This window comes from Ursus arctos, unplaced genomic scaffold, assembly GCF_023065955.2.
Source record: "Ursus arctos isolate Adak ecotype North America unplaced genomic scaffold, UrsArc2.0 scaffold_31, whole genome shotgun sequence".
Classification (NCBI taxonomy): Eukaryota; Metazoa; Chordata; class Mammalia; order Carnivora; family Ursidae; genus Ursus; species Ursus arctos.
Genome location: NW_026622997.1, coordinates 3,044,295 through 3,188,020, shown reverse-complemented (window position 1 = coordinate 3,188,020; position 143,726 = coordinate 3,044,295). Strand labels below are relative to the sequence as shown.

Here is a 143,726-nt window from a genome sequence, read left to right as displayed (position 1 = left end):
AGTAAGTTCATCAATTGTGACGAACGTACATAGTAACAGAAGATGCTCCTAACAGGGGAAAGTGGGTGTGAAGTGGACAGGAACTCAGTAATTCAGGGGCGCCTGGGTGGCTCAGTTGGTTGAGTGACTGCCTTCGGCTCAGGTCATGATCCTAGGGTCCTGGGATCGAGTCCTGCCTCAGGCTCCCTGCTCAGCGGACAGCCTGCTTCTCCCTCTTCCCCACTTGTGCTCTCTCTTGCTATCTCTGTCTCTCTCAAATAAATTATTAAAATCATAAAAAAAGGAACCCCATAATTCTGGAAGTCCAAAACTGTTCTAACATAAAAAAGTATATTAAGAAAAAAGAAAATGAGAGGCACCTGGGTGTCTCAGTGGGTTAAGCCTCTGATTCTTGGTTTCAGCTCAGGTCATTATTTCAGGGTCATGAGATCGAGCCCCTCATCTGGCTCTGAGCTCAGGAGACAGTCTGCTTGAGATTCTTGGTCTCCCTCTTCCCCTCCTGCCCTCTCTCTGAAATAAATAAATAAATCTTAAAAAAGAAAAAAAGAAAGTGACTACATACCTAAAATACTTCAGGTTGTAGATTGAGATGGAAAGCCTAAAATCTTTCTTTACAAAGCTAGCATGTCAAAAATTACATGCACACACATACTCAGAATAATATTCACCCAAATTCAATTATATATGCTAATGTAAAATTCTGGCCAAAATATTAGCAAAATAAATCATGTGTTTTCATTACAAAAGCCTATTAAGAAGAGCACAGATATTAACGATAATTATAATGAACTTACATAAACGTAGTCAATTCTCACCACAGCATCTTGAGGTAGGCTCTATTATTTTTTTTCAAGATTTTATTTATTTGAGAGCGAGAGAGAGCGAGCAAGAGCAGAGAGGGAGAAGCAGACTCCCACTGAGCAGAGAGCCTGATGCGGGGCTTGATCTCAGGACCCTGAGATCATGACCTGAGTGGAAGGCAGATGCTTAACCGACTGAGCCACCCAGGCGCCCTGAGGTAGGCTCTATTATTGACCCCATTTTACAGGTGGAATACTGAGGCTGCAGATAGCTCAGTAATTTGCCCAAGAATACACAGCTGTAAATAGAGCAGATCCAGGTGTCTGACTCTATGATTCAAATACATTTCATTAAACTCATGCATTCACATCAAAATAAGAAACAGGAATAGGATAGCTTCGTACAGTAAAAGCGCAAGTCCCACCATTGTGGGGAACATGCCCAGTAAATTCAGATATGGCAGGGGTGCCCGCTCTCACCACTCCTATCTAACACTGTTTATGAACTGCCAGTGAATAATTTACCCAAGAAGATGAAATGTTACAAATGACAAAAATAATCATGTATTGTTTCCCACTGTTAGTACTTAACACATGTGTGGGTTTGGCTTTCTGTTCTAAACCCAGAGGAAGGAAACATGAAAATAATAGGGAGAGGACCAGTTATAGAAACAATAAAAAATCTCTTAAGAAACTTGTGTGGGACTTAACTGATGAGAACTGACTCTAAGATTCCAGCTCGGACCAGAGGAAAAGATGCGAATCCACAGGGAGCCACCCCTGTTCTCAGCTAGAAGGCCGCTCTCCGCGGGGCAATCCCTCGCCGTGTCATCTGCCATAGCTAAATGATGCTGATCAAAACTCCGATGTAAATTCGTGTGGATGGGGGAGGGGACAGTCTCAACTGAATGCCCCCAGAGTTAAACTGAAGGTGGGGGTCTGTGCTGGCATGTCACCACACGACAGGAGACAGCGCTGGCCAGGAAACAGGGCACCCACAGGCCTTGAGGACAAGATCATAAATTACACCTCTGGAATTTCTCCGGAGGGACAATCAATCGATCCTTCTAGCTGTTACCAAACTAATGCACCTGGACTCGAGTCCAGGGATAACCCCAGGCCCCTCACAGATCACTGGCAAGTTTCATGCGAGCCCAGATTACAGTATCCAGATGAAGTTGAAATGGCTTCTGGAGTCTAACCTAGCCGACCTTTTGAGTCTCGTCTCCTCCCAGCCCCTAACCTGTTCATCTGTGCGTTCTGTTAACAGGGTGGGGCCCTTAGGAGTCATTCCCAACGATCCCTCTCTCTTACTACCCATATCCCACACACCACTGCCTCCAGCCAGTTCTCTGGCCAATTTCACCTCTTTCCAGTCCATTCTTATGAGCTCACCCCAGAGCCCTGCCTCGAAAACCTTCCTAACACTCTTTCTGGCCAGTTCCACACTTTCTTCAAGTCTCTGCTCAAGTAATGATTCCGAGGAGGTTACGGAGCCCCTCACCCCCTGGGGGACAGGTGTCCACCAGCCACCTGCAGAGCAACACCTGCCCTGTCTCTATTTCTCCTCCCCACACACACTGCAGTCTTCTCCCTCTTCCAGACTTAGGAAAGGGGGAAGAAAAGCACCATGATGATGACTCTCTGTGTCCCTTCATCTCAGGCTTTTGTTCGGTCCGACACGGGCTAGCCGTCATTCTGCATCTCTGCAATTTCTCAATTAACTCCCACAAGATGAGCCTGAGCATCGCCATGCCCGCGATGGTCAATGACACAGCCTGGCCCAGCCCGCTCAATGCCACCGCGGGAAGGCCCTCCGCCGGTTCCCAGGACGGCTGGAACGAAACCCTACAGCAACTGGAGGCAGTGGTAAGTTTCATGAGACTCCAGAGTCTTTCTCTGACTCAGATGGTTTGACCTGAAGGGCTATTTATGAAGCGTCTACTATGTCCAGTGGACTATACTACACGGGCACATAATACGTAGCTAAGGAGAGTCCATCTCTACTCTGCTTAGTTCGAGGAGTGGAAGCACTCCTAGAAGTAGGATGTAGGAAACCACTTTCATCTTCAGTGGACATACATTCCTACCCTACGAGGATGAAAATCACAAAATAAGTTTCACAGATGTTTACTTTTACTTTCTTCCTTCACGTATTTTTAAAGTCACCTTACCGATAACGCTTTCTTCTTTATAGCCTTTCTTTCTTTACGGGATCTCTTATATTTTAATGGGTCAGTGAATTGTGTAACCAGGGAAACTGTGTAAAAGGAAAGAGTATGTTGGGCATATGTTTGGGTTTTGGGTTTTTTTTTTTTTTAATGAAATTGGTAGACTGGAGGAACTGGAGAGAAGTAGAAGGAGAGAGAACCGCCAGTTATTTTATTTTTCGCCTCCCAAGTTCACATGATAAAAACTGTCAACTCTCTGGCCAAAGATAAACAGTGAGATTCTCTTTGACCCCTAGGCTCCTATGTATGACTGGAGTCCTGAAATCCAGGGGATCATTCTCAGCTCTATCAACTATGGCTCATTCTTGGCTCCAATCCCTACCGGCTACATAGTTGGAATATTTGGAGCCAAGTACTTGGTGGGTGTCAGCCTGCTTCTTTCCTCAATCCTGGCCCTCTTGGTTCCACTGGCAGCTGATGCAGGAGCGGTCTCGCTCATCGTCCTTCGGATTGCTCAAGGCATCGCCCAGGTACCAAGAAGCTTTCTAAGTGTAAGTGGAATATTGGTTCCAAAAATGACCTCAGATAGCCAAGAATGGAACTTTTTTTTTTTCCAGGTTATGGTATTAACAAGCGAGTATTCAATTTGGGTCAAATGGGCTCCCCCACTAGAAAAGAATCAACTCATCAACACTGCTTTATCAGGTAATCGATACCCTAAATTGTCAGCTTGGGTGCGCTGTCCCAGAGTACTCTGCAATGGCCTCGCAACACAAGCAAGACCTTATCCTCCAACTACCCTGTCTCCCTGCTCGAAAGCACGACCCTGACTCTCTCACCCAAAACACCCTCATGTCTCCTGTTTAGGGGAATTGACGGGATCCTTCGTTACTTTGCTCATCGGTGGTTTCCTCTGCCAGACCAAAGGGTGGCCTTCTATCTTCTATATCTTTGGTGAGTTTGGGCTTCTCAAATCTCAGGATTTTGTGTTGTGACAGAGGATGCTGGGCATGATTTTCGTGATCCAAGTCATCTATGGTTAACCAAACTCTAATACATGTGAGTATTTCTATAACTATATAACTAAAATTGATAACGTTCAGAGCTAAGCATGTGGTGAATCTTGCAAAATGACATTTAAATCTCAGGAGCCTGGATGCATAGCTAGAATGACCTAATGACTTCAAAGGCATCATAACATTCCGTCCTGCTTCTAAACTGAACACGCAACTAGCCCCAGAGGGATTTCTTTCCTAAGATGTTGAAAATGGTACCTAGGGGGGATGATACTTTTTGTTATGCTTATTTAATTCATTTTTAAAAATTCTATTATTACAATCAGATAATTGTAAGACTGTGACCTAATTGTAAAATGCTGATTGGCGCAGAAACCTGCAAGACAGGGCAGATGGTGTGAGGCTCAAGAGTGGACGTAACGCATTAAGAAATGCTGCAGAAGGTCCCAAAGACACACGGAGTGTTCCAGAGGCAACGTTCTCCTACTTCACAATTCTGCCTTTACCCAAAATAAAGATTTTATTTATTTGACAGAGAGAGACAGCCAGTGAGAGAGGGAACACAAACAGGGGGAGTGGAAGAGGAAGAAGCAGGCTCCCAGCGGGGGAGGGAGCCCAATGCAGTGCTCGATCCCAGGACTCTGGGATCACGTCCTGGGCCGAAGGCAGACGATTAATGACTGAGCCACCCAGGCACCCCTGTGTTTGAGTTTTAAAACATTCTCTGAAGTCCCATCTGCAACTTGTGTGATCCAGTAAGACCAGTGAGCACCACTCGTGCTTCCGTTAGAGGGTAATGCTCTTATACCAAGAGTTCCTGTAACATCAAGTCAATATATTCACTAGAAAAAATTGTGTGAAGATGGGTTACTTTAGCATGGTGACCTGCAAAGGCTTTGTCAAAAGGCAGGTTACGGAAATTACTCAAGCAATGCGAGAGGCTTACTCTGCTCATGGTTTCCAGAAAGGTAAGCTACAAATGTGTATGTACAAGGAAGGAACTCAGTACAACATTTGTGGACATCCTCCAGCCGCCATCTCCAACAGCGGTAATTTTCGTGTCTATTCCTCCCTACTTGATTTTAAGTTCCTTGATGGCAAAATTCCATCTTTGTATTCTTATACTCTCAAAATCTCACAAATGCCTGGTGTAGGGTAGTTCTATACTCTATGATAGCTCTTCACACTCTATTTGTGAAGGAGTGTGTAAAGGACAAGCTACCTAGTAAAAAGAGCTATTAAGATTAGGGCACGTGTGGTGATGAGCGCTGGGTGTTATACGCAACTGATGAGTCATTGAATACTGCTACATCAAAAACTAACGAGGTATTATATGTTGGCTAACTGAACCTAACAAAAAAGTATTGGGGAAATTGGTGATGCTTATATAAAATCTATAGATTAAATAATATTTTCATTAAAAAAATAAATAAAATTGGGACGCCTGGGTGGCTCAGTCGGTTAAGCAACTGCCTTCGGCTCAGGTCGCGATCCCAGGGTCCTGGGATGGAGTCCCACATCTGCTCCTCCCCCTGCTTGTGCTGTCCCTCTGACAAATAAAATCTTTAAAATAAATAAATAAATAAATAAATAAATAAATAAAATCTACACTCTGCTTAAGAAAAAAAAAAGATTTCTTAAGATCCTAAAAAAGAAAATTTTAAGATGAATTTTATTTCCGCTCAATACTGGTAACACTGGGCTGTCCGACGGTGTCACATGTGCACACAAGGGGTGGAGAAGCACCGTCCGCCAATGATGGCGCCACAGCACAGATACAGGTAGGAGTGGAATACTGGGGTCAGTCACTCTGTCAACCACAGGCATCATCTCAGTGCAGAGTCAAGCAGAGAGAACACCCATCAAGGGCTAATGGGATCCTCTTCCTAGGTGGAATTGGCTGTGCCTGTTCTTTTCTCTGGTTTCCTCTTGTTTATGATGACCCCACAAATCATCCGTTTATCAGCACTGGTGAGAAGGAATATATCGTGTGCTCACTGGCTCAGCAGGTGCGTTTGATGAACTTCCCTACCATTTCCCTATGTTTGTCCCGGTGTCTCAGGGGTGAAGAGGGCCTTAGAGCAAAGCTCTTGTCTTCTGATGGAGGGGTATTGATATTTGCTTTCTTCTAGGACTCTTCGCCAGGCTGGTCCCTTCCCATCAAGGCTATGATGAAATCCCTACCACTTTGGGGCATTTTAGTCTTTTATTTCACTGAATTCTGGATTATTAGTATTTTGATGGCATACATGCCGACATACATCAACTCTGTACTTAAAGCTAACCTCAGAGATGTAAGTATAGAGAAAGCCCATTCTGTTCTTCTGCTGAAACACCTCATTACATAATCTTCTGTCTCACGGCCACAAACTCGGGCGTATAGGCCCAGGAACTTCGTGTAGGAAATGCAACCTGGTTGCGTGAATTCTCAATCATCTCACTGTGACCTACTGCTTATTGGGGAAAACTGGGATGGTTTTAGGTAAGCTTGATGTTCACACAATGTCATATTTCTTAAGGGACTGATGCAAGTTGTGTTCAGTCCAATCAGCTGTTGCAAACAAGATAGTGTGCTGGCAACATAAAAAATACAGTGTTAACAAAACAAACTCTGCCTTAGAGAGGACTTGACGGGAGCATTAACAACACCTGCTGAAAACAAAAGCTTATCACTAGGACATAAAGTCCCAAATAGGACTCCTACCAAAAACTTGCAGATAACGGTCTCCTAAGACATTTGTTATTCAAGTGTGACGCATACAGAGAAAAGTGCACGTATGTGTACAGCTCTCTTTTTACCAAATGGACAGGTGTCCTAACAGGTGGACAGGAGCCTTTAAATTCCTACAAGATGGACGTCTTCAAAGTGGCAAGGAGTACATCAGATTTCAGAGCCTATTAGCGGCAGTTCACAAGGTTATTGAGTCACTGCTACATTCTGGTGTTTTGGACTCAAAAAGCAGTGCTCTCATGTTAACTGGGCTCCTCTGGTGAAAACGGTGCTAACTGGCCAACAGAGAACTGACTTTCGGAGCAGAGGGCAGAGTCCAGGGTGCACACGTGCAAGCAGGCTGGAGGTATTGAGGTCAGAAAGCCCCAGGGTGGAATGACCATGGGTCTTCACAAAAGAGGAGGGCCGGAAGCAGGCAACAAAACCGGAACCTCAGATGAGGCCATCAGGGGCAGGAGGTCCAGACAGACATCCCTGAGGCCAGCTGTTGGGAATGGTTTGTCTCTGGTGAGAGGCCAAGTGGGATCCCCATCTCAGAGACCAAGGCCGAGGAGAAGGAGGATGGGGGAAGGACTGGAGAGGCCAGTGGAGACCAGTCAGTTGAGACCAGGCTTTCTCAGCTTGGAAAGTCAAGAGGCCTCAACTCCTGTTGGTCTCAGGGTGGTTTCTCCCTAAGTCACAAAACCTTGGTGGCTTCAGTTTACTCATCCATAATATGAACAGCTGGGACACGGTGACAGTTAAAGCCTTTCCATTTGGGAGGTTATACACGACATTTCTTTCCTTGCATTTTTTTTAATAGCACCGTAATACAGAGGCTGAGCTAATCAAAACAGGGTACAACATTTTAAAAACTATATCCAAAGATAGGAGTGAAAAATCTTCCTCCCGCTCCCATCCCATCTGCCCTGTTCTCCCAGCCCAGCCACAGATCACTCTGTTTTATTCATTTCTTTTATATTCTTCTTCTGCTTCCTTATGAGGACGCAGGCATACATGAGTGTATCTTCTTATTTTGTCAATTTTTTTTACACAAAACATTATGTGTTGTGTATGCTGTTATTCTTTGTGCATTACACCACGGTGATCTTTTCATATAGTCCACAGGAACCTTGGTGAGACATCTGGGTTGTTTCCAACCTCTGAGCAACAAACCTTGCTCGTCTGCCACACACCTGTGCAACTATTTCTGCATGTCTGAGTTCAGGGTAAATGCAATATAGACTTTCTATCTATTGCCAAATTGCTCTCCATAGGGCACTGATAATATTTGCAAGTACCCAGTTTCCCACAGCCTGCCTTAGATCTGGTCAAAAAACTGTTGGATTTCTGCAGATTTTTGCCAGTTTGATCCATGAAGAGATAGTTCTTTTCACTATGAGGTTGGACACCTTTTAATATTTTTAGGAGCCCCTATTTTCCTTTTTCTGTAAATTTTTCCTATCCTTTGCTTATCTTTCTACTGGGTTTTGTTATTTTTAAAAATCTATTTCCAAGTGACCTTTACATATAAAGAGAACATTAGTCTTTTTTTTCCAATTGAACTATATGCATATTTTCTCTCAGGCACCAAAACTGTGTTGGCTGATCCCAGTACCTTGAAATTTGTATCCAAGGAGACGTGTATATAGAGAGAAGCTATACACGTAGACAAGCCCCCCAAGGGTCAATGTGTGTCATGTGTGTTATCTCTGGTCCTCAGAGTGGAATCCTGTCGGCCCTGCTGTTAGCTGTTGCCTTTATCAGCAGTATCCTTGGAGGTCTACTGGCGGATTTTCTTCACTCCAGGAAAATCTTCAGACTCGTTACCATCAGGAAACTCTCCACCGCCATCGGTAAGGACACAGGTGGATGCTGGGGCGGTGCGGGAAGCTCAGGGTGGTTTTTATTCACTCTGCGTCTGTCCTCCTGCGGCAGGGGTTCTTATCCCATCTGTGGTCCTCGTGTCCCTGCACTGGGTCCGGTCCAGCGTCAGCACCAGTATGGGCTTGTGGGCACTGTCTTCCAGCGCCACCACCTTCTGCCAGATAGGAGCGCTGGTGAACTTCTTGGATATTGCTCCTCGGTAGGGACCCCTTGGCCACATCCACACAGAAACTCAGCTCAGGTCCCGCAGCCCTAAACTCGCTCTGATGGCCCAGTTCCACGTGGCTGATCTGTGCCTGCTGCTGGTCACAGGAAATGCCGGCACCAGCCCTACAGCCACATAACTACTGGAAGGGACCCAAAGCCAGGCCACCACCTGCACTGTTTTCCAGGTGAAAACGGCGAGGCCAATGGCCACACTCACAGCTCCACTGGGGACAGGCGGGGACTCACAGCCATATCTCTGTCGGGGAAGGCAGCAGTCACACGGGGTTGCACTGAAGGACCCGTAAAACCCTACAGGGCCGGCTCACATGAAGCTTTACTAAAGGTAAAGCTTGACTAACGGAGAGCAAGAGAAACACTCACCGCTTACAGACGTAGTGTCAAGGAGGCCTGGGACTTCCCATGTAGCTCCCAGGATCCTTTCCCGGTCAGCAGAACATACTTGAGCTTCAGATAACCAACTGCCATGACACCTGGAAGACGCCCTGGCCTCAGGGGAACCAACGTCTCATCCAGTGAGGGGTCTTTTTTACCCAAAGACAAGGCTGCAAGATCGGGCTCCATAGCAGAAACTAAGAGAACGTACCAACGAGATGCAAACCACCCATCTGTACATTTTGTATAAACGAGGTTGACAAGTTAGTACAGGTGACGCTTGGGAGTCTCAGACCCTCACCCGGGATGACGCTAATCACTAGTCAGCATTTCATTCAGGCTGGGCCAAGGGTCGGCACTGGGCACCCCAGAGACAAGCACAGAGTTACAAGGAAGCTGAGGTGAACGGTTTGCTTACACTGGAATATTCTCTCCTGCCTCAGGTACACCGGCTTTCTCAGGGGACTATCGCAAGTCTTTGCTTACGTATCGGGAGCCATTTCTTCCACTGTCGCTGGATATTTAATCAGTCAGGTGAGGTCAAACACTGATGAAAATACTCATGAAAGGAACCTATACAGTCACTCAGGAGAAGTCAGACTGGAGATACTTTTGTTCCTTCCCCAACGGGGCTCAAAGCTCAAGAGTCCTGAGCCCCTCGGACCCCCACCCCCCCAGGCTCAGCTCCCGCAGGACAATTACCACAGGTTTAGGGTGTGGAGCGATGAGGAGAGCTCAGTTTTATGAGTTTATGCTTTAAGAGTTTTTATTTATTTGTTTGTTTATTTTGCTTTAAGAGTTTTTAGAAGGTAAGTTTTTCATGCTAATCATCAAATTTCTAGCAGTATTCATGGCATTTCTTGCAAAGTATAGAGGGGCCAACCATTCTGGTTTGCATATGATTGAGGGGTTTCCCTTCTAGTCGCTGACTAATACTGTCAGGAAAAGGCTTTTAATAAGGAAATCCTTAAACTGAATTTGTTTCCCTTGTCATCCCTTCATACATCCACTCGTTAATTCACCCTTAGCATGTGTCATGCAATGTTTAAGTGAATAAAACAAACAAAAGTCCCTGCCTGGTGAAGCTTATATTGTAGGAAGGGAACTGATGGAAATCTAATGATTTCATATGTACATATCCATCATATCATATACGGAATACTGAACGGCGGCACAGTGTGAAGAGGAGAGGAGAAGCAGGCATGTAGGAGGGGGTGGGATTTCAATTTTAAATAGGGTGGCCTTGGAAGGACTCACTGGAAATGTAACATTTAAGTAAGGACTGGACGCAAACAAGGGAGTGAGACAAATGGCTATTGGGAAGAGGACTGTTCCGGCAGAGGGAAAGGCCAGGGCCCAGGAAATGACCTGCATATTCCAGGAACAACCAGGAAGGCCACAGAGACCGGAGCAGAGTGGGCTGGTGAGCTGGACAAGCGCCAGGACCTTTCTGAATAGGAGGGGCAAGAGCCAAGAGACCATTAACACTTTGTAATTTCCTGCTTCCAGGATTCAGAGTTTGGCTGGAGAAATGTCTTCTTGATTTCTGTTTCCATTAACGTGTCAGGCCTGGTCTTCTACCTCATCTTCGGCCAAGCAAACGTCCAGGACTGGGCTACAGAGCAGATGTTCACTCAGTTCTGAGCAAACCGGATGCCTCAGAGCCGAATGCTTAGCCTTTCATCATTTGCCCTTACGGATGTTCCCCCTTGGCACCTGCTTGACCAGTTACCCATTCAATTTGCATTGACTTTGTCTCCAGTATCTTCTCAGAGAGCTTGGCTGTGTAATACTGAAGGTTCTGCCTGCAGAGGTTGCAGTGGTGGGTGGGGGTTGGGGAAGGCCAGCTATTTAACTGTGAGCTCTGGAAAGCATATGTGTGTCTGAACTTCAAAGTGTTCTCCACTCTGCCCACTATTATTGTGACTTCATAAGAAATACATATTTGGTCTCTGCTCCCCCACTTTCGGGAAGAGAGCTCCAGAATTTCAGATTAGTGAAATCTCAGATTTCTTGAGTGGTAGAGATGACAGGAGCACCTTTTGTCATAATATTTGGACTCGGTCCCTGGTTCCCGACACAGAAGCTTCTAAGACCCTCAGATTTTCTGGAGTGATGAGAGTGTCTTGGGTATTCTATTGAGATGACTGGTGGCTGGGGGCCACCCATAGCTTCTGGAGGCCACTGAAGCTGCCCACAGCTTCAGGATGGGGGCCGGTTTCCAGGAAGACCGAGGCATGATTAGATGTTTGGAACTTCCAGCTCCACCATCCCACCTCCAGGGAGGGGAGAGGGGCTGGAGATTGAGTTATTCATCAATTGTCATTTACTCAATCACACCTATCCAATAAAGCCTCTAATAAAAAATTGAAACGATGGGGTTCCAAGAGGTTCTAGCTTGGTGAGCACAGGGAGGTGCTGGGACAGTGGTGACCCAGAGAGGGCAGGAAAGCTCTGTGTCCCTTCCCACATTCCTTGCCCTGGGCATCTTTCCCTTTTGGCTGTTCCTAAGTTGTATCCTTTATAATAAAGCAGTAGTAATAGTAAGCAAACTGTTTTCCTGAGTTCTGTGAATCATTCTAGCAAATTATCAAATGGGGAGGGGGTCATGGGAACCCACAACTTTGTAGCTCAGTCCAACAGAAGCATGGGTACATTGGATACCCATTAATTTGATTGGTGTCTGAGGTGGGGCGGCCTTGTGGGACGGAGCCCTCAACCTATGGGGTCTGCACTAATGCCAGGTATTAGTGTCCGAATTGACTTATACGGCACCCAGCTGGTGACCCCCAGAGAATGAGAGAACTGCCTGGGGTGGAAAACCCACACATCTGTTGTCAGAAGCACTGAGGACAGAAACCCTTTTCCTTTAGTTGTCCTGGTAAAAGCATCTGGGACAGAGGACAATTTCTCACCAAAGCAAAAAAAAAAAAAAAGCTGGAACCATGGGAGTGAGAACAGAGGATCACAAGGGGAACTGTGTCCAAGCATCCAGACGATGAACCCGAGAGCCATCTTCCAAAGAGAGCCCCAAACAACGGAAGCCATAGTGTGCACAGTCCAGCGTCCTAGGCCAGGAGGTCGGAGCAAGGCACGCTGCCCTCACGTCAAGGGAGGACGGACACGGGGCCGTTTGAGGCTCGGCCTGAGCAAGATGCCCGGGAGAAAAACAGCAAGGAGGAAAGATGATGAAGACTGAATCCACTAGATGCAGAGAAATGCTCATACTTGTGACTAGTGGCATAGGGTAGGAAACCTGGACTCTTCCAGATAACTTGCTTCCTGTGGATGCTCGAGCTGGGATCAGAGCTGCCTCTGTAAGGCATGTAGGGCTCGGGCGTCCCCCAGACGCCACTTTTCCCAGCTACCTTCTTTCGGACCATCGCGACCTCTGCCCTTCCTCTGGTTTGTGGATCCATGTAGATCCCTCGATCCTTAAGTAACAGACACTGTCCAGGGTTCCTCCTCTGCCCTCGAACACTTGATCCTGCTGCCACAGCTGTCCCGGACGCCCGTCCTCTGCTCCTCTGACTGCTGGAATCCCGCCTGCCTTCGGGGGGCCTCACTCCACGGTCACCTCACTCACTTACCATTTCTTCCTAAAGTGTGTGTGCAAGACCCACGCTGGCTCGGCCCCACTCCAGTCCGCACAGTGCGTGCGGAGTGTCCGCGTTCATTACTCCCCCCCCCCCCCCACTGGCTCGGCCCCACTCCAGTCTGCTGAGTGCGTGCAGTGTGTCCGCTTTCATTATTCCCCCACATGGGCAGGATCGGGACCATGAGAAAAAGCGACAGCATCAAGCCCTAAATGAGCATTAACGAACGTATGACATGGGTTCCCGGCAGAGACCAAAGTCAGACCCACTTCAGGGAGGACAATGTCTCAGGGGAGTGGAGACACACACGTATGGGGATGAGGACAGTGGCAAAGGAAACAGAACGGGAACCCGGGTTATCAGCAGGGATGAGAAGGGCACATGCCCCAGTGTGAGGGTGAGACGGGACCACCGCCTCTCAGTTTCAATGAAGCAGGGACTTGAAGGACCATAGTTAACAGATGCAGGAGGCCTAAAGAGAAGAGCACTTGGGAAAGAGGCCGCAGCACCAGCCAAGGTTTGCTGACCGGGGAGCAATCCAGTGCGGCCAGAGTACCGAGCGCTGGGTGGTTGGTGAGGAGGCCCCAGAAGTGGGGGGAGCGAGAACACACTGTGGGCCAGGAGCCGCCTTGGTCTTTCTCCTGAAATCAATAGGAAACGTGTGAGCGGACGGGTTGTGATCCGGGTTCTAGTGTTCCAAGGTTTTTGCACAAGAGAACAGGTTGAAGTAGGAGTTCACTGTGCCGTCCGGGAGCAGGTGCTGGCCCCCGGAGGAGCGGCGGGTGTGGGGAGGAGTAAACAGATTATTCGCTGTAGGAGATACACTTGACAGACCCGGATACTGAACAGGTGGCAAGGTATGGGGCGACTCCTCGGTTTGGGTTTGCTACTGGCCGGATGGAGATGCCTGTGAGACAGAGCTCACACCCAAGTGAAGATGACAGGAAGGGAAGTAGACACCCGGGAGATCTGGGCTTCACCTGTAAATCCAGGAAGCTTCTAGATGCAGCTGGTGATTGAAATGCTTAGCATGGCGGAGGCTGCCCCAGGCGACAGGATGGCGTAAGGAGGGAAAGCCTGCAAAGGAGCCTTACAGAACGCCCAACACTGAACGGCCAGCCTGGGGCATAATTCGCCTTTTTAAGAAAAGGAAAAAAGAAGAGCCTAAAAAAGAGAGAAGGAAAACCAAGAGAATTGGGTGCTCAGAGAGGGAAGAGAGGCATGGTTTCAAAAAGGAGTGGAGGCACCCGTGCCCTCTGCAGGGATCCGGCGAGAGGAGGGGGCAGGCAGGGGCGAGAGCAGCCGGCGGCTCACCGGGCTGGCCACCAAGCGCAGGGACGAGACCAGCGGCCAGCTGCAGGAGGACGGGGCGTCAAGAAAGGAGCTTAAAGTGAGCATGATTCCAACCCGGGGGAAGAATCTAGTTGGAAGGGAAAAAATGGACTCTGCTAAAGAGCACAGGAGGGCAGGTTCCCGAGAAGGCTGAGTAAGGGAGGAACGTGCGAAGCCCCAAGGGTGGAGGACAGGAGATGCCCGAGGGCCGCTCCTGCCCTTTCACAGCTGCCTCAAGACTGTGTCCTGCCCTCAGGGCACCTCCAACACCTCCCCTAGTTCCTCCCTCCACACCCCCCACCCCTGGTTCATTTGCAACAGTTCCCTCCACCCCCCCCCCCACTGTAGACTCGGGAAGTGCAGGAACCATGACACATCCCTTTGTAATGTCTTCAACACACAACCACCGTGTCTGGTATACGGTGTCAGTACGTGTGTGTGTGTGTGTGTGTGTGTGGGTGGGTGGGTGGGTGTGGGTGTGTGGGTGTGGGTGTGTCTTCAATCACCGAGTGCCTCAATGCCTGGAATGGCCTGTGGTGGTGTGGGAGACCAGTTAGGGAAGACATGGGTGAGATGGTAAAGGACCCAATTCTTCTTTAATTTCCTTTGTTTTTCAGAACATAGAATTATCTAAACCTACGAATTCCCTTCCTTATCCCATCTGGTGTTGAGACTGAGAGACTAGTTCTCTCCAATCCACGTCTCCGGCACCGACACGGCCAACCCCAGGCTCTCAGAAGCCAGGATCACGGGGTTTGCCCATCAGGCCAGAGTCTCCTACTTCTTTCTGGGCCTCCCGTGTGGGCACATATTCCTCTCCTTTCCTTCGGTGGACTCCTCTGTTTTTTCCTCACATTTCGCTTTTAGTTGCTTCTAGAAACAAGTTTGCTTTCTCCCTGGGACCTAACAAGTACAGTTTCCCCCCAAATGGGCTCCCTTAAAGTATAGAAACCTTCTCACATTTTCCACTGACCCACACATCTATAACCCAGAGGAGTGAAGGGTGAAAACTGGGGAAAAGGTCTTTCAGAAAATAAAATTTATAAAATTTATTTTCTTGTGCTTGTTTATTGGTTGACTAAGCAATCATTTATAAAGCAAAGAATGTGGAGTGGAAGACGAATAAACCTACATTTAAAATTCAGACCTGCTACCTGGTACCAACAACATATGGTACAAAAGAGACGCACGCAGGGTGTGGGGCAGGGCTGGCCTCCTAGGAGGGCGCACACCATTGTCTTCCTTGGGCCGCCGACTACCCTTCAGTCCCAGCTCCCGGGCTGGTCCCTCTTCCCTTCCACGAGGAGGTGAGTCCCAGGCTCTCCCAGGGTCTGCTTTACACTAAGTTTTGTAGAGAAAGAAAAAAGGGGACACAAATGTCACCGGTGAGGAAAGCTTTAAACACAGTTCAAAGGACTAGTCTGGCCAAGTCTGTTTTTCTCGGGCTGTCTTCCTTGTCCCAATGACAGCTTATCCTAGGCATCTGCCTCCCTGCTCTCCTCCTAACATAAAAATAAATACGACTGGTGAACAATTCCAGCCTCGAGCTAGGTGCAGGCACACAGGAGGAGACCGTGCGTCACTTGCTGTGTCTGGGGGGTGTCCTGAAACACTGCGCATCTCGGGGCTCACAGCTCAAGCGGTTTGATGTTGGGGCCCCCCAAGAAGAATACGTTTTATCAACAGCAGTGACAAGGCAGGCTTTTTGTACTTCAGCAAATGCTTATTTTTTGAAACGAAGACTTCCCTTTGTGCCCCCACACACTCCAGTCCTGCTCAGAAGCATCCCCGGTCCTTCCAAAGAACAAATTGCTAGAGCCTGTGCCGACTGGCAGACCGGACTGAAACCCAGCCTCATCTGGTTACAAAGTCCAGAAAGGGCTAGTGCCCTAGACACATCCTTCCTCTGCCTAACAGATTCGTCCAGGGCTGCCGAGCGAAGGCCACGGAGGTCAGGTACAGGACAGCCTGGTGTAACGTCCTGAAGCCTGACCGGGGTGCGGACCGTGCCTGTGCTGGCTGACAGCCTGGCACGGGGTCTGGAGCTGACACAGGTGACGAAGGCCACCGTCCATCAGCACCAGTTAGCCAACCCAGGTGAGCCTCACACGGGCCAATCCCCTTCCTGCTTTCTGTAATTCTTCACCTTTCTGACTCTCCTGAGCCCCCACTCCTCCCCCTCCCCATTCCCTTGTCCTCCCTTTAAAATGCCCCTCACCTCTGTATGAATAAAAATTTGAGTTTGGATCTCTCTAGGCTCGTTTCCCTTTTGCAATAGTATATTACTGATTACAATCTGTCCTTACCACTTTAAATAGCATTTACCTTTGTTTATCTTGGATATTAGTCTAGAATGTCAGCACCCAAGAGAGATGAGGGTTTCCATGGTCCAGGAGGGGCGCCCCAGTGTAGGGTATCAGAGCATGAGCAAGAAAGCAGGGAAGAATACACGATGGGGAAACTGGACAGCTACGTGCAAAACAATGAAACCGGACCACTTTCTTATCCCATACACAAAATACATTCAAAATAGATTAAAGACTTAAATGTAAGATCTGAAACCATAAAATTCCAAGAAAAAAAACATAGGCGATAAGCTCTTGACATTGGTCTTAGCAATATTTTTTTTTATCCGTCTCCTCAGGCAAGGGAAACAAAAGCAAAAATAAACAAATGGAACGACATCACACTAAAAAGCTTTTGCACCATGGAGAAAACCACCAACAAAACAAAAAAGGCAACCTACTGAATAGAAGATATTCACAAATAACATGCCTGATAAGAAGTTAACACCTAAAATACATGAAGAACTCCTACAACTCAGTATGTTTTGAAAAAACTAACAACCCAATTAAAAAACAGGCAGAGGACCTGAACAGACATTTCTCCAATGGAGACATCCAGATGGCCAACAGACACATGAAAAGACGTTCAACATCATTCATCGTTAGGGAAATGCAAAACAAAACTGCAATGACGTATTACCTCATAACTGTCAGGATGGCTACGATCAAAAAGGTAAGAAACAACAGGTATTGAAAAGAATGTGGATGAAAAGAGTCTCATGTATTGTTGGTGAGAATGCAAACTGGTGCAGTCTCTATGGAAAACAGTACAGCGGTCCCTCAAAAAATTAAAAACAGGACAATCACAGGGCTGCCTGGGTGGCTCAGTCGGTTGGGCGTCTGACACTTGATCGCAGCTCAGGTCTTAATCTCCAGGTCATGAGTTCAGGCCCCGTGTTGGGCTCCATGCTGGGCATGGACCCTACTTAAAAAAACAAAAAAATAATTTAAAAATTAACAAATTTAGCAATCTATTTTGACATATTTATCTGAAGAAAATGAAAACACCAATTCAAAAAGACACATGCACCCTTATGTTTTTGCAGCATTATTTACAACAGCCAAGATATGGAAGCAGCCCAAATGTCCATCGATAAACACATGGATAAATGAGATGTGGCATATTTATACAACAGAATATTACTCAGCTGTAAAAAAGAGTGAAATCTTGTCATTTGCAACAACAGGGATGGAGCTAGATGCTAAATGAAATAAGGCTGAGAAAGACAAACAGCAAATGATTTCACGTATTTGTGGAATCTGAAAAACAAAACAAAAGGCAACCAACAACACAAGCCAATTCAGAGATTCAGAAAACAAGTGATGATTGCCACAGGGGACTAGGGTGGAGGGAGGGACGAAACAAGTAAATGGTACAATCTTCCAGTTATAAAATAAATAAAACACAGGGATGAAATGTACCGCATAAGGAATGTGGTCAATAATATTGTAACAACTTTGTATGGCGACAGATGGTAACTAGACTTATTGCCGTGTCCATTTTATGCTGTAAATAAATACTAAGTCACTACGCTTTTTTTAAATCACTGTTTTATAATTAAAACTAATACAACATTGTATGTCAATTATCCTTCAATAAAAAAATATCGTAAATAAAAATAAACTAACCAACTTATTAGAGTAGAACTAGAGTGGGCATCTGGGTGGCTCTGTCAGTTACAGTGTCTGCCTTTGGCTTAGGTCAGGACACAAGGTTGCCTCTCTGCTCAGCAGGGAGTTTGCTTCTCCCTCTGCCCCTCCTCCTGCTCCTGCTCTCTCTCAAATAAATAAAATTTGGAATACTAACATTAACCCATTATTTAAGTTTGTTCTGGAAATTCTAAGGCCCACGAGTCTAGAAGGGGGGAAAAAGAGATAAAATATCAAAAGGGAGGAAAGAAATTTACTATTATTTGCAAATGACGTGATTATCTACGTAGAAACCAGAGGATCAACTCCCAAACCATCCTAACAAGATAGCTTAGCCACAGTTAAGTTTTTAAGTTAAAAAATAAATATATTCAAACAATACCTTCCCTGTATCCCAGCCCAAATGTGTAAGAAATTAAAATAAATAAAAAACACATTTGGGAAATATAAATCAATTTTTTAAAGAAATGTATACTAAATATAGGAAGCAAATTGCAGCACTGGACTGAAGAAACACTGAACCCACATTGAATGAGGTTCTCTTAATGGACATTGTGCTAGTTCAGGGATCTTAGTTTCTCCCAGATAGATTTAGTGCAACCTAATGCAATTTGGCACAATTTAAATATTGCCATTAAGTGTTTATTAAAATGGCCCAATGATTATAAACTTTCCTGGGAGAATAAACAGCCGATATTATACAATATCATCTTCAAAAACAAATGAAAAATGTTTGGCCCGATATTTAATATCGGGCCAAACATTTAGACCCAAATATCGGGTCTAAAAATTTAGACCCATCAATGTATTACATAACAGGTCCCAGTAACAACAGATATTAAACTATATATTAAGCCCAGAAACACCTATAAAAATATAGAAGTTTATTTTCCAAGAGTTGGTATTTTATTTTATATTTTTAAAAGATTTTATTTATTTATTTGAGAAAGAATGAGAGAGAGAGAGCATGGGGGGGTTGGGTCAGAGGGAGAAGCAGACGCCCCACTCCACGGGGAGCCTGAAGTGGGGCTCAATCCTGAGACTCTGGGATCATGACCTGAGCCGAAAGCAGACACTTCACTGACTGAGCCACCCAGGTGCCCCCCAAAGGTTGGTATTTTAAATCAGAGGAACAAATATGAAGTATTCAAAAAAAAAAAAAATGATGCAGTTAAAACTCACTGGCTTGGGAAACAAATCCAAATCCCTACTTCAGCCGCTCACTAAACGTCTGTAGATGAAGTAAAGACAATAAAGAAACATGAATTTCTAGGAACTCTTCTTTCCCTCCTTTGCCCTCCATGTGAGCTCAGGACCCCTTGACGGTGGCAAGGCCGGGGACTCCCCAAATTGGCTGACACAGCCCACTTACAAAGCTTGCGGGAGCACTGAGAAATACAGGGAAGTCTGCAATCACCATAAGCTAATATAATCAGACGCTCACGCTACTGGAACTAAAATTTAAAATAAATTAAAATTAAAAATAAAAAGCTTTCAGGAAATTAAAGTCTTTCAATAGTCCTTGGCATCCCGCTGGCCGACTGGCCGATGGTGTCAGAGGGAGAAGCCACAGGACGGAGTCACCCACCAGTGCCCCTGCGAGGGGAACCTTTTCTGTCCCTCCTGTGGCTTCATTCTGTCCCCAGCTTCAGAGAGCTGCAGTACATTCCGTTTCTCTTTACAGACCTCAACACGCTCACCTCAATCTCTTGGTTCAATAAAATCCGTGTATATCACAAAACACAACATGCAACAATTTAAAAGATTCCAGGCCCACAGAACTGCACCTTTTCCTGGACAAACAGACCCTCCAGCAAGGTTTGTACTGTTACGCAGACTCCTGGAGAGCCTCGCCCACAGCACTGAGAGCAGTATCTAAAGTGCTGTGCGGTCTTCCAGGTACAACTGCCCCCCACCCCCGAAAAAGGCAACTAAGCAGATACAGAAAATGAGGAAAACAAGGGAACTACCTCACGCCAGAACCTACAAGGGCTATTTGCTAAATTCGAAACAGAGGACCCAGAGTAAAGGGGACACTGGAGTGAACTCACAGCCGCCTGCCGGACTCCTTGCTCTGCTCCTTCCTGGCAGGGGAGCGGGAAAAGGACCCGCGTGGGCCGGGAGTGCGGGGCGCTTCCAGCCGCCAGCGGAGGGCGGCCCAGGCCCTTAGGCCCACACTGGCTCTTTGCTCGAGGGGAGACACGTGACGATGACTCAGCCCTTTTCCATCCCCCCCCCCCCCCGCACCCCCCCCCCCCCCCGCCCCGCTTCTTCACTCAAGATGCAAGGTTGAAATTGACCAAGTTTGCAACAAAGTGTCGCTCTGTGCGCGGGAAACACTGTGGACGCTGCAGGATGCCTGCGCGCTGCCCTTCCTCCCACAGCCCTGAAGATGCAGGTTGTCCAAGAAACCTTCCATTCTCTTCTCAGCACAGGCAAGCAGAGCGGGGCCAAGGGAGACGCCTCCGCAGAGACCCCGCTCCCTGTGCTGGGGTCCCCGCTCCGGCTGTCACCCAGGCTGGGGTGCGCAATGCGGGCTTCAAGCTCCCAGCCCTCTGGCTCCAGCCTGATGGAACACGCAGAGGGTGAGTACACAGGAGACGGGAAGTTCCACCCGTGGGGTGTGTGGGGAATTACCAGCTCAGGCCGACTCGGTCCCAGCAGGAGAAAAGTGACTAGAAAAGTCCAGTGCGTAAGATATTTTGGAAGGGAAAAGAAAGCAGCAAAATATTGCATGCTAGTGAAAAATGGACGCGTTTTCAAAGAAGATTTAATCAGAGCGTGGAAGCACAACCAGCATTTAAAATATACCGCAAACCTGAGCTACTAGCGGCAGGCCAGGGGGCAGGCGTGGGAGGACCACGAAGACAGGGGGTCATTGCTTTAAGGGGATAGGAAATCAAATCTCAGAAAATGCAGTCTATTTGTAGATAAATAGATAAAACAAATGCTGCTGGTTTAAGCTCCTCTCTGCAAAGGAGGCAGCTCTGAGTGGGTGAAATATTTGTAAGAAACACATATTAAGTGAAATGACTCAGAAAGGTAGAATTTAAAGGTGAAACTCTATTCTAGAGAATCTGGAACAAGCACACACACAAAGCATTTGAGATCACTTCTCGAGCCGAACGCAGATGCTTAACCAACTGGGCCACCCAGGTGCCCCCTTGTCCTTAGGATTCACCGCATTGTGAGTTCTGTAGTTTCTGTATTTTTTACAAAACAGTAGCTGTCTCTACAGGCTTGACTGTACCCAGTTGGTTGTGGCAAGACCTTGGTGGTCGTGTGTTCTCTCCTCAGGATGTACACAATGTGTCTGAATCTCTCTGTGATGTTAGCAGCTGCTGACGCATAAAACCTAGATCCTTTCATTCACTGGAGTTTGCAAACTGAGAATATTCTACAAATACCGATTCTTATTTATGTATTAGCTGAAATAATCCTATAAAGAGACAGGTCTACTCTTTATTTACCACTGACAGAGTTTCAAGAAGAAAGGCACAATACCGTATTCTCTTTTGACCTTCAAAGGACGCTTTTGTCTCCATCATTCACTCTAATCAGGGTCAAATGCATGGGTAAATTCGCAGACCTTATGCGGTTTGACCCCTGGTAGCATCTGAGGTGGGTGCTGGGGCCCACCTTTCTCACTCTCTTCTGAGATAGCTCACGCTTCAGCTGTACTTTCTGCTCCGTCGAGGGCCCTGCCCATCCCCTCGAAAGCATCCCCTTGTCTTCTTCGCCCTTACTGTCAGAGAGGCCCAGGCTCCCAAATTTCTATGTCCCTGGCCCCACTCTCTCCCCAGAATCCCGGAGCAGCACCTCCCCTGGGCTGACTGTCCATCAAGACACCAGAGAGTTTTAGACGTGATGTGCTCCCCTTCTTCCCCCAAACCCAAACTCCTCCTTATCTTAGCAGCAACAGTCTGCTCAGGGGTCACCCTCAACCCCACCCTCCCTGCACCCCCAGTTTCAAAATCTGACCTCAAGCTGATCACTGCTTACCTTCAGAGGCGCGTGTGTTCTTGTCTGTCTGTGGCCCAGTCCTGAATTTCTGCTTTTCCAAATATGAGGCAGAAAAGTAGGCATATCACATTAATGAGTCCCATCAGAAAGAAAATTTTAAACCAGGCGGATTCTGGATCCTGAGGGATTACAGTGCAAAGTGATTATAAATTAGTGGGCTTGAGGTACTTTGCAACACTTCCAATATAATATTAAAATTAGTATAGGTTCAACACAAGTCACTTAATAGACGTAGAAAACACACTCATAAGGAGCAAAAAACTTTTAATTTCACTCTACAAAGATAATTACTATTTATCTATTTTTTAAAAAAGATTTATTTATTTCAGAGAGACAATCGAGTGGGGGGAGGAGCAGAGGGAGAGGGACAAGCCGACTCCTCACTGAGCTCAGAGCCCGACGTGGGGCTCGATTCCAGGACCCTGACGTCATGAGCTGAGCTGAAATCAAGAGTCAGACGCTTAACCGACTGAGCCACCCAGGCGCCCCTTATGTTTCTACTTTTTGATTTATGTCTATGTACATATAAATTTTCATATAAAAATAACATTATGATGTACATACTGCTTAAGCCAAGAATGCATGTGGTTTTTTATTTAGAAATAGAAACATGTTAGCATATGAAGAAATATTTGACTGTATCATAACCTTTACTGACTGATTAGTAATCCAGAGTTTAGATTTATAAAATTTATAAAACATCCCTATTTCTTCATATTTAAGTTGTTTTTCACTTTTTGCTGCTATAAATCTGAGTATATTGGTAGTTCATTACATACCCGCCAATGTTTTTGAATAAAATTTATGAAATACCTTTTTTATTTATAACACATTTTCTTTTTAAGCCTAACAATATGATCAGTTTCATTAATAGATTTTGTAATATTGAGCCACTTTTACTTTCATAGAAAATGCCTTAGGCATATATTTTAATAATGCTGGTGGATTCTATGCACTGGTGATTTATTTCATTTTTGCATCTATATTCAAAGATGACATTGAATTTTAATTATGTTTGAGATTTGTTTTACCATTTTGCTTTTTACCTTTTTTATCAACCGAAATTACATTTTATGTAGTTAAATGTATAATGCATCGAGATTGGGTTTAGGTGTCTGATGCCATGCTTTTGAAGGATATCCAACCCAAAGTTTATATAATTATTAAGTCCTATTTTACTTTAGCATCCTTATTGTTTCCTTTCTTCACTTACATTTTTAATCATCTAGAATTAATTTTGGGGTCAGATGTGAGAACAGTATAATTGTATTTTTCTATAAGTGGGCTGCCCACTGTTTTTTTTTTTTTTTAAATCCATCTCCTCTGGTTTGAAATGAAACTTTATCATACAGAATGTATTTTTTTGGAACTTGACCAAATCCTCATCTGTTTTATTTAAAATATAATTAAGAGTAGAGGCGCCTGGGTGGCTCAGTCAGTTAAGCATCTAACTCTTGATTTCTGCTCAGGTCTCCATCTCAGGGTTGTGAAATCAAGCCCCACGAATGGCTCCATGCTGGGTGTGGAGCCTGCTTAAGATTCTCTCTCTCCCTCTCCCTCTGCCCCTCTCCACTCCTACTTGCTCTCCCTTTCTCTCAAAAAGAAAATTAAAATTAGAATAATAAAATATAATTAAGAGTAGACATTGAAAAAATAAAACAATGTTTCCTTCAGACAAGACATTTAATATATTTAATGTTAGCAATTTCTCTAATTAAAACATGCCAAGCTTGACAGAAAGTCAAGAAAAGGACCAAGATGTGCCCAGAAATTTAATGATAAATAATAAAGTTTTCAATAATTTTAAGTTAATAGATTTCATTGTGATTTGGACCTGAAGTCCAACATAAAAACTTGGGGTGCCTCCCTCTTCATATAGTTTCACTGATGCTGCTTTAAAAGGTGTGTAGTTTTCTTCTTATGGAGTTTGCACAGTTTTCAGTGTTTTTCCCCCATAGGTACTTTGTAATATTGGTTGGTACTGTGCTTTAGATATTCATACAATATAATATCTAACTTTGATCCCCCCCAGGACAGTCTGTTCTCTGTGCATAATGTTACTTTGTTCTTGTGCATTTATATTGTATATACCTGTAACTTACTTTTCTTGACTAATTGTGTTTGCTAACATTTTCAGAATGCTGCACAATAGGATAGGGAGCATTTAAAAGGGTATGCAAACAATGATACTAATAACTTTTATGGGTTGAATACATGAGAGTCTGATACTTGCTTGCATGATCTGATTTGGTAAGCCCCTAAACCCCATGAGGTTTCTCTGTCATTTTGGCCATTTATAGCTGGAGACACCAGGACTTAGAGTATAAGAAATGTTTCCAGGTCGCACTGCTTATAAGTAGCAGAGTTGAGGTTTGAATACACATTGTATATATTTTTAGGAATATGAATATATTTGTTCATCCGGTTTTCCCAGATTTTTAGCACAGAGTTGTTCTTAATGTTTTTAGCTTTTAATCTACAGCGTCTCCAAAAAAAAATTTCTCCTTTCTCCCTTCGTATTTCCAACATTTGAATCTTGTCTCTTATATCCTGCTCCAGAGAGATTGTCTACCTGAGTAATCTTTTCAGATTACCAATTTTAAGTTTTGTGTGTCTTCTCTACTGTTCTATTAACTGCAGAACTTATTTATTTTACCCTTATTGTTTTAATCCCTCTTTTTCTTTGGGGTTGCTCTGTTGTTTTTCCCAAACTCTGGGAATGGGAGTTGAATGCTTATTAGCATATTTATTTTTGGTTGGCTTTCTTGTGTTTTCTTTTATAAATTAGGTCAAGTTATAAATTACCCTAAATGTCCAGTGTATTTCCACATGTAACAATTTCCCTGTTAATCAGTTTTAAGTGTTACTGAATTCACTTTTTTATGTTCTTTTAAACCTAATAATTATTTACTATTATGTTGTTCAGTTTGTAAATATATGTGATCTTTTTAGAAATCCTATTGGTATTAGTAGTGATGTTACTGCACTTTGGTTTTCTATAGAATATTGATCCTTTGAAATCTAATTTACCATCTATCCTCAGTGGAAGAAATGAGCCACATCACTGAGCTTGCCAATATAGGCAACCGATGATCTAAAATGTTATTTCTTATTTTCAAAATATGTGTGGATTTTTCTGCTTATCTGTTCTGTCTTTGATTTCTATCATAATTTAATTGTGATTGGAGGGCACATTTTGTGTAATTACAGCCCTATTACAATTGCTAGAATTTACTTAATGGCCCAGTATGTAGTCAGTGTTTGCAATGTTCCACGACACCTTGAAAGGAATGAGGATTCCATATATGTCAGTTCGGCCAAGGATGTTAGTTGTGTTGCTCAACTCTTTCATATTTTACAGATGTTTTTCTCCTGCAACAATTACTACAAGCCGTGTATTAAAATCTTTCAGTACATCTATCTTTGTATCTCTTAATGGCAGGGATTTGGGTTTGTGGTTATACTAGGGTACACAGCAGGTTAGGTAGGAGTGAGGCACTCCATCTCCTCAACCCCAGATCCTGGGTGGTAGAGATGCAGCCGCCATTTTGACTGTTGCCAGTTGCTGTGTCAGGGAGGGAATGGCCTCCTGCTTCTTAACGCTTCTCTTCAGAATGAACACACACAACTTCCTCTCATATGTCATTGGCCAGAATAAGTTGCATGAATACATTTAACTTCATGCAAGTGGGAAAAGCCAAGAGAAGAACCAGAGAAAATTATGTTGCAATAATCAACTAATAATTAGCTGCACTAGTTAGAGCTCCTAGTCCACTCTTCTTGTCACCAGATATTTGATTCACTCACCTTACTCCACACAGAGCACGCTAATCAAGGCAGACCCCTCCCAAATCATCCCCCACCGCACCCCCCACCAGTCCCTACATTCAGTCACTTCGGGACCTGATCAGAGAACACTCAGGCGCACCTGGAGGGGTAGCTCTCACAATGTCCGCCTAGCACAGTGCCGACATTACTGGAAACCAGTAGCTACTGTTTGTCTCCCACTCCTCCTTTTCTGGAAGGAAGTATTTACGATGGTTAATGGAGGACGGCGCTCCCGCAGTATGCAGCATGACGGAGTGCGGTACCCGGATATGCTCCTGTGCGTACCCGCAGGGACGACAGGACACAGTCTGCACTTTGAACTCGATGCCATAACTGGATGGGACTTGGGGTTTGTGTCGCCTCCCTTACGTAGGAAGTGAAATTGTTCCACCCACACCAGGGAGAGGGAACTGATTGGTGACCGGAGGAGTGAACCGATGTGACATTTTTGGTCCTCCTTCCTAGCACACCGTAGGACCGCACTGCACAGCCCCCTCGAAGTCAAGGTTAGCCGCGATTGCTCTGGACCATGACTCGGAGCAGAAGGGTGGAGAGCCCCTGCCTCTTCACTGCTCCCCTCTGCTCTGCCCCGGCCGCTGGGAGTGCTTCGAGGACCGGCTCTCCCAGCTGACCCGTCGCCTGGCTTGAGATGGGTCTGTCAGCTGAGAAGCAAAGACCTCTGTAGTTTTGCCGCTGGGATTTGGAGTTCTTAGCAGCGCTGCCGTGTCTGTCAAATTCACCCACTGAGTTTCTAATTTTGTTTGTACAGTTTTCCGTTTTAAAACTTTAGTTTAGTCTTTTTTTTTCCTCACATATCCTCTGTAACTTCCTATGGTTTGGGCATCCTACAGCAACTTTCGAGCTGAGCTTCGTTTCTCCTTCCCAGGGCGGTTACGCGAGCTGGTGGTACCAGTCTGACCTGTCTTGGGGTCCCTTTCTCTTGCCGCTCTCGTGTGCTGTCTGTCCTGCTGGTTTCCCCCATTTTGCCGTGTCTCCTTCGTGTGCCTGGTTATCTTTGGTTGTGTGTAGGAGACTGCACTTTTAAAAAACTACTTCTGGTGACAGTCGGGTTGGTGATGCCTCTGCCCGCACGCACGAGTCTGTTTGCGTCCTGCAGACCGGTCTGGGGCACTGGTAAATGGGAACCCCTTTAAAGTACGGTTGGGTATTTTCTGTTCTTCCCTAATGCCTCAAGCAGGCTGTGTGAGGACTGCTTTAGTTCTAGTCACCTTTACTCCTTCCATGCAGCTCTTGGAAGGTCTCAGACTAAAACAAGAGTTAATTTGTCAGGGTCCTCATCCTTGGCAGGCCCTCAAAAGCAACCAGAAAATTTGCTTTCCTCGGCCCAGTGGAAAAGGCCCCGTAGTTCTCTGCCTCATTCTTTCAGTTCCTGGCTTCTCCCACATCTTGCCTGTTCAAGTTTTCCATCTCTCTGGTTCTCTGAAGCTTCACAGGAGACTCTACATTTTTCCAAGCTTTTAAATTGCCTTTACTAAGAGAATTGGCCCAAATTACTTACTTTCTCATTAATGGAATCAGAAACTTCACTAATTCTCTTGTTAGCTGTATTTCACCTGAAATTTTTTATTTCATTTTTATATTTTTAATTACCAGAGGCTAGCTTTAGCTGTTTGTCAGATCTCATGCTTCTTATTTATATTTTCAATCCGCTCTGTAATCTGCTTCTTTAAACATTGCATAGATTTCCAGTGTCTCTGAGGGTCCAGTTCCAAGGTTTTTTCATTCTTCTCTCACATGACACCTTATTTCCTCACACTTTTGGTGATTTTTGATTGATTGTAAAATTGTTCTCACTAAACCTTAATCTAAAAGAAAATCCTAGAGTATGAATTTAGGGTGAGTTTCTCCAGAAAAATTTTACTTCCTTCTACTAGGCATCTGTGGACCTCCCGAAATTCAATGCTTGGCTTACGGCATTTGAAACAAATAGAGTTTGAATTTGGGCCTCAAACCTTTGTGAAAATTGGCTCATTGTTCCAGATGTCCAGAAGGGTCTTTATTCAGTTGTTCCTCTCCCTTTGAGGCTGAGACAGACTAATTTTCTTACTGGGCAGAGACAACTTTGAACTATTCTGGAGCACGTTTCCTCCCACCTTGTGGAAGTTGGCAGAGAAGTTAGCTCACCTAACAACTTTTGGAAGTGTGCTTGGCACATCCCAGTGAGTTAAATGGAGGGACAGGCTGAGTGGGCTCTCTGTTCAGGCGGAGAAATCAGCCTGGTCTCCTGGAATCCTGCTTTCCTAGCCACTTGTCTGTCCAGGGAGATTCCATGGCTATGGTGATTTTTCCTGCCTTTCTGACACCGTAAGTACATAGAACATGATGATGGTGGGCTCTCTTTGGGAAATTTGGCCATGGGATTGCAAACCATCTCTCCTTGGCCCAAGTCATGGGATAAAGAGCATGTGTAGGAATTGTCTATACACGGCTACTTCTCAGCTCGTAGCTTTTCCTTCAAATAAAGCAAGTTTGCATGTAAGCTACATGGTACTATGGTGTGAGGGTGTAGTCCTTTGTGATTACAGATCTATGCCAGTGTTTCCAATCTGACTTTTTTTTTTTGTTTTTTCTGTGGGTGGTTTTGGGGATACTATCTCTTATTCTTGGTTTGTTCATCACAGCCAAAGCTACAGATCACCCAGCAAGGGTCACTGCACCAAAGCAGCCCACGGCTTCAGCGGGCATTGACCTCTCTGGGATCGAATTCTTCCTTTGTTTTTCATCTCCGAAATTTTCTCTTACATCTTTTTCAAGATCAGGTATGCATCGAAAATGATTGTTTAAATTTGATAGGGCATTTTAATGTTCTTAAGAGAAGGATTTCAAGTAACCTTGTCCACAACACTTGTCAAAACACAAGTTGCTCTTTAGAGAAGGGTTTCTTTTGATCTCTAATTCTATTTGCTCTTGATTTTTCATTCCTTTTCTAACAAAACTGTATCTTGTTACTTATATTACCATTCACCCAGCCAAATTCCTATTTGGATCAAGCCACGCACGCGTTAAAAATCATAGAGGTCCATTTGTGTTTCCAAAACCAATGACTAAAATGTGCCCAGCACAACTACTTGACATCCAATGAGAAAGAAATTACATTATCTGTAGATTTGGAGGGATGTCTGATCTAAGTTTAATGTGAGCGAATATCTCATTACTCACCTCCTGCTGATGTCACATCTACAATTGTTTGTATATATATTTCCTTCTACTCTGTATAAGGAATATTATAAAACTAATCACCCGTGTCTGGAGGCTTCTTACCTGATTAAGGATTACTCCACACAGAGTAGAAGAAATTAGTCCTCCTATCATCCCAATTACAGCTGTAACGCCTTTAAGAAATCCGTAATAACTATACAAAAAAGAACAACAGAACACAAGTCAAGTCCTACAAATGCTGCAGGAAAAGACAACCTAACAAAATGGGGTTTAAGAGCAATAACTGTTGATTTCCTGAATTTTTCATCCCTCCTTCTCAAATTCCATTAAAATGTCAAAAAACTTATGTGAATAAGAGTAACTTTCTGGTTGCAGTACAAAGTCAGAAAGGTTGGCTTTAACAGTAAAAACGATTTAGAGACTGTGAAAGTGAGAACGTAGTGGAGGGAAAGCCAGCAGGATTAGGAAATCTATGAACACAGTTGAGAAATTCAGAAGGTGATGTTTATTGGCGATAAGGACTGGTTTAGGGTTAATACAAAAGCGAAGGGCTCTGTTCACCTGGTCTCTTCCCACGGTCCCAGAGCGACTGGCCCCGGTGATTGCTCCCAGTACATGGATGAGGAAGCCAGAAGCTTAGTTTCCAAGCAGCTATGCTTGGCCAGTCCCAGGTGCCCAAACCCAGCTCAGCAGAAAGTGAACTACAAAAGCAGGCAAGCCCCGGAGAATGATGGCTAGAGGAGGGGTCAAATCCACCAGCCACAGGGAACAACGTGCCTTTTGGAGAGCAGAAATTAGTTCTCTTCAGGGGGAGAGTCTTTGCCTTTCCTGTTCAAAAGATTTCACCACTAAAGGTTCTGTGTTAGCTTTTCTTTCCTTTTATGAGAATGAGGGTTTTCTGTTTTGTTCTGTTCATTTTATTTCCCAAGGTCTATTTCATTCCTATTCTGCCCTCACCTGTTGAATATGGGAGGTTGTGTATAGTTTGTCTATTAGTTTCGATGTCCCTACATCAGAGAGGCATCACATACGGACCAACAGTCCCTGCATGTTGAGCTGTATGAGGTCACAGGGTGGAAATTTGATTTGTTTTTTTAGGGGGAGCTGGAGAGTAGTTCTAATGCGTAAAGAAGAACGTTTATGGTTATTAGCAACGATAGGTGCAGATTGGGACAGAAACCACCGATTGTCCCCAGAAGTTATAGTTCCCCTGTTCATTTTAGCAGTAGGTCCCCTAGGGTTTTTGTGGGAATAGGGCTACATATGCCTTTTGTGAGGCTTTGTCACATTTGCCTTCATGAACCCCTCTCCCCATAAAAATATTAAAAATTATATTTTATGACTGTGTGTGTGTGTATGTGTTTAGGGACTTTTTGGTTTCATCTAAATTGTCAGATTTACTGGCAGGAAGTTGTTCTGGCAGTTACTCTGTTATTTCTTCTCTATGTTCTAAACTGACCATAATGCATGCTTTGTCATTACTGATATTAATAATTTTTCGTACTCAGTCTTCATTATTTTATTACTTTTATTAATTTCCAAAGACCCAACTTCTGATACTATTGATTTTACATATAATTTTTTGTCCTAATCTTCATAATTTGGGGGAGGGGTTAATTTGCTGTTTATCTAGCTACTTGAGATAAGAAACATGATTATTGATTTTAAGACTTAACTGTTCTTCAATATATATGTTTAAAGCTATACATTTCTCTCTGGGCATGATTTTAAAATCATCCTACATGTTTTGAAATGTTCTACTTCATTATGATTTAGTTAAAGCATTTTCTAATTCCAATGGTGATTTCTTCAACTTAAACATTACTCTCAAAGCAAAGGGGGTTATATATCTTTTGCTTTTGATGGCAACCTTAATTCACTGTAATCAAAGAATATATTCTGAATGATTTCAAGCATTTTAGATCAATTGCAGCCTGTTTTATGACCCAGAATATCACCAATTTCAATAACTGTCCCATAGGCAACTGAAAATAACTTAAATCCTCTCCTTGTTGGGTACAGTGTGGTGCTCTACGTATGTCAGCCAGGTCAGCTCTGTTAATTTTTGTTGTCGTTCTAGTCATCCATATCCTTACTGATTTTGTCTACCTCTGTGTTTGTACAAGCTATTGAAAGAGGTTATGAAAACGTCTTCCTTCATTGTAAATTTGTCTAGTTCTTTGAGTTCTCTCAACTCATAATGAATATAAATTAAAGCTGTATTGTTGGTTCAAACAGAGATGTAATTCTGACATGTTTCTCTTCACCACTATGAACGAACACCCTTTATTTCTAGTAGCGTTCCATTTTTTTCTGATACTCACATAGTTATTTCAGGTTTCTCTTGGTTAATATTTGCTTGGAATACTTCTTTGGATTCTTTAATTTCATCCTTGCTGTAGTTTCATGTTTAACGTGTATCTTTTATTTGCAACATAGGACTGCATTTCCTTTATTTTTGACTTTGACAATCTTGATACTTACTTGGAGTATTTCATCTATATTAAGTTAATATAATTACGGATATACTTGTGATTATCTTTATCTGTTCTCTGTTTTCTTTTTGACCTCCTCTTTTATATTCCACTTTTTCTTCTAGATTCATCCATTTTATTTTTCCTTCTATGACATTATTTTACTGTTCTTTTCAAGCATTGAAGATACTATAATGTACTTTTTACTTAAGTTTTTTGTGAATTATACTTTTACTATTTTCTCTGTGCCAGAGCTTAGAACATTTTTAAGATTTTAATTTTTTAACATTTCTGTTTATCTCCCTCCTGCTCTTTGCATTATTTCATCCTGTATTTTAATTCCTTAATGCAGTTTGTTTCAATATGCATTTCAAACTCACAAGTTACTCTCTGTTGTTTTTACATATCAGTAGTCTCTGTAATTATACATATACTTACTCTCCCTAATTGCTCCTCAGTCCTTTTAACAGATTTCAGTAGGGATTTCTTTTAGTATCTCTTTTAGTGAAGATCCACTGGGGACAGTTTCTCTCTTTGTCTGAAAACATTTTTATTTTGCTTTGATTTTCGAAAATATTTTCACTAGGCATAAAATTCTAGGTTGATATTTATTTATTTATTAGCACATTATAGAGCTCATATCATTAACTTCTGGTGTTCATGGTTTCTATTGAAAAGTCTTCTGTCAGGAGTATTGCTGCTTGTGAGTGACATGCCTTTTTGCTCTAGTCCCTTTTAAGATTTCTTCGTTTCTGGTGTTAGGCATTCTCTCTCTCTCTCTCTCTATATATATATTTACACATATATATACACACATACACATATATATATATTATAATTTGCATTTCATCCTGTTTGAAATTCACAGAGCTTTGTGCATGTGTGGTTTACCGTCTAGTTACTTTTGGATTATTTGGGGCTGTTTTCTCTTAAAATATTGCTTATGTCACATTTTATCTCTCTTTTTCCTCTCAAGTATGAATTTGTTAGCCTTTTTACTTCATTCCACATTTCTGTTATGCTCTTTTATCTTTTTTTCCCTCTATATTTCAATTCAGATGTTTCTTGTGATATGTCTTCCTATTTTACCAATACTGTCTTCTCTTTTGGCTAATTTGTCATTAAACCTATTTATTAAGATCTTGATTTCAGACATTTTATTTTTTCAGTTCTAGAACTTCCATTTGATTGTTTTTATAGATTCCAATACTGGTCAAATTCTTTATCTTTTCTTCTAATTTCTTCAGTTTTTCCCCTGGTTTCTTGGATATAGTAATCATAGATATTTCACAGTTCTTCTTGCCTACTAACTTTAATATCTGTATAAGTTGTAAGACTATTTCTCATGCATTTTGTGGTTATTGATCTTATGGCCCTATCCTTTGTTATGCCTAGTAATTTTTATTAAATGCAGGACATTTTGAATAAGAGGTACAGGGACTCGAAGCATATGTTATGTTTTGCAAGAAAAGATTCAGCCTTTTCTCTCGTAAATAGATTTGGTGAGGAAGGAATGGATCACTTTAATCTAATTAACAAATGAACTGAGATGAGGCTGGGTTTCAATTTTGCTAAGACCCAAACCTGTAGTATAGGTTACTTAGGTATTGCCCTCCATGTTGGTCAATGGAGAGCTCAGTATACCCAGCCAGGTCCCTCCAGGCCTTGGTAGATACTTGTCTCCTTAGTATAGATAGCACGGGAAATTCTGCCCTGCTCCTCATGGTTTTGCTTAGATTTGGGTTTGGGTTTTTTTTTGTTTTGTTTTGTTTTTGTTTTTTGTTGTGTTTTTTTTTGTTTTGTTTTTTTGCCATTTGCCCCATTGAACTTCAGAATCAACAAATATCTCAAAGAAAGAAACTGACTTTATGTTTAAGTTCCCTTAATTTTCAGTGTTGTCACTCCAGCCCTGTGCAACTCAAATGCTTGACTAATTTCTCTATGCAGAACAGCAGGCTTGTCCCAGGGCCAAACCTGGATTACCAGCCTTTTGCCAAATGACCCCAAGGAAAAAGTGGCGGAATTGTCAGCTCAGCTAAGAGGTGCTATCCTCTTGTGTCTTTGGTTTTATAGGCCTCGGCTGCTCTCTGATGCCTTTTAGTGAATACTTTGGGTATTTTATTTTATTTTATCTTTTTAATTTTTAAATAATCTCTAGACCCAACGTGGGGTTCAAACCTTGGTCTCGAACAATCCCGAGATCAAGAGTCACATGCTCCACTGACTGAGCCAGCCAGGCACCCCTACTTTTGGCATTTTATTTGACCTTTTCAGATTTTTCCCAGTGGGAATGTCAGTCATCCACAGCTGCCGAATCCTATGTGGAAATTGAACAGTTTTCTCAAATTTTGCTTTACAGTTGTAAAATGTTAGGTGCATAGAAATTTAGAATATTATATATTCTAGTGAATTAAAGTAATTATTTTTTTTTGAAAACCTATGTTTTATTTTTTTTATATTTTATTTTATTTTTTTACTACGTCATGTTAGTCACCATACATCAGTAGTTTTTGATGTAGTGTTCCATGATTCACTGTTTGCGTATAACACCCAGTGCTCCTTGCAACACGTGCCTTCCTTCATACCCTTCACAGGGCTAACCCATCCCATCACCCTCCTCCCCTCTGACACCCTCAGTTTGTTTCCCTGAGTCCATAGTCTCTCATGGTTCATCTCCCCCTCTGATTTTCCCCCCTTCATTTTTCCCTTCCTTCTCCTAATGTCCTCCATACATTCTTGATTTCAGAATGCATATGCCTCAGTTGACATTGTGCTTTTCTATATCAAATAATCCTTATCTGTTTTTATATGATTCCAAGTAATCAGAACACCTGTGGGCATTTCTAAGGAGGGTCTTGGAACTGAATAAAACACGTGGACACACGTCCTCATTACTCTGGCACTCACCTCGTGTAGATATAACGGACAAGATTCTTTGTAAGAATCAAGACAAGCGGATTATGCTTCACTGATTTTGCCTCTCTACCCATGGCCGCTGCTTTGCTAAACTTCAGAGACTTCTGTTCCTGCTAGATCCATGTTCTCCAGGGACTACTAGCCCTATACAGCACAGTGTAAACAGTGTCCCCCAGAGCTGTGCAAATGACAGGGCGGCTTCCATCAGTCACACTTAGTGTAGCTTGAAGAAAGGCATCACAGAAAGCTAAAGAGCTTGCCAGACAGATCTGGATTAAAATCCCAGGTAAGATCCCAAACCAGTGGTGAGATCTTAGGCTGACAAGTATCTGACGCTCAGTTTCCTTCGTTATAAAAGAAGTATTGCTAACTGGTGGGTTGTCATGAGGATTCATAACATATAAACCTGCATTCAATTATAATGGCAATGGGGAGCAGGAAACCTGTATACAGTGTTTGCTGTGGGCCAGGCACTATTCTGTGTACTTGGCCTAAATTAACTTATTTCTATGAGGTAAGCATTCTCTCATCACTCCCATTCTATAGGTGTGAAACAGGCCCAGAGCAGGTAAGTCGTTTGTTTGAGGAGAGGGGTCGTGCTGTTATTAAAACGGAACCTTCTGACCTCAGAATCTGTGCTCTGAATCTATGACATATGTTTCATATAGTGTAGCCCGGTGAGTTCAAACATTAATGTATCCTTAGGTACATAATGATTACTTACATCACATGAATGAACTGTGTTGATGTTGCTTCTGGAAGCATTTTGGCCTGCTGGCCACGAACTCCAACAAAAGAGTCGGAATCTTAAAACACCCTGGAGGGCTTGGCTACAAGAAAGAGATTTCTAAACCCTACCTGGGAGCAATATCCAAGCCATTTATGAGAACTCCGGCCATGCAGAAGGTTCCCGTTGAGCTGGCAAGGATCAGGAAGACGGCTGTGCTGGGAAAGCTGAAGCTCAGGTAGAGGAGACACACGCTGAAGAAGGCGGGCAGGAGCAGCCCTGGGGAGTGACGCACACGACACCGTTAGGGGCGTCCCGGACACGGGGGCGGAGGGCCGCAGGTGCTTGAGCGACCCGGCTGTTCCTTACCTAGCGTGTTGAAGAGGTGCCGGATGGTAACTAAGCGGAGAAGATTCCTGGACAGGAAGAAGTCTGTCAGGTGACCTGATAGGATACCAAAGCTCCAGGCAAGCAGGTAGGGGAGGGCCGACAGCAGCCCGTTCTGGGAAGTAAATGTTAGCGTGAGGGTGAGTGTGATCGGTAGAGTCATGCCTGTGCTAAAACTCAGTACCTAAAATTTGTGCTGCCATGCCAGCAACCACCAACGTGCAACCCCAGAGTTCCCGCTTGGGGCCACACCTCCCAAAAGAAAGGGGAGAAAAGTTTTGGGGTCAGGAAGAGTTGTCAGAGTCAGTCTAGTTTTCTCTTCTTAGTGTCACGGGACCTGAAAGTACTAGAGAATCGAGATCAGAAGACCAGTGTCGGGAATGGGGAATGCGGGCCCTGGGCAAGACAGTAGACCTAGTAATGACAGCAATTACAGACAATCGTATGGTGCTTATTCTGAACCGCTGCTCGTAATCCTTTCAACCCGTCCATGGTCTCATGGAGGATAACACTGAATCAGAGAGCACTTGGCCCCTAGGCTGGGATACTGGAAGTTGGTTGATGAATGGCACTTTCGGCATTCGGTTTCTATAGGAGTCTTTCCTGGTATTATGGCCTTGAACATAAGGTTCAGGGAACAGTGATTCTCCCAAGTCAGACAAGCAATGCGAGTGCCCATCCTTTCAAAGCAAGACCCAAGTCATGGGTTCTCAACCCAGGACTCATTGCCCTATCCCAAGAGATAGGTTGGGTGTGAGCTGGGCAGTGTGGCAGGGTAGGATCCCGGTCTCTGTAGGGAACGATGGTGTTGAGCCTTAAGTTATACTAATTAGGGTGATCATGCAGTGAATGGGAGGTAGGGGACCCGTGGGAACGTGAGTGAGTGTGTTCTGTTGTGAGAGTGCCAGATACTGTGCCTACACCTTTTGTTCTGGGAAACGTTAGCATAAGAATTGGAAACATTGAGTCTCCAGGTACAGAATGTCAGCTAAATAGTGTAGGGGTGAGCAAGAGCTAGGATTGGAGTCATAAGAAACAAAGAAATGAGCACAGTCCTTCATAAAGTTAAAAGGAGAACACAGGTAGACTTACCTCTTTTATATTCACATGAAGCTTGGAGTTGATAAACGTCGGAGTGTACAAAAGCATGATGTTATTTGTCCAGTGAAAAGCAAAAGAACCGAAAGCAATGGCCCACACTGGAAGAGACTTAATCATAGCTTTGATTGGCAGAGGCTGTGTCCTTGAGCTGACCTGGGGAAAAACCATCAACTGTTAGCACAGGAGGACGAGCGGGAACAGTTTCATTTGGCACAGAATCTGGGAGATACCACAGTGCAGCATCTGTGTTCTACCTGCTGGTTGAGGGAGGACAAGATGTATTCCTTCTCACTGATGCTTATACAGGGGTGGTCCTTGGGGTCATCATAGAACAGAACGAACCAGAGAAGACTTAGGGCACAGCCACAAGCACCTATCAAAGCAGGACACGTTAGAATCGAAATTTCTTCTGTCTGTAGTAAGTCTCTTTCCCAAATTCGCATTTGTCATTATCGGTCAGAGAACCTGGACCTCCTCTTTCTTCTTTAAAACTTTGCAACAAGGTTTACATGTTTGATAGTCCTCTGTATCCGCAGCTGTGTCTGCCTACAGAATGAATTTTGCAGAAAGGGCAGTAAGCCCTCTGGCCTCTCCTGATTGGGCCTCTCTATCCCTCCAGTTATCATAGCGGGACTCCCTGCTCTTAGGCCCTCATCTCTACAAATTCCCAGTGTGTCCCACCGTGAGCCCTCACAGGGCTTGACAATCACCAAGCTTTGAGAGCTAGGTCTTGGCCATGCTCCTAAGATTCAGCCCAGGCCTGAGGGATTACACACGTCCTCTGTGAGGAATCGTCCGTTAGGACAGGGAGTATGTAGTACTCATCAGTCAGTCTTCCAGAAATGCATGCATTCATCAGACAAATATTGATTAAATGCTAGTTGTATCCCATTCACTATTCTAGGTACGGGGAATGCAGCAATAAATAAAACACAAAAATTTCTGTCTTCATAGAGTTCACTTTCTAGCGGATGAGAAAGAAACGATGAAAAGTAAATAAGTAAAAGCTATCAAATGTCAGTGACGAGAGCTATGGAGGGCAGTTACAGGGGGAGGAGGTGAGGAGTGCCATACTCAGTGAAGGCTGGGACGTGGATGTGGCGCAAGGACACTCCAGGCAGAGGGAGCAGGGAATGCCGAAGGCCTAGGCCATGAGGCCATTGCGACTGGAGAGGAAGCAAGGGGAGGGTGGGAAAGCTCGAGGACGAGAGGTGATGGGATGAGACCATGTGGAAACCTGGAGCCACTGTAAGATCTTAGAGTTCTACAGCGCTCTTTAAACAACGTTAAAAGGATGTTTCGACCATATACTATTTCCGTGTCATTCTGTGATCTGAGAACCCAATCCCAAGGTGAAATGTAAGTGGAGAGGAGTGAATATCTAATAAATACATGTACATTTCAATATATTATTTTAGTCAACTCAGAAACTCATATGGGGCTATTAGCTCTTTTTCAAAATGATGTTCAGAAAGGTCTGCATCCTTGCCCAGGGACACATGGCTAATCAGTGGTAGCTGACACTTAGCATGAATTGTATTTTCAGGGCAGGAGTACAGTCCTCGAGGAACTGAGGAAACAGCCTGGGGCAGAGCTTTGAAGAAAGACAAGAGTTAATGGCAAGTGGAAGAGGCTGAGTCTGCAAAAGACTGAGACGGAATGGCCAGAAGCACAAAGCCCAGAGCAGGGAGCCAGGCAAAGGCCCCACTTGTGATGGATTGATTGAGAGCACAGGTCAAGCACAGGTGGACTGAAGAGCTTCCACTTGCTTTAAGGGAGGTTTGGCTATTGGTGAGGCCTGCGGCAAGACTATACATGGAAACTCACACGAATGTTTAAAAGTTGTAAATGAAGTTATGGGTTTGTTAAGAAACTTAAATAAAATATGTCTTCTCATCCTATATTGACAAAAATGTAACTTCAAAATGACTTCTGGTTTCTGACCCAGCATGTAAGGAACTTGAGAGTCCTCCCTCCCATCCTCATGACAAGAAACATGTTGAACAAAGTAAAAATCAACAACTCTTCTTTGATCCATTAGAGAATTGAGGTCATAGAGCAAATTCCTGTACCCAAAATCGGAGAGACAGGTGGATACAGAGAATTACAACTTCCTGGAACAGAATCCAGAAACAGAAAAGGGCATGGGAACCAGTACCAGGGTGGGAAAACCTGGCAATTGATTAATTGCAGTAGGCTGTGTGGACAGGTTTGAGAGGTAAAAAGTCTGGGTTGGGGGAGTCCTGAATGGACCCTCATACTTTTGTGAGTGAGTTTTACCTCCAGGAGACCTAACCAGGTTCTCACAGTGAAGATCAGAGAAAAATCCCTACATCCTTTCAGCAGGGGAAAGGAAAAGTAGCTGTTTTGAATGATCTCTAGAGCATCCTATTCTTAACAAAGCCTACTGTCAAGGGAAACTTCTACCGGAATCTAATCAGCTTAAGGGAAGGGAAATACCCAACTGCAACCCCCTCTGGCCTCCCTGTCTTACATAATGGGGGGAACACTGGGAAGGACTTCTGAAGGTGAAGCCCAGAGGCTCAGGCTCACCAAAAGACCGAAACTAATCGTCTGACTGTAGAACACTGTCTTCCCCCCCACACCTTACCACCACGTCAGTAGTTTCCCTGTATGTAAATGCAGATGAGGAAACTGTATGTTCCAAACCTTAAGAAGTCTATGAATACATAAAAACAGAGAGGAAATTACAGCCTCTGAAACGTAGAGCTATAGCAAACTGAGCAATGCCCAACCCCTAGCCAAGCCAGATAAACACAAAACCTCACACGGAAAGACTGCTTCCCTTCCTCTAATCTAGCACATCTCGTTGAGCTTCCAACAACAACAACAAATCACAAGGCATACTAAAAGACAAAAAAAAAAAATGTAGTTTGAAGACAGCAAGCATTGGAACTGATTCAGAAATGCTGGAGACACTGGAATTATCAAATCAAGAATTTAAAACAACTGTGATTAATAATGCTGAGAGCTCTTATGGAAAAAGTGGACAACATACAAGAATGTATGATTCATGTAAGTACACAGATAGAAACTCTAATAAGAAAATCATGAGGAAATGCTAGAAATCAAAAACACTAACCTAGAAATGAAGAATGCCTTTAATGGGGTCATTAATACACTAGGCATGGCCAAGGAAGGAATCATTGAGCTTGAAGAAATGTCTGTAGAAATTTCCAAAACTGAATTGCAAAGAGAGAAAAAGAATTAAAACGACAGGTATCCAAGAATTGTGGGACAATTACAAAAGGTGTAATATATTCATTACGGCACTATCAGAAGGAGAAGAACGAGAACACAACAGGAGAATTGTCTGAAGGAATAATTAGCGTCTTCCAAAATTAATGATAGACACCAAATCACAGACACAGGAAGCTCAAGAGAACACCAACAGGATAAATACAAAAAAATTTACACTGAGGCATATCATATTCAAACTACAGAAAATCTAAGACAAAGAAAATTTTTGAAAGAAACCCAAAAAAGAATGAGATTTCAACTTAGAATTCTTAGATGCCACTGGTCACAAATCCCTGGTCGCTGTGGTCTGAGGCTTGACCTCCTGTTCCTACCCAGATCCTATCCCACCCACAAGAAATTTTGATCGGTTATGTGTAGAAATTCTTGCCTTCCCCATCATGCTCCACTTACATCTTCTGCAAGCAGTTTTGCCTGCCCCTCGTTGGCCAAATCTAAATTCAGTGGATGTGCAGAAGAGTCCTGCCAGGTCTGAAAAGCCTTGGTGGTTTTTGAGCAAACAGTTCTGGGAGTCATGACTAGGAGTGATGGCCATGGGCTCTGAAGAGTGTATAATCTCGACCTCACAAACTCTATGCAGAGGGCCTGGCTGGAGGGGGCCCAGAATGGGTTCAGTGCAGAATCAGGGCAGCTCTGATAGAAGCCGTAAGTGATCTCATCGATGATGACAGGACACCTGGGTGGCTCAGTTGGTTAAGCGACTGCCTTCGGCTCAGGTCATGATCTCAGGGTCCTGGGATTGAGTCCCACATTGGGCTCCCTGCTCAGTGGGGAGCCTGCTTCTCCCTCTGCCTGCTGCTCCCCCTGCTTGTGCTCACTCTCTCTCTGACAAATAAATAAATAAAATCTTAAAAAAAAAAAAAGGTGTTTCAATGGCAGAATGGGTCAGACATGAGTCAGACGTTGAGAAGTCTGGGAGGTTGGGGCAGTGGGTACAGACAGTTTGAGCAATAATTTCCACCGTTGAAAGGGAGGTGACATGAGAGAGAAGGCAGGGGGGAAAGGGAGCCATTTTAGAGATTTGAGGAGACTAGAGAAGTTTGAGATAATTGTGGAGGGAAACACAGCAGAATGGATGTCGTTTTAAGCACAAATGTGAGCTTGTGAACCTATTTGCTCCTTTGGGAACTTTTCTCCAGCAATTAGGAGCTGCTCAAAGGCAGACGTTGTTTTGTTCTTTAAAGCGGTGTGGATTTGGATTTCTTTCATTTTATTGAGAATAACCTTCAAATGGAACGAAACTTCTTGGTTTTAGTCTTGCCTCTGCCACGAACTGGGGCCAGCCATTTTGGCTCTGTGGGCATGGCGAGACGCCTCGTGGTAAAGACTGGTGGAGGCAGACGCCTGGATCCCTACCCCGCTACCCTCTGAGCCCTTCCCCCGGTTCCAGGTGCCTCCATAGGAGGTGGTTCATGGGAAGGCTGCTGTCCTGAGCTTCACGGAGGCCCCCATGAGAGCTGCAAATGCCATAGGTTGCCGTACGCATGTTTGTGACGTTAGAATAGGAATACACCATGAGCGTTGGAGGTCATCCAACCTTTGATCAGCACTGTTGGGCAGCATTAATTACCGAGCTTGTCGTTCATGGAGGCAAACCTCACCTCCCTGTAATTTCTGCTGGTTGGTTTTACTTTTGTAATACAGAGCACGTGTGCATTTCTCTTCTATGCATGCTCTCTCAAGTTTTCTTTTTACCAGGCTAGACAGTCCCAGTTTTTTAGGCCCTTTCCTGGTGCAGCGTTTGGGTCCTCTCACTACACTGATCGTTACTCACTACCGGAGACTAATTTAGGGATGAAAAGCAATGGCATCTGGAGGCCGGAAGGCATGTTTTCATATTAGGGCTTCGCCATTTGCTCAGTGCTCATTGGATATCTTCCGTTCGTCCCTCTAGACCCACTCCTCGCCCTTCGGTATCCTGCACTGGTCACAGATGGCTGGCTTGAATGAACATTAACAGGCCTCTGGGTCGACTGCGTTCTAGACTGATTTGGCAAACAGCCCGAGAAGAAGGTAAGGAAGAGAGAGTTGAGTGGGATTGAGGTGTCTTCCCTTATGTATGTCCTTCCCAGCATTGCTTCAGTCTGTATGGTCCTTTTCATGAACAATAGTGGGTCATCCCTTTCCCCCAGGGGGTTCAGATAAGGGGTATGGATCTCTAGTACCTACATTATAGAATTGCGGACGTTACGTACAATAACAAGTAATGTGAAATTAAGGAATATTGACTTCTCTCTTTCCTTCAATAAGGTTCATGATTTTAAATGTCATTAGCTTTATATAAATTATTACATTATAGTCAGTTTTTATTTTTAATTTTTTTTCAACTCTGAATAATGACTGGGATATTATAGAAAGAGACTTACCAAAAATATAGAAGACCATGGGCCAGCCCAGGGATTGGCAGATGAATCCAGTCACAAGCAGAACAATGAAGGACCCCAGCAGAATTCCTAATCAGAGAGTACAAAAAACACCCTTAAGGAATACAGGCATCTGAGAATAGAGAGAATGTAGCCTCATGGTAGCAATAAAAAATGTGCAGTGAAATACACATGTAAAGCATAACACTGAGAAGAAAAGAATAAAATATTCACTTTTCTCTTTTTTTTTTTCCTGTTGTTTGAGATAAAGAAGACCTTTCTTCATTCTAGACAGTTTCCATTTCTTTAAAGCAAGGAGGCTGAAGCAGATGGTTTCCAAAGCCCTGGACACTTCAAAACACACATCTTTTACAGATCTAGGAAAAACATGCTAGAATGACATGACAGCAGGATTCAACCGTTTTAAGCCCTACGTCATTACCTGATAGACTCAGGGAGGTGAGTCGGCCTCGTTCCAAGGGAGGAGCCCACTTGACCCACATGACGTGCTGAGCTATGGATACCGACCCCTGAAATTAGAAGGATTGGGTCATGTGATCTCTGATACTTTCTGTGAATTTAAACCCTGTTCAGTTTTTGCATTATCTTAGTACCTGGGCTGCTCCCTGGGCTACTCGGCATGCCAGGAGGAAAGCTTCTCCACCTCCAGCTGCCATTGGCATTAACAGGCTAAGGAGAGAGCTGAGGAATAATGCAACGCCGATCATTTTCTTGATGGAATATCTTTCAGACAAGTATCCGACAGGAATTTGTGTGATGAGTACACCATAGAAGATGGAACTGAAGATGATGCCCTGGATTTTAGGATTCCAGTTATACACGGGGTTCTGAAAGACACAAGGAGACACATGGAGCCACTCTGCATCCTGGGAGTTACTGTGATATTCAGGGATGCAGGAGACCTGGTCTGCCAGCCCACTCAGCGTACAGGAGCTCCCCTCTGCCTCATTCTCGATCATGGGAGCTTTGCTGTTCCTTTCTAACATCTTTTCCTGTGTGTACTGACATGTAACAGTAGTATCTTCGACTATAACGTAAAGTCCATGCAGTCAAGGGCACCCTCTGTCGCCCCAGGACAGCAGGGACACTCAAGACTTGTTTCTTGAACATCGCTACCCTGCGTGTCAACCCTTCCATAGAGTGCTAGGCCCACCGCAGTCATGAATGTCCTCCTGCCTTTATTCCTCCTCTGACTCCTCAAGTTCACCTCATTCGCAAAACAGCATTTCCCCGCATCCAGACTACCCCCAGAGAGAAAAAACAGTGGTAGATCAAATCACAAAGAGAAGGTCTCAGGCTGAGCTGGAAATAATTGGATGAGACAGTGAAGGAGGAAGGCCATTTCTCTCTTTTTTTGGCTTGGTTTCTCTTCTTTTCTAAGATGTTCTAAATGTCTTGTGTTTCCGTAATCCTTCCCTGAGTTATGTCGGCTTACCCGTCTTCATTTGCTTACTGGCAGAGCATAGCCTCCTGCTGCCTGGCCGTCCGGGCCGCCAGCTCTCGTATGCTCTTCCCTGCGGTGCTCCTTCCATAACTAGAACTGCTTCACCTGCTTTTAGGTTCCTTTTGTAATTTCAGGTTACAATCTGACCTGCTCTAGGGAAACGGCTTTCTGGTGAGTCTTCATATTTTGGAATAATTCCATGCTATCTTCTCTCATTTTTCTCAGCAAAGAGAATCCCTTCCTGTGGCTCACATTTGAAGACGATCAGATCCCCTGGATTACGGCGGGCGGTTCTACAGCGCCTCCACAGCGCGAGCTCCCTCCTGTTTTGCTATAGTGAAGGATTCAGTACGATTCAGTCCATGGCTCCTGTGAGTAGCCATTTCTCTAAAACATGGGGTTCTCAATATTTAAACCAAAGCAGTGGAATACTACAAATATTTACAGAATATAATTCAAGAGAAAATTTAGATAAAAAGTTTAACAGATTTTTGAGGTGCAAATGACACGATAAACCTCATGTTCAACCTTTGGCATGAAGTGTACAACTCGATACATTTTTAATTATGTGTATTCTCGTGAAACCATCACCACAATCAAGGCAATTAATATATTCTCCCCCTCCAGAAGTTTCCTTACTTCTTTTGTAATTCCTCCCTCCTGCTTTTCTCTCACCACTAATCTGCCTGTCACTATGACATAGTTTTCATTTTCTGGAAGTTTTATATAAATGGAGTCAAACACTGTATATATACAGTTTATTCCACTTAGCATACTTATTTTGAATTTCATCCATATTCTGTGTATCACTAGCTCATTTCTTTTTAGTGCTAAGTATACTCTGTTTTATGGATGTAAGACAGTTGGTGAATTCATCCATCTATTGATGAACATATTTATTGTTTCTAGTGTTGGGCTATTACAAATAAAGCTACTGTGAGCATTTATGTACAAGTCTCTGTATGGACATATGTTTTCATTTCTCTCCAGTAAATACCTGGCACGGAATGGCTCGATCATACGGCAGGTGTGTGCTTAGCTGAAGTGATTGTACCCTTTTGCATCCTCACGAGCAATGTGAGAGATTTCCAGTTCCTCTGCGTTCTTGCCAACACTTGATATGTCCAACCTGCGTAGTGCTGGTCGTTTGAATTGGTGTGTAGTGATAAGCCGTCGTGCTTTAATTCACTTGTCCCTAATGACTCATGATGTGGAATGTCTTTTCATGAGTATTTGCCATCCATCTATGTATCTTCTTTGGTGAAATATCTGTTCATGTTTTTCCGTTTTTGGGTTTTTTTTTTTTTGTAATTGGGCCTGTGCTTTTTGTTTCATTGTTATTGAGTTTTGATAGAATTCCTTTTAGATATGATTTGCAAACATTTACCCCTGTCTCTGGTTTGTCTTTTTATTCTCTCAACAGTTCTTTTACAATTTGATGGAGTTCAATTTTATGTTTGTTCTTTTGTGGATCATGAAAAAAACCAGGAGTTCATATGTGCGTGAGTCTATTTCTGAACTCCCTATGCTGTTTGAGTGACTATTTTTTTATAAGCTATACCACACTGTTTTGATTATTATAGCTTTATGACAAGTCTTAAAATCAAGTATGTGATTTTTTCAACAAACATTCAAAGACAATTCACTGGAAAAGAAGAGTTTTTTCAACAAATGATGCTAGAACAATGTATATCCATATGTAAAAAATAATCTTTAACACAATGTATTTAAAATTAAGTTCTAAATGAATCCTATATTTAAATGTAAAACCTGAAATTATAAAAGTTCTAGAACAAAACAAATTTTTTTGCCTTGGGCTATGCAAAGTTTTCTTAGATGTAAAAACAAAAGCGTTACCCACAAAAGAAACTTAATAGAACTTCTTTCTGCAGAAGGAAAATGAAATAGCTCAGAAACATGGATCTATATTAAAAAATGAAGAGCATCAGAAAAGAATAAATGAAGATATAAAATATTTTCTTTTGAATCGATCTAAAAGATAATTATTTGTTTAAAGAAATAATGTAGTTGTGTATTACATTATTTATGTAATATATAATGTAATTTATATTTATTTATATATGTATTTATAGCATGTAGATAGTGAAATGAATAACAGCATTTTCACAAGAGATGGGAAAGCAAAACTGGGAATGCTGTGTTATAAGGTGTCTGCACTGCAAATTGAATCACATAAAATACTCAAACCGGCAGAAGGCAAAAAAGAGAATAAAAGGAAACAAGGAACAGATGTAACATATAGAGAACAGTTAACCAATTTTGTATTTGTCTCTTTCTTCTTTCACTTCTAACAGTTTTTGCCTTCTGTATTTTACTGCTCTGTTGTTAGGGACATGCATGTTTAGGATTATTATGCCTTTTTGGAGAACTGACTCCTTTATCACTAGGTAATACCCTTTTATTTCTAATAATCTCCCTTGCTATAAATTCTGTTTTGTCTGAAATTAATATGCCTACTTAAATTTTCTTAGGATCTTTCTTATCAAATCTGAAAATTTCTGTCTTTTAACTGGTATATATAGACCATTCACATTTAAAGTGATTATTGGGGGTGGCTGGGTGGCACAGCTGGTTGAGTGTCTGACTCTTGGTTTCAGCTCAGGTCTAATCTCAGGGCTGTGGGATCAAGACCCTCATCAGGCTCCACACTCAGCATGGAGTCTACTTGAGTTTCTCTCTCCCCTCTTCTTCTGCCCCTCCCCACCGTGCTCTCTCTCTCTGAAATAAAGAAAAATCTTAAAAATAAATAAATAAAAATACAGTGATTATTGAGGGGTGTCCAGATGGCTCAGTCAGTTAAGTGTCCGGCTCTTGATTTAGGCCGAGGTCATGATCTCAGGGTCCTGAGATCAAGCCCTGCATTGGGTTCTACTCTGGATGTGGAGTCTGCTTAAGATTCTCTCCCTTCAACTCCCTTTGCTCTTCTCCCACCTGTTCATAGGCTCTCTAAAATAAATAAATAAGTAAAGTGATCATTGATTAAAATCTGCCATCTTTTAACATTTCTTTTATGACCGGCCTGCTGGCAATAAATTGCCTCAGTTTTTATTTGCCTGAAGTAGTCTTTAACCTCTTTCACTTTTGAGGTAATTTCATTGGATATAGAAGTCTAACTTGGCCGATTCTTTTTCTTTCAACACTTGAAAGATTGTTTTCCCTCTCTTCTTATTTGAATGGTTTCTGGTAAGAACTCTTCTGTAATTCTTATCCTTGTTCCTCTGTAAGTAAGATATTTTCCCCTCTGGCTTCATTCAGGATGTTCTCTGTGTCTTGGTTTTCTGCAATTTAAATATGTATGTCTAGTTGGTTTTTCTGGTTGTTAATTATTTATCTTCTTAGTATCCTGTTTGGTGTTCTCTGAGCTTCTTGGACTTGTGGTTTGGTGTCTGCCAGTAATTTTGGAAAGTTCTCAGCCATTAATTTTTCAGATATTACTTCTTGCCACTCTGTCTTTCTTACTTCTGGCATTCTAGCCATTTATATGTTATGCTTTTTTTTTTTTCTTTTTAAGATTTATTTGAGAAAGAGAGCAGGGGAGGGGCGAAGGGAAAGGGAGGAAATCTTGAGCAGACTCCCCGCTAAGTGTGGAGCCTGACATGGGGCCAGATCTCAAACTGGGAGATCATGACCTGAGCTGAAAGCAGGAGTCTGATGCTAACCAACTGAGCCCCCCCAGGCACCCCTATACCTTTTGATATTATCCACGATTCTGGGATATTCTGTTAAGCTTCCCTCCCAACCCCTCCATTCTCTTTCATTTCAGCTTGAGAAGTTTCTATTGACCCATATAGATTCTTCCCTCAGCTGTGTTGAGACTACTTATGAGCTTGTCAAGGCACTCTTTATTAATGTTACAGTTGCCTTGATTTCTGTTTCTTTTTTATTCATTCTCATAGTTTCCATCTCGGACATTACCCATCTGGTGTTATGTGTTGCCAACCTTTTCCATTAGAGCCTTAACATATTAATTATAGTTATTTTAAATTCCCTCTGTGGGAATTCCTACATTTGTGTCATATCTGAGGCTGGTTCTGATGATTATGTAAAAAAAAAAAATAAGATGCAGTACATTGCATATAAAGTGTTATTTTTAATGTAAAAAGGGTGAAAATAAGAAAGTATGTTCAGGTTTGCCTATGCATTCGTAACAGAACATAGGAAGAGTAGAATGAAAAACTATTCTTCCCATTCATTTCCTTTTTTTTTTTTCTGTACTACATCTTCTGACAGGTAGAAACTCATTACCTTCTGGAGATGAAATTAGTGAAACATGTAAATATACTGCATATTCAAAAACTTTTAAAGAAACAGTGTGTCTTCACTTCCACTCTGGTTTGAAATGCCTGCTTTTTTCTCTCTTGTCCAAACTTCTCAATTAGGGACCCTAATGTTCGGTTTTTATTCTTCTTCACATAGAAGGGTTCACATAACAAAGCCCTTCACAAATACTAAGGCGTGCTGTAATCATGGGCCGTGTTTAGTTAGGTTACTACTAGCACGGTAGTGGAAGACTTGAACTTCTTTTTCTAATGATCACTGTTACACCAATTATGATAACATTCAGTCTCTACACAAATTAAATTAGCAAGATAGGGTTTTAAACTTGTGACTATGGATAATATTTTTCACATACCTTTATGTGGTCCAGGTGCTCCGCTGTGGAGGTGTTGGGCAAACCGTGAGGCTCTGTGCTGTTGACCATGGCCACCATTGTGAGGCTCAGACACATGCGCTGTGCCATGATTACAACGTTACAGAAATGCAAGAGGAGAGATAAGCCATAGCGGAAGGAACAAAAACTTGGAACTAAGAAGTAAAACAGAAAATGTCCATTGTTAACACGGCTGAGATAAAACCATACAGCAGCTTTAGGAAGGGTACTCAGAGATTTGAAACCATATATATATTGAATCAATTATATATACCATATATATATATATATATATATATTCAAGTATAGCTGACATACAGTATTATGTCATGGAACCCTAGATACTAGTTTAAATTTGTTATTATTAAATTAAATTTAAAATTTTATTGTACTTAATGGCCTTTAAGAAATTACGATACAATAATGAGCTGTGTGATTGATATAATAGTCCCATACCTCCCTACGATACAATTCCAACAAGAATCTCTTAGAAAATTAAATCAGTCCTCTAGATACTTTGTCTCATGCTTGTTTTAAAGGGACAACTTACAAATACTCTGGGTTAGTCTTAGAAGTAATTCCCCTTAATAACAGCAAAGACTTTCTTTCAAGGAAACTGTTTCATTCTCTAAATTTGAATCAATAGCGTATGAATGGTCATATAAGCACACTGCAGAGGAAAATTGCATTTAAAAATGTAATGTACTTATTGAGGTAGTTTCAAGCTAGAATAATCAGTGTAGTGTTGGTGTAAGGCCAAACAAATTCATCAATGAAAGAGAGTAGGGGTCTAAAAACAGATACATAGACATCGTCAAACGCTTTTGAAGGAGGAAAGTAAAGTCTTTTTCAACAAACAGCATTTTCCCAAGAGAAATAGCAACATAGGTCTACAAAAAGACTTGTACCAAAATGTTTATAGCAGCTTTATTCAAAATAGCTGAATGTTTAGAGCAGATGAACATACCATGTTATGTTAATACAATAGACATTACTCAAAAATAAAAAGGAAGGAAGTAGACACTCGGCAATCGGGATAAACGTCAACAAAGATATGCTCAGCCTAAGAAGCTAGACACCAAAAAAGTACATACTAGAGAGATCTATTTTTATGAACCTAAAAACAGCCAAAATTAATTTGTATGTTTAGATAGTATAACAACAATTCCTTCAAGGCAAGAGAACCAGTAAAAACCTAATGGGATTTTAATATAACATTCTAAGAGTCTTGCTCACAAGTCTGTGCATTTGTCAGAACTCATCTAAAGGTACATCTAAGATCTGTGATTTTATTGTATGTAATTATACTTCGATAAATCTTGAAAACATATTGAGAAACTATGATCACATATCAGATCGGCATAGATCCAAAAGCACATTTGTTGGCCAGTCCCCAAAAAGAGAAGAGAGAACCTCCATTGCTACAACCCAATTATGGGGGATAATTTGGTGTCTCTTTAGTTATATTTTTTAATTGCCTGTGGTTGGTGTAAAGAAATGAATTAGACTTTTAAAGATAGATATTCTAGCCAGCCAGCCAGCCAAAAGTTGCTGTTCTTTCTAAAATACATCTGCAAATTTGGGGAGGTTTTCTATGTTGGGAATATGGAAGTAATGATGATTTTATTTCTTCTTTTGTTATCCTCGGATCTTTAATTTCATGTTCTCCTTGGATCAGAACCACCAGTGTATTGTTAACTGACCGGGCATCCCTGGGCTTTATACCATTGTTCCTCATTTACACGGAGTGGTTCTAATGTTTCCACATTTTAGATAAGTCTTTGTTGAAGGTTCTGTTGTAGATAGGCTTTACAAAGTGTGTTCGTTTTCTATGGTTGCGTAAAAATTTCCACAAACGTAATGGCTTAAAACAACACCCATTTATTAACTCACAGTTTTGTAGGTCATAGTGTTTAGCGTGGTTTGGTTGGGTTTTCTTTTCTTTTTTTTTTTTTAATAATAATTTTTTATTATGTTATGTTAGTCACCATACAGTATATCCCTAGTTTTTGATGTAAAGTTCCATGATTCATTACTTGCGTATAACACCCAGTGCACCATGCAGTACGTGCCCTCCTTAATACCCATCACCAGCCTATCCCAGTCCCCCACCCCCCTCCCCTCTGAAGCCCTCAGTTTGTTTCCCAGAGTCCATAGTGGTTGGGTTTTCTGCTCACGGTCTCAGAGGCTAAAAATCAAGGGTTCAGCCCGAATGAGTTCTCAGCTGAGGGTTCTAAGCGAGGATCCATTTCCATTCTCATTCAGGGTATTGGAAGAACTCCATGTTCTGTGGAGGCAGTACTGAGGTTGCTGGCGCCCTGCCGGCTGGGAGCTGCTTACAGCCCCAAGAGGCTGTTCCTGTGACTTGTCACATGGCCCCCTCCAGCTCCAAATCAGCAAGAGTCTCTCTTACGTTGAACTCTCTCACACTTTGAATCTAACTGCTTGGTCTCCAACCTCTAGACCCAGATTTAAGGGCTGGGTAATTTCCTGGATAATTTCCCTATTTTAAGGCCAGCTGATTTGGGACCCTATTTAAATCTGCTAAATCCTGGGGCGCCTGGGTGGCTCAGTCGTTAAGCGTCTGCCTTCGGCTCAGGGCATGATCCCAGGGTTCTGGGATAGAGCCCCACATCGGGCTCCTCTGCTGGGAGCCTGCTTCTTCCTCTCTCACTTCCCCTGCTTGTGCTCCCTCTCGCTGGCTGTCTCTCTCTCTGTTAAATAAATAAAATCTTTAAAATAAATCAATCTGCTAAATCCCTTCAGGCAGCACCTAGCTTAGTGTTTGCTTAAGTAACTAGCGGAAGGTGCTTATACACCGGGGTAACCTTAGGATTCTGGCTACCACCACCCACCTTCTGGTCCTTAAAGATTCATATTCATCCCACATGCAAAACATACTCACCCCCTTCCAGGGCTCCTTAAAAGTCTCATCTCCTAATACAGTCTCAGCTCAACTCTGTCTCCTCCTCAAAATCTCACCAGCCCAAAGTCACAGATCTTACCATCCAAATCATCTACAACAGATGTGAAGGAGGTTCACGCTGGAGTGTGATATTTCTGTATCTGTGGACTTGTGAAAGGAGAGGCAAGCCCTCTGCCCCCAGTACTCCTGCCATACAGTGGGGGGCAGACATTGCATAATTGCTGCAGAAGTTCCAGTTCCAGAAGGGGGGAGGGAGGGTAAAAGGGTATTGCTGACTCGTAAGGGTTTTGCAGGTCAGCTAGACAATTGTTGGGTGTACTGCTAAGTGGATTTACACTGATGCCTGGAAAATTCGTGTTCTGGACTGATCTCCCTTTGTAAACAGATAAAAATATTAGATGAAATATATTTAAAATAAAATATTTCAGGGCACATGGGTGGCTTGGTTGGTTAAGCATCTGACTCTTGATTTCAGCTGAGGTCATGAGCTCAGGGTCATGAGATGGAGCCCTGCATTGGCTCCATGCTGGACATGGAGCCTTCTTGAGATTCTCTCTCCCTTTCCCTCTGCCCCTCCCCCCTCTAAAAATCAATCAATCAATCAGATAAAATATTTCATTAAAAGTATGGATGATGTGCCAGAAAAAATGAAATATTCAGGCCAGCAGTTTAGTGGAAACAGGCTCCTCAAAGCATGAACTGATCATTGAAGGCCGATTTTTCCCGGAGACATTTAATACCAGCTTTTTAAAATTTGTTTTTGTTTTTGTTTTTTGCTTCCCAGAGCACAGGGACAACAGGAGTCAAATGCCAATGCCCTGGCAATGGGAGGGTCTAGTAAGAGACCCTCTTCTCAGACACTTAGTTGCCAAAGACCTACTGGCTCAGTGAGGGCTGAACACACCGACCCCCACCTTGCCAGGGAGACCGCAGAGACTTGCCCAGGTGAATGAGCCCTGGAGCTCAGCAGAGGGAAGAAAACAATTCCGTCATCAGGCAGTGCTTCCTTTGGCTTACGGTCTAAACCTCACTGTCCTCGGGCATCAGAAAAAAACCTCTCCAGCCACACAGCTATGCGCGCACACTGAGGATGGCCTGCTCCAGAGCTTTCTAACCTAATCTTTAAAATCAAAAGGAAAGTGAATGGACCTGGAAAACTAACAGAAACGCTGTGGGAAGAGGTCCCTGGAGGAGAGGGGGAAAAAATCCTTCCAGGGAGCAAAGGGGAGGCAGTCCTCACCAGAGAAGGACTTGATGTCATTGTCAGTTAGGGATGCCCTTTCGAGTTTATTCACTGTCTCCTCCACATTGCTCCAGGAAGAACATGAATTAATTCTAAAGAAGCCTTGAGTTAAAAAGTAAACCAAGAGAAAGAGGATCCGAAGTGCTTGGGATGAGCAACACCAAGATCGTGTGTGTCCAGCTCATGGACGGTTAGAGCTAAAGTTACACCCCTAGGGTATTTATCAAAAGAGAAGAAAGACTTCAAAGACAGAAAATTAACGAAGGAACAAATCCAAAGAACTGAAAAGGAAGGAAATGTTAAGAAAAAGGGCAGAAATCAGTGATATATATACCTCTCTATATATGTCTATATCAGTTTATATGCTTCATATGTTTATATGTTTTGTATATTTGTATATAAATTTGAATATAAATTAAATGGGCAATAGAAAACTATCAAAATCACTAAATATCAAAAATAATACAAGAAGAAATTTAGAAGTTAATAGACCACTCGTCTTTACGTGAATTTAAAAAGAGTATAACTTATTGCCCACTCCCTCTCCTGGGATTGTGTTCCCCATGACACGCACGTAACTCTAAGACAATAGCGGTAATTTCTTATTGTCCTTCCTCTGCCGTGCTCAGAATAAAGTTTGCCTAAAAAAGTTTTCAGGATACACAAAGTGCTGATGTCCAAGGATGCAGTGACTCAAGAACTTTCATCCTGCCTAGCTTCCGTCCAGGGATCTGTCTCTTTCTCCTCGAGATGGAACAAAATAGTGCACCTCTTTCTGATCCTCTCCACCAAGTGATTAAACTGACAAGTACACAAGAATCAAAACTACTTACAGTATATGAATTCTTTTTATTTGGGGTTTTTCTAATGGAAAACTATAGCAGGACTAATTTTTTTCACCTCCTTTCCTGAACATTTCTAAGACCCTTTATATGTTTTTTTCTAAGCTTGCATTTATTTATTTATTTATTTATTTGTCTGTTTGTTTATTTATTTATTTTAGAGGGAGAGCAAAAGCCAGGGAAGGGCAGAGGCAGGGGGAGAAAGAGAATCTCAAGGACTTGGGGCTCAATCCCACAACTCTGAGATCATGACCTGAGCCAAAATCAAGAGTCGGATGCTCAACTGATTGAGCCACCCAGGCACTCCTAATCCTTTATATGTTTTTATAGGAAAATCCTCTCACCTAGAATCTATGTCTTTTTTTTTTTTTTTAAGAGAGAGAGAGCTCTCATGCACGTGGGGCAGAGAGAGAGAATCCTAAGCAGACACCACGCCCAGCACTGAACCCTAGGCGGGGCTCAGTCCCACGACCCTGAGATCATGATCTGAGCCAAAATCAAGAGGCGGAGGCTTAACTGACCAAGCCATCCAGGTGCCCCTATGATGTCATATTTAAGAAGGAGAAAGCGTATGCAGTGGGATAGAAAATGATTTCTACCTTTCCTGGCAGGGAACTGGCTATCCATTTGCATAAGGGGTTCCGGTTTCTTCTCTTCTTGCTGAAGGGTTTGGTCTCCCCTGCAAGTGTAAAACACATTGGTGTCAGCATGATGCAGGGAAGAACTGACCGAAAACCACCCAGTCCTCCTTCCTGATGTAAAACCTGCTTCAGAGGGAGGCTTGCTCTGCACACAGTACCGATCTAACTGGACCATGTGCTTCCTTTGACATGGCGCTTTTATGCTTTTCTAGTTGACTAAAAATATACAGGCTCCCCCGAAAACTATTAAAAAAGAACAAAACCCCTGCCCAGCCCATCATTCTATGTCCAGTGAAAATATCCCTCAAAAGTGAAACAAACATGCACCGAGGGAATTCACTGACAGTGGACGTGCCCTGCCAGGAATGTTAAAACATGTTTTTCAGGCAGGAAGAGATTGCTCAAGGTCAAACTTGAATGCACCAAAAGAACGTTGGAAAAGGAATAAGTAAAAGCAAAATAAATTATTGTTCTTATATCTCAATAGGGCTGAAGAATAACTCTCTGCGTATGAATTTGGCCGCCTCGAGGAGAGCCAGGTCAGCCTCGCACACCCTCCTCCCTGGACACAGCAGCCACTGCGCTAACAGGCGCTCGTCGTGTGCTCGCTACACCTGGAGCCTCAGCCACATCAGTTCGTATGACCAGATGCTCAAAGGACAAGTTCCTAAGGTTGGATTTGCAAAATATTTTGAATGAGCAGCTGGTCCACCACCAGTATCCCATGCTGAAACTTCTTCTGTTTATTTCAAAACACACACATACACAAACACACACACCCACATACCACACACATGTGCTCTGTGCACACGTATGTAAACTACACACACCATACCACACACATCACAAACATACTTATGCACATCACAGACACCCCACACCACTCGCAGATACACAACACCATCCAACACACACCACACGCTTCTCCTTCCTCGACTCTCCGCACAACTGTCCACCTCACACAATCCCTAGAAATATGTTCTGTTTACTTTTCCTCGGGAAGAATCTGTGGAAATCGGTTCTTCCTCCAAACTCCCCGAGCTTGCTAAATGCCCTTGATAAGATCTTTAACAGAGAAGCCCCCTTATCATTCTGGAGAATTGTTCATTTCGTTTAGTAGCAATGTAAGCGTAAGACTGACCTGACTCAGGACAGACAAGCGATTCCTTCTCCCCTGTGAAGCCTTTGAACTTTAATAAGTACTGCATTTCTGGATTTGCCAATTTTAGCCCCATTAATCCTTCACCCAATCCTTTGACTTTATTATGTCAAAGTTAAAAGGCTTAATTTTTAACTTCACTTTTACCTTTCCTTGAATCTTCAGGTAAGAAGGGTGAGTCTTACAATCTTCCAGTGGACTGGAAATCTCTTGGAAATCTGCCATCAAGTTCATGACCATATAGCCAGACATCGCTGGTCTCCTCCTGCCAGGAGGGCGAACCAGACTGTTGCATAAGTGCTCCCAGGGTAGATGTTGTCTCTTGAGCATGGCTCTGGGTATGCAGTACTCTTCTGACAGGAAGGCTATGGCCTTTTAAATGCCCCATAAATGTCCTATTAGCTTTTTGCCTTCCTGTCTTCCTTTTTTCCCTCCTTTTCCTTCTCTCTGCCCTGTCCTTCTCCTCCCCCGCCCTTCCCTTTCAGTCCCTTCCCTCCTCTCCCCTTCCCCTCTCTCTCTTTTCCAAAGGCCACACCTGCCCAACATTCAAGCTACTCAGAGAGAGGTACATCTTATGAACGTATATTCTCCAAAGGAAGGGACATCCCCCCATAGCTTCTGCAATGACTAGGCTCTCCTGGTTCTGCCACCCAACCATAGTGATACCCAGGAACGTTTTTACCTTGGAAGTCTTTAAAGGCAACCTACTGATCAATAGGAACATCTAAACCCTTAAATCAGGGATTTTGCATGATATGTAGTTTCTTACATTCTTAAGCATTTTTTAAAAGATGTGTTATTATACTTATGAGGTGTCTAATACATGTTTGCCACATAGCAGATACTCTATTAATTGACCCAGTCATTTTCTCTCTAAAGAAACACTGAAAAACTTTAACCTATTTGCCCAAAATACTCTGATGTCTTATATATCAGTTGGATTTTTTCTTTGTGAGAAATCCAGGTTCCAGCTATTCCTGCATGTTTGTGCAGCTTGATGACAAGGCTGGCAGTTTCTCGCTTTCTCTGGCCTTCTAGTGATTGAGAGGCCCAGATCAGCTGCTCAATGTCCATATTTTAAATAAACAGCATTCCCATCCGGTGTCAATGTCTCAGGTTCTCGTTACTGATTACCCAGGGGGAACGATCTTGTGTGCTGGCCCCAAAGCTTCATGTTGATCTGTGATATGCTCGGAAATCATTCTGGATTCTACCTCTGGATTCTGTGTTTCTCACTAAGTTTTTTTTTTTTTAAAGATTTTTTTAAATTTATTTATTTGACAGAGATAGAGACAGCCAGCGAGAGAGGGAACACAAGCAGGGGGAGTGGGAGAGGAAGAAGCAGGCTCATAGCGGAGGAGCCTGATGTGGGGCTCGATCCCAGAACGCCGGGATCACGCCCTGAGCCGAAGGCAGACGCTCAACCGCTGTGCCACCCAGGCGCCCCCTTACTAAGTTTTTAAATGTTACATTGTGTACGAAATTTCTGAACATACAAGAAACATAGAACAGTTTAATGTAACTATGCCCATTAACCAGCTTCAACAATTATCAATATTGGATATATATATATAATATATATATATATCTCCAATGGTGGTTTTCTGTAGTATTTTAAAGTGAATCTCAGATATTATGTGATTTCTCCCATAAAAAGTACAGCATTGGTATATAACTCATTACTGCTTTAAAAAACATAACTAGCATGCCATCAGCGCATCTTTTTTATTTTAAGATTTTATTTATTTATTTGAGATAGATAGAGAGTGAGCGAGAGAGCAGGAGCAGAGGAGCAGAGGGAGAAGGATCAGTAGACTACCCGCTGAGCAGGAAGCCAACGTGGGGCTCGATCCCAGGATGCTGGGATCATGACCCGAGCTGACTGAGCCACCCATTAGCTCATCTAATAAGTAATAATCTCTTAATATCATCTAATAGCTAGTCATTATGGATATGTTTCCAATTGCTTCAGAGTTATCCTTTTATACTTTATTTATTTAATATTTGATTTATTTAAATGAAGATCCAAACAAGATCCCATAACTGTTAACGGCTCTCACCTCTCTTTAACTCTGTCACCATTCCTTCCTTCACTTCATATTTGCTGTTACGTAAAAACAACAATAGTAACAAAACAGGGTCATTGCAGAATGACTCTCATGACTGATTTGGCTAATTGCTTCCTTTTAGTATCATTTGATAAATTCTTTATCCCTTATGTCCCGGAAACTGCTGGTACCTGGAGAGGCTTGCTTGGATCCAGGACAAGAATACTTCATGGGGTGCTGGATACGGCCACAGGGGCAGCTTGGCTCATTTGTAGTGAGATAAGATTGCTCAGTGGGTTCAGATCTTCTCAGCTTGATTTATCCACTAATGAAGTTCTCATCAACCTTCACCTGTGGACTTTGACGGTTGTTAGTAAATGCTGCCTTGATCCATTATTTTATTAGAAGTTGCAAATGGTGGGGCGCCTGGGTGGCACAGTGGTTAAGTGTCTGCCTTCGGCTCAGGGCATGATCCTGGTGTTATGGGATCGAGCCCCACATCAGGCTCCTCCGCTATGAGCCTGCTTCTGCCTCTCCCACTCCCCCTGCTTGTGTTCCCTCTCTTGCTGGCTGTCTCTATCTCTGTCAAATAAATAAATATAATCTTTAAAAAATTAAAAATAAAAAAGAAGCTGCAAATGGTGTTTTTCTAATTCTGTTTTGCCTTCTTCATGTAGGAACTGGAGTCTTCTACAAAATAAGAAATTTACTTAATTGAATATTTGGTTACCCTGAAATACAGATTTAATAGGAAAGCCAGGGGCGCCTGGGAGGCTTAGTCAGTGAAGCGTCTGCCTTTGGTTCAGGTCAAGATCCCAGAGTCTTGAGCTCAAGCCCCGCATGGGGCTCCTTGCTCCACAGGGAGTCTGCTTCTCCCTCTGTCCCTCCCCACTTCTTGTGTGCACCCTCTCTCATACATAAAAAAATAAATAATAAATAAATCTATCTATCTTAGAAAAATAAGAAAGCCAGGATACTTTATGAAGTTGTAGGATAGTAATTTACTGCCTTAGAAAAGTTGACCAAGGAAAGTTATGATTTCATGTGTTTTACTTGATGTGTTTCAATCTGTTGAGTCCCTGGTTTTTGATGCTTAAATTGTCCCTCCTTTGGCCAGTAGGAAGCTCCTCAAGCCAGTTTCTATCTATGAAGACCTGACCCCAGCTGTCTGGGATAGCTTCCATGTTTTCTAACACATGCACATGTGCACACACACACATTCCAGGCTCCTCTAGTGTATTTCCTGTCCTTGAACCTGGACTTTCTTACAGAGTGCCGGTTCCTTTCAGTAGCAGATAACATCGGAGACCACACCCCAAACATCGAGGTACTCCTTGCTCCTAGGTCTCATTGTTTCTAGGCCCTTTTAGTGGAAGAACTTAAAAGAAGTATTTTTTTATGAAAAAAAAATTACAAATTCTACCTGATATTTCCAATTCAAATTGAATGTTATGGTGATTTTTAAAACTTCTTTGACTTTATGCTCCTGAATTTTTGTTATACATTAAATATCTTGATTCCTAATACATAGAACTACTTTTTTGCTTTGTGATAATGTACCTATATTAATGTTCACCAGACTTCTATTAAGTGTCTCCACCAGTGACTCAGAAACTCATGGCACAGCTTCGGAACTGCAGGGGCCTCAGCACGTTGGTCATATCCATTTAGTCTCAGCAACAACATCAAGAACCTGTCATTAACAAGGTGTCTGAGTGGCCCAGTGGGTTGAGCATCTGACTGTTGATTTCAGGTCATGATCTCAGGGTCCTGAGATGGAGTCCCGGGTCAAACTCTGTGCTGAGCGTGGAGCCTGCTTAAGATTCTCTCCCTCTCCCTTTGCCCCCCACTGCTCACACACGCATGCACGTGTGCTCTCTTTCTCAAAAAAAAACCCCAAACCAAAAAACGTGTCATATGTGGGACATCCTTATAGGAAGGGGAAATTTTGACAAAGAGACATGTGCAGAGGGAAGATGATCTGAAGACACTGGGGAAAGACATCTACAACCTAAGGAATTCCTGAGGCTCCCAGAAGAGAGGCACGGAACCGATTCTCCCTCAACACTCGGAAGGAACGAACTCCACTGCCAAATTCAGACTTCTACAACCGTGAGACAATAAATCACTGCTTTTATAGCCACCCAATTTGTTTCTTATTTCCATGCTTTTGTATGCATTGGGCTCCAGTGTGAGAAATCTTACCGTAAAAACAACCCATTTAGCTCAGGAATTCCTTGTGGAAGGAGATCCTTCCCTGTGCTCTTCTGCTTGGGATCAGAACCACTTGTGTGGTCTCCCCTAATGGCCTATTTGTCCCTCTGGTGTTGTGACTGAGGCAGTGCCCTGGCAGCCATTATGTCTATCCTCCATGTTAGACTAGAGAATAGTGACTGTGTCTAGTTTGCTCTCATGTCCCAAGGGTCTAGATTCTAGAAGAGCAAGACCTCAGTCATTGTCTTTGACTGTATTCAGATTGGCCTCTGTCTCCTTGCCCTGGTTTTTCACTCAGAACCAACCCATCACATCACCTCGACATGAAGTGACCTCATGGCTCTACCATCTACGTGGTAAGGATTACCACGGGAAGCAACCGAGGAAAGAGCCCTGGCCCCCTGCACATGCTCTGGCCCACTGATACGTACACCTTACCATTTTACAAAAATACTGCTCCGTTTCCCGTTTTGAGCTTTATATTTGATTCAACCACTGAAGTAGTTGGATCCCAGAATGTAAATGTGGCAGATTCACAATAGGTAATTTGAAGACAGTGTTGAAAGAGACAACTTACACAGGACTGGCACTGTGGCGCAGGCCAAAAGAGACCTGAAGGGGAAGAGAGAAGCCACCGGAATGTGTGGAGGGATCAGTAGCTGTGAACTGTGAGGGAACAAACAGCCACCTGCAGATCCTGCAGGGAGGGACTTTAGGGGTAGATACTCCCTGTCCTCACTCTTCAGCCTCCACTGAAAATCCAGCAGGAGCCAGCGGACAAGGCAGTGTGTGTGCAAACCGTGCAGGTCAGCCTCTGGGGGGCCTCACAGGATGAAGAGGGGAACTTCCAAGGGGAGGGAGAAGTGGACCACGTCCAGTCCAACAAATATCAATTAACATTCACGTTTACAAATAGGAAAACCATTGTCCTACTGAGGTTACTGCCCTGGATAAAGAGCTTCCAAACATTGCTTCCGTTTTGAGATCCAGAAACTGTGAGTCTGGCCTATTGGCTCTGGTCCAGCAGTTCCTCCGAATCCACTGGTAATTCTATGAAGACGACAACTTTGTTCTTGGCTAGCACTTTATTGGCATTTTCGTTCTTCTTACATTTTCCTCAAAAAAAAAAAAAATCTTAGTAACATAAAGAGTTGATCTCAGATTTGAAAAGAACTGCGGCAAATGAAATTCTTTCTGTTGGTCTTTTCATCACCAAAGGCTTCTCATCTGTGAAGGAATGTGCCTGGTGATTTCCGTCCTATCAGGGTGGGAAACTAAGGAAGAAACGTAACATAGAATTAAAAATTTACATAGTGCTTCTCTGGTTAAACCCATAGACGAAATCACCGTCCTTTACCTTCATAAACGAGTGAGTTTCCTCTCTTTAGCCCAATCTTGGACATCTGCATCTCCAAATACAAGGTAGAAGATCAGGCCTGATAGGTTAATGGCAAGCAACAACAGGAAGACATTTCTCCACCCAAATTCAGGGTCCTGAGGACACAAACCTCAAGTCAACATTACCCCTTCATCCTTTTCTCTATGAGACCATATTAGTAGTTTAGAAGACCATGTTTGCTAGTGGGTTTCCGCAGAAATTCATTCCCTGAGAGCAGCGTGGTAGTTGGATAGAAATAATACGTTCAAATAATATGTGCATTTGGAATAGTCTTAATAAATGGGATTTGGGGACCTTTACAATTAGCTTGCAGAACTGCATTTGTCACTGTTTACCAGAGTGCCCTACGTTTTCTCTGTGGGGCAAATCCTGACAACATCAAATATGCTGAGTGTTTTCTTCTTGCATTGCAATGACATGGTGGCCACGTTGCAGGCTTTGGAGTTAGACAGGTCTAAAAAGGAAGAATTCTGATTCTATATCCTCTTAGTGGAAATACTTATCCTATCAGATTTTTGGCTTAATCATCAGGAAGTGAGGGTAACAATACACCATCCTCACGATTGGTATGAGAATCAATAACCAAATGAGATTCCTGTACACAGGACACCTATAATCATGCCTGCATGTGTCACACATGCCAGCACGTCTGCTTTAATTATCCTTTTGCTTGGGGATGGTTGTGCAAATGAAAATTCCAGAGTGTTGCGGAAGACACGGCAAGTTGCACCTATGCATGGAATCAACATCTCATGACATCCGTGTGGCTGTGTCATTTCAGTTTTAAAGACTGAAAGAAATTGTTCTACAGTTTTCTTTCCCAGGTTTATCTTCATGACAAAGGTGACCCACGATATAATTGTATTTTCTAAAATGCGGATACCATCTTTATGCTACTACCTTTATAAATAGATTTGGCAGAGCATTTTAAGAATCTGTGACAAGAAAACTACCTGAGTGAGAAGAAACCCGTTGACAGAGGGTGCCAGGATTCCTGCCGTGTATGCAAATGCTCTCGTGGTTCCCATGAGAAAACTGGAATGTCTGTGGGTGACAGGAATGTTCCAGGCTAGATCCAGAGATGCTTCACAGTGTTCTTCAGCCTTGCTCTTCTAATTACATCAAAAAGGACTTGCGTTGTGGTTGTTCAATGAGAGGCACTGAGACAAATCGATAATACCCCTCCCCCCACGCACCTGAAAAAATGGCCACAGGATCAACTGCGATCCTTGCCTGTGATTTATTTCTTCCCAAAGTTTGGGGCTCCCAGAAAGCTTCGGGCTAAATCTTTTTCAGAGTACGTGAAGATAAGAGTGGAGATCACCGTCCTACCTTGGAGCAACATCTAACGCATTGATAGAGACCCCTGACTGACAGATGGGGCCTAGTCCGCAAGAGAGTGTTAGGAGGGTCATTGTCGTGATGTAGCTGGGGGTGAGGAAGGGCAGAACCGCAAGGAGCACTGAAGGTGGGAAATTTCCTGAGGAATGTGGAACAAATTGAACAATGAGATACATCTTTGGCTCTTGTATGCTTTGTGAATCATCCGACCCTCAGGCTCTGTTCTTACCTAGAAATGTGGCAGCTTTCCTCACAGTAATGAGCCTAAAGTTCTTGGTCAGGAGGAAATCTGCCAGATGGCCTCCCAGGATCCCAGTGACCCAGGCAATGATAAAGGGAAGGGCAGACAGGAACCCATTCTGAGGGGGAAAAAAATTAAACCATCATAACTGGGGCAGTGAGCCCACACCTTTTGTTGATAAACCACTGGTCATCATACTGACAATCTGAAATCTCACTCTTAAGAAAGTCATCACCTCTTCAGTCATACCCTTAGAAAAGCTACTGGCATTACTGTTAAATATTAGATTATTTAGTTGTAGGTGGTAAAGGATAAATTTTTCTGGAAGGAATGATTTGTGAAGACAAAGTGATTGGTGGGTCGTGCGTACTGGAGAAAGGCACGGAAGGAAATGCACTCACATCTCTTACGTTAATGTTGAACAGAAAGCTGATGTAAGTCGGTGTATACACAATCACTGTGACTATCAGCCACTGATGGCTGAAGCTGCAGACAAACATGGACCAAAGCGGGAGCGACCTGAGCATGGCCTTGATGGGGAGAGGCTGCTTACAAGGGCTGACCTGAACACAAATGTACTGATTAGAACAGTGAGAGCTGAGACGGGCTCACGCATGCGCCTCAGGCACCCCGAGAAATCCAGAGGCTGACACAAGATCTCTGGAGATGGTTGGAGTCCTTACCTGTATCTGGTGGGCCAAGGAGGACAGGATATATTCTTTCTCTGTGACGTTTATCCATGGGTGAGACACAGGGTCATCGTAAAGCAGAACAAACCAGAGAAGGGAGTAGACACAGCCCATGGCTCCTGCAAGCAGAGCGTAACATTGGTAACTGAGCTTGGTTCTGCTTTCTGGGGAATTTCTTTTCTGTCAGGACATTTTCAAGGACAGGTCCTGGGAAAAGCCCTTGCTCATAATATCCCCTTTCCATTTCTCAAAAAAATTCACATGAATATCACAGCTTTCTAGAACGCTTTTTTCTTTCTTTCTTTCTTTCTTTCTTTCTTTCTTTCTTTCTTTCTTCTTTCTTTCTTTTTTTCTTTCTCTTTCATTTCTTGATTTTTTGTGCAAATGAAAATCACAGACCCTAAGGATGGCAGGAAACTTGGTAATTCAACCTTTTTAATATTACCAAAGGAAAACTATTTCTTTTAACACTTTTGACACCAAATGTGTGGGTTTTCCCCACGAAGAAATTCTCCAATTCTCTGTAGACACCAGTGTGGCTCAATTTTGGCATTAAGTATTGGTCATTAGCACAGACCCCACAGGGTGAGGGCGTGGTCTCACAGGACTGCTCCTCCCCCCACTTCAGATGCCAGTCACAAGCAGTGGGGCCCTGGATTACCCACACTCTGACTTGACCACACAGTTCGGGGTTCCTGCAACCCCCCTCTCAGTTTTGATAATTAATTGGAACAAAGTCAGCTCACAAAGGGCAGGGAAACATTTGCTTATGCTTACCAGTTTGTTATAAAGGCTATTATACCGGACAGAGATGAACAGCCGGATGAAGAGATACACAGGGCACGGTCAGGAAGGGTTCTGAGCACAGGAGGGTCTGTCCCTGTGGAGTTGGGATGAGTCACCCTCCCAGCACGTGAATGTATTCACCAATCTGAAAGGTCTCAGAACCCCACAGTTTAGGGACTTTTATGGAGGCTACAAAACATAGGCATAACCAAGTGTTAACTCATTGTGCAGCCTCCTTCCCTCCCGGGGGGTGGGGGGTGGGGCTGGAGGTTCCACGCTTCTAATCAGGGTTTGTTCTTTCTTTTTTTTTTTTTTTTTTTTTTTTTTTTTAAAGATTTATTTATTCGACAGAGAGAGAGACAGCCAGCGAGAGAGGGAACACAAGCAGGGGGAGTGGGAGAGGAAGAAGCAGGCTCATAGCGGAGGAGCCTGATGTGGGGCTCGATCCCATAACACGGGATCACGCCCTGAGCCGAAGGCAGACGCTCAACCGCTGTGCCACCCAGGTGCCCCGGGTTTGTTCTTTCTGATAACCAGCCCCCATCCTGAAGCCATCCAGAGCGCCACCAGGAGTTGCCTCATTAGAAAAGAAGATCCCTCAGGAAATTGCAAGGGTTTTAGGAGCTCTGTGCCAGAAAGTGGGGCAGAGACCACATACATTTCTGCCGGCGTCCCATGAGCCATTGTAAAGGCGAAAGAGGTATTCTTACTTGCGTTTCCCTAACGATAAAGGGTGTTGAGCACCTTTCCCTGGGTTTATTTTTCCTCTCTCTATCTTCTTTGGTGTGAAGTGTCATTGTCCACTTTTAAAACATTTTTTGTTGTTTTCTTATGGTTGAGTTTTGAGAATTATTTACACATTCCGAATAAAAGTCCTTATTATATATGTGCTTTGCAAGTATTTTCTCCCTGTCTTTATTATCCTAATAATGGCTCATAAAGGCAAGTTTTTCACTTTGATGACATTCAGTCTATCAGTTTGTAATTCTATGGATCAAGCCTTTGGTGGCCTACCCAAGGAATCTTTGCCTAACTAAAGAACAAAGATTTTCTCAAATGTTTTCTTCTAGAAGGATACTAACTTTAGATTTTAAAATTAGGTCCAGAATTTATTTTGAGTTCTTTCTTTTTTAATTTATTTATTTGAGAGAGAGAGTGAGCGAGCATGAGTGGGGGGATGGGCAGAGGGAGAGGGAGGGAGAGAATCCCAAGCAGACTTCCTGCCGAGTGCAGAGCCTGACTCTGGTGATCTGACAACCCTCAGATCTCGACCCAAGCCAAAACCAAGAGTCGGACACTTATCTGACTGCGCCACCCAGGGGCCCCTGAGTTCGTTTTTGTATAGGGTACAATGGACCAGACACCATTGGGGTTTTTTTGTTTTTTGGTTTTGGTGTGTTTGCACATGAATATCCAATTTTTGAGCACCATCTGTTAAAAAGCCTATCCTTTCTCCATAGAATTCCCATTGCATCTTTGTCGGAAATCAGTTCACCTGTTGTGTGTGAGTCTGTTTAGGATTGCATTCTGCTCCACCGATCTATTTTCTACCTATATGCTAATACAACAATGTCTTGATGACATAATCTTATGTCTTGACATCAGGCAATGTTAGTCCTCCAACTTTGGAAGTCATTTGCAAAATAGTTTGGCTATTCTAGAATCTTTATTTTCATGAGAATTAGGTTTCAGTGCAAATTTCACATCTTTTGTCCTATTTATCCTTATGTTACATATTTGTTGATGCTAGTGAAAAATGGTACTGCTATCTTTAATTTAAACGTCCGATTCTTTCCACTTTGGCATGTCTAAAAATGTCCTTATTTTGCCTCTGAATTTTTTTTCCTCTGGCTCCAGAGTTCTATGTTGACAGATTTTTTTTCCTTGCAGGACTTGAAAGATGTTTCGCTGCCTTCTTCCTTGCATTGCTTCCAACAGGAAAGCTGCACCCCTTCAATGACCCTGTTTCTCTGTATGTAACGTGGTTTTTAGCTCTGGCTGCTTTTAAGATTCTATCTTTATCACTGGCTTTGAGCCATCTGACTACCGTGTAACTTGGTGTCATTTTCTCCGTGTTTCCTGTGATTGAGGCAAATGGATCTTCCTGGGTCTGTGAGTTTGTAGTTTTCATTGACTTTGGTGACTCTTCACTCATGATTTCCTCAAAGACTTCTTCTATTCTCCCATACCACTCCTCTTCTCTGAGCACGCTACTCTGTCCTGATGTTCTCGTTCACTATTACTGTTTTTTTCAGGGTGCTCCCTTCTGGATGATTTATGCTGCTATTTTTAGGTTCCCTAATCTATCCTTAACTCCATCCATATATTATAGTTTTCATCTCTAGAAGTTAGATTTCGGTCTTTTAAAAAAGATTTTTCCATGTCGCCACTTAACTTCCAAACAAATAGACTCAGGCTATAGCACAGTTAGAATAACTGTTTATTTTAATGCCCTTGTCTGCTAATTTTAACATTTGTGTCCACTCTGGGTTGGTTTTCATTGATTTTTTTAATTCTTCTTCTTCTGAATTGTGTTTTCCTGTGTTTTTTTTTCTATGCCTGGTAATCTATGATTGGAACCAGACCTTGTGAATTATACCTAGTTGGGTGCTGAATATTTTTGTCTTCCTATACATATTTTCGAGCTTTTGTCTGGTATATGGTTAAATGACACAGAAACAGTTTGATCTTTTAGGTCTTGTGTCATCATTTGTCAGAAGGACCCACCACAGTGTTTCCTCTGGAGCTAATTATTTCTCACTACCGAGGAAAGTCGATGGTGAGTATTCTGCCCAATGGCCTCTGAACTGTAAGTGTTTCCAGTCTGTCTTGTGGCGAGAGGCGCCATCTTTGATTCTCTGTAAGTACTGGATACTGTTCTTTAATCTTTCCCAGGGATTTTGTTTCCCTCTGGGCTCAGATGATGTCTTCACACCCGTGCCCTAATGAGTGCTCCACTTAGGATCAAGGTGGTGGTGGGGGGGCCTGCAGATAACTGGGTTTCCTGTTCCCTCTTTTCTGCCTCACACTCTCCGAGCTTTTAGCTTTGTCTCCTCGATTCTGTTTCTGTGGAGTTCCCTTTTCCTGTGCCCTGCCTCAGACCTCACCTCTCACAGGTCATTGTTACTCACTGTCTTCACCCTGTTGGTGTTCAGTGTTTACTCTGCTTAGGAAGCTTGCACCTAACCCGGGCCCCCACACGGATGCACTTAATCTGAGACACAACCCACAGCAGTGGCCGCATGTCTTTCTTTCCTCTCTCGTGAACCACTGTTCTGCAAGCCTGTCCCCTGCAGCCTGCAAGGGAAGAGCACGCCCAACCATGTCGTGCTAACGTGTTATGGCGGGTTAAGAGCATCACAGACCGATACTTGGAAGAAGCCCTGGGGATGGGGAGACAGTAGCTTACCCAAGATATAGAAGGCAAAAGGCCACCCTAGGGTTTGGCAGATGATGCCACCCAGGAGGATGATGGTGAAGATTCCCAGTATCATTCCTGCAAAGAGACAGAGAGTAAACTGCAGGGCTCTGGACCGCCATTGAAGAAACAGCGACAGAATGACAGATGTTAGCAACATCACCAACCATAATGAGACAGGCATATTGAAATACATTAACTCCAGATGTGTCACTCCACATGTTCTCCTGAGGACCCATTTTTCTGGCAGTTCTCCCAATAACATTGCAGATGACAGCTATGCTGCTTCCTTTCGAGCTATTTTAATTTTTAACTATACAAGTCATGTGACATATGCTTATTATAAGAGTAAATTACCACAAAGAACCAAAGTTCCCCTCATGTGCCCCCCAACCCATTCCCACTCTGGTCTCTAATGTTAACCAGTGCCCATTATGTGGTATGGAGTTGCATGCCTTTCCTCTCTGCAAACGTGTATAATATATATTGACACACACACTTAGCTCTTTGTAAAGGCATTTATGCACCATGTAGACAGAAAGCTAGATTTGTCTGTGAAGGTGCCAATAACACTGTGTTAATTTCCCTGGCCTCACAGAGTATTCTCATACACAGTAGGGCACACTTCCTTTTTACAACTTTTTCAAAACTAGGCTATTATTTCTGAACGTAGATTGAATCATCATTTCTGAACATAAGCATATATTTTTTTTGGTACAATAGAATAACATCAATGGACTTGCTCAAACACTTTGTGCATTTTTCATTTTGATAGACACTGTTAAAGTATCTTACAAAAAGCCTGTACGAAACTAAATAGTCAAAAATACTGGTTTTTTCCCTCATCTCCTTGAGAACATTGGACATCTCCAAGTTTCCAAAAAGTCTTCCAAATATGAATGAAAACAGTATCTCATTATTTCCTATTTTGGGTAAAGTTGAGTATCTTTTCCTCTGTTTATAATTGTTATTTCTTCTGTGGACAGGGAAAGGCAGCATTTGAAAGGAGGCTGCCTGTCTTCAGGGCACAATAGATGAAGATAGAAATCAGTACCTTCTCCACCACAAAGTCCACCAAATCCTCACGTTCCCCTTGAACGCTCTGCCTTCATGCCAGTTACAGTAGGGGACAAGTTTCTGATCCATCCAAGACCAGATCCCTCTAGTCCCCTGGACCACGTCTCCTCCAGTCTAGCCCAGGCCCAGGCCACTGCGAGGATACACCCTCGCGTGTGTACCCTCACTTAATTCCTCGGCTCTCAGTTCTCACCCATCCACATACACACACTTATCTTCCTTCATACAGCCTGGGCTCCAAACCAAACCAAACTTTCCACCTCTTCAGAATGCCCTCCATGTACTTTGACAGTTTTCTGCTTCTTTTCAGGGCAAAACTTCTCCAAATGTTGTGCTTCCTCCCTCCGCTCCCTGCCCTTCCACCCTTGTCAAAGCCTTTAAAGACCTCAGGCTCACCAAATCCACAATCATTCTCTCCAGGCCAGCATTAGGTGGCTCCATTGACCCGTCACCTCGGACTGAATGCTGTCTAAGGGCCCCTGGGAGGCTCCCCAGTCCCCTCTCCTTCTCCTCTGTCTGAAGCCCAGATCTTAGAGGGTCATGGGGGCTATTTCGTTGGGTTTCTTCTCTGGGTGATCACATTCAACCGAGGACTTCGAATACCATCTGTATCCCGAGAAATTTTGGTATGTCTTGTTATCTGTCATATTTCTGCTGAATTCCAGACTATAATTTGATCTCCATTCATAGTTCATAGCCAACCCTTGATTTACATATATTGTAGATTAATGCTCAAATCTATCACCTGTCTATGCAATTTGTTCCACGTATGCATGTGTATGTGTACCTTAAGTATATGCTTTCCTTTTCTGACCTTTATGAAAGTGATATCATCCTGGCTGTTCTCTTTAGGACACTGCAATGTGTACCTTAAATGTGTTAATTTACCCCATTTGCATCTTACATCTCACTCTATGTTTTAGAGTAGCTCGACTGGACAAGTATAGCACCTCATTTGGCCTGTGAACCCATCTGTACTATGACCGCTGGGATAGCTTGCCAGGTAGTGTACTTGGGACCAACATTGCGTCAAGGTGATTTTCCACCATGATAGCCATGCTTTGTTCATTCAACATTTGTGTTTCTAACACTTAGCTGTGTTGCTTTATGCAACTGCAGGGTGTGTTTGTTGTTGTTGTTGTTTCACTTTCACGTCTGTATAATGCTGCATCGTCTTCAGACTATTTGTGTGTGCGTGTTCCTATCACCTCAAATATGAGCTGCCAGTTCTGTTTTATCTGTTTAGTCTTCTTCCCTTAAGTGGCTACAAAGTTTCCTGCGTATAAATGTGTCTTTGTGGTTCCCTGGAGAGGAAGATAGAGTATGTTTTATCCCAGAGGCTGACAGTACCTGGGCCCTTCCATTGTTGGGTGTCTTTCTGGGAAGTCTTCCTTCAGCCTCACGGGCTGGGTCATCTTATTCACCAGTACAGGCTGCTGAGAATCCCCAGAATGACCAGAAATGGCCATTTCTGTAAGAACTAGTGAGGCAGGTGGGTAGGCTTAGCCCACTTCACCTGCAGACGGGTTCCTCCAATGGCTTCCTGTGGGCGCCTCAGACAGCCATTGGCTTTGTGTTTTCTGAACCAGAAAAGGTTTCTAGAGGCCAGTAAAGACTACCTGTTTGGGGACACTAAGATATTCCCCTAACGCCAAAAACAAGGAAGTCTCTGGCACTTGCAGACTTGTGGATTCTTAAGACTCTCCTAGACAGTCAGTTGACCTATTCCAGTAACTCCACGCCTATATAACTGAAAATGAGAGAGAAGGGAGCTGCCACTTTTAAAAGATCACTGTCTTCCTTCCAAGATTTAAAACTTTTCCTCCATGCTTTCCATCTCCTGATTCTTGTATTGTATTCTGGGATAATCTATCAACTTATTTGTCCAACTTGCTAATTTGATGGTCGTCTCCCTTCATTTAGGTACTCAGACCATTCATTGCAGTTAAAAATATTAGCAATTATATTATTTTATCAATAATTATTTTATAGCAATCTATTTTCTAAGTTATTTTTTCACATTTTTAATTGAAGTATAGTTGACATATGTTAGTTTCACTGTACAATATAGTGATTTGACAATGATACACATTGCAAAATACCACAGTAAGTGTAACCATCTATCACCATACAATAATATTATTGACTCTATTCCCTATACTGTACTTTTCATTCCCATGATTATTTATTTTATAACTGGAAGTTTGTATCTGTTAATCCCCTTCACCTATTTGACCGGCCCTCCCACCCCCACCTGCACCTCTGGCAACCACTAGTTTGTTCTCTATATTTATGTGCCTGTCTCTCTTTCCTGTTGTTATTGTTATTTGTTTGGTTGGTTGATTTTTTAGATTTCACATATAAGTGAAATAATATGGTAATTGTCTTTCTCTGTCTGACTTGCATCACTTAGCATAATAAAGCTCTAGGTCCATCCATGTTTCTGCAAATGGCAAGATTTCATTCTTTTTTATGACCAAATAATGTTCCCTGATGTCTATACCACATCTTCCTCAGCCACCCATCTATCAGTGGACACTTGGTTTGCTTCAAAATCTTTTGCTATTGTAAAGATTGCAGCAGCAAAGATATGAGTGTGCAAGTATCTTTTGTACGAATGTTTCCATTTTCCTCAGGTAAATACCTGAAGGGGAATGACTGGATTGTATGGGACTTTTATTTTTAGTTTTTTGAGGAATCTCCATACTGTTTTCCATGGTTGCTGCACCAATTTACATTCTCAGTAATAGGGCACAAGGATTCTCTTTTCTCCACATCCTCACCAGCACTTATTATTTCTTGCCTTGTTGATACTAGCCATTCTGACAAGTTTTTTCTTTTTAAATAAATGTTATTATACATATTTTCTGTGATCTCTCCCATGTTATTAATAATGTAAAATTTTCTTTTAATTTCTTTTTCATTGGGTTCATTCTTACAGTTTTTGAGTTTGTTCTCTCTCTTTTGCACTCTTGGTTTCTTCCAAATGTTCACGGATTTGGAGGTGGAGGGTCCAATCCTTATTTATACTTAGAAGCGCCATTAGTCAGCTTTGATAACTGATGTGAATTTCCTTCATCCGAATTGGTGAACTATTCCCCTATTAGTGAATACAAGCTCTGGTGAGAGAAAATAATCCTCCAGAGTTGTAAAGGGCTCAATGGGAGGTATGAGGTCAGTCAGGTTGTGTGTGTGTGTGCGTGTGCGGCCTGTTTTCTGGGCTGAAGAGTGCTCATAAGTATCTGTAAGTTAGCTGGAGAGTTACCCTTCTTTTCTTACCTAGCACCTACTTAATCAATTTCATGTTTGTTAGCCCTATTCTTTCCGTTTTTCATTCTTCTCTGATGTAATGTAGACTTCTTTCTTCAGAATATTCATTCCAGATACACTGTCTAAGCAAATCATGATGAGAAAGCAGTTCTCAGAACAACAAAGAGCAATTCCAAAGAAGATTAAGTTGGATGCATACCTTATACATAAAATACTAAAATAGACTCCGACAAATCAGAAATTTAACTATAAAAAATGAAATCATGCAAGTTCAAGAAAAAACACAAGTGGGTGCTTTTATAACATTTCCATCTATGATTCAAAATCTAGAAGCCATTGAAGAAAAGAATGATCAATTTAACTACACAAAAATATTTTTTTTTCAGAATAGGAAAAATCGTTATAAACAAAGTCATGTTACAAATGACAACTTGGGGAAAAACAACGAAAGTCATGTCACAGAGGATCCATCTCCTTAATTTATAAATACTTGGTCAACACTGAGGAGAAGACAAAGAAACATTCAATAGAAAAATTATCAAATAACCCAGTGTGAGAGTGTTGCATTGTAATGTACTCATTTCAGTTATGTGTTTTTACCTGATATGCCAATGGAGCAGAGTCGACTTCGTTCATGGGGAGGACCCCATTTCTCCCAAAGTGCAAACTGACCCCCAAATACTGATCCCTGAAATCAAAATAGTTAGAGATCTTGACGTGTGGTGCCATATAGAAGTTCCTATCCAGCTCATAGTTATAAAATATCTGGATACCTGGGCTAGGCTCTGGAGTGTTCGAGTTGCAATGAGGGGAACTAGTCCAAACTCAGCCGCCAGAGGGGTGAAGATATTGAGGATTGAGGATGCAAACAAAGAAACACCAACCACTCGCTTTGTTCCTACTCTTCCAGCCAGGTAGCCACTGAGAGTCAGTGTCAGCAACATGCCGTAGCTGGCAGAACCAAAGATGATGCCCTGAATTTGAGGGCTCCAGTTGTACACAGGGGCCTTATGGAAACAGAGAATGCTGGAGTGAGCCATTTGCAGGAAGGTGTTAACACAACAGAAAACACCTCTTTAGATCTTTCACTTGCTTTCAAATCACTATTTTCCCCAATGAAACTTTTTAACACAGAAGCTCTAAAAAAAAATAAACATACAAACAAACAACAGAAAAAACAAGAGCACAGCTTAAATCGTGCATTGCTTACCCCTGCAGGTAGACTGTCTGGGGTATCATTCAGGCCTCTAAATGAATCACCAGGCAGCCCCTCGGTGGAGCCATTGAACAGGAACCTATGGTCCGTGCTGTTGACCATGGCTACCATGGTGATGCTCATGACATTTTGCTGTGCTGTCGCTATGAAGTTGCAGATATGTATGATAAAGGCTACCCCATAGCGAGTGGAACATAAGTTCAGACCTGGAAATATTATACATGACATTAGTGCTTTCCTTATAAGCCATCATTTGTTTCTTGCAAGTTGTAATACCACAGGCCATCACCTGATGGTTTCAATGGCACTCTACTGGCTTTAGGAAAGGAGAATACAAAAGGAGGAAATCACTGAGTTGAACCAAAGGTGTTTAATTTATTTTTATTAAAAAATTTTTTTTTAATTTGAGAGAGAGAGAGAGAAAGAGCACGAGCCAGGCGAGGGACAGAGAAGCAGATTCCCTGCTGAGCAGGGAGACGGACGTGGGACTCAATCCTAGGACTCTGGGATGGTGACCTGAGCCGAAAGCAAACGCTTCACCAACTGAACGACCCAGGCGCCCCCAAAGGTGTTTTTGTACCACAGCTATAGAGACAGTGACTTGCTCTGAGGCATCTGTGTTTCCTATGATTCTGTCTCTCCCTGGGTTATTGTATTCTATAGTTGATGAAATTACTCAGAAGTAAGTACATATATAGTAAAATATACATTTTATATACATATAAATAAAATATGTATATGTACATATTTACATTTTGTAATTTAAATAAATTATATGCTATATATTATATGTACTATATAATAAATTGTGTATATAAAACATAATTTTTTTAACTCTGAAGGAGTTGTTCCTTGGTGTAGATGATTATTCTTCAGGCATTGAGGACAAGCTTTCATTTAAAGTTTAAAATTAAGAGGTGCCTGGGTGGCTCAGTTGGTTAAGTGCCCCACTCTTGATTTTGGCTCAGGTCATGATCTTGGAGTTGTGGGGTCAGGCTCCATGCTCAGTGGGAAGTCTGCTTGAGATTCTCTCTCTCTCCCTCTCCCTCTGTGCCTCCCATCCCCCTGTGTACACTCTCTCTCTTTCTCTCAAATAAATAAAAAGATCTTTAAAAAAAAGATTCTCTCTCTCCTCTGCCCCCCCACTCCTGTGCTCTCACTGTCTTTAAAAAAAAATGAAATAAAATAAAATAAAACAAATAAAGTTTGAAATTAAACCCCTAGAAATATTTTCTCAGGGAAATTGACAACCACAACTATGAAAAAATATAGCAAAAAAAAAAAAAAAAAAAGAAAGAGTGGAAAAAGAAATGAGCACAGCATTCAAATCTGTTTTTGTATTTCTAGGAAAGATGGCTATTGCTGGGAAGAAGCTATTGCAATAATGCAGAAGACAAGTGAAGAATGTTGGACAGGGGTGGTAGCAGTAGAAGAGCAAAAATGTAATCAGATCCCAGGTGAATCCCCGGGGGGAGTCACACTAAATCATGATTTCAGTTTACAAACCACTGAAGGAAGGACACTGGAGAGGTCCTTGTTCTAAGAACTAGAAGACTGGTTCACTGAGGAAAGGAGTTCTGTGGCAAGAGAAGGCTTGGGGGGAGTGGGAATGATCAAGAGCTTATTATTGGACTGACAGAGATCCCTTTTAGGCACCCAAGGGAAGGCGTTGAGAATGTTGTTGGATACACAGCTCTAGAGTTTAGAAGAGATATAGAGCGTTGAGGTCTACGACTGGGCATTAGTAACCTACACATGATACTTGAAGCCATGATGTTTGGGAAAAGAGAACACAGAGGGAAGAGAACCAATGACTGACTCTGGGGCTTTCTAATGTTTAGAGAGGCCAAATAAGTGGGTACAACCAGCAAAGGAAACTGAAAGGGAATGGTCAGTGGGTTTGGAAGAAAACCAGGAGGGTGTGGTGACCTGGAAGCCAAGGGGAAAAGGGCTGCAGGGAGGAGGGGATCAGCAGGTGGGTCAGATGATCCTGATAGCTCATGTAGCATAATGACTAAGGAATAATTCATTTAATCCTCACACCAATCTTTTGAGGAAGCTACTACTACTATCCCCATTTTATGGGATGTACCTATGCTTGACATAAGTACAGAGAGACCAGCTAGAAGTGTAGTTCAGGTGTCTATGCTCTTAACCATTGTACCGCAAGTATATGATGGCTTTTATTTTGTCCTAGATAACTCCATGAGAATAGCTTTGCTGTAAACCAAGTGCACCCATCTGTGGGGTTTATATGGTTATATGGTGTGGAAAAGGAGGTCAACACTCTGTGTCTTCAAGAAGTCCTCAAAACTTCAAGGAAGGAGGTGCCTTGAGATAACAAAAGAGCATTACTTGCAAAGCCATACTGTTTTCTCTTTAAGTGCAGCACAAGACTTTGTAGTGAATGGCAGGGGAGGGGGAGGCAGAATTTGGACGAGTGAGAAGCTCAAATATAATATTTTTATAAAGGTTTCCCTCCTGATTCAGGGACGAGTGGTGACTTCTATGTCAATCAAATCAACTAATAATTTACGAGTTCTTGTGGTCTCTGATTTCTCCAAGTTGCCTTGGGGTCCTAGAGACCAAAGGCTACCGTAAAGTAGTATCAGCAAACCACGAGGCTAATGGCTCACGAATGAGTGGGTTGAACATTTAACTTATTAAATTGCTGAAAGATTAACTAGAGGATATATTTAAAAGGCTTAGCCTGATGCTTGCTAGGTATTAAGTATTCCTTGCTACTCCATGTGTCCTTAAAGATTTCTGTCCTGTGTCCATTCTGAATGAATAGTTCCAGCCATGTCCACCTAATAGGTTGGTGCCAGTGTCATGCTGGCTATGAAATATTTTCAAGGATTACGCTTAGCTACATGAGAATGTATGAGTTTGTGTGTGTGTGTGACAGAGTGTGTGCAAATTAATAAATATCTTGGAGTTATCATATTTACCACTGGTAGAGAGCACTGATACCATGAAATCATGCACTTTTGAAACTGGAAGGTTATATCGAAGAACTCAATACTACTCTAATTGGAGTTGAGGAGACTTGTTTTTTAACTTGATATGACAAACAGATCCTAAGGTGACTCCAGTGGTGCTCACCTCGTGGTGTTCACAAATTTGTGTAATCCCCACCACTTGAATGAATTGCTTCCAGCCAGCACAAGTGGTGGGATACACTCTCATGATTACATTACATTATATAATACTCCATCTTAGCAAACTGAAGCTAGAGCCTTTTCTCATGGGCTTGATAAAGTAAGCAGAAATTTGGAGAAGCCCACATGGTAAGGAACTATGGGCCACCGCTAGGACAAGAGAGTGGCCTCTAGCCCAAATCCTGCCCAAACCAGGACCTTCAGCTGTATAGCTATAAGGAGATGAGTTCCCCTAACAACCTGAATGAGCTTGGAAGTCGGATCTTCCCCAGTCTAGTCACCAGTTGAGAATGCAACCTGGCCAACTGCTTGATTGCAGCCTTATGAGATGTGGAGAAGAACCGACTAAACCAAGGCATGTCTTAAACTCTGACCCACAGAATCTATAACATAATAAATATGCATCATTTTAGGCCATTAAGTTTATGGTAATATGTTTCAGGAATAGAAAAGGAATACGGCTGGCAAAAAATAATAAAGATGAGTTATATATATTAATAGACTACACGAGAGGTTTTTTTGGAAGGGAGGGCAAGCATTGAAAGATATTTGGATGATGCAGCAATGAAATTTGTCACAAGAGTAAAATAAGCCATCAAAAAGCAGAAAAATCTAAGGAACAATAAAAAAACATGCAAAGAAATCATACAGTGAGTAAAGGACATTGTGGCAATTGATGGAGGAAAGCTAAATTCTATAATTCTGAGATAACTGGTTAAATATGTGGAAAAATAGAGTTGGAACAATATCTCTTAAATCCAAATAAAGTCTAGATATAATACAGTAGCAGTGCATTTTGTCAAATTAAAGATGCCATTAATTTTAAGATTTGTCATTTTTTGTTCTACTAAAACTCAATTGATCAACAAATCAAAAAAATCAAACTTAACAGATTCAAAACTGAATGCCTGAGCTCCCCTCCCCAGCTTGTTCCACCCAGATTGCTTCTCAACAATGGAAATTGTTGGATGGAAATTCCAACCTTCCAGATACTTTGCGATTATCCTTGATTTCTTTGTTTCACACCGCAGATCCAATCTTTACACTGAAAATGTGTATAGTATCAAATCCCTTCTCACCAGAGCCATTGTTATCTTTTGGTTTAAAGCTGTTTCCAGGAGGTTCTAGCTACCAAATCCTTGCTTGGATTTTTGCAATAGCCTTTAACTTGACTTCCTGCTTCCAGTCTATCTTCAATACAGCAATTGGAGTGTTCTAGTCATACCATAAATTAGATCGCCCCCTCTTCCACTCAAAATCTTCTATGTGGCTTCACTTTTATTCAGATGAAAAACTAAGGTCTCTGTAGTGACCACTGGAAATGAAATACTTATGCCCTTTGCATCAAAATTTTAATTTCTTATGAATAAACATTGAAGAAATAATAATTCTAACTGTAGACAAGCGTTATGTTAAAGGATGTTTATATATAATACATATATGTTATATATGTATAAAACATATATGTAAAATAGCTAAGTAGCAAAACAAACTCTATAACTTAAATATTCAACCACAAGAAGATTTTTCAGGTAAATAATGCTTTACCTATTGGACATATTGGAATAATAATATGTTTCCTTGGGATACCTGGGTGGCTCAGTGGGTTAAGCACCTGCCTTCGGCTCAGGTCATGATCCCGGGGTCCTGGGATCAAGTCCCACACTGGGCTCCTTGCTCACGGGGGAGGCTGCTTCTCCTTCCGCCTGCCTCTCCCCTTACTTATGCGCATGCTCTCTCTCCCTCTGACAAATAAATAAAATCTTTAAAAAAAATAAATAATTTGCATCCTTTAAGAAGAATGATTATTATAAAGCAATATGGAAAAGTATGTGTGGTCAAATTAAAATCGTCTTACTTTACCTAATTAAACAATACGGTTATATTTACAATATTACATGCAATGACAAGCAGAATATACAATACTAGTTGTATACAAATTTGGTAGCAATTATCAAAAACATGTAATTGCATATGGATCAAGATTAGAAGATAATCATCAAACATAAAAGACTTGTTTTTTATTTATCTATTTTATTTTATTTTACTTTTTCTTTAATTTGGTGGGCAGCAAAGCAAGGTATATTGCGCGATAGCAGAGTGATAGTACAAAGGTCCTGAGGAGGGTGGGACCCGAGAGGGTTGCCCAAAAGACTTGTTTTTTTAGTACAGTGGTATTTATTTCCTTCATATATTTGAAAAATGCCCACTAATATTAACTGATTTTAAAAAAGAATCAAACAACTTACAAGGTATAAATTCATTTCTTTGTATTATGACACTGTACATAAAGAATCCACCATAAAATCCTAAAACGAAGTAGTCGTGGTTGAGTTTACCTTTCTTGGGAACGAGCTTCTCATCCACTTGCATGTCTTGGGAGCATTTCCTCTTCCCAGCTGTGGCACTCAACTCTGCCATCGTGTTCTTTCCGCCTGTGGTTTTTCACCTATCAGGACAATATGCAACCCACAGGTGTCAGCCAAGAGAAAGAGACTCCATTGAAACATGTAAATGGTGGGGAACAAGCAAACCAAAGCCAGGCCATTCCATCTGGGTTGGGTATAGGAAGGGTCATTATTCCCTCTTGGCTTACGACAACAGGTGCACCACCCTTCAGGTGCGGAACTGTCTAGTACTAGGATCTAGAGTGTTCATTGTGTGCCAGTTTAAGGGTACTGGCTTTGGAGCTAGGCATTGCCAAGTTCAAATCCAAGCCCATGATTTACCTGATGTGCCAAATGCCACCAGAAGCAAATGTGTATGTTTCAGTTTCTTATCTGTTATTAATAATAATCAGCAGCACAATCGCAGCAGCACCTTCATCAAGGATGACAAGGGTTCAGTAGACTGTGCATGACTGGCACTCAACAAGTGGTTTTTGCGTGGTTTATTGTCATCCTTGTTGGGGCCACCACACATGTGGGTCACCCCAGAGCTGTGCTCTTCTGGAATCCTCTACCGTACCCGAGAACCTGGCTTCTAGTGCCCCTGATGATTCCCATATGGCTTCCCCATTTGACCCACTGAGAGTGTGGCTGTACGTATGCCACTAATACTTGGGGACCATATTTGCATGATGTGATGATACCATTTTAATCCCATATTATTTCTGGCCACAGATGTTGAAGTGTCTACAAAGTTCTGGAAATAACTAACATGGAGATCTTGATACTAGTAGTTGTTTGGGGTCCCTACAATTTGGACCCATGACTGCCTGAAATGAACAATGTTTCTGTCATAAACAAGATCTATTTGGTTTAAAGTTATAAATATCCGCTTGTTTAATTAATAGGTAGTTGGGATTGTGAAGTTGGTTTTAACTGACCCATAGCATGAAAAAGTGAAACCATGTATATAATCCAGCAGGGAAGAATGGACATAAAACTGGATGATCAAAATGTCATTCCTTAGCAATTGGGTCTGAGATCAAAAATAACTCCCACATGTTTGAATACACCCCATTTTAGCCGCCACGAATGGAGGCTTAAGACTCTGAGTCCTCTCAGCTTTTAACGTTCGATCCTGTTCTTAGTTTTCCCTTCCTTAGACTCTTTGATGAGGGCTACATGACATCTGACCATTGTCTCACCAAGAAGTTCAATAATTTCTGGATGGGGGGGCGGTCATTTTTTTGTAGATGCACCTTACACGGAGGTCCTAAAAAGAAAAATAAGACAACCAAAGAGGCATCCTCAGGAATGTTAATTTATATAGGGAAAAAATATATAAATAGACAAAGGCATGGCAGAACCTGAATTAAGATAGGAAAATAAGAGAACCCAAGAGGCAAGTACAGTGGAAGGCAGTGGGTACTAGAGTCAGCTCACGTGGGCCCACAAAAGCAGACTGTTACAGTTTTAGGAATTTTGCAAGCTGGTTGTTGAAAACAGCAATTACTGGCAATTAAATTATATAAATTCAGAATTAAATAAATTATACTCTTAAAAGGTAAGAAATGTTTACAGCTCATGACTTTGTAATTATTTCACTGCATTTTACTCTCAGGTACACTCTTGGGATCATTCCCATCTCCTGCACCTATATGGTGGGAATATGATATAAAGGCATGCTGCTGCGTATTTCTTCCTGACGCTGAATTTGGTGATGTCATGTTAGTAGCTTGATATTGGCCACAATTGAAGATTCACACACACACACACACACACACACACACAAAGGCAAATGCTACAGATTTGGGCTTGATTTGTTGATTTCCTGGACTTAAGAAATTTATTAAATAATATTATGTTAGAGCTAGACTCATTATTGATGAAGTGAGTGATGTTTTTGCTTAATTAATTATTAATCAAAAATTTACTTGTAGTCTAATTTTGTGGCACTATGGTTGATGAAAATTCAGAGTGAATTCTGCAAGAAATAGAAAATCACACTGAAGTTATAGATGGAACTGGAGAACAGGTAAGCATTTTAACTTGAAACATGTTATTTTTAAAATGATATAAAGATATTAGTGTTATAAATTTTATGTTAACCCTCAAGTGGTATTATGAATTTTATTAACATGAAGTTAAATTGGACAATTTATGCATTTTGTGGATAGTAACATAGAATCAATCCCTGTAACTATATAAAAAGCTAAACAATGGAAAAGGGGAACCCTCTTACACTGTTGGTGGGAATGCAAGCTGGTGCAGCCACTCTGGAAAACAGTGTGGAGTTTCCTCAAGACATTAAAAATAGAGCTACCCTATGGCCCAGCAATTGCACTACTAGGTATTTGCCCCAAAGATACAAATGAAATGATCCAAAGGGGCACCTGCATCCCAGTGTTCATAGCAGCAGTGTCCACAACAGCCAAACTGTGGAAGGAGCCAGGATATCCTTTGACAGATGAATGGGTAAAGAAGATGTGGTACAGGGGCGCCTGGGTGGCTTAGTCATTAAGCGTCTGCCTTTGGCTCAGGGCGTGATCCCAGAGTCCTGGGATCGAGCCCCACATCAGGCTCCTGTGCTGGGAGCCTGCTTCTTCCTCTCCCACTCCCCCTGCTTGTGTTCCCTCTCTCGCTGGCTTTCTCTCTCTCTGTCAAATAAATAAATAAATAAATAAATAAATAAAATCTTTAATAAAAAAAAAAAAAGAAGAAGATGTGGTACATATATAGAATGGAATATTACTCAGCCATCAGAAAGGATGAAATCTTACCATTTACATCGACATGGATGAAACTGGAGGGGGTTATGCTAAGTGAAATAGGTCAATCGGAGAAAGACAATTATCATACGGTTTCACTCATATGTGGACTATAAGAAACAGGGCAGAGGATCACAGGGGAAGAGAGGGGAAAACTGAATGGGAAGTCATCAGAGAGGGAGAAAAACCATGAGAGACTTTTAACTCTAGGAAACAAACTGAGGGTTGCTGGAGGGGAGGTGGGTAGGGGGATGGAGTAACTGGGTGATGGGCATTAAGGAGGCATGTGCTGTGATGAGTACTGGGTGTTTTATGTGACTGATGCATCACTGAACACTACATCTGAAACTAACAATGTACTATATGTTTGCTAACTGAATTTATATTTTAAAAAAGCTAAACAACAATAAAAAAATTTGGACTACTGTAATTCAGAGTGCTGAAGCTGGGGATGATTCCAGTTTGATGCATATAATTTGTATGAGAGAGCAATAATTCAACAGTAGATCATCTATGATATTTAATGACAACAAATATATTGAGAAGAACCGGCAGATTGAGATTCAATTTCATTTGTCAAATTGTGCTTGAGTTTCAAGCATAGGTTGCCTACAGACACAGAGTTTAGCAACAGTACATGAAAGTTTTACACTTTAAAAATATAAAATGTCTGTTTGTTAATGATACCTCAATAAACCTGGGGAAAAAAAAGTATTCTATGGGAATCAATTGACTATATAGAACTTAAATTAACAGTATTGTGTATTTTATTATTATCCACAGACTGTGTGCCCCTGATTCTTTCTATCAGTAAGATTTATAATATACCCATCTGTGCTGGCACGTGCATTTCCCCCCCTGGAAAGTCAGTTGTGAAATATTCACCAGCATGCCACCAGGGTAAGGAAACCCACCACACATCTTCCCCTTGGGCCCCTGTACTTAGTGCAATAATTTATTGATGAACCTATGTTTTTGATTTGGCCACCAGCATTTAGACATTTTCCTAGAGTGCTTTCTATCACTTCACACTTCTCTTTCTGGAATTTATAGGGAAGCGTGTCCCCCCCCCCCCCCCCGGAAGCCAAGGGCCAGTTTCCCTGTGGAAGGAACAGATATGAAATCTGGTGCCTGGGATGCATGTTCATTCCTATTTTTCGTTCTAGCATAAGATACTTGGGCCAAACTCCTCTACAAAAATGAGTATAAAAGGAGATTCATCAGGCCCTCCAACTTCCCACAGAGGTGATGGTTCTCACTGGAAAGAACAATAAGGTGGGTTCCATCCTACACAAGCACTGTAATTAAATTCCAAGTGTTATTCAATTCCACTGACCCATGGCTCCTGGACCAATTCTGGGAAATAAGGATCCTTACGTGCACCTGGAGCTTGTTGGCGTCTCCAGGGCTGATGCGATCTGATCTGTGTAATATGCTGCCCATTCTGTGGTTTATGAGCAAACAGGTCATTGCCTGCCTGGACAGCATGCTTCACACTACCTGGATTCCATGTCCTGCAATCTCCTTTCCACTGTGCTCTGCACCATTTTCTGGGACCCCGTGAGAATTGGAGGCTTGAGTCTCATGAACTGAGGTCTGTCAGTGACATCCTATCCGGCCAAACTTTGAACATGATGCCGTCATTATTTCACGGACAAGCAAAAACACAGAGCAGTTCCAGAGTGATCTAGAGATTGAGGTTATTTGATTCTCTGCTTTCATGCCTGGACCACTTAGCAGCTGGCCTCTTAAGGTGGAGAGCGATTTCCCATCAGCTGGGTTTGATGCTAAATTCCACTGTATGAAAATATTATGGGATGTCATATTCCTGGTTTACCACAACTTTGCCTATTCTCGAAGGTGCGCCTCTTGGGCCTGTCTATCACGACAGGACTGAGTTCTCGAGCTCTCCAGCTCTGAGTCTGTTCATGCAGGATGGCAGCCCTGGTGAACCCTCTCTATTTTGTGGACAATATTGGTCCATTTTCAAGTTACTTTCAAGACTTACACACATGAAATAGAATCTCAGTATTTATTAACAGTGTGCTCAAAAGATCTGCTTTCACACTACTGGGTATTTACCCCAATGATACAGACGTAGTGAAGAGAAGGGCCATATGCACCCCAATGTTCATAGCAGCACTGTCCACAATAGCTAAATTGGGGAAGGAGCCGAGATGCCCTTCAACAGATGACTGGATTAAGAAGATGTGGTCCATAAATATAATGGAATTGTGACTGGATTAAGAAGATGTGGTCCATAAATACAATGGAATATTACTCAGCCATCAGAAAGAACGAGTTCTCAACATTTGCTGCAACATGGACGGCACTGGAGGAGATAATGCTAAGTGAAATAACTCAAGCAGAGAAAGACAATTATCATATGGTTTCACTCATTTATGGAACATAAGAAGTAGGAAGATCAGTAGGAGAAGAAAGGGATAAAGAAAGGGGGGTTAAACAGAAGGGGGAGTGAACCATGAGAGACTATGGACTCTGGGAAACAAACTGAGGGCTTCAGAGGTGAGGGGGGTGGGGGAATGGGATAGGCTGGTGATGGGTATTAAGGAGGGCACGTATTGCATGGTGCACTGGGTGTTATATGCAAGTAATGAATCATGGAACTTTACATCAGAAACCAGGGATGTACTGTATGGTGACTAACATAATAAAAAAATATTATTAAAAAAAAAGAAGATCAGCTTTCACAGAAGCAGAAACTTAAATAATAACTCAGGTAAAGTAATCTCAAGTACACGTAGCCTTCTACTATCTCTATTCTAGACCTCCGGGACATGCCTTGTCTGGGAAACCTGAATGCCCAATCCTAGCCAATGTGACCATATCTATGATCATCCTCCCTGGAGACTTTATAAGCATTTACTCACACAGCTAAGCAGGTGGTTGGGCACAGGCAGTGAATAGGAGTCCATATAAGGGAAAGTTCTGAGAGCACTTGGCTGCCAAGAAAGCATGTAAACAAGCATCACTCCAGTAAAGCTTGGTGACCTCAAAAAGGTTTTGTGGCAGGATGCCCCATTAGTGGGGTTGCAATGGTAGCAAGTCGCACCCTGGCTAGCCTTCAAGGCCTAGGACTGTGCAAAAGAAACAACTTACACGTGACACACACATATTATATATCAGTGTGTCATATATGTGTTTTGTATGTTGTATATGTTTTGTGTGTGTACATATGTACGTGTATATATACACATATATGCGTATATTAGAAAAATTTTTAAAGATTTTATTTATCTTGAGAGAGAGAGAACTTGTGCACACAAGGGGGGTGAGGGGCAGAAGGAGAGGGAGAAGCAGTCTCTCCTCTGAGCAGGGAGCCCGATGCAAGATTTGATCCCAGGACCCTGGGATCATGACTTGAGCCAAAGGCAGACGCTTCACCGACTGAGCCATCCAGGCAACGCATATGCGATTTTTTTTTTTTAAACAGCAAACTTGATTTTCCACTACTGCCCAGAAAATTGCTGGTTCCCTGGGTCAGAGACTATATATGGCACCCTGAGAAGTTTCTGCTTTGAAGAATGTTCATAGGGAATCACACTGATGGTCAGCTTCCTGCAGACCATTCGGTTTGAAGGCTGTGGGTGTCCTGCTAACAGCATCCTACTTACACATCTGTGAAGTCTCGAGTACCAGCAAGAAGCTGCAGCTCCTACATTGCTGCCTTGCGGACTCTCCCTGACTAACTCCTCTCAACTGCCCTCAGCCCACCCTCCATCTTTCGCTGACCTCAGTGACCCTCATTGTCCCATCTCTACATTTTTCCCCTTCCAGCCCCCGCCATCTTGGTTTGGTTAGCTTTCCCTCATCTCCTGCTTCATGACTCAGTGTTCCTCTAGATGCCGTCTTGGACCAGAGTCACCTCAGTCCTGTCCCTGTCAAAGTCCTGGATCCTAGTTCACGTGGGAGGGAAATCAAGGGGGCAAACTTGATTCCAAAAGGCTGGAGTCCTTCAGGACCCCAGGAATTGCCTGTTGCCGCCATGAGCCTGTCCGGGAGAAAAGCCCAGTACAGACTTCTTGGTGGCAGCGAATCTTCATGTAGGGGATGGAGATGTGGTTGCCCATTTTTTCTTCTCTGAAATATTTCTTTGCAACCACCCTGCAGCTCTTCCTGTGTGTCCCACCCGCTGTGGGTGTAACGAGTTATTCTAGCTGCTGTTGCGAACCACTGTACATCAACCCTAGATGGAGATGTTGACCCTCTTTGTCCAGATCAGACAGTTGGTAAATAAAAGAGCTGATACTTATTGACGAGCCCCTGAATTTAATCCCCTAAATTCAGCTTTTAATCACTGCACGAGAGTGCCTGTTCCTTGGAAATGTCTTGCACAGCTGACATTTTACGCATGTTTACGGATGGTGAGACACAAAGCTTCGGCTCCCTGCTTACACCTCTCTTCCCCCTGCCTGGTGAAGAAAATAGGAGTTTTCACTCACCTTTTTAAAAATCAGTATGAGAAAAACTAGGACTCGGGGAGTACATAAAAATTGTCAGTTGTTACACAGAAGGGACCCTTGGAGGGTTTTCGTTTCAACACCGGGGTGAGCGACTTACCGACTTCGTGTCTGAGGGAGGACGTCAACTGAGGACCTGCTCTTCCTTCAGGCTCGGCCCTTTGCCTGCAGGCAGAGTGAGGAGGATTCTTCGCTACCCTGGGGCTGGAGCTGCTAATCATTAACGAGATTCATCAAACTAGAGATGGAAGGGAAAGCACTTCTTGTCCTGCAGCCTCCAAGGAAGTTTCCAGAAATGTGTGCCTTGAGAACCTGGAATCCAAGCCTCTCCTCAGCTCCACCTCCTTCTCTGCTGATGTGAGCGGCTCGAGTCTGCTCAAAACCTGAGGTGTGTCCTCTAGTTGTGGTCTCTTTAATGACTTCAGTTCTGTCCTGAAAAGGTTAAAGAAAAAAGAGATTATAATTAAATACAGAAGTTGGATACGTTTTTCTTCTTTGGGCTTTTTTCCCTTTGAAATTTTGTTAATCTTTCTCTTTGAAACACATGAGATATAATATTACAGATTAACTTGGACTTGACTCTTGCTTTCCCTGGTCGTCTCCGATTTGTGCGCACACACACACACCCCCAACAACGAAAACATTTCACAAAAATTAGTGAGGTTTCTCCATATTCTTTGATTTTTACTATCAATAGGTGTGTTCCTAAACTATATAAAATAATGCTTTCTCTTATTTCTAAATTTGTATACTTGCTGTCATGCAGTATGGACTTTTCTGTAACTCACTTTGGACGATAAACAGCATGAATTGGGAACACTCACATGGGCACAGTGGAGGCCAACCCCTTTCAATTTCTTTTGCTTGACGTGTTTTCATCTGTACCCCATGAGGTTGAAAACATCCTCGCTGCTCTCCAAGGTTGTTCGGAGCTCTGCTTACCCTCATCTCAGAGAGGAGGCAACTCTTTCAGATTCCCAGCTTTCCGTAGATAGTTCCGTTCCAGCTCCCTGCACGCTCAGAGCCTGCACACCTTCTCTGTGAGAACATTCGAGTCAATCTCCAGCCATGGGAAATTAAACCTGGCTCTGCGCTCCTGGGGACCCTCCTTGCTTCAAGTCCTGCTCATCACCTTGACTTTAAGTTCCTTTTTAGTTTATGGCCCCAGAGGAGCTCTCCTTGTGATTTTGAGTTTGACTCTTTATACCTATTTGAACTGTATTGTGGGGGAGTAAACCACCTCCCAGCACCCTGGTGGGGGAGTGGGAGCCTGGCAGAGCCCACCACTGAGCTCAAGAATTCAGAAGGAGGAGCCTTGGTCTTAGAATTCAGAGCTACTGTTTTCCAAGCAGTCATTATATGTCATTCTCACACTTTTTTTCAGGTAAGTTTTTTTTTTTTTTAACTTCTTTTTTTTAAAGATTTTATTTATTTACTTGTAAAAGAGAGACAGAGATAGGGAGAGAGAGCGCAAGCTGGGAGGAGAGGGAGAAGCAGGCTCCCTGCTGAGCGGGGAGCCTGGATCCCAGGACTCTGGGATAATGACCTGAGCCAAAGGTGGACACGTAACTGACGGAGCCACCCAGTTGCCCATATCCACCAGGGAAGTTTTACTATAGTCTTGAAAGGAAAGGAAAGGAGAGGAGAGGAGAGGAGAGGAGAGGAGAGGAGAGGAGAGGAGAGGAGAGGAGAGGAAAGAAAAAAGAAAAGAAAGAAAAGAGAAGAAAAAAACAGATTTGTCTATTTGCACTTTGGGAATGTAAGCACCGACAATCTCAGTTCACTATGCAGGGGGAAGGGATGTTAATTCACCTTCCTGTGTAAAATTTTTTTCCCTGAGTCATGTTTGAGGGACTCTGGACCTTGAGATAAATGAGTAATAACTTCCAAATTCAAGTATCATGTGAAATACGGCTAACTCCGAATCGGTACCCAAGTCAGAAAATGTGGCTTTGGTTTTGTGCTTTAATTTTTAACTTCATTTTAAAATGCCCCCTGGCTTGTTTATTCTTCCATTCTATGAATTGGACTCGGTAGAAATAGATTCATGTTGGCATTGTGTGGGAAAAATCCAACTTTGCTAACGTCTATAATTCATTTTTTAAAACCTGAATATAGGTTGAAATATTTCCTTGACTTAGATTGTAATATCCACCTTTTTAAAATTTATGCTTTCCTTTTGAAAAATGTTGGTTTTTAAATTACTTGGTTTTCGTCACATGAATTATTGGAGAAGATAAAGGGCACATGTCTCCTTTGATCGGGTTCAAATAATCCTCAGAGCTGTTTTCATAAGATGATTAACAACTGTCATTAATAATTAGCCGCATGACAATGCATCGTGATGTGGGCTCCGATCCTGAGTAACATTTCAGAGGACTCCGGGGCACCAGCCTGCCATGAGCATAGAAAGCCCCTTGTTCTGGTCTAGGAGTCCGGGAGGGGCCTCAGCAGAGGAAATACCCTCTCGTGCACCCTCTGCCCCAAGCCTCACAAGGTCAGCAGCGACTCAGGTGATGGCCGAGTGGCTCTCAAGCCAACACATCTGATGAGTTTAAATCCTGAAACAGAAGACTTTACCAAATAGTAACGGTTATTCTCTGGAGCCTGGCTGCTTTTTCAAGCATACTTTTTTTTTTAAGGTTTTATTTAGTTATTTGAGAGAGAGAGAGAGAGAGAGAGAGAGAGCCACACGAGCAAGGGGGGAGGGGCAGAAGGAGAGAAAGAAGCAGACTCCCTGCTGAGCAGGGATCCTGACATGGGACTCGATCCCAGGACCCTTAGATCATGACCTGAACCAAAGGCAGACACTTAACTAGCTGAGCCACCCAGGCGCCCCTCAAGCATACTTTAAACCATGAACCCACATGCTGTACTGTTATGTCCGCTTAGAACCTTTCATCTTTGTCATGGTTCCGGCAAATCCTTTTGTCTCCAAGTCAAATTCCTGTTTTGCCTCACTGTGCCTATGGTAAATGGGGTCATCAAGCTCACAGCGGGACCTCATCTCTATGAGTTCGTCTTCTATCAGCCGAGCAGCATGGTGGGTCTCTGTCAGCTCTACAAAGCGTTCAGTTATGTGCGGGGATTGCTGCACGGCAAACACTCGGCGCCTTTTCCTTAGACATGGCTTTCTTCCTGTCTGCTTTCCAGCTTCAGTGGCTCCTATTCTAGCAACCCCAGTACCAGGAGCACTGGGCTAAAAGTGCAAAATCATATCCTATCAAGGATAGCATCCATAGGAAAAAAGTACAATTGTGACAAATGTAATTTTCAGGAGAAGATATGGAAGAAAACTAGGAATGCTAATGTGATAACGTGTTATGTGCTTCCAGATAGGACAGTAAACAAAAGAAAGTGGCTATTTGTATTGTACCCTAACTATCAAGTAAGTAAGACAGTGTCACATTTTCTGACCAGCATGGGTTATAAAAATACAACACACTGAGTTTTTATCCAGGCACCTTTACTTATTGCCTGGTACTTGGAACAAACGTATTTTACCTGTTGATGCTCACTTATTTGGAAATCATTGAAAGAAACAGGAATAAATCATACTACTAAACAAAACCACACAGCACACTTTGCATGTAATAGAACACCAATAAAGGAAAGTCAATGGCCATCATCGTTATTATTATTATTAACACCTCTGAACTGTCATACAATGATATTCATAACCAAAAGCTATTGAAAATCTAACTTATCCAAAAGAATCAAATATAATTAAAGCAAAAAGTTAGAGGTAGTAATCTTTGTCAAGGAAATAGCTGGGCAAGATTACTATGTGCCATTCAACAAAACGAAAAGGAAAGCATTCCTGGGAAACTGAGAATAAAACTAAATTCGAATTAAATTGAAATTAAAGAGTATCTATAAAACCTAGAACAAACATTCCACTCAAAAGTGAACCCCCTGTTAAAATTCGGTACATAAAAGAGGTGCTGGTTTCTACAGCTATTCCCCACTGTGTTGGAAGGTGCAACCAACACAGTAACACGAGAAAGAAATGTGAAATGATTGGAAAAGAAGTAAAACTATAATTGTTGATAGATGATATGATTGTCTACATGGGAAAACTAAAATTCTATTCATAAATTATTGTAATTCATAAGCGCTCAGCAAGTTTGACTGATATAAAAGTGACATTTAAAGTTAGATTGCAATTTTAGTTACCAGCCCGAAACAAAAAATGATCTTATAAAAAGAGCTATAATTCATAACAACAATAAAGTACATAGTAGCAACAAAAGGAAATAAGACCTAGGAATAAATCTAGCAAAAATATGGCACATCTTTATGTAGAAAATTGCGAAACTTTATTGCGAGGTATTAAACTAGAACTAAATACTAAATATAGAGACATAACATTTTCATGGGCAGTAACATTCAGAATTGTAAAACTCTCAGATCTACCCAGATAACCCATAGGTTTAACGCAATGCCAATCACTATTCAAACATGATTCTCCGTAGAACTTGCTAGCTGAATGTATTTTCAAATAAAGATAATGGTTCTCTCTTCCTTTCCAACTCTTATTCTTCTCCACTCCTAACCCCTTTTTCAGTGACTCCTTTGGATGGGGTCACTTACTTAACACTAAACATGTACTGGGCGCTGTTCTGAACACTTTACATATCAACAGCATCTTTACTGCTCACTCACAGCAAACCACTATGGAAGGTTACTGTTACCATGCCCATTTTACAGAGAGGTTAAGTAACTTGCTGGTAAGATATCAAATTGGGAATCCACATACCTGGGATGCAAGCATGGTTCAACACTCGCAAATAGATCAGCATGATACATCATATCAACAAGAAAAGACTCAGGAACCATATGATCCTCTCAATTGATGCAGAAAAAGCATTTGACAAAATACAGCATCCTTTCCTGATTAAAACCCTTCAGAGTATAGGAATAGAGGGTACATTTCTCAATCTCATAAAAGCCATCTATGAAAAGCCTACAGCAAATATTATTCTCAGTGGGGAAAAGCTGGAAGCCTTTCCCTTAAGATGAGGAACACGACAAGGATGCCCACTCTCGCCACTATTATTCAACATAGTACTAGAAGTCCTTGCAACAGCAATCAGACAACAAAGAGGGATTAAAGGTATCCAAATCGGCAGAGAAGAAGTCAAAATGTCTCTCTTCGCAGATGACATGATACTCTATATGGAAAACCCAAAAGAATCCACTCCCAAACTATTAGAAGTTATAGAGCAATTCAGTAATGTGGCGGGATACAAAATCAAAACTCAGAAATCAGTTGCATTTCTATACACAAATAACGAGACTGAAGAAAGAGAAATTAGGGAATCCATCCCATTTACAATAGCACCAAAAACCATACGTTACCTTGGAATTAACTTAACCAGAGACGTAAAGGACCTATATTCTAGAAACTATAAATCACTCTTGAAAGACATTGAGGAAGACATAAAAAGATGGAAAAATATTCCATGCTCATGGATCAGAAGAATTAACATAGTTAAAATGTCCATGCTACCCAGAGCAATCTACACTTTCAATGCTATCCCGATCAAAATACCAAGGACATTTTTCAAAGAACTGGAACAAATAGTCCTTAAATTTGTATGGAAACAGAAAAGGCCCCGAATCTCCAAGGAACTATTGAAAAGGAAAAACAAAGCTGGGGGCATCACAATGCCGGATTTCGAGCTGTACTACAAAGCTGTGATCACAAAGACAGCATGGTACTGGCACAAAAACAGACACATAGACCAATGGAACAGAATAGAGAGCCCAGAAATGGACCCTCGGCTCTTTGGGCAACTAATATTTGATAAAGCAGGAAAAAACATCCGGTGGGAAAAAGACAGTCTCTTCAATAAATGGTGCTGGGAAAATTGGACAGCTACATGCAAAAGAATGAAATTTGACCACTCTCTCACACCATACACAAAAATAAACTCCAAAGGGATGAAAGACCTCGATGTGAGACAGGAATCCATCAAAATTCTAGAGGAGAACATAGGCAGCAACCTCTACGACATTGGCCAAAGCAACCTTTTCCATGACACATCCCCAAAGGCAAGAGAAACAAAAGATAAAATGAACTTATGGGACTTCATCAAGATAAAAATCTTCTGCACAGCCAAGGAAACAGTCAAAAAAACTAAGAGGAAGCCCACAGAATGGGAGAATATATTTGCAAATAACACTACAGATAAAGGACTGGTATCCAAGATCTACAAAGAACTTCTCAAACTCAATACACTAGAAACAAATAAACAAATCAAAAAATGGGCAGAAGATATGAACAGACACTTTTCCAATGAAGACATACAAATGGCTAACAGACACATGAAAAAATGTTCAAAATCATTATCCATCAGGGAAATTCAAATCAAAACCACACTGAGATACCACCTTACGCCAGTTAGAATGGCAAAAATAGACAAGGCAAGAAACAACAATTGTTGGAGAGGATGTGGAGAAAGAGGATCCCTCCTACATTGTTGGTGGGAATGCAAGTTGGTACAGCCACTCTGGAAAACAGTGTGGAGGTCCCTTAAAAAGTTAAAAATTGAGCTACCCTATGATCCAGCCATTGCACTACTGGGTGTTTACCCCAAAGATACAGACGTAGTGAAGAGAAGGGCCGTATGCACCCCAATGTTCATAGCAGCAATGTCCACAATAGCTAAATCGTGGAAGGAGCCGAGATGCCCTTCAACAGATGACTAGATTAAGAAGTTGTGGTCCATATATACAATGGAATATTACTCAGCTATCAGAAAGAACGAATTCTCAACATTTGCTGCAACATGGACGGCACTGGAGGAGATAATGCTAAGTGAAATAAGTCAAGCAAAGAAAGACAACTATCATATGATTTCTCTCATCTATGGAACATAAGAACTAGGAAGATCGGTAGGGGAAGAAAGGGATAAAGAAAGGGGGGGTAATCAGAAGGGGGAATGAAACATGAGAGACTATGGACTATGAGAAACAAACTGAGGGCCTCAGAGGGGAGGGGGGTGGGGGAATGGGATAGACCGGTGATGGGTAGTAAGGAGGGCACGTATTGCATGGTGCACTGGGTGTTATATGCAACTAATGAATCATCGAGCTTTACATCGGAAACTGGGGATGTACTGTATGGTGACTAACATAATATAATAAAAAATCATTAATAAAGAAAAAAAAATAAAGCTCTTATCTACAAATAAATAAATAAATAAAAACAAATTGGGAATCCAATCACCCAGGAAGCTGGGAATATTTGCCATTTCTAAGAAAACTTTGGTTTTCATGCATCTAATCCTTATTGTAAGAATATTATAACATTCTGGGAGGCTGGGTGAAATAGGTGATAGGGATTAAAGGTACACTTCTGGAGAGGAAAAAAGATGGCGGAGAAGTAGGGGTCCCCTTTTTCAGCTGGTCCCCTGAGTCGAGCTGGGTACCTACCAGACAATCCTGAAAACCCACGGAATCAGCCTGAGACGCAGGAAGATACATCTGGATCTCTATGAATGAACATCTCCAGCGCTGAGTATTGAGGTACGAAGCGGTGAGCCGTGAATCCTCGCACAGATATTGGAAGATAGACAGAAGGGGGAGGGAGCCGCCACGTTTGGGCGCCGGGAAGCGGTAGCCACCTGCACTGGGGAGCCGCCGGACTCACGGACTGGCACCCGCAAGAGAGCGGACTGAGACCGTGAGCCCCGAACGCGCGACCAGACTGAAAACCCTCACTCCAGAGCGCTCACTGGAACCGGACTGACATTGGGAGCTCGGGAGCGCATGCGCGAGCAGACTGAAAACCGGTGCTCCAGAGCATGCGCGAACCATACTGAAACAGGGAGCTCGGGATCGCACAAAGGACAGAGATGTGCTGGCCCTGGAAGTGAGGGCTGGGACACCGGCTGTGGGCCGCACAACCTGGGCGCTGCGGGGTTTTTGGCAGCACCGACAGAAACAGAGTTAAAGAGGCCAAGAGAGCTCAGCCAAGAGAGCAGACTGAGATCTCTCTGTTCTGAGACAGAGGCTAGGATACGGCCACTGCTGCTCTGACTCTCAGAAGAGTCACAGAAAACCGCCAGGGAAAGCCGCCAGAGAACAAAAGCCCAGAAATACCAGCTCACATTGTGCCCATCCCCATCCCCCCTCGCAGGGGACAGGGAGACTCTACCCAAACAGGGTTGCCTGAATATCGGCGTGGCAGACCCCTCCCCCAGAAGGCAGGCTGCAAAATCAAGAAGCCCACATCCCTAAGGTCCCTATAAAACAAGTGCACACTGCCTGGGTCCTGGTCAATAATGCGGGCTCTGGGCAACCCCACAACCCCTCCTCATCAGAATGACGAGGAAGAGAAATCCCCCCTAGCAAAGAAAAGATAATGAGTCTGTGGCCACTGCCACAGAACTGATGGATATGGATATAACCAAATTATCAGAAATGGAGTTCAGAGTAACAATGGTCAAGATGATGTGTAGACTTGAAAAAAATATTAACGAGAATATAGAATCTCTAACGGCGGAAATGAGAGCGAATCTGGTAGAAATTAAAAATGCTATGAATCAAATGCAGTCAAAACTAGATGCCCCGACGGCCAGGGTAAATGAGGCAGAAGTCGAATTAGTGAATTGGAGGATGGGATGGTAGAAGAAAAAGTTAGAACAGAAACTTGGCTCAAAAAAATCCAATCTCAAGAATGTAGGTTATGGGAGATTACTGACTCAATGAAACGTTCCAATATCAGAATCATTGGCATCCCCAAGGAGGTGGAGAAAGAGAGAGGTCTAGAAGAGATATTTGAACAAATTGTAGCTGAAAACTTCCCTAATCTAGCAAAGGAAACAAGCATTTGTGTCCAAGAGGCAGAGAGGACCCCTCCCAAGGTCAACCACGGCAAACCTACACCATGTCACGTCATAGCGCAATTCGCAAATATCAGATCCAAGGATACAGTATTGAAAGTGGCCAGGGCGAAGAGATTTCTCACGTACAGAGGCAAAAATATCAGAATAATGTCAGACCTGTCTACATAGACCTGGAAAGAGAGGAAGGGTTGGCAGGGTATTTTTAAAGCTCTATCCGAGAAGAACATGCAGCCAAGGATCCTTTATCCAGCAGGGCTGTCATTCAGAATTGATGGAGAGATAAGGACCTTCCAGGATTGGCAGAAATTGACTGAATTTTTAACCACAAAACCAGCCCTACAGGAGATATTAAGGGGGATTCTATAAAAGTAAAAAGGCCCCAAGAGTGATACAGAACAGAAATTTACAATCTATAGAAACAAAGACTTCACAGGCAACATGACATCATTAAAATCATATCTCTCAATAATCACTCTCAATGTGAATGGCCTAAATGTTCCCATAAATGCCACAGGGTTGCAGACTGGATAAAAAGACATGACCCATCCATTTGCTGTCTACAAGAGACTCATCTTGAACCTAAAGTTACATCCAGACTGAAAGTGAAGGGATGGAAAACTATTTTTCATGCCAATGGACCTCAAAAGAAAGCTGGGGTAGCAATTCTCGTATCAGACAGATTAGATTTTAAACTAAAGACTGTAGTGAGAGATACAGAAGGACACTATATTATTCTTAAAGAATGTATCCAACAAGTGGATATGACAATTATAAATATCTATACCCCCAACAGGGGAGCAGCTAGATACACAAGCCAACTCTTAACCAGAATACAAATACATATAGATAATAATACGTTAATAGTAGGGGACCTCAACACTCCACTATCAGCAATAGACAGATCACCTAAGCAGAAAATCAACAAAGAAACAAGAGCTTTGAATGACATACTAGACCAGATGGAGTTCATAGATATACACAGAACACTACACCCCAGAACAACAGAATACTCATTCTTTTTGAATGCACATGGAACTTTCTCCAGAATAGACCATATACTGGGTCACAAAACAGGTCTCAACCGATACCAAAAGACTGAAATTATTCCCTGCATATTCTCAGACCACAGTGCTTTGAAACTGGAACTCAATCACAAGGGAAAATTTGAAAGAAACTCAAACACTTGGAAACTAAGAACCATCCTGCTCAAGAATGATTGGGTAAACCAGGAAATTAAAAATCAATTTAAACAATTTATGGAGACCAATAAGAATGAAAACACAATGGTCCAAAACCTATGGGACACTGCAAAGGCGATCCTAAAGGGGAAATACATAGCCATCCAAGCCTCACTCAAAAGCATAGAAAAATCTAAAATGCAGTTTTTATATTCTCACCTCAAGGAGCTGGAGCTAGAACAGAAGAACAGGCCTAACCCACACACAAGAAGGCAGGTGATCAAGATTAGAGCAGAGATCAATGAATTAGAAACCAGGGGCACAATAGAGCAGATCAACAGAACTAGAAGCTGGTTCTTTGAAAGAATAAATAAGATCGATAAGCCACTGGCCAGACTTATTCAAAAGAATAGAGAAAGGACCCAAATTAATAAAATTATGAATGAAAAGGGAGAGGTCACAACCAACACCAATGAAATAGGAAGGATCATTAGAAACTTTTATCAACAGCTTTATGCCAATAAATTAAACAACCTGGAAGAAATGGATGCCTTCCTGGAAACCTATAAACTACCAAGACTGAAACAGGAAGAAATTGATTATTTAAACAGACCAATTAATTATGAAGAGATTGAAGCAGTGATCAAAAACCTCCCCAAAAACCAGAGTCCAGGGCCTGATGGATTCCCCGGGGAATTCTACCAAACATTCAAAGAAATAATACCTATTCTCCTGAAGCTGTTTCAAAAAATAGAAACAGAAGGAAAACTACCAAACTCATTCTATGAGGCCAGTATTACCTTGGTCCCCAAACCATGCAAAGACCCCATCAAAAAGGAGAATTACAGACCGATATCCCTGATGAATACGGACGCCAAAATTCTCAACAAGATCCTAGCTAATAGGATCCAGCACTACATTAAAAGGATTATCCATCATGACCAAGTGGGATTCATCCCTGGGATGCAAGGATGGTTCAACATTTGCAAATCAATCAGTGTGATAGATCATATCAACAAGAAAAGAGTCAAGAACCATACGATCCTCTCAATTGATGCAGAAAAAGCATTTGACAAATTACAGCATCCTTTCCTGATTAAAACCCTTCAGAGTGTAGGGATAGAGGGTACATTCCTCAATTTCATAAAAACCATCTATGAAAAGCCTACAGCAAATATCATCCTCAATGGGGAAAAGCTGGAAGCCTTTCCCTTAAGATAAGGAACACGACAAGGATGCCCACTCTCGCCATTATTATTCAACATAGTACTAGAAGTCCTTGCAACAGCAATCAGACAACAAAAAGGAATAAAAGGTATTCAAATTGGCAAAGAAGAAGTCAAACTGTCTCTCTTCGCAGATGACACGATACTCTATATGAAAAACCCAAAAGAATCCACCCCCAAACTACTAGAAGTTATAGAGCAATTCAGTAATGTGGTGGGATACAAAATCAATGCTCAGTTGCATTTTTATACATGAACAATGAGACTGAAGTAAGAGAAATTAAGGAATCCATTCCATTTACAATAGCACCAAAATTCATATGTTATCTCAGAATTAACTTAACCAGAGACATAAAGGATCTATATTCTAGAAACTACAAATCACTCTTGAAAGACATTGAAGAAGACACAAAAAGATGGAAAAATATTCCATGCTCATGGATCAGAAGAATAAACATAGTTAAAATGTCTATGCTACCCAGAGTAATCTACACATTCAATGCCATCCCGATCAAAATACCAATGACATTTTTCAAAGAACTGGAACAAACAGCCCTTAAATTTGTGTGGAACCAGAAAAGGCCCAGAATCGCCAAGGAATTGTTGGAAAGGAAAAACAAAGCTGGAGGCATCACGTTGCCTGATTTCAAGCTATACTACAAAGCTGTGATCACAAAGACAGCATGGTACTGGCACGAAAACAGACACATAGACCCATGGAACAGAATAGAGAACCCAGAAATGGACCCTCAGCTCTTTGGGCAACTAATCTTTCACAAAGCAGGAAAAAACATCTGGTGGAAAAAAGACAGTCTCTTCAATAAATGGTGCTGGGAAAATTGGACAGCTACATGCAAAAGAATGAAACTTGACCACTCTCTCACACCAGACACAAAGATAAACCCCAAATGGATGAAAGACCTCGATGTGAGACAGGAATCCATCAAAATCCTAGAGGAGAATATAGGCTGCAACCTCTTTGACATCAGCCATGGCAACTTTTTTCATGACACATCTCAAAAGGCAAGAGAAACAAAAGAAAAAATGAACTTGTGGGACTTCATCAAGATAAAAATCTTCTGCACAGCCAAGGAAACAGTCAAAAAAACTAAGAGGCAGCCCACAGAATGGGAGAAGATATTTGCAAATGACACTACAGATGAAAGATTAGTATCCAAGATCTACAAAGAACTTCTCAAACTCAATACACAAGAAACAAATAATCAAATCAAAAAATGGGCAAAAGATATGAACAGACACTTTTCCAATGAAGACATACAAATGGCTAACAGACACATGAAAAAATGTTCAAAATCATTAGCCATCAGGGAAATTCAAATCAAAACCACATTGAATACCACCTTATGCCAGTTGGAATGGCAAAAATTGACAAGGCAGGAAACAACAAATGTTGGAGAGGATGTGGAGAAAGGGGATCCCTCTTAAACTGTTGGTGGGAATGCAAGTTGGTACAGCCACTCTGGAAAACAGTGTGGAGGTCCATTAAAAAGTTATAAATTGAGCTACTCTATGATCCAGCCATTGCACTACTGGGTATTTACCCCAAAGATACAGACGTAGTGAAGAGAAGGGCCATATGCACCCCAATATTCATAGCAGCACTGTCCACAATAGCTAAATCGTGGAAGGAGCCAAGATGCCCTTCAACAGATGACTGGATTAAGAAGATATGGTCCATATATACAATGGAATATTACTCAGCAATCAAAAAGAACGATTTCACAACATTTGCAGCAACATGGACAGGACTGGAGGAGATAATGCTAAGCGAAATAAGTCAAGCAGAGAAAGACAATTATCATATGGTTTCACTCATTTATGGAACATAAGAAGTAGGAAGATCGGTAGGAGAAGAAAGGGAAGAAGAAAGGGGGGGGTAAACAGAAGGGGGAATGAACCATGAGAGATTACAGACTCTTGGAAACAAACTGAGGGCTTCAGAGGGGAGGGGGGGGATCAGGATAGGCCGGTGATGGGTATTAAGGAGGGCACGTATTGCATGGTGCACTGGGTGTTATACGCAAGTAATGAATCATGGAACTTTACATCAAAAACTAGGGATGTACTGTATGGTGACTAATGTAATATAAAAAATTATTAAAAAAAAATAATAAAGGATATATCTTTGAAAAAAAATAAAGGTACACTTCTCATGATGAGCACTGAGGCATGTGTAGAATTGTTGAATATTGTTAAATATCATATACCAGAAAGTAATATAACTGAAAGTTAACCATACTGGAATTTTTTAAAAAATTAATTAAAAAAAGAATGTTATTCACCAAATATTTCTGCTGTTATTCATTTATCTAATTTAAATATTTATACTAATACTCATCTACTTGGGGAGGACACTAGTTTTTCCACTAACTTTGCTGTTCTATCTTTAACGATGTTGAATTGTACTTGCTTGATGATTTTTGTTGATGGTGTTGAGTTACCAAATGGATGAATCTATTTCCACACCCTAAGTGAGAATTACTACTTACCATGTGGGTTAATGGGCTTCCTGATTCCTAGAGCCTGTCTTGGGGGAGGTCGGTAGAGATTAGATGTGCCCCTGGGACTCGTGTATGAAACACTGGCATTTTGAATCTTATCTAAAACATTTTTGTTTATTAGCGCTCCGTGACTATGTCAGTCATTTAAAGTATAGCTAGATTTCAAATCTTGGAGAAAAATGCAAAGGATAGTTTCCCTCTATCTCCTTTTTCTTTTGTTCCTTTGCCGTCTGCTACTTTATGAAGATGAGGAGTTTGCCTCAGGCTTGACTTGGTTTCTTTTAGGTTCCAAGATTTATATTAAAGTTTCTGTGTGGTTCAATCCCTTTTGATCTTTCCCTCTCCTGCTCAGATACTCACTTCTTTTCTCAGTGCTGAATCAGGATGAGAAGCAAGGTCATTGACCACCTATTGTTGCTACAGAAGAGGGTTAGGGGCCAGTCATTCACTGGCCTGCACTGCAAGGCTAAGTTTTGATTGTATTCAATTAGTTGTGGCCTCTAGTTGTCGGACACTTGTGCTTCGAAGTGATGGGAATCCAACTGAAATGGTTTTGGAAGAAAAGAAAAAGAGGAGGTGGAGATTGAGACAGGCCACAGACAGTAGGGAGGGCAGCAGGAAGGAGCCCAGCGCAGGACACAGCAGACTGTATCGAAATCTCTCCCAACCAAACGAAATGAAACAAAACACAACAAACTCATTTTTGCTGCCTTCTTACGGTTCCACTTCCTTTTCTTAATCTTCTCCGAGAGGCAACAGACATGTCTGCAGGCCGTTCTGGAATCTCACTCTTCATAGCCATAAAAAGAAAGACAAAGCAGCTGTGGTCAAGCTCCAGGTCGGAAATCCCAAGAAAGAGTTGGATCTGCCCCGCCCAGGGGACCGTGCCGCCATTTGACCCAAAGCATCAGGTACTCTGATTGGCTGTTCCCATCATCCCAAGGCTGTTCAATGTCACTACTTTCTAATAAAATCAATTTAGTGCCTCATGAACAGCATGTTTGGGTGTTTTGTTTTGTTTTAAATAATCCAATCGGATAAAATAGAATGGAATGAGTCAGAGTGCATCCTGCTAAGTAAGAGTAAAGATTGTTGGTGGAATTTGGATTCTGAAACACGTACCTATATCTACAGAATGAACCTGGATATTAATATTTCATCACAGTGTAAAAGGTCTATTACTTACTGTAGGTCAAAAGGGTAGAAACACATTGTATATGTTTTTATTTTTATTATAATGCCTCTGCTTTATTAAATCTCCCAGATTTAATGCTTTTATATGGCATTAGGAAAAGGACAGCCTGGACTAGATCTTGAAAGTTCTCATCACAAGAAAAAAAAATTTTTTTTGTAACTTTGTATGAGGACAGGTGGTAACTCAACTTATTGTGATGATTACTTTACAATGCATACAAATATTGAACCATTGTGTTGTATACCTTAAACCAATATAATGTTATACGTCAAGTATACGTTAATTAAAAAAACCTTGTGAATTCATTTAAATTCAGTTTATTCATATAAACATAATAAAATAAAGTTTTAGAACAAAAAAAGTCCAGCCTAAAAAATTATTGCTTAACAGGGGCACCTGTGTGGCTCAGTCAGTTAAGCGTCGAACTCATGATTTCTGCTCAGGTGATGATCTCAGGGTCATGAGATCAAGCCCCATGTCAGGTTCTGCACTGGGCATGGAGCCTGCTTAAGATTCTCTCTCCCTCTGCCCTCCCTGCTCACACTCTCTCTCTAATAAACAAATAAATAAAATAAAATAAAAATAATTGCTTAACCACATACTTACTTCATTATACTGCACTTTTACAGATATCGCGCCTTTTACAACTGGAAGGTTTGTGGCGACCCTGCGTGGCGCGAGTCTATCACTGCCATTTTTTCAACAGCATTTGCTCACTTGGCGTCTTTGCCACATTTTGATAATTTTTGCAGTATTTCAAACTTTTTCATTATATATGTTTGTTACGGCGATCTGCGATCAAGGGTGACTGCTCACTGAAAGCTCAGATGATGATCAGCATTATTCACCAATAGAGTATTTTTAAAATTAAGTGTGTACATTGTGTTTTTACTGTAATGCTATTGTATGCCTCATAGACTACAGTATAGTGTGAACACAACTTTTTTATGCGCTGGGAAAACAAAAATTAATTTGATTCCCTTTATTGTGATATTCACTTTACTACGGTGGTCTGGCACTGAACCCACAATATCTCCTATAATTTCTTTTCATTACCCTAAGGATTCATGGCGAGACATACCCATTTCTCCCCTAGACTCCAGTTTGCACTCCTCCCTCCAGGTCAGGATGTTGAAGCAGGGATGCTAGCATCTCTTCCAAGGCCATGTGCATCATCAATTCCTTGTGCAATGGGTCTCCGAGTGGATCACCGGTGCACCTCCCACCTGGCATAGTACCACAGGTGGCTGCCAGTACCTCCAGGCCATTCACAAGGCCGTAAGTTTCCTACGGCCTGGAGAGCTGGCCAAGCAGGCTGTGGGAGGGCACCAATGCCGTCAACAAGTACACCAGCTGCAAATGAGATCCTTTTATCAGAACTTGAATATCATAAACCAAAGACATTTTTTAGAGCCATCTTATTTTTAAAATTTAGAGTTCTAGTTAATGCCTTTTTCGCTAATAATTCATTGGTTTTGATTTACACAGTCAACTAGTAAATGAACCCAATTTTTTCTCAGCTTTAACGCCTTTCTTTACGAGCAAATAGGTTGTTTGGAGTTTTTTGTTTCCAGGGTTGTCTAGTAAGTTCTACACGCATGTGCTCTAATGTACCACTTAGGAAATGATAGTTTCCATCCTTTACTTTTTGATTAGAGCCTTTAAACATCATGTTGTGCCATCTTTACAGCTTTTCTTCAATGTTAAATACCATCTTCATAATGTTCATAATCTTTTATGGTATCTCGGTTTAAGCTGTTTCCTAATATGCTAGCCCAACTATATACATTTTTCAAAATTTTCCAATTTACTGAGGTTTTCACTTGGTCCTGGAGACACTGGGGCCTTGGCCCAGGTGTCATGTTTTCCAAGATCATTCTCCTCCCCCAGGTCAAAGAATTCTTGCTCAATCTAAGGGTGGCCCAGTCTCTGCCAACCATTGATTGTAGGTGGGTGGGTGGATATATGACCCACACGAGGCCAGCAGCGCTCCTCACAGAGTCCCGTTAGGGACGTCAGTCTCTTTCAAACACTTTTCAAAGTGCTCTTGGTAGAGGTCGCTCTCAGCTACTAGTGTGCAACTTCCTGGTTGCCTTTTCCTTCCTGGGTGGTTCATGCCAAGTATTAATACTATCCAATCAGAGTGAATATCAAGCAGCTCATTTACATGTAGTCATTCTTTGCTTTTCATCCAATCAGAGATTGGGTTGCACCAATACCTCATTTGAATACAGCAACTGTAAGTAGATCCCACTTGGTATCAAATGTCATCATTCTCTTTACTCAAAGCAGTGGGAGGCTGGATTTATGATGACTGGGTCTTTATTTGAGGATTTCAGTATCTCTATAAATGACTCCAAGAGAGATTTTTTGTTGTCTCTAAAAAGGACTCTAAGAAAACTTTCACCAAAACTCAGAAGATTCGCAGGAGAGATATTCTAAAGACAAATAATTGTTCATCTAGTTTAATAACATCTTGAAACAGGCGTACCCCAACATGGGCATTTCATCCAATGCCATGTGTGTTGAGAACTATTTTGTCAGAGATATCTTCAAGCACACAGTAGGGGATGCTTCCCACCTGGCTCATTAGAACAGGTATTGGAACAATTTTCTGTGCGCCTGCTCCTGCCTGTGGAGTTGACTAAGCAGGCTATATCTGAGGACATCAAGGCCATTGCGAAGTACCCCAGCTCTATACAAATGAGCTGCTGTTAAGAGGACTTGAACGACTTAAGACAAATTTTCTTTTCAGAGCCATCAACATTTTCAATTCATAATCAATGTGTTTGTATTTCTTTTTTTTTTAGATTTTTTTTATTTATTTATTTATTTGAGAGAGAGAGAGTGAGCACTGAGCTGGGAGGAGAGGGAGAAGCAGGCTCCCCATGAGCAGAGAGCCCGACGCGGCGCTTGATCCCAGGAACTGGGGACCATGACCTGAGCCTAAGGCAGATGCTTAACAGACTGAGCCACCCAGGTGCCCCTGCACCTGTGTTTGTATTTCTAATACAAATACCTTTGATGTTACCTCTTTGTGGACTGTCCAGGATCCTGTGAAGTTGACAAATTTAGTAAAACTTTTATCCTTTCTACTTTTTTTTTTTAAAAGACTTTTACTTATTTATTAACTTACTTTGAAAGTAATCTCGACACCCAGCATGGGGCTCAAACTCAAAACTGCTGAGATCAAGAGTCAGAGGCTCTACCGACTGAAACAAACTATTCTTTCTATTTTAAAATTTCTATTATCTTACCTGGTGTAAAATTAACTTATCTAGTTTAAATATAATAAGGGATTTTCCCATCGTATTTTCTTACCACTTCTTTATGTGGGGATGCTATTGTATTGTCATATTGTATTTGACCGCTTTGCTGAATCCTGTCATTTCAGGCTGTCAGGTTTTCCTCGAGGGTTTTCCAGGTAGCAAGCTGTCGAGCAGTCAGGTGGGCTCTAAGCAGCAGCACAGTGGTCCTTCCAGGCACGCTCGCCACATTTTCGTATATTTGGTCAGGAGGAAGACAATAAGCCCAAATGGATTTAAACAGTTCATTGCTGATACAGATACCAGAAGCAAGATCAACATGGTGTCACCTTCCTGTTTTCCTAGTTTCACAGGATGACAGGGACCTGGAAGGGCCAGATGAAAAATGACACAAGTGTGGTGGGTTGGTCTGTCATTGAAGAGCGAACTACACTGTGGCTGGGCAGCTTTATAACCTGCATCTGTTCCCAAGGGTAGAGATAGAAACTCCTATGGCTCCCTGGGAGCTGAGAGGCAGGTGAGAAGAAACTGCATCACTGAAGCCTCCCACAGCTTAGGTAAAGTCCACGTAGACCCGGGGGGCTGATGAGAAATGGCCTGAAACCGTTCCTCATGGATGCCTCTTGGCATGTTCCAGGGAGAACTACAGGGCACTCTGCCGAGACGGGTCAGAGTGCAACTGAGCCCTGCCTGAGCTCCACTTGTGTGACCCACCTGGGGATGTGCTGAGTCATCAGGGTGCCAATGGCAGAGTCACTCTGCTACACCAACCGTGGGATTATTTTGCCTTACTGTTTTCAGTAGTTAAATTTCTTCTCAAAATGCATCGTCTAGACACACACATGGCTAGCAGACACATGAAAAAATGTTCCACATCGCTGGCCATCAGGGAAATAGAAATCAAAGCCACAATGAGATACCACCTCACACCGGTTAGAATGGCAAAAATTAACAAGACAGGAAGCAACAAGTGTTGGCGAGGATGTGGAGAAAGGGGATCCCTCTTACACTGTTGGTGGGAATGCAAGTTGGTGCAGCCACTCTGGAAAACAGTGTGGAGGTTCCTCAAGAAGTTAAAAATAGAGCCACACTGTGACCCAGCAATTGCACTACTAGGTATTCCCCCAAAGATACAGATGTGGTGAAAAGAAGGGGCACATGCACCCCAATGTTCATAGCAGCATTGTCCACGATAGCCAAACTGTGGAAGGAGCCGAGATGTCCTTCAACAGATGAATGGATAAAGAAGATGTGGTTCATACCTATAATGGAATATTACTCAGCCATCAGAAAGGATGAATATCTACCATTTGCATCAACATGGATGGAACTGGAGGGGATTATGCTAAGTGAAATAAGTCAACTGGAGAAAGACAATTATCATATGGTTTCATTCATATGTGGAACATAAGGAATAGCACAGAGGACCATAGCGGAATGGAGGGAAAACTGAATGGGAAGAAATCAGAGAGGGAAACAAATCATTAAGGACTCTGAACTCTGGGAACCAAACTGAGGGTTACAGGAGGGAGGGGAGTGGGGAGATGGTAACCGGGTGATGGGTATTAAGGAGGGCACGTGTGGTGATGAGTACTCGGTGTTACCTGCAACTAATGAATCATTGAACACTACAACAAAGACTAATGATGTACTAGATGCTGGCTAATTGAACATGATAATAAAATGCATTGTCTAATAGTCGGATACAATGATTAAAAATAGTAATACTAGTGGATTTGAGTTTCTCAAGTATAATACACAGACTTATTTGACATATGTTACTAACAGACTTTAATTAAAATTAAATATAAAATATTAGCAACTACCCACTTAGCAACTACTAAATAACATGTGATTCTTTCCTTCTTTGATTAGCATCATGAAATACATTTATTATTTTAACCATCAGCAGCAAGAGGAGTCAAACCAATGGAATGATATCATGAAATTGCTTTTGAAAAAGGCAAAAACACTTTGTTTTGAAAAGAGGCAAAATTCTTCTCGATCTAGAATTCTATATACAGCTAAACTATAATTTAAGGATGCATGTGAGATAAAAACCTTTTTAGACAAAGGCTGCCGTTTTTGACGACTCACAGAAGGGTGTTTAACTTAACGTATAGTAAGAGAAAACAGCAAGACTATTGTCACCGTTCTGATTTCAGAAATCTAAGAGTCCGATAACGCACTACTGGTAAGAATGTAGGGAAATAAGGAGGGCCTTGGAAGTAGTAGTCATGATCAATTTTAGAAAAATAGTAGGAAAATAAGGAAGGCTTGAGGACCAAATCACCCATTTCATGCCCTCAGCTGGATTCATAGCTACAGAGGCAAGTATGGGAGAGCTGTGCCCACAAAAATGGAATTTGGAATGCTCTGGTGTGTCTCCAAGCTCTTTAACAAGACTGGCCCTATTGGTCTTTAACCATAAACTTGTCTCTTAATTTTTTTATGTTATTTTGACAATGAGCAAAAATCCATCCTTTCCTGGATTTTAAGCTCCCTCTCCACCTCTCCCTTATTCTCCGTGTACCCTCCGGCGACATAGAGAGATTAAGAACAAAGTTCATCTCATAAGGAGGAGGAGGGACAGGATTGCAGGCCAAGATCACTTCACTGGCTCCCGTGCTGGGGGGTGGTTTTCACGGTGTCAAGGGAAAGGTTGGGGCTCCTATGTCAGGCGTCTGTGGATGCGCCATGAAGAAAGCCCTGTTGGACCAGCTTCAGGACAGAAGGCAGCTGGGGTGGAAGAGCAGACAGGACAGGAAGGACAACGGATGAATGAGCACAGCCCCGCAGACCACATGCCTGGAAGTCAGGATTTGTACCCCACTGGCTCCCGCTTCCTCTCACGTCTCTGCCTCTCTTCTTCCCTCTCCCTCCTTCTCCTTGTCCTCTCTCCTCTCCCTCCTCCCCTCTCTTCTTGCCCCACAACCCCAAGCTCTCATTTCTGCTGTCTTCTTACGTATCACTTTCTGTCCAGGCTCCAGATCAGAGAGTCTTACGAAGCTCTCTTATCGGCCCAGCTCTGGTTGCGTCCACAACTCTTGGACCTAATATCAGGGCTGGGGCATTAGGTAGAGTTCTCCCATTAGCTGAGCCGGTCTGATATGTGCCTGTGGTCACCTGGAGTGTTCTGGCTGGCTGTTACCATAGACCCAGAGTATTGCAAAGCATGAATCTTGACACACCCGTGAAATCAACTTGCGTGGCTATGAAGAATCTTCTTGAAAAATGAAATATAATAGGATAGACTAAGACTTTATTCAATAGAATTGAAAATCTCAGAGTATATCTCATGGAATAAAGGTAACTGTTTTATAAATACTTTTGGGGGGGTGCCTGGGTGGGGCAGTTGATTAAGCATCTGATTCTTTTTTTTTTTTAATTTTATTTATTTATTTGACAGAGAGAGAGAGACAGTCAGCGAGAGAGGGAACACAAGCAGGGGGAGTGGGAGAGGGAGAAGCAGGCTCCCAGCAGAGGAGCCGGATGTGGGGCTCGATCCCAGAACACCGGGATCACGCCCTGAGCCGAAGGCATAAGTTTAAGGACTGAGCCACCCAGGCGCCCCTAAGCATCTGATTCTTGATTTCGGCTCAGGTCATGATCTCAGGGTGGTGAGACAGAGCCCCGCATGGGGCTCAGCATGGGATCTGCTTAAGATTCTCTCCCTCTGCCTCTCTCCCCACAAGATAAATAAATAAATCCTTAAAAAATATATATTTTTGTTTCAATTATGTTTGTGTTTATGAGTCTGTCTTGATGGAAATAAAATACTATATATCTTACTGTGTGATATTGTCAGAAAAGTTTTAAAAACTCCTCTGCTGCACATAGTTTTTATATTTCATTTATGTTAATTGTTTCCCACATTTAATGCACTTATATTCTTCACAATAAATGGTACCATTTTTTATTTAGTCTTTCAAAAAGGTTATGTTATCAAATGATTGCTCGGTCATGTAACCTCTGCTTTTACTGCAGGCGTTGGTGGAATGCATACATAGACTAGTTTCTCCATCTGTTTTTAATTTTTAAACTTTGTTTTCATTTTGTTCCTTACCAAATTCACGTGTCTATATGCCCATTTCTACATTCTGTCTCTTTATTCTACCACCTACCTCAATTTACTTTATCATTAAAGTATGGGAAAAAACAATATACTTTTCTCATCAATGGCTCACACCTATTCTCTGAGAAATTCAGCTTCAAGAACTTTAATTTGGCATGACTGCAATAGAGATAGCCCAAATCACAAAAATGTTTCAAAATTGGTCTTTTGTTTATTTGTCTCGTTGGAATATGTCTAAGCAAGCATGTTTCTCTCCTATACAGCAGTTTGTAAGAAACTCTGGGTGTATTTACAAGGTTGCATTGAAAGAATATTTAATGGATCTTAGTCACACATTGTATCACTTCTTATTATTTCTGAGATCCATAGGCAAGGTGAAATTGATAGTGTTTTAGAACTTCTCTTGGCTCTTAGTAGATCTGAAATAGTCACGTTATCTATATTTTTCCAGCTTTGAGATATAACTGACATGCAACATGTGTGAGTTTAAGGTACACAACATGATGACTTGATATACACATATATTGTGAAATTATTACCACAAAAAGATCAGGTGACATATTCATCACCTCACATAATGATCATCGTGTGTGTGTGGTAGGAACATTTAAGATCTACTCTCTTAGAGACTTCAAGTATATACAACAGTATTGTTAACTGTAGTCACCATGCTGTGCATTAGATCTCCAGAACTTATTCATCTCATAACTGGGAGTTTTTAACCCTTCGACCAATATCTCCTTTCTCCCACACCCCCAGCCTCTGGCCACCACCAATCTACTCTCTCTCTATGAATTTGACTTTTTAAGATTTCACATATAAGTGATATTACACAGTTCTTGTCTTTTTGGATAAATCTCAATTGTACATGATCAATATCCTGTAATTGCTACTTCTACGTGGCTCGCAGATATGCGTAATTTTCCGAATATAAATTATATTTCAACAAAAATTATTTTAAGTGAGATGGTTGCTACTAACTCTTCTCTAAGCACTTGTCAGCTCTAAGATCCAGAATTTTTCAGTACTGAATATTACATATTTTGAAACAAAATCTCAATTGTAAATATAATTTATTATTTTGAACATGCAACACTTTCACGTGGTTTGACATTCAAACCTACAAAAAAGCTAATAAAAAGCAAGCAGACAAAATAAAAACAAACAAATTCTGCTTAGTCATGTTCTCCAGTCCTTCATTTCCTTCTTGAAAAAACCAGAGTAATGTCTCCTTGTAACTTTCACAGACAAAAGTATTCAGTTTTCTTTTTAACAGAAAGGATGGCATGCTATCTCTTTTTCAGTAAATTAATATACATATATATTTTTTCTTTTTATTGCTATTTCAAATAAATTTGGGAAACAGAAAAAATTGCCCAATATTCATTGTCCTAACACACCAAAAAATGTCAATTATATATATTTTCCTTGTTGGCTTTTTTACCCCACTTGTTTTTTTATTTGGTTGGAAATCACAGTGCAGAAAATATTTAAGGCAAGTACTTTAAGATGTTACCTTTTCTCTTTTATTACAAAACTTTGAGAGCACAAGAGATTCTTGAAATGTTTATAGTTGGTCACCATTCAAAATATCGTTATCCCACAACCATTTGGTGTCAGGCTATTTGTTAAGAACCGAGAAGAAAAACGTGGCAGGCACCCTCTAGGAGATTACCTTCAGACAGAACAAATGAAGGTGCAGAACTTTAAAAAAGGGACACCTGGGTGGTTCAGTCATTAAGCATCTGCCTTTGGCCCAGGGCCTGATACCAGGATCTAGCCCTGCGTCGGGCTCCCTGCTCTGCCGGGAGCCTGCTTCTTCCTCTCCCACTCCCCCTGCTTGTGTTCCCTCTCTCGCTGGCTGTCTCTCTCTCTGTCAAATAAATAAATAAAATCTTAAAAAAAAAAAACAACAAAACAACTTTAAAATAAGATGTGACAAGACTATCTGGGGTGACTGATTTACCTGGCATCCTAGGGCAGGGGGTGTTTGCTAAGAGTTTTCCAGGTGGGAAAGCACATGCAATGAGAACTAAATATGAGAGGCCGGCTTGGGAACCAGGGAGTATATACTGTGACTAGTGGAGAGGCCTGGGGTCTGGTGCCTAAGAAGAACTAAGGTTTGCAGGTGCTTCTGGACATGAGATGATGGCCAGCAAGGAAGATAGACGTGTAGGGAAAGGAGGACAGTCAGAACCAATAAGACATGGGGAGAGGGAAAGAGAGCTGCAGTATCTCAGGGGGTAGATGGCAATGCTGAAATCAGAGTATAAAGAGGACAATGGCAGACGCTATGAAACCCTTCCACGGGGCAATGGGGCGATGACCCTGGAATTGCTGAGCCAGCAGCAGTGACATGTTCAGTGCCAAATTATATAATGGAAAACAAATCAAATATTGCAGGAGAAAAGCCGAGACCCAGAGAAGAGAGTTTTCAATAGTAAGCAGACAGGAGAACCCACTCAGCTTACCAGGGTGCCGAGGTCCCTTCCGTGCTCCAGGAACTCTGGAAAGCGGGCCGTGGGGAGTCCAGGCATAGAGCCTGTTCGCCTCGTAGTGTGGTCAGGCAACTGCCCACTGGGAGCAGTCCCTTCCAAATGCGGCAGCTGTGTTTAGTTAGGGCTTTTGATAAACGGAACAACTGGGGACTTATTGATTTTAGGACAGAAATGGAGCGATCTGCAAGGTGAGTGGGGGTTAGCCTCAGGCTGCCGCCCAGTACTCCTCGAGTGCATGCCTGGAGAGCCTGCCGGCTCTGGTTACTTGGTGCCCCACTGTGTTTTGGAAGCTTTTAATTGATCAGTCTGATTAGCCCTTATTTGAAGTCAAATGCTAAATAATATCCTTCTGTCTTGTAAGTGGAACCATTTTAACTAAAGCCTGGTTTAGCTTTGGATCGAATTGTCTCCTAGCTGTTTGCTACTCTTCCATAAGTTCCCTTGAAACACTGGGCACACACTAAGAAGGCTCTCAGCACCCTGCCCGAGGAGCTATTAACATCCATAGTGGTGTCAACTTATGTGTTTCTCAAAATCATGGCTATCTTCAATTTCTGAAAAGCATCATTTCGCATCTCCCAAGATTTCCTGATCATTAAGATCCCATCAAATTGCCTGTATTCTAAATCTTACTACATGATATCTTTTCTGTCTCTGTGGCCTCATTATATAATGGGGTAATAATGCTCCCTCGCCACTGGGTTGATTGCTGTGATGATTAACCGGCCTATAATAAGCATGCCACAAATGTTGGCTCTATTATATTATTATTTTTATTATTCATCTCCTTCTCATACATGCGGGTTCTTTTGCCTGGACTATACTCACTATTTTTCTTTATGGAGTAATGCTTGCTAACTTGCAGAGCTGGGCTCCAGTCAAGTCAGTGTCACTTTCTTGACGAGGTCTTTCATGGCCACGTGGTGTTCTCGCCAATCTTTCCTGTCCTTCTATACTGCATTCCCAGTGCTCTTCCCAATTGTAATATGGGATTGATGATGGAGTTTATCATTTAACATCTGCCCAGTTGCTTTTCCTCCAAAGCCCATTCCCCCGTTTCCCTTTCCCTCTTTAGGACTTTACCCAAATGTCTCCTTTTCAGTGAGTCCTCCTTCCCTGCTTAATTTTTCTCCTTAATGTTTATCACCCCTGCTCAATTTTTTACTTACTAACTGCCTTGCTTGCTTTGGACAGGGACTGTATCTGTTTGCTCACCACCCTGGCCAGGCATGGGGTATATATGTTTGGAATGAGAGTATTAGTCCCCATCTAGGATGTCAACTTCCATGATGAGGACAACACTGGCATCACTTGTCACTGTGCCTCCAATACCTCACCCAGACACACATAGAAATTGCTCAAAGCATACATCAGTGAAGAACAAAACAGGTAATCCCATCCAGAGGCCAGGCTACAAGGCAACCGATCTTTTCCTGAAAGGACATGGAGAGCATCAACCTTAAGACAAAAGGCTAATCTTGAGAAGGAACTATTAAATTACTGTTGAAATGAATTCATAAAGATTGATGATAATTGACTTTGAAGAAATATATGAATAGTGATGATATTTGCATGAAAGGAAGAGTTTCTCAATTTCATTATAACTTACTTACAGATAATTTTCTAGGTCACTAATCTGAACCTGTTTGACACCTCCTAGTTCTTCCTCGTATCTGTGCGTGAAGCCAAAGACCCATTTCTGTCCAGCCTTGGAGCGGCAGCACCGCGTGCTCCACACAGCGACATGGTTAGACAGGCATTCCTCAGGTTCGCTTCCAAGAATCCCAACGAAATGTATAGCTCCAAATGCCAAACTGGCTTTTTCAAGCTCCTGGGTGATAACAGGGTCATAAGCGAGGGTATTGTGCACCCATTTCAATGATGCTCAGCCTCTCTGCTTCTCTGAGACTTCTATGTCTGTGGCAGCCATTTCTCTGCTGGGTTCCTGGGAGCCGGGGGTAGAAGTGGAGTTGGGGCCTTGGACCATGGGGGATGATTCACCCTTAAAAGTAGAGAGCACTTTCTGGAACTGAAGAGTCACATAACAACAAGGAGACGGTACTCCCCTGCTTTCAGAAAAGTGACTAGACATGACCACTTGGGAAGTGGTTTCAGCACAAACCGGAAGCCATTATGTTCTGGTTGGGGATGTCCGTGCACTCAGGAACCTCTGCGTACTCATTCACATGAATTAATCATCACACAAACGGACATCGCTTGGGGGAAAGCTCAGGTCCTAAGAACTGCAGTGGCATCCAGAGCAGCGGCGGGAGGTTCTGAAGGTGAAGCCACCCTCGCTTTATTCTGGCAAACAGCTGTCTCAGATAGAAGTGGTTCTCTTCCACAATAACTAAAAAGGAAACAACATAGATTTCATATAAACCTAGTCCCAAGATTTCTTACCCCTTCTTTCTAGTATCGTAACTTTATTTGGGGGAATTATCTCTTTCCCATTGTGTGAGAACATATTGTGATGGTGAATCATGTGTCCTGACCTCCCTCTGGAAGCTGAAGGGGTCAGCTGAGACTCTGCCCATCAGATCGTCAGGCGCTGTTAAAGCCAAAGAGCGAGCACTTGACCTAAATTCCACCAATTAAATCCTTTCCTGAGACCTTACATATTGAGGAGAGGAACTGGAGAACGGAGAGTGTAGAGCTCAACACCATTTATGTCGGCAGTGGAGCAAACTGCTGTAGCTACCTTTCTTTAGGTTTCACTTTGAACTTGGAGCAGCCCCATTTCCGTTTCATTGAATAAATCCACGGTAGCATAAATGATCCTGTTGGTTTCTATAATTACAACCCCCAAATCCTCAGTAACACAAACATTTTTTTTTAAATTCTCAATATGAGAAAAGGAAATCAATACCATGGACTTCAGAGAATAGACACATTTTTCTTGAGATTTTCTCAAAGTAAAAGTAAATTCCTAAAACTTTGTGATAGGACTCAAAACAAATATATATTCTATGGAAGCAAGTTATAAAAATCAGAGTATGACATTGCACTGAGATGAAAGAGGGTGGGGCCTATGAAAGAGAGATGCTAGTTAATAATGCTGTGGAAATGTTTAAAGAAAACCAGGAATAGTAAATATCAGAATGGATACTGCTTAAAAATAGACCATTTATAGAGAGAAGCAGTCTTCAAACTCTTTCGATTGTGTACCGCATAAAAGAATTTTGAAAAATTTAGCTACACCCTTGAACACTTTTAACTTGACATCTAACACTGTCTATCAAAAACATGAATGAGTTGTTTTATAAATAAAAGAAAACATTGAACATTTTATAAGATGAAATAAGAGGAGAAATGATGACAATTCGAGTAAATATTTCATGACATGATTTGATTTTGATAGAGGTTTGAACCACCTTCTTGTAAAATTCATACTGAATTTAGAAGTAATCGCATAACTTTTTTATCTGAGAATTTTATCAAATATATCTTGAAACTGGGAAAATATCCCAGCTTCATTTCTAAGAACTGGTTCCCTAACGAGACCTGTTGCCCTGAATTCAGAAAGTTTCAGCCCTGGTCAACCTTCACCTATAATAAAAACACATACAATGGGCAAGGAAAACCAGGAAAACCAAGAGATAGGTGAATGTATTAATCATTAACAGGTAATCCCCAACCTGATACTTGGAATTATCCCTTTGTTGACAACCGAGAGGTATTTACACTCCAGGCATTGGCTCACAATAAGGTGTGGATGCCTTTCTTTTTTTAAAGATGGGAAGAGGAATAGTGTGGATGTAGGTGTATTTTCAGCAACTTTAAGAATAATTTGGAACTTACAGAAGTTGGAGAAGAGCTTGGGAAATGTGTCAGTGTGCTTCTAGCTCAGAGAAATCCAGGGAGAAAGCAAAGTAAAAGATTCAAGGATGAAGTCAGCAGAAAGTGGAAGGTAGATAACAAGGTTCTAGCATATAGATAAATAGATAAGGGATTCTTAACAAATAAAGAAGAATCATTAATTTTAAAAAAATGAAGGAAATTCTAAGACCACTAGCTGAAAAGCAAATTACTCATGATATTCAAGGCAACATCAAATTGAAAGTGATTCACGCCTTGGACATCTTGGTGAAAGTATGGAGTTTCAGGGAAAAGAGAGAACCCTATCACACCTACCTACATACACCCGTCCTACAAAAATTAGTCGGCTGATCAGACTTCCTTATTGCAGTAGATACCAGGAGAGACTCGCAGGTCAATACTGATTGGAAATTTTCGTGAAACAAAACTTTTCCTGGCTAACTTAATATTTTAATGTTTTAAGACTCCATAATGATAGTGTGGCATATTAAGAAAGATACTCTCTGCTATTCTGGAGGATTATCCAAGTACTTTTCCAAAATAATCTCCATGGGAATATTTTGAGAAACAGAATGGGGAGGAGGGTGGTCATTAAAAAAAAAAAAAAAAGTCAGTGGCCAGAACTAGGCTAAGGAAAAAGTGAGAGGTGCCCGGGACGTGACGGGATGCTCACTCTCCTGGGCTAATCCTGTGCTTGCCCAAGCCTGAGAAAGTATGTCTCCTTAAATGTTGCGTCTTGGGCAACCTGGCCTGCCTCACCCCAGGGAACCTTGAATTACATCCAAATCACAGTGACAATTACGATACTTACAGAATGTAATTCCGGTATGGAAAGGACTTAATGCAGCACTAATACAGTAACTACCACAAGTTAGAGCACATATTCAGAGAACAGTAATGAAACCAAGGGGACTGCACTTGGGTGAGGTGTCTGGGTGTCTCAGAGGCCAGTTTCCTCATGCATATATAGTAAGGGTCGACAGATGCTTGTTTTACTCCGTGGGTTATTACCTTAAGAAATAAAGCATTAAGAAAACAATGAATTTGGGGGCTTAACACAGAAAATGCAATCTTCCTACAAAGGCAGACTTAGAGGAAAAGTCCTTGGAGGCTTAAGTTCTCTCCATAATTAAATAAAAGTAAATGAAAATAAATGAACTAAGTATCCAAAACAAAACTTAGGAGAAGTAAAATGAAAAGAAATAGGAAGTAAGACTGATGAAAGATAAAGGTAATAGATTCTAAAATAAAAAGACAACTCTCTTTGGGGGGCCTGGGTGGCTCAGTCGGTTAAGCATCCCACCCTTGATTTTGGCTTAGGTCATGATCTCGGGGTCATGAGATCAAGGCCCATGTCAGGCTCTGCACTCAACGGGAAGTCTGCCTGACATTCTCTCTCACCCTCTCCCTCTGCCCCTTCCACCATAAATAATAAACAAATAAACCTTAAAAAAAAAGACAACTACCTTTAAAATAAATAAATCACTAAGTGGTCTGATGAAGAAGCAGAAAGAAAGCACACACGCCTCATGTCAGAGTCTCAAAAGAAGTTCACACCTCAGATAGAGGAAAAAAATGAATATATTATTAAAAAGATAATTTGATCAAAAAATTTCAATATCTTGCAAATATGTTTTCAATTATGTATAAAATGAATGAACCTCCAAGATAACATAAATTGTTAAAATTGTTGGAAAAATATACAGAACCTCTTCACAGGCCCACAACCATGAAGGAAGTTGAGGAAGTTATCCAAAAGTCTCCTCGCAATGGCTTTGCCCCTACATAGATTTTACAAGCAACGCTTTCAAGCCCTCAGATAATAAAAGCAACGACACAATTTCCATTCTAATTTTTTTTTCAGATTATTGGGCACTAGAGAGTTTCTCATTCTTTTCTCGAAATCAGCATAAGCTTCCTATCCAGACACGACATGTGTGCATTCAGAGCCAATGTCATATATCAATAGGGCAGCCAAAGTCCTAAATAAACTCTCAGTGAATCAAATCTGATGGTATCAAAAGAAAACTCAAGGTACAGTTTGCTCAACGTGAAGAAATGTATTAATATATTTCATACTATTTAAGTCAAAAGAGAAAAAGCAGGTCATTCATTGTTAGATGCTGATCAACAATTTGACAAAAGTGAATTAATTCGCATGACTTAATGTTAGAAAAAGCTCTTTAGGGAATGGGGTGGGGGGGCAGAGATGGTTCCGATCAGCTCACAGTTGCACCTATTCTGAAGCCCCTGGAAAATGTACACGGAGAATTCAAACCATGAGATGGGGAACAGTCACTACAAAGTCCCCGACCCAGAGATGTCGTCTGCTCGGAAAGCCTGGACGCGCAGGACCATTGTTCTTACCTCCGAGGCAACGGATGCTTCCAGAGCCATGCGTGGGAAGCCTGAGCTCATTCATGTTGCTGTTTGGGAACTTAGACTGTGATCCAACAGCTGACAGCATCGATCGTCCGGCTGCCTTCCCTTCTGCTCCGGTGCTGGAGGGCCCCGTGGAAGAGGAGGAGGGGGATGGCCAGGGAGAACAGGAAAGGGGCTCCTTCCTGCCCGCTCCACTTATCAGACCTAAGCCCAGGACGGAAGAGAGGCTTTGAGATAAATGAAACATTGGATTTGTTTTAAATAAATGTTTTACTTTTTACCTACATAAATGTACACTTTCCACAAAGTAAAAGCACCGTGTGTGACTAGATACCAGCGCCGGGGGGCCTCCATTTCATCCCCCATCAGGTCACCGCTTCCATCCCTACCAAGGGGCAGCCCTAACTGGATGTTTAAGAGGATAAACTAGTTTTGTCTGTTTTTAAAACCTCTACTTAAACGTTTGTCTATGAGAGCCACCCGTGCTGCGGCACACTGCGGTCCTTACTCCCCTCGCTGTGTGAATAGACCTTTATTGATTCACTCATTCTTCTCTTGGCAGACGGTTGGGTTGGTTCCTGTTGGGCCACTCCGAACACTGTTGCGCCTCTTGTTCTGAGCGTGGAGGGAAGTTTCTAAGTGAGGTGTCTGTCATTGGAATGCCTACATTTGGCTTGAGGGGATGTGGCCAAGCAGATTCCAGAGGTTCTAAACTGCACTCATGTGCAGTGGGCTCCAGACCCTTGCCAATTTGTTCCATGTTTTCTCTCACTGTCTCCATCCATTCTGTTGAAGTGCAGCGTGGTGCTATCTTGCAGTGTTTTCAATTTTCATTTGTCTAATGTCTAGCCAAGTTGACCACCTTTTATATCTTTAGGCCACTTAGAATTTCTCTTTCATGAAGTCTCTGTTTGAGACCTTGGCCCATGTTCCTGTTGGGTTGTCTGCCATTTTTTATTCATTTTTTCCTATATTTAATTTGCCCATCCATTTTACGATTCTTCTCTTTTTCTCTTCTTTTTATTTTCTACAAAGTCCCCTTCTTCTCTGTGTTGTAAATACGCAGAGCACAGAGCCAGAGTGTTCTCATCTTAGCATCATCCTCAGAGCCTTGCCATCTGCTTTCTTTGAAACACCTCCTCAAAAACAACTGTTGATTCACGTTAGGAGATTCTCTTCATCTGCTAGGTTAGCCCAAGGTTCCGTCCCTGTGGCTCGCGGGGTGTTTAAAGATGGCGGAATTCATCTTCTAGAACAGTTGCAGCAAAACTGGCATCAGCTCTGTGTATGAGTCAGCTCTCACAGCCTAGAGGATGTGTTTTCAAGGTTGGAACCACAATTAATTCCTGTTGGAGACAATGATGACTATTTGAGTCCTGGGAAAATAGGAAGGTCAAATGATCTTTTTCAATCCCCCAAAAACATTTCTGTGGTATGTGAGGTCATTCTGTGCTTTCTTCCATCTTGTTATACTTCAGTATTCTTCTTATAAATCATCATTTCACTTGAAAGCGCCTCTGTTGCCTCCCTTCAATTTTCATTAAATGGTCCAAACTACCCCTTTGTACCTTCTGGAAGTGCCCATCTTGCCTCCCCTTGAGCCTGTCTTTTCTCTCCCTTGATTTTTAGTTAACCTCATTCCTTTAATCTCTGCCTGGTCATTTCCTGGTCATAAATCCCCTGGAATCTAGCTAAGGATAAGTAGATATCTGTGTCACCTGATGGAAATAATCCTCATCTAAATAATTTGAAAATGGTCTACTTAACTTTAGCACATGAATTTTAATAGAATTTAGCCACATAAATAAACATCCATGTTTCACACAATGTATACAAATAATAAAAAAGTTAATTCTGTGGATTACAGCCTTAAATTTCTGTTCCATGCTGAGCTCTATAACGTATGACTACGGCTCCTAGCAGGTCTTCTCTGTGTCCATAATCACCCCCATGAAGGTACTTGAGCAGTGATTATTTTCACATAGATTTTTATTCATCCAGTACTTTCCAAAGAGGAAACTTCAAAGACAACAGACATTGACGTTTCCAGTGCGTCCAGCAGCTGTTGACCCTGGCTGCATGCTAGAAACCCTGCCACGTGTCTAACCACCTGTGGCACCCAGGCTCTCCCACAGACCAGTTCATTCAGAGTCTCTGCGGTTGGCCGTGTCATCTGTGTGGTTTAGGGACTCCCCAGGAGGTCCAACACGCAGCCAGAGTTGAGAACCGCTAAGCCTACGGCCAAGAACATGAAGAAAAGATGACAATACGTAAAAAACGTCAGCACTGCGTTTCAGTTCATGGTTCAATATCCTCAGAGGCGGGTGAGGGTCTTCTCTTTGGCCCAGTCCTGGATTTCTACTTGTCCAAATGTGATGTAAAAAAGCATGCCAAACATGTTGACGGCAGCGGACAGGAAAAAGACATTCCTCCATCCAGACACAGAATCCTGGAGGCAGAAAACACAGAATTATCAGTCTCACGGCCCCTTCCCCACCAGCTCTAGAAATCCGCCATTCTGTGTATTGCAACAGTGATCTCAAAGTATGGCGGGAGCGGTCCGCAATGGCCACTTGACACCTTCAGTTATCAAAGAAGGTTTTATGTAATTGTTGGAGACAGAATGACTCGAAAATGAACATTGGGTTCTGGGTCGAGATGGCTTTTTCTTTGAACCAAAATGAATGAACCTACACTAATGTCTTTCTAGGAATCTGGATTTCAACATTCACAAAAATATCACATTACCCATTTAAAATTATGCCTAAAGTGACATTTTTAAGATCTGATCATTGTGTTCTCTCCGTTTACTTTTGGTTTTGGTTGTTGACATCAGTGCCAACGCCCCTTAGATGGGCGTCTCAGTACAATGTGAGTTGTATTTGGCCGGAATAATCCTCCTCGCCCAGCCCTGGTAAGTCATAGTTCATTTCTGGCATGAGAGTCACAGCGGATTCCTAGCAATTTAGTCGAAAATGAACCTGGAAACCAGATCACATAGAGAGGTGTTAAAAATGAAACAAAACTTTTTGTAAGTTGGGGTCCATGGGTGGCTCAGTCGGTTAAGCGTCCAACTCTTGATTTCAGCTCAGGTCGTGCGTGATCTCAGAGTCATGAGATTGAGCCCTGCATTGGGCTCCATGCTGGGCATGGAGCCTGTGTAAGCTTCTCTCCCTCCCCCTCTTCCCCTGCACTCCCTCCCCTGCCCCGTTCTCTCTCTCTCAAAAAAATAAAACTTTTTTGTAAGTTGACTCTTACCATCTTGCCATCCCAGCCGGGCTCTGCTTTTTCTTCTGTCCTCCCAGCCCGTACTTCACACTGAGCGAGCCTCGTGGTGCGCGCTCCCAGCCACGCTTTTACCATCACTTCACCTCCCTTTATGTACACTGGCCTTGGGACCCTTTATGCTTCCATTTTGTAATTGTTTCTAATTAGAATTAATCTGAACAGACTTTTCATAATCTTTCCCTTCTGCTCCTCTGTCTTTATCTCTTACCATTCCTTGACATTCTGTGAATTACAGCCTTAAATTTCTGTTCCATGCTGAGCTCACTCTGGTCCTAACCCAGAACTGTTTCATGCTTTTGTTCCTCTGGGAGCTCATCTGGGCTGTTTTCTCTAACTGAACTACTCATTTTCATCCATCTAACATCCATTCATTTTTAGAAATTCAGCTCACATTTTTCTTTCCCTGGGAAATCTGACCAAACAGACTGCCATTTCGAGTCCCTGTGGATAGAGGGGCTGCGTTGACATCCATGCTTGCTGTCTCTGTCAGATCACACAGTCCTGGAGAGCAGAGCCCTGCTGTGAGTCCCTGGGGCCTCTAACAATACCTGCCACTTGCAGATGTTCAAGAAACTGGCCGACCTGACTGATAAGGAATCCGGTGGCAGTGGAGGAGATGATTCCTGCGATGAGCCCAAATCCCCTTGAGATTCCCATGAGGAAGCTTGCGTACCTGTGGGTCGATGATTTTACAGATGATTTTATGTAAAAAGCTGTCTGGGGCTTTTCAGCAACTCAGCTTTAATGCAGTTCAATTATAATAGCAAAGCCGTTTTGCCTAATGCAGTGTTTTGTTTACCTAAAGACATTTGGGATCATGTCTGTTTGCCAACCCTGAAATCACCTCTCTGCCAAATCAATAACCAGGGGCCACTTCAGTCTCCGGGGAGCCCAGGATCCACCTCCCACCCCCAGCCCGGGGCCGCTCAGCAAGGCAGGCAGTGTATACAGTGCCCAGGACAGCACTCTGGACAAACTGCCTGGGTCCAAAGACTGGCTCTGCCTTTGTGTGACCTCAGTCCTGTCACTTCACCTGGTCATGACTCAGTCTTCTCCCCTTTAGAGTGAGGGTGAGAATCAGACCTACGTCATGCAGCTGTGAGGATTAGATGTGTTGATACGTGTCTGTCGAGTAGGGCTTGGACCGTGGCAAGTGCATATGCATGTGGGAGCCGATATCATCAACACTCTGGAAGCTTTTCCAAAACGCACACGTGTGGGCCCTTTCCCAGAGCACACAGTTCCAATTCTGGTGGGGAGGCTTGGGAAGCTTTTCATCTAAGTGATTACTGGCAGATATTGGGAACTATTGTTCCAAAAACGCCATAATAGGTCATGGCCATGAACTGACGTTTCTAGTTATTTGTCATTATTATACTATCGTTTTGTGCATGTCACAACATGGAGGGGTTGCAAGAAGAAGGCTGAGGCCTAAGGCTTCCGAAAGGGCCTGGGTGAGGGTAATAAGCGGGTAAAGGTCTTACCTGGGGGCGACATCTAAGGTGTTGATGATGAACCCCGAATCACATAGGTTGCTGGTCCCAGGAATAAGTATCAGCAAAATAATGGTTGTCACGTAACTGGAAGCCACGAAGGGCAAGGCCACGGCACATAGTGATGGAAGGAGGAGCCCTGGGAAATGAAATGCATGATCAGGACCCCTCTCAGACCATGTGTGGGAAAAGGGATTACTTAACCAAGCCCACGCACCTATCCTTACCTAGGGATGAAAAAAGTTTTCGTACAGTGATTAATCTGAGAAGATTCCTGGACAGAAGGAAATCTGCCAACTGGCCTCCTAGAATCGTACAACTCGAAGCAGCAATGAAAGGCAGGGAGGACAGAACCCCACTCTGAAAGAAGGAAACGTGTACAGTGAGTGTAGACATGCAGATGGCCCCATTGTTTATCAGCTCCCCAGGGAACTGTGAGCCCCCGCCCTCCCTGGACATTCTGAGTTGTTTTTGGGAAATTAGCATCCTTTTCCACAGAAGAAGAACACTGCCTCAGGTAAGAGGGCCTGTTCCATGGCATTATACTGGTCTCCGGAGAAAAGTAATATTAATCTCTAAGGGATGTTGAAGAACCAGTTGGTGCGGCGTTGTTGCTCAGTGGTTGTGCAATTCAAGGCACATCAGCTGACCTCTACATGTCCCCAGGTCCAGGCCTGGACAATAGGAATCATTACATGCCTCTCTCAAGGTCATTGTGAAGGTTAAATGAGTGGTTATGTGCAAGCCAAAGTGCAGTAGGCAGCATGGAACTATTTCTCCTTATTGCCATTATCATTTTCATAGACGTACCGGAAGGATACTTACATCTCTGATGTTAACGTGGAGCACAGAGCTGATGTATGTTGGCAGGTATGTTATGATTATGGTGCATAACCAGAAATGGCTGAAAAACCCCGTGAAAATGGCCCAAAGTGGTAGGCATCTGACCATAGCCTTTATGGGGACAGATCTTCTGGGAGAACTGGACTAAAAGGAAATATCTAATCAACGTGGGGTTCAAACAGGCCTGAGGGTGCCTCTCCTGTGAGCCCCACACCCTACCCCAGAGACCTCTGCAGGGTCCGCAGGTAGAAGGGATGCACTGTACCTGTTGAGCCAGTGAGGACACGATGTATTCCTTTTCCCGGACACTTATGCACGGGTGATGCACAGGGTCATCATAAATCACCGTGAACCACAGGAGACAGCAGACACAGCCGATGCCACCTGGGAAGCCGGGACCCCGTTAATTTTCAGGTAGATTTATGTTCTGGGGGAAGGGAGTTTCCTCTGAATGACAACATCCCCCACAAAACACACATATTAATTCATGGTTACTCCACCATAAGGAACTAAACTTGCCCAATTCTTTATTTCAGTTCTTTTACAAATCTCCGTTTTTTAAATAAAAGATTTATTTATTTATTTATTTATTTATTTATTTATTTATTTGAGAGAGAGAAAGAGAGAGAGACAGCACGAGCAGGAGGGGCAGAGGGAGAGAGAATCTCAAGCAGACTCCTTGCTGAGCACAGAGCCCAAAGCGGGGCTCCATCCCAGGACCCGAGATCATGACCTGAGCCAAAACCAAGAGTCAGACACGTAACTGACTGCACCTCCGAGGTGCCCCTACAAATCTCCTTTTAAAAGCTCTCCAGATACCACCTCTCAAATTTAGAGTGCCATTTGTCAATGTCAGAGCCCTCTGGAGAGAACGTGAGCAGGAAGGTACCATCGCATAGCTGGTTAATTACTCTTAGGACTCCAGTCCACCGGTTATAGTGTTATGTGTCATTAGCAGCAATTTCTTATTATGCACATTATTGTCTTATTTTGGAAGATCTGAGTAGTCAGGATTGAAGAACATAGTAGTCATACATACGTGAAACAACCTGCCAGAAAATCTGTGTGGCAAGGCAAAATTTCCAGCACATTTGCAAAAGACAGTGTTATTTGTATTCAAATAATACGTTCATTATGGATTTCCAGAAGAAATATTTCTTGACAGTACCTGATTAACACGTGTGGACCAAAATGACCTGGGATTAACATCATTAATGAGAGAGCCGTACAAGCCAGAATCATGTTGAATGACATCATTTGGTTATAACAATAGAACAGAAATACGTCTCATTGCCGAGATCTGTCATCTGAAGAAGGTTAAAGACTGCATCTTTAGGTAGGTCTAAAGACAGGACAAGCCCTGGAAGTCTCCCTACTGAAGGATGCATTTATTTTTTTTTTAAGTAGGCTCCACAACCAACATGGAGCTCAGAGTGGAACTCAAACTCATGACCATGAGATCAAGACCTGAGCCAAGAACAAAAGTCAGACAATGAACCGACTGAGCCCCTCAGGCGCCCTAGGAAGGGTGCATTTAAATCGAGCTTTGCAAGATTTGCCGGGTAGAGCATAGGTTAAGGGCATCTTGGCAGAAATAGTAATTACAATAAAATATGAAGACGCGTTTAAAGTGTGTTCCACCAACTTTTGGTGACACAGACATTTTAACCACAAGGCAACTAGACCCGGCATTTCAGGTGTGGTGCTGGAGATCCTACAGAGGATGCCTGGGGTGGGAGGGGAAGGCTGCACTCCCGATTCCTCAGAAGTCAGCACCACACAGAGAGTCATCTGGAGTAAGGGAGCCACTGATCTTCAACGTTCTCTCTCATGTGGGAGTGGGTGACAGGTAACGTGGGCATCCAACCAAACGGCTGGCAAACAGAGGGCTTGGGCTTGAAGGGAAAGTGACTCACCAAAGATGTAGAAGATAAAAGGCCAGCCCAAGGCCTGTGAGATTAGTCCCCCCACGCAGAGGATGATGAAGGACCCAAACGCTGCCCCTGAAGAGAAGAGGGACAAAAATGGCATGTATGAAAACAGCAAAGGGCTGAGATCGAGTGGCCTCTCTGGACATTGTCCCAACAGAGAGGAGGCAGACGTAGAATTACTGAGTGAGGAGAGCCTCTCTTCCTGCTCACAGATCTCCCGCAATAACATCATGTGAAGTACTCAGAATTGATAAATAACAATGGTGCGCCTCCTGACATTCCAACGGCTCCTTAACACCAGTGAGCCCAGTATAAATCCCTTAGCGTGTCATAGGAGCTCTCTGCAATCATAGCCCACCAGTATTTCCTCAGAATCAGAGTTGCATTCTGGCCGGTGCAGTATGAGGTTGAGGACAGGAAAGGAAAAGTCTTACACAGATTAATAAGATACAGTTCCTGACCTCAAGGAGCCTTCAGTCCGGCTGGAGAGAAAAGCATGAGCAAAATTCACTATTATAAATATAATATAGTGTAGATCTTGGAGTTTGAATGTATTTAACAGAGACCCACAATAAGAAATGCATTTTACATGGCAACATGACACGTACACAAATACACACACATTCATAAACCTCAAACCAAAGTTTCATGAATCAATACTTAGACTCACCATGTGCAATGCTCTCCAATATTTTCTTTTCTTTCCTTTTCTTTTCCTTTCTTTTCTTTTCCTTTCCTTTCCTTTCCTTTTCTTTTCTTTTCTTTTCTTTTCTTTTCTTTTCTTTTCTTTTCTTTTCTTTTCTTTTCTTTTCTTTCCCTTCCCAGGAGTGGTGGGGGTGGGGGGAGGTTGCAGGGTGTCAGATTGTGCTTTGTCCTCAGCCAGCCTTCTGCTCCCTCATCAAGAACGTTTATAGATAGGGAAGACAGGACAACTACAGTGGAAGGAGCCAGGACGCAGGAGGGTTGCTTGGGAGTAAAAATCATCTGTAGGGTGCAGCCGTATATTGGAGCTGGGAGTGACAGGCTTGAGGGAACCTCGCTTCTGTTCTGCAATCATCCACTTCCCGTGCTACCAGCTGGGCCAGTGGCAGTGATAAGGTCATTGAGTCCTTGGTGGGATCTGATCACACGCCCTTGGAGGCAGACGGCAGGGAGACTGAGAGCATGGGCTCTGGGGCCAAACTGCCTTGGCTCAGAGCTCAGCTCTACCACCTATGGCTATTGGTATTTGGACAATTTATTTAATTTCTGCATATGTTAATGCCTTCCTTTGTAAAATAAGAGTTTAAAAAATACTTAATTATCAGAGAGTTGCTGTGAAGATTACCTCAGAAGAGCGAAGAGCTCAGAAATCACGTGGGCTCTTTAAATTCAACTTTCCAGACTGATTTCTCTCCTTACCACTGTGAAATAGTCTTAATTCTCATGTGTGTATCTTTGTTAAAAGAGTGTTTATACACTATTGGGTAAGTATTATATAAGTTTATTTGATCTTTTTTTTTAAGACTTTATTTGAGAGAGAGAGAGTGAGAGAGAGCGCGGGAACATGGGGGGGGAGGCGCAGAGGGAGAGGGAGAAGCAGACTCCCCACTGAGCAGGGAGCCCTTCAGGGGGCTTGATGCCAGGACCCTGAGATCATGACCTGAGTCTAAGGCAGACACTTAACTGACTGAGCCACCCAGGGAGGTGTCCCTAAGTTTACTTGATCTTTATGCATTTATGCCAATTCAAGTTCTAAACATTTTCTGACAGTGCTTTCCTGACTCCCCTAGCTCACAGTGGTCTCCTGCTTCTGAGCCTTACTGGCTTTGCAGCACTGACATATCTTTCTTCCTGTCACAGATGTTATATAACTGTCTCACATTGCCAGATTTCTTGGTAGCACTTTCTCCCTCTCCCCCAAAACATCCCATGCAAAGAAGGGAAGATGTGTTGGGGCAAAGCAGATTACAACCTGTAATCTGAGCTCCTTACCTGAGCCCGCAATGCTGGTGAGCTTGCTTCGTTCAAGTGGGGGGGCCCACTTGGCCCAAATTGTAAACTGACCTGTCCATGCCATTCCCTGAAATGAAAATCATTAAGACCTTTGATCTCAAGTAGAATTCAGGCACCTGTATCCCACTCAGAATGAGAAAGTAGCTGGATACCTGGGCCATGCCCTGGATTGTCCGAATCGCAATAACCAAAATCACTCCGAAGTCAGCAGCCAATGGCGTAAAGAGGGTGAGAAGGGAGGAGATCAGCAAACCAGCACCAAGCATCTGTTTTGCTCCAAATATCCCTGCTAAATATCCACTTGGGATCAGAGTCACTATTATCCCATAGCTGATGGAGCTAAAGATGATACCCTGAGTTTCGGGGCTCCATTCATATACAGAGGCCTGGTGGGGGGTGGGGGGGAAGAAAGAAAATTATTTGCTAAGGAGTTCTGTTATGAAAAGCTACTTTAAAACCAGTGTTGCTTGGGGTTGATGGGATTCTAGTATAAAAATCCATTTTTCTATATTTGTTTTGTTTTTTTAAAGATTTTATTTATTTTCTTTATATTTTTTAATTTAAATTCAATTAAACTAAAAGATACTGTATTATTAGTTTCAGAGATAATATAGTGATTCATCAGTTGTATTTTTTTACCTAACAAATATCCCACCTCTCCCAAACAAACAACCAATTATACTCCTAATCTGCTCCTTTCAAAGGGGGAGTAAAAACAAGAAATAAAGAAGGAAAGAGATAAATAAATGAATACACGATAGGAAGATGCAAATGAAAAAAAGCCATTGAGAGATATTTCATCTGAGAAAGAGCTTCCTTTAACTATCTGCTTCCGGAAAAAGTTGGGTGACATGTTGACTCTCATTTCAAAAATTAGAAAAACACAACTTTACTGAACTCTCATCAAAACCAGTCCTTAAAATCAAGTTTAGGAATTACGGTCTGCCTTGGCCGAGATGACTTCCTAAAACACATACTGCATATTAATAAGGTCACATTCTTCTCATGATGTAAGCCAATAAATAATTTTTGGTAGCCTACTAGATATGTGGCATCATGTTATAAATTGAAGTAAAGAAGCAAAAGAATACATATGAAATATGAACTATTTTTAACCATTTTATGATAACTATAAATAATGCAAGATATATGATTCAGGTCAGAATTCAAGTTTAAGCATAAACATCAGTAAAATGGGGACTTTGAAAAGAGGGAAGAACGATTTGCAAAGGTCCCAGGAAGGAAGCAATACTTGAACCATCCTTTGAAGAATGACGATGATTTGCGCAAAGAGAAATCGGAAAATTCATCTTTATTGAAGAGCAAAAGTGAACTTGTAGCGTTTGAAATGATACCAAATGATGAGAAACTAACCAGGACTCTGATTTGCTCAGAGCCTGGGCCACTGACAGCAGATCTGAGCGTGCTGAGAAGTGGGGCTGGATTTTGGAGGAACACAGCACGTCAAGAGAAGTTTGGCGACCTGAAGGTATCCTGGAATCTTGAGCACGAGAATGTGAATGCGTAGAATGAATGACGGAGAAAAGACTGGAGGCAGAGAGGTCATTATAAATAAGCTGGGTCCAAGGTAATAAAATCATGAAACACAAGGGTGACATTAGGAATGTACAGTAAATGGTAGTTTAAAGGAAAAATTTAAAAATCGGGTATAATCATGATTTTCATACAATATTGTGATAAAGATTTTATTTAACTCCTTGATTAGTGAGGGAATTGGTAAGATGTTACAACTGGTCCAAAGAGAATTCAAAGACCCATAAGTAGGAAGTAATGCTGAATTAGATTTTAAATATATGGCAAAATTGGCTTATTCCACTGAGGGGCAAGCTGAGGAGAGTATCAATTGATTTTCCACAGGACAAATTTCATTTCCAGAACCATGGGCAAAAATCCCTTGCATTACTATTTGTTATATAGAGCTTACAGAGCTGCAGAATGGCCCCAAGACAATGAAAGGTGCAGAGATCTACGTAGAATCTGAAAGAAGGATGTGCTCTGTGCCAAGTTTTTCATGGAAGACACCTCGTATTCTGTTCCTTTGTGGAAGTTTTCACAATTTTTTCTATAGTCCCCCCACCTTGTAATAATAACAATCTCAATCAAGGATTATTTTTATCACAGAGGTAAGCAATATCTCAAAAACAAAGTTCCAGTCTTTTTTTCAGTTGGTCATTGAAAATTCATGCTTTTATACTTCACAGAATCAAGATTCTTCCTTTCAAACTGGGTTTTCCCTCCAAAGAGCATCGTTCTCCATGATACTTACCCCTGTATTAAATTCCTTCATGGATCTGCTGGGGTTGTTGAGGGTGTCTGCAAGAGGTCCTTCTGTGGAGGTGTTGGGCAGACCGTGCTGCTGAGTGCTATTCACCATGGCAATGATTGCAATGCTCAGACTCACGCGCTGAGTTATCATGGTGAAGTTTGAGAAGTGCATGATGAGAGCCAGTCCATAGCGTAACGAACAGAACTCTGGACCTAGAGGGCAATATGGAAGTACGCAATGAGCATCCTGACTGAGGCCACCATCTTTCCATTTCTCCCGCGGCTAAACCTGAAAAAAACATCAGAGACCTCACTCAGCCCCACAGCATGCAGAAGAAACAAAACTCGAAGGAGAAAGCAAGGAAAAGAACAACCCTGGAGAGGAGTGCCCACTCTTCCCTAAAGGAGCCTGTGAACAAGAGGGGAGGGTTTACCTTTCCTGGTGGAAGACTTCTTGTCCATTTGGCTTCTCTGGGACGTAGTGGCACAGTCTGTGGACTTTCCCTCTGTCCCGAGTGTCTTTCACCACCACTGGTTTTTATCTATGGGATAAACAACAATCCAAAACACAAGACACAAGTAACTTTTCATGTGACTGTGGCCTTCTCTCAGCATCAAAGTTTTGATCCGACTCAGCGATGCGATTTACATCTTGCAGGACGCTCTTGTTAGGCTAACAGAGGACTCGGTGTTTATAAGAAAATCGGGCTATATGACTCAGAACTAGTCTTTTAAACTCTGCAACTATGCCTTCCTTCCTCTGTTCATTAAGAATCAGCCTCTTTCTGAGTGCCACAAGAGCTAAATGAGAAAATTACAAACCACGGAGAACTGTGCAAAGGCGAGGGGCACTGTGGCTTGAGGTGGGTCAGAGGACAGGAAAGTTAAATAAGCTCAGGAGCTGAGGAGAAAGTTCCGGAACACCCTTTCTTTCCTTCTGACTGTGTTTCTGTCCCCCAGCCAGAACAGTGCTGCACTGGGTCTTCTCTGAACAAGAAGGATGACACTGCAGAACGCTTACGTGTATTACATTTGAGGCTCGGAAATGTTTATTGCTGTCTTTGCAACACACAACTTGCACACTTTATTGGACTGAATAGTTCTTCAGACCATCTGTAAAACCACACTGAGTGGCGCTTTCTACTACAATTATAAACAAATCCAGTCGTTTTGACAGGAAAAAAGAATTCATGATCCCCAAGAGGACATGTTTAATTTGAAATTTGTATACCGGTCAAACTCTCTTTGCGGATACATAACACTTATTTCTTTTAGGAACCATCCTTTATCCTCAGAATACTGTCAGTTTCGCAGCCATCCCTAAACCGAAGTGTCCATGACTTTACAAATGCATGAATCGTGCTTAGAGTTCCTCACTCTTTACGAATGCATGTATCGTGCTTATAGTTCCTCACTCTTTACGAATGCATGTATTGTGCTTAGAGTTCCTCACTCTTTACGAATGCATGTATCGTGCTTAGAGTTCCTCACTCTTTACGAATGCATGAATCGTGCTTAGAGTTCCTCACTCTTTACGAATGCATGTATCGTGCTTATAGTTCCTCACTCTTTACGAATGCATGAATCGTGCTTAGAGTTCATCACTCAAAACTTTGCATTCTCTCTGCACATCAATTTTACGAGAATTATCTGCACCCTTAGGGACATTCATATTCTATGACTTTAGGATAGAGACTCATAGGAACGATAAGATGAAGAGTTTTGTCCAAAAAATTCTTTGCAGTAGTGGTTATTACAGCATAATATTGGAGACAAATTAACCTAACCAAAAGGTTTTTAGTGAGTCAATTTTAATAGATTCTTATGACGGGCTTTATTAAAATAATGTCCCCAAGATATTGACAGGGAATAAGAAAAAGAAGCAGATTCACCCAAGTGCCAGCCGGGGCTAATTCTGGGTTATAAAACATGGTGGTCACACTATTCTTTATGATTTTCCAGATCCATCTAGTGATTTTTTTTCTTTTATAAATCATGGATACTCATTTTATACCCAGAGGAAGCTAATTTGAAAGAATGATAATTAAGCTTCATTAATATAGATGGGATAGCCTTCTGCTTGCCAAAGTCTCCAGAATTCTAAGAGTAAGATCTCCCCCTTTAGGGCTTGAAATTTTCTCATTTGTTTACCTGGACCTAAATAGATGCCCAGTGGCTAAACAAGACAAGGTCAGCACCAGGAAACATGTTGTCTTTTGTCCCGCTGTGGAAGGCTTTCGAGTCTTGCTAACATCTGGATGATACCAGGAGCCCCGTTCAGTGCTTTTCACTCAGATCCTAGCTGAAGCACAGTGAAAAGGACACCGAATTTACCTGGAGTTTGGACCACTTTCTAGCTGGTTTCCCTTGTTAGGTACGTTCCCCAGACTTGCCTAAAGGGAACTTCTTCAACATACAGGCAACTACTATCATTCGTACTCCACTGAAAACTTTCCCACCAACCTCGCCAATCAGTCTGAACTCTAGAGCTGAAAGGCGCTTGGAGATCCTCTGACCCAATTACTCATTTTACCGGTGAGAACACTGGTGTGCCAGAAGTCTGGGAGGTTGACACCCAGTCACACAGTTTACGGAGCCAGCACCAGCTCTCCCGAGAGCCAGACTGTTGCTTAGTCTATCTGTTAATACTACTTCCCCTTTATGTTCATATTTTAAGCTCAGCTTAGGACACAATAGAGTAGCTTCCTTTTGAGGTATTCTACAGGGGAATTTGTATGGCTTTAAATGGTTTAATCATTTATCCCAGAAGGAAATTTGAAGACGAAAATACCTTCAAGTGGAGCTTTGAATATTTAAAAGAATAAAAATGACTAGTTTATCTTACCTTTTTTTGTTTTTGTTGTTAGTGGAATTATATCACAAACCTGTCACTTCAGCTGTCCTTCCCCTTCCACCTGTTGCCATCCCTACCTTAGTTCTCACCGTTGCACATACTGTTCTGAATTTTGTCTCAACAACTGATTCCACTTGTTAATTTCCTATTCCCTTTGCATGAGACAAAGAGAGAAACTGGGCAGACATCCCAAACTACTCTAAACTAGGGCCTCTCGGTGATGTAATAACGAAAACTATTTTCCCAAAATAATCACAGAAGCATATGAAATGATGGGGTCTGAGCCTTGTCATGACTGATATGCACTCAGAGACAGTGGGTTGAGTCTTAGTCCAGTCGTAAACACTGTTAAGGACCTTCCCATTCAGGGATGACACTTCTAAAAACTAGTAAATCCTAGCACCAAAGCTGTAAGTAAATATAGAAAAATTGAATAGACAGTGAACGAAAATTCTACCTTTTAAAAATAACTTGATGATACAGTATAGAGTTGTAGATAAAAAAAATAATAAAGTAGACAAGATGGTTTAGGCAGAAGCAAAAGAGTAGTATTTTTTCCGATTTTTCTCAGTCTGGAACCCACTACTTTGTTATAGTCGTCTTTTTATTGCTCTTAGATTTCTGCTAATCCTCAGCCTGTCTTGCATCATCTCTGTTAGTCGAGCCCCCCAGTTTACTCAGAGCAAATGTTGCATGTGGGTGAAGAGTATGAACCGCAGTTCAAAGGGCATCCAGGGACTAAGCCCTTCTGTGCCGTTTACAATCCAAGTAAACCGGAGCAGCTTTCATAAGCTACCAGAGCTTTAATTGAACAGGAAATAGAATAAAACAGGAAATATGGGGGTGTTATTACTTCACAGGACAGTTGTGAGTGGAAAAAAAAGGTATGAGGCGTGCTTTCTAAATGTAAAGTGTGCTTGGTAAACCGTGACCGATCCAACAGCAGCCATAATAATCATGAGTCACAGGATTGGCCCTCGGGCCCTCTCAGCTGAGTAAGTACAGATTTAGAGCAAATAAAATACATTTCTGTAGAAGTGCTTTTGATTGGTTGTTAAATTGGTTTTCAACATTTCCTTTTCAAAGAGGGTTCTTCTGAACTAGAAGCCACGAGATGGGAGAAGAAGGGACGCATCTTGCTACAAACATCAGAGAATATGGGAAGAAGCAATGTCTTCTGAGTTAGTAAAACTGAGGCCCCTTTTTATAACCTGTCCACCCTTCTGAAGGTAGTGCTGAAATAAAACTGTTATTCCAATATGTCATGTATGTCATGCTATCAATTTATGTATGGATTTAATCTTGAAAACAGAAAAAGAAGACTTGTATCAAGCACCAATAGTGGGAGGCCCTAGAAAGCAGGGTTAAGGCCCAAATCAAGTGCAGTTCGGTCACCACCTTGGGGGACTCCCAGCTCGGCTCACCGGGAGATCCACAGGAGTGGCTGTGCGCCTTTGCTCCAAGTGACAATGTCAGGCTTATCTTCCAGGCCCGTGAGAACCCAGCTGGGCTTGGGACTAGGGACCTTCTCCGGCAGATGGGGAGAAGGCGGCTGCACCGAGCTGTCACCTAGGGCTTCCCGCCAGAGCACCGTAATCACAGTCTCTCTGGGCACCTTTGCTGAGCTGTCCGATGAGGACGACTAACAGGTGAGCTCTACAAGCATACGTGTTCTTGCCTTTAATCTTATTCACAACTTCGTGTTCTCCTTTTCTTGAGACAATTTCAAATATACATAGAAATCTGAAAAGACTCATTTGCCACAATCCCCAACCCCAAAACCTGGTTAGTTCTGGTCCAGTGTTTTATCCCACAGTGAAACCCACCCACTTCATCGAGGCGTCACAGCTAATACGGAATCCTCAGAGGAGGGATCATTGCCCAGTGTCCATTGGCACTGGAGAGCTCTCAAGCCTTGTTCGATTGAATCGATTGAATTGATCAAATTGATTGAATCGATTGAACCGATTGCATGCTTTAGAAAGTCTCTTCTTCATTCTGGAAGCAGAAACCATTCCCAGGCAGGACTCCTGAGGCTGCTGGTAACAGTTTTCCTCTGACTTCCCCTCAAACTGTTCCCTCCCTTTAATGGATTTCTGATTCATTAGTAATTACCCTCCAACCCAAAAAGAAGAAAAGCACGTACCTTCACCATTAAACCAGTATTTTAAGCCCTAGACTATAAGGCTCCCTGAAGAAGTTTCCATCCTTTCTTCCCTTTCAAATAATTCCACAGAGTTTCACAGGGATAAATAACGAGCCACGTGGCAGTCAGACAGCATCAGGTTTGGCCCTACATTTTCAGAGCAGAGTGCCTGGGTTTGACTCTGCTGCTTAATTTTTAACTTCATTTTCAAGTTCTCACTGATAAAATGAGTATCTCAGAAGTTGACATCATGTTTTTCTGCTTTGAACTGTGCATACAACCAAAAAGTCAACAAGCATTTTTCCTGAAAGGAAGGTGGTGTGGTGTAGATGAAAGACCAAGGCTCCCGGGATGGGAGAGATGAGGTGAAACCCACCTTCACTTCCCACTGTTTTCTGTGGCCTTGGCCAAGTCACTTAACCTCTGTGAATTTCATTAGTAAAGCAAGGATTATAACACCCAACTCATGGGGTTATTATGCAAATTAAATGAAATACCTACACTAACTGGTAGTCGGTCTTCAATAAATGAGGTGTTTCCACTAAGAGCTTCTGCTAAGTGGTCTAGACTTTCCTTAAGCTTTTGGTGCCCACATTCTAATAAACTTGGGCTAATCCGAGATCCTTTCATGGAGCTACCCTGTGTTAGGGAACATCATCAAAAACATGTGGCCACGGACTGACCCATGAGCTAGGCATGGGCACTCAGGGGCTCCTCAGCCTCTCCCCTGTCCTGGGAACGTGGGTCCCGCTTGCCTTTTCTGCTCCCAGAGGCTGCTCCAAGGACATCACTTGGAGATGGGGATGTCGTGCTGAGAACACCTGTAGGATATGTGACTGAGCCCAGTTAGGGACTTTTTATAAGCTTTTAAAATCTGGAAGGTGGGTGTGGAGAGCCACTGCTGCCCCCCATGATTACGGTCATTCCCTTTGCTATTACTAAAACACCACCTGCCAGCCGGGAGTGGCCGTCTGTGTCTTCAGTCTCTCCCTGTCCTCTGAGACCAGGGGACAGTTTCCGATTATACTCAGGATGCTCCCAAGAGGGGGGCAAACCACCCCCCTGTACCCTTCCCTCCTGTTTCTTATCTGAGCATTTCATACTCCAATCTCTGCTTGACTCCTGATTCTTGGATTAAGTCTCATTTAGGAATTTTATTTTTTGGTCTGTGGTTGCTACTAGATATTTCCAGCTTGACTCTGGACCTTTATAGAATGAGGTGGGGCCCGCCCTCTCTCACTTTCTCAGCTTCAAACCGCCTTCACAGAGCTTCCCTGTGGCTCGGCCTCATCACACTCCCCCAGAGAGCCTCCCGGAGCCAGCACCCTCGTTCAGCTACCCCATTTCTTTGTACGAGCTTCCTGTCCCTGCTGTAATAAATTAACACAAACTTAGTCACTTCAAACAACACGTATTTACTCTCGCGGCTCTGGAGGTCAAACGTCCAAAATGGGTTTCACTGGGCCGAAAATCAGGGTCCGCAGGGCCCCACTCTCCCTGGAGGCTCTAGGGGAGAACCCGTTTCCTCACCTTTTCCAGCTGCTAGACGTCACCAGCTTTCCTTGGCTCACAGCCCCTTCCTACATTTTTAAATCTTTCTCCCTAACTCGGACGCTCCTGCCTCCCTCTTTATAAGGACCCTTGTACTTATACTGGACTCACTTGGAAAATCCAGGAGAGTCTTCCCATCTCAAAATCCCTAACTTAATCACACATGGAACATGCCCTTTGCCACAGAAACTAACATATTCACAGGCTCCAGGGACTAGGATATAGAAGTCTTTGAGCAGCATTATTCAGTCCACTTTTAAATCACGGAGGAGTAGAAGGGAGAATTGAAATGATAGTTCCTTCCTTCCTTTAATGAAAATTCTGGTGATTGAGTTATTGTAAAGTTATCGAGTACCTGATCAGTCAACGAAAATGGTTAAAAGATGACAAATGAGGATTTTTTTTTTTTTTTTGGTCTAGTCTGCTGAAGGTGTGATATTTTCTAATTTGCTTGAAGGCACAGCATGACTTGGCAATAGTCCTGGTAGAAAAAGTAGCCAAGGGGCACCTGTGTGGCTCAGTGGGTTAGGTATCTGCCTTTGGCTCAGGTCATGATCCCAGGGTTCTGGGATCAAGCCCCACAAAAAGCCCTACATGAGCCCTGCATTGAGCCCCACATCAGGCTCCTTGCTCAGCGGGGAGCCTGCTTCTCCCTCTGCCTGCCACTCCCCCTGCTTGTGCTCTCTCTCTCTGTCAAATAAATAAATAAAATCTTAAAAAGGAAAGAAAAGAAAAAAAAAAAGAAAAGAAAAAGTAGCCAGGAGCGGATTCCCCCAAAATAGGAGTAAATATACTAAAGGAAAATCCATAGTGTCCAATGCCAAAAGTAAAATTCAAACTATATTCTTTAAGCTGCATATTTTGTTTAAATAGTGTAATCGTATAGTTGAGTTTTGCAAGCTCCCGTGAAAGGATCCCATGTGTTTTAAAAATTGCTATATTCACAGTTCCTGGCACAGTATTTGTCCTATAGTATGTGTTCATTAAACGTTAATTTATGGGTGGATGAATTCTTGAGTCACACCAATAAGAATCAAGATTTCTTCTGGTCCAAGCCCTTCACCGTCCATCACAATTTTCATGGAACAAAGTGTTGTTAAATCAACTCCGGGAGCTATGTCCGAAAAGAACAGGTATCTGTAACTTACGTATAAATATCGAGAGTAATGTAGCAGGAAAGATCAGAGGTCCTTAGAAAGTTAGGTCTTTCTGGCCTGGTATTAGCTGTTTCCAATCAGAGCAGTTTAATGCCACACTCTTATTGAGAATGTACTGTGTTCCTGACATGGTGCCAGCTTCTGAGAACACCGATTTGTTTAAATCTGACCCAGGACTGCACAGAGGTCAGAGTCCACTGAGAGAGCCTATACACAGACAGACAACTGGGGTGAAAAGTGAAGAAAACAAACAAGACACTCATGAATGGAGATACCAGGAGAGAGCAGCTGAGGACCCCGCCAACACAGGGGTGTCAGGGGAAGGCTTCCAGGAGGAGGCACGGCTGTGGTCAGTCTTCCCAGGAGGTGTGGGTGAGTCAGTGACGTAGGGGAAGGACCTTCCGGAAAGAGCCAAGGCACAGAGGCGTGGTGTGGGGAACTGCAATCGTTCAACACGACCAGGGATTAAAGTGCAAAGGCAGGAAGGGGATTTGGAGACCTGACTGCAAACATGGGAAAGATTTTTTTCTTTTAATCAATTGCTTTCCGCAGTAGTAGAAATAACTGGCCAGGAACTGAAATAGAAAGGCGTATTTAATGTTCTCTAGCAACAAAAACTGGAAAATTTTTCAGAATCGTTTGAACAGGAAAAGTGTGACTCAAAGAAAGAAAACAGTAAAATGTTATTAAAAGACATAAAACAAGACCTGGCTAAATGGAACTATGTACTATATTGCTGGTGGGAGCACTTAATATAAAAATGTTGATCCTCTTGGAATTAATAAGTATATTCAGTTAAAATCCAATTCAAAAAAGGAAAACTGGGTCGGGATGCCTGGGTGGCTAGGTCGGTGAAGCGTCTGCCTTCGGCTCAGGTCATGGTCCCCGGGCCCTGGTGTCGAGTCCTGTGTCGGGCTCTCTGCTCATGGGGAGCCTGCTTCTCCCTCTCCTCCCAGCTCAGTGCTCTCTCTCACTATCTCTCTCTCTCTCTCAAATAAATAAATAAATAAATAAAATCTTTAAAAAAAAAAAAAAGCAAACTGGAAAGAGCCTAAAGCCCGTCAATGGGAGACTAACTGAACAGATTGCGATACGTCTTTATACAAAAAACACTGAGCAGCAGCTTAAAAGAATGAGTTGCGTCTGTGCCATTTGACTTGGATGCTTTTGTAGAACGCCATAGAATTTAAGTGAGTAAAACAGATGCAGAGGACCCCATTTTTTAAAAAATATTTACACCCAAAAACCCGGCATCTGCGGCGCCTGGGTGGCACAGCGGTTAAGCGTCTGCCTTCGGCTCAGGGCGTGATCCCAGCGATCTGGGATCGAGCCCCACATCAGGCTCCTCCACTGGGAGCCTGCTTCTTCCTCTCCCACTCCTCCTGCTTGTGTTCCCTCTCTCGCTGGCTGTCTCTATCTCTGTCAAATGAATAAATAAAATCTTTAAAAAAAAAAAAAAAACCCGGCATCTATGTATCTTTGTTTGTATGAGATTCTGTGAGTCAGACTTGGCTGTTAACTTTGGTTATCTGGTTCGGGTAACTAAGGAGTTGGTAAAAAAAACTATAAAACTACACAAAAAGGTGACTACAAAAAAATCAGCATTTACAGCCTATGCCTATAGAACTGTGTGTGTGTGTGTGTGTGCGCGCATAAATACACGTGTGCATGTATGTGTGTGTGCGTGTGTGTATACAGGTATAGGCATGTGTCTATGCATACATGTACACACACACACACACACACACACACACACACACACACAGACGGAAAGAGAGTCGCAGACAGTATAATAAGTAAGACGATTAGCTCTGTGGAAAGGGAGAAGCCTGACTTTCTTACTTAGGTTTTTCCTATCTTGTTTAAAGTTTTATACAAAGAGCGTTTATTTATTCTGAAAAAAAGAAAAGCCCATTTTGATTTTAGGAAAACCTGAAGCACCCGGGTCATACACTCCAAGTCAGGGAACGGTGGGAAATCTGGGGGAGAAATCAGCAAGACCAGGTCACAAAGGCCTTTTATGCAGTATTCGGGAGCACGAATTTTATCTTGTGGTTCCTACACTTCCTCAACCCTCAACACAAAAGTATGTGGACACAGAAATAGGAATGCACCAGACAGCGCAGTCAATGAAAATGGTTAAAAAGAAGACGAATAAGGAGTTTTTTTTTTTTTTTTGCCTAATCTGCCCAGAAGGCAGGAAAAACACAAAACATTTTTTCTGAAGTGCTAATTTTATGCAATACTTTGAGGAACATGTTTTTATTTGTTTTATTTATTTTATTATTTTTTAAAAAGATTTTATTTATTTATTTATTTGTCAGAGAGAGACAGAGCACGAGCAGGGGAAGCTGCAGGCAGAGGGGGAAGCAGGCTCCCCGCTGGGCAAGGAGCCCGATGCGGGGACTCAGTCCCAGGACCCTGGGATCACGACCTGAGCTGAAGGCAGACACTAAACCGACTGAGCCACCCAGGCACCCGTTTTTATTTGTTTTAAACAATTTCGGTCAAATGTAAAATTTGCATGAATTCTACAAGGAAAAATAAAGAGACATGAAAAAAAACCCATGCCAGCCTTTCTTCTGTTACACACCCAGATCCACTCTGTGGTTGAATATCACCTAGTGAAAAAAGCCAAAGTGAGTGGAAATGATTAAAACGTTGTAAGCTAGTGTGGGGCATGATCAGGTTTATACTTTCCGGAAGTCCGGTCGGGTGGTTATGTCTGACGAGTGAGAGTATGGACGTCCCCAACCGAAAAGTACTACTAAGTGAGGAACTTCGAGCGGGAGAAACAGAATGAAACCAGACTTTTGTTTCCAAGCAGGAGGCAGAGGCAGGTACGCAGTGATGAGGACAGACAAGGAGTGGCCCTCAGGAGCTTCGCGGTATGTCATTCCACGTCCCTGCCTTAAGTGCCCATCCTACAACTTACTCCAATTCTGGCTGCAAAATGACACTGAAGTGGAAAGATGTTGATAAATAGAGAGGCCTCCAGATCAAGGTCCCCAAGGATTTGAGCAGTCACCAGCATCAGCCTCAAGTCCGCAAAGAAGATATCCCCAGGTGCTCTTCAAGTAAACAAAGATGAATTGTTTCTATAAGGCCATAGGCCTTTGGTGGGGGCCTTGACCTCGAACGTGGTGTGCACCACATGGAAAAGACTGATCTACCTCGTTGTCCCGGGAGAAAAGGGACAAAACCTGCAACCTTTCCCGAAACCTGCAACCAAATCACAGCCTTTAAGACCTACAGCCCCAGATGGCAAGAAGAGACAAAGAGGAATCCACCCAAGGGCACCAAGAAAAGAGCAGCTTTTGCTAGAGTTTTAAGATAAAGAGAGACTCTTAAAAGCTACCATGGAAAGCTAACATATTATCTATGAAAGGAACAACTTTTTTTTCCAAACAACAGATGGGACAGTGGAGGAACAGCTCAATAATAAAGTAGAATTGGGCAAAAGAGAGGCATAAATCACCCGTATTTGTTCTGCTCAGGACCTGTGGTGTACTTATGATCTGAGAAATCCATGTCCTTGATTCTGAAAAGTCTGACTACTGTCTCTCCAGAAACTTCTGTTCTGCTCTTCTGGATTGACCTCTTATAGGTCTACCTGACCCCTTGTCCATCTTTGACTCTTAACTGCATCTTCGTATGTTTTTCTTGTCTTTCTGTTCTGTTCTGCATTCTGAGCAAATTCCTCAAAATTTTCTTCCACTGCCCTAAGGCAGCACAGCTGGAATTTAACGAGCCCATGAATTACCTGGGGAGTTTATGAGAATGTAAAGTATCTCCGTGGGTCTGGGGCGGGCCCGAAGTTTCGTGTTTCTCTGAAGCTTCCAGAACGATGCTGATCCTGAAGCTATTAGCCCACTGCTACTTTGTGTAGAAATGCTCTTATACTCTCTTCCACTATATTTTGTCTGTAACTCAGTCTGGGAATAATATTTAGCCTAAGATTTATTTCAGCAATAAGGTTTCTTCTTTCAAGGCCTATATTTTTTTCTAGTATTTCTAAACTTTTAAAATAGTCAATTTTTCTTATTTAATTTTGACCTATTTCAGTTTCATAATTTCCTGAGGGTTTTTTTTGTTTTGTTTTGTTTTGTTTTTAGAGATCTTATGTATTTATTTAACAGAGAGACAGCCAGCGAGAGAGGGAACACAGCACGGGGAGTGGGAGAGGAAGAAGCAGGCTCCCAGCGGGGCAGGGAGCCCGACGCGGGGCTTGATCACACCCTGAGCCGAAGGCAGACGCTTAACAACTGAGCCAACCAGGCGCCCCACCTTCCTGGTGTTTTTAAGTAGAAGTGAATCTTTCATTTATTTCCTTGAGCATCCCAAACACAGTTCTCTTTGTCTGACTTTAAAATTATTTTCATCTGGAGTAAGTTCGTATGCCATTGGTTGAGTTTGATCACTGTCTTTTGGGTTCATGAATTTTGAAATTTTGGTGTGCAGACCAAATTTCAGTGTTATTACTTGTCTGTCTCTGAATCTCTCTCCTCCTTCTTCTCTCTCTCCCTCAGGGCTTACCTTGCTCTGTCTAGGACTTTTTTGTGTTGCCTTCACCTGCATTTTAAGGTTCACATTCCAGAACCATCCCAGGTCTTATCCTATCATTCGAGGTCTCCCACTTTGCGATGACATTCCGGCCGTCACAAATCTGGTCTCTGATCCTGTAGGCAGCTTGCCTGAGATGCTAGCTGCCAGCGTTAGTCTATTTGCCTCCCTGCCTCTTCAGGACTACATCTTGCTAAGGCCCAGAGCCCTGGACATACGGGACTACAGATTGGTCTGCAGTCTCCTTCATGATGTGATAGACCGAGTCAAAGATGCCTCCATGATCCCTGTCTCCTCAAGTCCATGTCTGTGTTTGTGTCCTTGAGTACGGATGTGACCTGTGATTTGCTTCTAACCAATGGAATATGACAAAGGCTGTCATCTCCACAATTATATTGTATTATGTTATATTAGCCTCTGTCTTGTTAACAGATTTGCCTCCCTGTCTCTCCTTCGCAGGCTCTGAGGAAACCAGTGATTGTATTTAGGAACCCCCACGTGGGACGACACTGCAGGCAACCTCTCCCAAGAAATTTAACCTTTCAGTTCTGCAGCTGTAAGGAACTGGTTTTGGCAACGACCTGAGTGAGCTTGGACGTGCCTATTTCCCCCGTTGTGCTTTCGATGAGACCTCAGCGTCGGTCAATACCTAGATTGCAGTCAGGTGAGGCCCTGAAGCAGAGAACCCAGCTAAGCCATGCCTCAATTTCAGATTTACAGATGCCGGGTAAAAATAAATATTTTAAAGCCCGTTTTAAAGGTTCAACGAATTGTTTGAAGTCAGTAGGACAATTTTGAAAACTCTAACATTTAGGTCATCAGAGCCTTTCAAGTACAGGAGAAATAGCACAGAGTGGAAAAAAAATATTTGAACCAATATTGAGTGAAAACATCTCAAATACATTGAAAGACATAGATGTACAGGGTCAAGATAATCAGAAAACTCCAAACAGGATAAAACAAAACAAAAAAATCCATGCTCAGGATGGACTGGAAGTACAGCAGGTGGGTCTGGAAGTTCTCCTCTCAGTTGCAGAAAGAGAAAAAGATCGAAAATAAACAAGACAACAAAACAAACAAACAAACCATCACAACACAAAGCCATTGGGGTAGAGGGAGGTGTAGACCAGACCAGGGGAGTGACAGTGGGATTTGATTGATAGTGAGATTCAGAGGGGGGTGTGTGTGAGAGAGAGACAGAGTCCTAGTCCCGAAGGGAAGAACCAAGCAGCCTGTCTCCTCCTTAGGATCCCTTCATCTCAAAGCCTAGAAGGCACAGAGTCCCTACTGAACCTGGACCCTGGTGATATGGGTCAAAGGTCATAGGACTTGTGGTTTTTAAAAAATTATTTTGAAACAATTTCAAACTTTTAGAAAAATTGCAAGATAAATGCAAAGAATTCTCCTATACCCTTGACCTAGGTTCAGCAATTGTTAATATCATGTCACGTTTGCTTTCTCTCCACACATGTATCTATTTATAGATCTGTGTCTCTCTCTATACATAATTGCTGAAACATTTGAGGTTAAATTGCAGATATCATCCTCTATGCTTAAATATTTTATCTCTAAATTTGAATTTCACTAGCTGTCTTTTATTATTATTATTATTATTATTATTATTATTATTATTATTTGTCAGAGAGAGAAAAAGAGCACAAGTGGGGGGAGCATCAGGCAGAGGGAGAAGCAGGCTCCCCGCTGAGCAAGGAGCCCTTGGGATCATGACCTGAGCTGAAGATAGGTGCTTAACTGACTGAGCCACCCAGGCATCCCATCACTAGCTGTCTTAATGATGTCTCTCCTAACACCCCCCCCCCCCAAATCTGGGATCACACATTGCATTTAGTTGTCATGTTTCTTTAGTCTCTTTTACTGTGGAACAGCTCCTCAGCCTCTTACTCTTTCACGACTATGAGTTCTTAAAGGGTATAGCCTAGGTGTTTTGTAGATTCATTGAACTTTTAAACCTTACCGCAAAATGCCCTTGGGGTCCAAAGATGTCTTGGCAGCAGAGTTCAAAACAGGTGCAAGATCATAGGAGCCAGAGAAAGGGTCTGATCCAAGGGCTATGGCCTTCTCCTCCCTGCGCTGCTCTATCAGGCATAGAGCCGAGGACAGGGCAGCACCTCCATGACCCTGAATGGTGTTGACGATGTTGAGGAGTCTTATGGGTAAGAGACTCGTGGAAAGGGAGGCTGGTCTGAGATTGAATTTAGCTGTACTAAGAGTTGGGGGACGGTTTTAGTCCATCTTGAGGTAGAATCCCCCTCAGGGCAGATTCTGTGTGCAGGTAATGGGGTCCCTGGGGCCTGAATTTAGACTGTCTGGGCCCCTTCAAAGGGAGAGGATTTGGTGGGGAAGGGGAAGAGCCTAGCTTGGAATGAGCAAACCAAGCAGATTCATTCTCCACCTTCCCCCAGCACCCCAGCTCAGTGGTGGTTATGAATTTCCCCTCCATGTAAACATCCTATAAGGGAATGTGCAGGGAAGGGGGAGGAAGGAGATACGAGTTCTGCTAGTTGCCTGCTAGTTGCCACACTATGTTGGTCCCGGATTTATTTGAAACTGATCCTCCTCGTGGGCTCCTTGCTCTTGGTTCTGGAACTTCACTGTATTCACAGACCATGGAATACTTCTAATGACTCGACCTTTTCACATACAGTCTTTCTGTAATTCCTGGCCCCCTCCTTCCCCTGGTGAACTTTCACTTCTCCTTCAGAATATAACTCAGAGTTATCAATTGTGCAAAAGTATCCAGATTCTGCCAGGAC

The 143,726-nt window shown here is 42.4% G+C and overlaps 4 protein-coding genes across 18 annotated transcripts in view; 1 reads left to right on the top strand and 3 right to left on the bottom strand.

The window, feature by feature from the left end:
* SLC17A4 (solute carrier family 17 member 4) overlaps positions 1–11,736 on the top strand; it is a 21,322-nt gene extending 9,586 nt beyond the window's left edge. For 4 of the 5 annotated variants that reach the window (XM_044388665.3, XM_044388667.3, XM_044388668.3 and 1 more), the window contains 10 exons: positions 2,464–2,669; positions 3,268–3,501; positions 3,589–3,676; positions 3,839–3,925; positions 5,878–5,996; positions 6,120–6,281; positions 8,421–8,553; positions 8,636–8,783; positions 9,628–9,718; positions 10,694–11,736. In XM_044388665.3, coding sequence (XP_044244600.2) covers positions 2,464–2,669; positions 3,268–3,501; positions 3,589–3,676; positions 3,839–3,925; positions 5,878–5,996; positions 6,120–6,281; positions 8,421–8,553; positions 8,636–8,783; positions 9,628–9,718; positions 10,694–10,828 — 1,403 coding nt within the window. In that variant the 3' untranslated portion in view covers positions 10,829–11,736. Of the gene's footprint in view, positions 1–2,463; positions 2,670–3,267; positions 3,502–3,588; positions 3,677–3,838; positions 3,926–5,877; positions 5,997–6,119; positions 6,282–8,420; positions 8,554–8,635; positions 8,784–9,627; positions 9,719–10,693 lie in introns of those variants that run through there. The other variant, XM_057304938.1, reaches the window with a different exon arrangement.
* A 3,490-nt stretch (positions 11,737–15,226) lies between these two features.
* SLC17A1 (solute carrier family 17 member 1) lies at positions 15,227–55,768 on the bottom strand. 2 transcript variants are annotated; one of them, XM_057304962.1, is made up of 13 exons: positions 55,316–55,768; positions 54,133–54,212; positions 48,505–48,677; positions 43,000–43,233; positions 42,828–42,915; positions 42,389–42,475; positions 36,998–37,116; positions 36,735–36,896; positions 35,625–35,757; positions 35,387–35,534; positions 29,241–29,331; positions 22,110–22,249; positions 15,227–15,453 (listed from the first exon to the last, which is right to left on the bottom strand). In XM_057304962.1, exons 2-12 carry the CDS (start codon positions 54,164–54,166, stop codon positions 22,112–22,114), a joined length of 1,407 nt encoding a protein of 468 aa, XP_057160945.1. In that variant the 5' UTR covers positions 54,167–54,212; positions 55,316–55,768; the 3' UTR covers positions 15,227–15,453; positions 22,110–22,111. The 2 variants fall into 2 exon arrangements, with proteins under 2 accessions (XP_057160945.1, XP_026367033.2); XM_026511248.4 differs by having other exon boundaries at positions 55,481–55,768.
* Positions 55,769–60,063: 4,295 nt separating this feature from the next.
* Positions 60,064–118,523, bottom strand: SLC17A3 (solute carrier family 17 member 3). 9 transcript variants are annotated; one of them, XM_057304785.1, is made up of 18 exons: positions 116,831–118,523; positions 110,618–112,994; positions 104,127–104,436; positions 101,887–102,158; positions 100,308–100,400; positions 85,930–86,867; positions 78,533–78,642; positions 73,027–73,238; positions 72,590–72,823; positions 72,417–72,504; positions 67,461–67,547; positions 63,260–63,384; positions 62,978–63,139; positions 62,565–62,694; positions 62,327–62,474; positions 61,948–62,038; positions 60,953–61,089; positions 60,064–60,869 (listed from the first exon to the last, which is right to left on the bottom strand). In XM_057304785.1, exons 7-17 carry the CDS (start codon positions 78,612–78,614, stop codon positions 60,955–60,957), a joined length of 1,494 nt encoding a protein of 497 aa, XP_057160768.1. In that variant the 5' UTR covers positions 78,615–78,642; positions 85,930–86,867; positions 100,308–100,400; positions 101,887–102,158; positions 104,127–104,436; positions 110,618–112,994; positions 116,831–118,523; the 3' UTR covers positions 60,064–60,869; positions 60,953–60,954. The 9 variants fall into 9 exon arrangements, 8 of the variants coding, with proteins under 8 accessions (XP_057160768.1, XP_057160770.1, XP_057160772.1 ...); XM_057304787.1 differs by having other exon boundaries at positions 85,930–86,261; XM_057304789.1 differs by having other exon boundaries at positions 85,930–86,261; positions 100,329–100,400.
* An 84-nt stretch (positions 118,524–118,607) lies between these two features.
* On the bottom strand, positions 118,608–133,913 carry SLC17A2 (solute carrier family 17 member 2). Of its 2 annotated transcripts, XM_048225669.2 has the most exons (12): positions 133,682–133,913; positions 129,116–129,223; positions 128,683–128,894; positions 126,548–126,781; positions 126,375–126,462; positions 124,386–124,472; positions 122,735–122,853; positions 122,452–122,613; positions 121,854–121,986; positions 121,618–121,765; positions 120,716–120,806; positions 118,608–119,294 (listed from the first exon to the last, which is right to left on the bottom strand). In XM_048225669.2, the coding sequence occupies exons 2-12, from the start codon at positions 129,141–129,143 to the stop codon at positions 119,160–119,162; spliced, it is 1,437 nt and encodes a 478-aa protein (XP_048081626.1). In that variant the 5' UTR covers positions 129,144–129,223; positions 133,682–133,913; the 3' UTR covers positions 118,608–119,159. The 2 variants fall into 2 exon arrangements, with proteins under 2 accessions (XP_048081626.1, XP_057160775.1); XM_057304792.1 differs by lacking the exon at positions 126,548–126,781 and having other exon boundaries at positions 133,682–133,890.
* Between the last annotated feature and the right edge of the window lie 9,813 nt (positions 133,914–143,726).

Coding starts and splice junctions, on each gene's coding strand:
- SLC17A1 (XM_057304962.1), bottom strand. CDS start 54,166: ATGCAAATGGATAGCCAGTTCCCTGCCAGGAAAG. Junction 37,117..42,388: donor CATGGTCTTCTATATTTTTG/GTAAGTCTCTTT, acceptor CTGCTTTGATAG/GTGCTTGTGGCTGTGCCCTA. Junction 35,535..35,624: donor GCACCTCTTCAACACGCTAG/GTAAGGAACAGC, acceptor GTCACTCCCCAG/GGCTGCTCCTGCCCGCCTTC.
- SLC17A3 (XM_057304785.1), bottom strand. CDS start 78,614: ATGGCAGAGTTGAGTGCCACAGCTGGGAAGAGGAAATGCTCCCAAGAC. Junction 73,239..78,532: donor GAAGCTCGTTCCCAAGAAAG/GTAAACTCAACC, acceptor TAATATTTCCAG/GTCTGAACTTATGTTCCACT. Junction 63,140..63,259: donor CCTTGGCCCACCAGATACAG/GTAAGGACTCCA, acceptor ATTTGTGTTCAG/GTCAGCCCTTGTAAGCAGCC.
- SLC17A2 (XM_048225669.2), bottom strand. CDS start 129,143: ATGGACAAGAAGTCTTCCACCAGGAAAG. Junction 128,895..129,115: donor GAAGTCTTCCACCAGGAAAG/GTAAACCCTCCC, acceptor ATTGCCCTCTAG/GTCCAGAGTTCTGTTCGTTA. Junction 126,463..126,547: donor CAATCCAGGGCATGGCCCAG/GTATCCAGCTAC, acceptor TTTTCATTTCAG/GGAATGGCATGGACAGGTCA.